Source organism: Pteronotus mesoamericanus, unplaced genomic scaffold (assembly GCF_021234165.1).
Source record: "Pteronotus mesoamericanus isolate MK-2021 breed Mesoamerican mustached bat unplaced genomic scaffold, CSHL_Meso_final contig_199, whole genome shotgun sequence".
Classification (NCBI taxonomy): Eukaryota; Metazoa; Chordata; class Mammalia; order Chiroptera; family Mormoopidae; genus Pteronotus; species Pteronotus mesoamericanus.
Window position 1 is genome coordinate 1 of NW_026555083.1, and position 114,697 is coordinate 114,697.

Below are 114,697 nucleotides of genomic sequence, written 5' to 3' on the forward strand. Positions count from 1 at the left end.
GAAGAATACAATTCCTGAATTGAAGAACACAGTAGAAGGAATCAAAAGCAGGCTAGAAGAAGCTGAGGATCGAATCAGCAAGCTGGAGGACAAGGTAGAAAAAAGCTCCCAGAAAGAGCAAGAAAACAAATAAGGACTCAAAAAGAATGAAGAGGCATTTAGGGAATTGCAGGACAACCTGAAATGTAATAGTATCTGTATAACAGGGATACCCGAAGGAGAAGAGGATAAGGAAGGGATAGAGAACCTGTTTGAAAAAATCATGATGGAAAACCTCCCTAATTGGAGGAGAGACAATGTCACACAAGTCCAGGAAACACAGAGGGTCCCATTCAAGAGGAACCCAGTGAGGCCCACTCCAAGACACATCATCATTAAAATGGCAAATAGCAAAGACAAATAGAGAATCCTAAAGGCAGCAAGGGAGAAAGAGGTAGTAACATATAAGGGAGCCCCTGTATGGCTAGCAGCTCACTTCTCAACAGAAACACTGAGAGCCAGAAGGGAGTGGCAAGACATATTGCAAGTCATGAAAAGCGAAGGCCTGCAACCAAGACTGCTCTACCCAGTAAGGCTCTCGGTTAAAATGGAAGGCGAAAGGAGTTTCCCAGACAAAAGAGGGCTAAAACAATACACCTCCACCAAACCAGCACTGCAAAATATGCTAAAGGGACTGCTTTAAGAGGAAAAAAGAGAGTCTATGAATACCCAGTTTCTTTCACAGTAGACAATACGTGATATTACCAATATTTTTTAATACGTATTAATCTGATTGTGACAATGTGTTCTTTTAATTGTTCCTTTATTCGTTGCAACTAAACCCGTTTTTGTATATTTCTTGCCTATTTCTATTATGTTTAGAAAGTTTTAAATGACTTTTTGGTATTCTTTATCCATTTTTTGATTAAATGTTTGTAGAATTTTCTCCCTAAAAAAAAAAACCAAACAAAACAAACCACTTATCCTTTTTTAGATATGTTACAAATACTTTTCTATTCTATTACTTGTCCTTTAACTTTTTTTATATGTATATTACTGTACGGTCTTAAATGTTTAATATAGTCATATTGTCAATATTTTACTTTATAGCTTCTGGGTTTGAATATTTTACTTCGGGGTAAGAAAAATATTAGTTTGTATTTTCCCCTAAAAAGCCTTAGATTCTACATATTGATTTCAGGACTCACTTGAATATTTCTTGTATAATGTGTTAAATAGGGCTCTGTATTTGTTTTATTTCAAGTAATAGTGGTCCATGCATCTTATTAGTTGAATAAGCCTTATTTCCCCCATTGAGCTGAAATATCAACTTCATCATGTTACCTTGTTAGACAGATATATACATTTGTCTCTAGAATGCTCGTTATATTTCATTGATCTACTTGATTATTTCTGTATTGGTGTCATGTTGGTTTAACTGCTGAGACTTTATACTGGTTTTAAATTTTTTAATATTTTATAGGTAACTTTGACATAAAAAATAAATAAAATCTATATGCATTTAAGAGAGAGAGAGAGAGAGAGAGATGGAACTCCTACCTTTTGTGACAATATGGATGGAACTGGAGAATATTAAGCTAAGTGAAATAAGCCAGTTGATGAAAGACAAATACCATATGATCTCATCTATAAGTGGAATCTATTCAACAAAATAAACGAACGAACAAAATAAACCACAGGCATGGAAACATGAAGCAGACGGAAGTGACCAGAGTGGATGGGGAAGGAGGACAAGGGTGGAAAGAAGGGAAGAGACTAGACAAAGAACATGTATGAATGACCCATGGACATGGACAACAGAGTGGGAATTGACTGTGGGAGTGGAGGGTGGGGGTGGAATGGGTGGAAGGTAAAGGGGGAAAAGTTGAGATGTAATGGAATAAACATGATTTATAAATTAAAAAAAAAAGAGTATGAGTTTTATGTAAGTCTAATAAAAAACAAACCACGGGCACAATCCTGTGTAATGGATGCACAAAAGAGAAAGCAATCAGCCCGGGCTGGTGTGGCTCAGTGGACACAGCGCCAGCCTGCAAATCAAAGGGCCGCTGGTTCGATTCCCAGTCAGTGCACATGCCTGGGTTGCAGGCCAGGTTCCTGGTAGGGGGCCAAGTGAGAGGCAATCACACACTGATGTTTCTCTCCCTCTCTTTCTCCATCCCTACCTCTCTCTAAACATAAATAAGTAAGTAATCTTTGAAAAACACTGCCACAATGGGTGAAAGAGGTAGTGTTTCAAAAGTACCAACAAGCACTTACACAATCATCGTGGGGATATAAAGGACAGCCTAGGAAATAGAGGCAGAAACATTTTGCTAATTATATATGGTGTCAGATGCCTGTGAGATTTAAGAAGACGATCACTTAGTAAGTTACATAATGTCTAATCATGAAAGTAATATAATAATGTGTGTCAACTGTATTTGAAAACAAAAACTTTATAGAAATAAATAAATGAAGGAAGGAATAAATAAATTGAGGCCTGTTGGGCTTACCTTGCATTCCAAAGGAAAAATAAAAGCCCCAACCCACAACATATGCTGCTTCCCAGAGACTCAGAAACACTATGGACATACATATGCTGAAAATAAAGGGATGTAAACAATATTTCATGCAAATAACATCAAGGAGCGCAGGAAGATAACAATTTTAATTACTATGCACCCAATCACAGAGTGCCTAAGTACATAAGCAAAACATATGAGATCAGCAAGTGGAAAACAACATATAACATTACTAGACAACTTGCATATTCCCCTGCCAACAATGGCTAGATCACTTCCAAAGCAATAAGAAATCATTGAAGTTTGAAAACACTAGTGAGAAAACAGAACTAACAAATACATGCATAGCATTTGATCCAGCCCTGGCCAAGTGGCTCACTTACAGAATTGTCCCATGCACCATTAGGTTCCGGGTTTGATTCCTGGTCAGGGCACAAACCGGGATGACGGGATTGATCCCCTCTTTCAGGCACATATGGGAGGAAACCGATCGATGTTTCTCTTTCACAATGATATTTCTCCTTCTCCCTCCCTACTTTCTCTAACGATCGATAAAAATATTTTGCAATGAGGATAAAAAATACATATAGTTGTGGAAAACTGCAGGAACATAAAAAAATGCTTTTTCTCACTACTCAGTGTGAAATCTATTAGGCTTCTGGCAATACTTCTGGGTCAAACCCTTCCCAGTAAGGGTTCTGTACAGCAGGTATCGGGTCAGCAGGGAGAGAAGCGGGCAGTGCAAGCAAACCGGCCCTGCCAAGACCAGGATCTACCCAGAAACCTGGGGAAGCAAATAGTGCCTGCAGTCCACATGGAAAGACAGAGCAACCCCTGAAGAATGAAGGGTATGAGGAAATGCAAAGCCTAGTCCAGGACACTGGTGAGACTCAGGGTCTCTTTTTTTGAAACTGGGAGTGTATTAAAATCTGGGGCAATGAACCAAAAAACACACCCTGCAATATACGATCAGGGGTAAGTCCAAGACCACCTGGTGCTTTCCTTCACTGCCTGGGGGCAAGTCTGGTCAGGACCCTTAGAACTAAGGATAGAAGAAGCAAACTGCAACCCTGAGGAAAGGGAGTACAGGGCAAGCCAAAGAAGAGTTACGGGGAGAGTCGGTGTCTTACCCAGTGATGACAGAAGAGCATAGTTCTCCAGCATCACATCGAGATACAGGCATCTCTGAACCTCATCAAGGAGGAGCCATTCTCTCCTGGAGAAACGCATGGCGACATCCTCAAAGGTCACAACAACCTGTCAGAATTAGTAAAAATGGATCTGGGAACAGTATGTCTGAGACCCAGAGTCCTACCTTTCCCCACACCCAACCCCTTGCTGCAATCCCCCCCACCGCCCCCCGCCCCACCAATTCACAGAAGAAACCAGCGGCTGGTGCCAGAGCTGCCTGCTGTCTCACACAGTCCCATTTGTCACCCACATTAGAGACTGAAAGTATGCCTCTGTATGGTCTGAAATTAAAACTTTGTAACTAAAATTGAGTCATGGCTAGCAGCCATGTCCTAGGCCTCTATCTTCCTGAGGAGACTCAATTTTTACCTTCACCGAGCCCATCTTTGTTAACATACCTTTGGAATGGCAGAGTAATTTCCTTGTGTCTTACCCCTCAGGACACAGACAATGTATGACATCAGAGACCAAAAAACCCCTCAGTGTTCTTATTTTGGCAATTAGTTACGTAGTACCTATCTTTTACTCAGTTGTAAAAGAATTGTATCTACTCATCTTTACCTTTTCTTTAACATCAGGGATTTTCCTGCTTTATCTTCTCTCACCTCCCTAACCCATCACCAATGGATTTCAAGTTCCCAATGTATCAATCTTCCTTTTTTTTCCTGATGTATAAAATATATGGTGACATTGCCCCTTTCCGAAGAAGAGATTTTGTTTCCTGCAAATCGTCTTCAGTTTGGCTTAAATAAACATTTTAGAAAGTCCCTCCAGTCTGAATGGTACTTTTGTTGACACCGGAAACGGGAGCACCTTGGTATCACCAGTCACCTGCACTCAGGACTGGTATATCCCCAGGGTCTCTTCATTTGGAAGCTGGAAAATTACCAGGGGAAAAATCTTTGGACACTACAAGGTAATGTCACCGCACCATAGTGACCGGGACAGCCTTTTCCTTCCTTGTCTGCTTTCATAATGATGTTCAACGTCAGAACCTGTGGGAAGAAGCAGTCAACCATCTTCAGCTCCTGGGAAGCACGACTCAGCTGCGTCTCGGCCCGGCCCGGGAGTCTGGTGACCTCCGGACAAGCGTCTCCTCAGAGCTGCCGCTCACCGCCCCGTGGCCTTGGACAAGGGCTCCTCTTCCGGTGCCTCTGTCCTCCTCAGCACCCCACTCCTGTCGCTTTGCTATCTCAGCAGGAGCCTAAGAGGCTTTCAAAAGCATGACACGAACTCCCTCTCTCTCTGGCCTCACGACCATCCAGGGCTCCCAAGACCATCAGAAAGAAGGTGCCACCCCTCAGCTCCCAGTCAGGACGCGCGTCCCCCTCAGACCGTTGGGAGCTGACGGAAGGCCCAGGCAGGGCTGCGGGCCTTTCCGGGTCCACGACTCCCGCACGTGTTCAGAAGGAGGAACCTCAGCCGCTCACCCTCACCCTCCGCGTCACACCGTTTCCACCTCCGAGCGCCCAACGACCCCGGAGGCCGCGGCCGGGGCTGCAGGACGTGCCGGGCGCCCGGCTCCCGCGCTTCGGGGCTCGGCGGGCTCAGGGAGAGGGGGAGGGTCGGGGGACGCGCACTCACCTCCGCCGGGCGCCTCCACGCGGTCGCCGCCATCGGACTCTGTGGGCGGAGCGGGGCGCGAGGAGCGAGTCCCTGGGCACGGGGGCGCCTGTCCCGACCCTGACGCCGGACTCCCGGCAGCGGACTTGGCCTCACACCTCCTGTGGGGAGCGGCACGCTGGCGCCGTCACCACTCGATTCTGTGACCACGACACCGTCACCGGGTGAGACGGGAACCGGGAGCAGAGGAATTGCCCGCCAGGAGACACACGGAAGTCCCGCCCCGCAGTAGGGCCCGAACGGAAATGCCTTTTCTGAGGCTTTGTTGCCTCAGCCTCGATATTGGAAGGCTGCCTTCTGGGTAACATAGGTTGTGAACTCCAAGGCCGGGATCCTGTATTTCGCCAGCGGACTCCAGGAGTGGATTTGATGGTTTACTGCCCGACAATACCCTGATAATAGTGAATCCGCCCTGTAGCCGCCCCCCGGGATATGGTATCTTGCACAAGGAAGTGCATGTTACGCTAGGCCTTGGATTCAGGTCATGGGGCATGTGCCCTCTTCAGGCCGAATGTGGTTGGAGGACCTTGCTCTAGTCCCTGCTGCTGTCTCTCTTGCATCAGTAGGACCCACAATGCAAATAACTGCAATAAATAATATACTCATACTTATGTACATCTGTGCCTGATGCAGCCAAGATTCTCTGCTCTGCCTGGGCAGCAGTGTGACTGGAATCCTCACTAATTTGATCTGATGATGTCTCTAATGTAAATTACATTTTTTTTCTTCTTCAAACAGTGGAGTCCATTTTGAAGACAACAAAGACATGCTATTGCAGGAATTTATCCCAGAAAGTACAGGTAAAGTTCCAGACTAAACAACTGAATATCCTACTAAAACTAGTGACACTAGGTTGTTTGTAACAAAGTGCACATTGTAGTTTATGAAATATGCAATAACATGGGTGAAAAATAACTATACATACCTTAATTTATTATTTTAAAGGATTTTTAAATTCATTTTTGGAGAATGAAAGGGAAGGAGAAAGAGAAGGAGAAAAACATCAATGGGTGGTTGCCTCTCACAGGCCCACTACTGGGGTTCTTGCAAACAACCCAGGCAGTTGCCTTGATAGGGAGTTGAACCGGCAACCCTGTGGTTCACAGGGTGGCACTCAATCCACTGTGCCACTCCGGCTAGGGCTACATACCTTAATTTAAAAATATCATATTGATTAATAAATAAAAATCATTATGTCAGCCCTCATTGAGTTGCATGCAGTATTTTGCTGGTGGAGGGTCTTGCCTTCCTGTGAATGAAAGTGAATATTCTGAAGCTCAAGAAACCACGTTGCAATAAAGGGGGTTTTGCCCACATTACTGACACTGGGGAGTAGACTAATGACCTAGTTACCCCATCATGCATATGACAAAAATGTCACAGGAATATAGGACAAACCCTTGAGAAATGAAAAAACTTATATGAACATAAATGGGAACCTACTTGTAATTTCAATATCAATTAAAGTAAATTAATTGCTGGAAAATTGGGAGAAGTAAGTTCTGACAAAGTTCTTGGTGTTTGTTAGTGTGAAATGGTATTGTAATTATCATAGTGAAAGAGAGCTTGTGAGGAACATACATAAAGACTTATAAGTGAGATGATGATTAGTATTGCATTGTCAAATAAATTAGGAACACATTCAAGAATTATATTTAGAGTAAATAAAGAAATACATATCTATAAATGAGATTAGTTGAGAATTATTTTACATTACATGAAATATTACAGTAAACAAGAAAGTATGGGTCCTGGCCCGGTAGCTCAGTGGATTGGAGGTCGACACTAACACCACGGTTTGGGGTTTGATCCCTGATCAGGGCACATATAGAAATTAACTAGTGAATGCATGAATAAGCAGAACAACAAATCAACGTTTCTCTCTTTCTCCTTTTCTCTCTCTTAAAATAAATATTTAAAAATGAGTACATGTCATAAAAATTTAAAAATCAATAGAAGATCTGTAAGAGTTTCTTTTCCTATTTAAAAATTTAAAGTGCCTTTTTTCCTGTTTCTGATTGCACTAGTTGTTGACGTCTCCGTCTCATAAAATCTTTCAAATCTGGACCAGCAGAGGTCACTGCAGGTCTTAAAACATTGCAAAGTTTTTGTCCACCTGGGTCGGAGACATCATTCCCTCAGGCTACGTGGAGTCCCTTTGGAAATACTGAGCACATTCCAAATAAGCCCAACCAGCCATTCAACTAAGGAGATCTCCACTAACAAAGGCTACAGGCTGGATGGTTGGCACATACCGAGATGGGCATCAGTGGCCGTCTCTGTTTGGTAGTGAAGTCAGCACATTTATGTCCAGGAGCAGGGTGAAACTGTATCCAGATAATGGGCACAGTAGACACACAGAAGAAAGCCTACCATCCGATTGAGATGAAACTTTCACAGCAGATCCTCAGCACAGACAAAGATAAAAAAAACAGACCGTAGCTGAACCTGCAGGTGCTGCCTAAAAGCACCAAGGACAGAGTGAATGCACATGCCTATGGAAAATATTCCAGAGACAAGTTATTTTTTTCATAGACATTATTTCTATTTCTCTATTTATTTTATTTTTTAAATTTTAAATTTTATTATGTTGATACAGCTGTCCTAATTTTTCCCCTTTTGCCCCACCTCCACCCAGCAACCCCCACTCCTTCAGGCAATCCCCCAACCATTGTTCATGTCCATGGATCATGCATATAAATTCTTTGGCTGCTTCACATCCTACACTGTACTTTATATCCTAATGTATATTCTGTAACTACCAAGTTGTGCTGCTTAATCTCCTCACCTCTTCAGCCATTCCCTCACACCCCTCCTCCCATATGGAAACCATCAAAATGCTCTTCATATCCATGATTCTGTCACTGTTCTTATTGCGTAGTTTGTTTTTTAGATTCAGTTGTTGATAGATTGTCTTTTTTTAATCCATTTTATTCATAGATTTCATCTTCTTCATTTTCTTCTATAAGTCCCTTTAACATTTCATATCATAATGGTTTGGTCATGGTGAACTCTTTAGTATCTTCTTTCCCGGATAGCTCTTTTTCTGCCCTTTGATTCTGAACGATATCTTTGCTGAGGAGAGCAGTCTTGGCCAAAGGTCTCTGCTTCTCATAACTTTGGCTATTTCTTGTCAGTCCCTTCTGGCCTTCAGTTTCTTTTGAGATATCACCTGACAGTCTTATGAGAGTTCTCCTGTAGGTAACTAACTTCCTATGCTGCGTTTAAGATTCTCTCTTTACCTTTAACCTTTGGATTTTTTTTTCCCCTTAACCTTCCTCTTTTGTGAGGTGACCTGCATTCCTCACTCTGGATTATAGAATATAACACAAACTCAGTGGCAATATATTGTTTCCTGCATCTTAAATTTCCATTTCCGTCCTCTTCTTTCTTTAAAGATTTTATACTATTTTTTCAGAGAGAAGGGAAGGGAAGGAGAAGTAGAGGGAGAGAAACATGGATGTGTGAGGTGTACATAAGATTTGTTCTCCCTCAGTGTCCCGAAATGGGGACCAGGCCCACACCCCAACCATGGGTCCTGACTGGGAATTGAACGCCTCACTTTTCAGTTTGCAGGCCAGCAGTCAATCGATTCAGCCATACCAGCCACTGCCAGCCTTCCAGGTCAAAGTCACATCATGATCGGGCCTCTTTGCATTCATGTTGTTGGGGACTCTCTGTACTTCCCTTGAAGGTCCACACACTTTACAAACTAGGGAATTCTCTTTCACTCTTTATTTTTTTTATTAAGATTTTATTGATGTATATTTAGATAGAGGGGAAGGGAGGGAGAAAGACAGGGAGAGATATATCAACGGGTGTTTGCCTCTCGCATGCAGCCTACTGGGGACCTGACCCACAACCCAGGCGTGTGCCTTGGCTGGGAATCAAACCAGTGACCGATTGATTCCCAGCTGACACCCAATCTGCTGAGCCACAACAGCCAGGGCAATTTCCCTGTTTTACAAATAAATTTCCAACTTCTTGTTCTTCCTCTTTTCCTCCTGGCACCACTATGATGCAAATGCTGGATCTCTTGAAGTTGTCCCTGAGACTGCTTATGCTATCTTTATTTTTTTGGATTCTTTTTTCTTCTTGTTCTGATAGGTTGTTGTTTGCTTCCTTCTGTACCATATCAGAGCTACACCCACCAGGGCTCACCTCTTCTTGACAAAAGGCACAATCCTGACACAGACCTCTTGACAGAGTGGGAGGACAAATGAGCTGTACTGAATGAAGGTAATTTCTTCAGTTTGCCCACAACTTGGCCATGGAGTCAAACTACATCAGCCAAGGCTTCCCTGAGACCTAAGTGAGCCTCTGAAACAGGTGAGATAATAAGTAAATGATTACTGAAGAAATGAAACATGATGTCATGGCTTTTAACTCTTCTAGAAAATTCTCAGATTACACCTTATTATATCTTTCTCACTTCACAATTTTTCTTCAAGTTCTCAGGAATGAAAAGGACCCATACCTTGTAAGGAGGAGATACTTAGCGTAGCCACAGTTCCAGCAGAGCAGTATTACTTCTGTCATTCTTAGAATTAAGTCCCCTTTATGTACAAGCCATTGGGACTTACCTGTTCCTGGGCTTCATAGAGTATTTTCTCTTATAGCTAGTTAAGCAATGCTCATGTATAACTCCATTCATCAACATTAATACCTTTCTGTAGTTCGCTCACTCCATAACTTTTACACAAATAATCTGAAGTTGTCATGCAAACTATCAAAGGATTTACAGGTAAAATGATCATTTCCCTGCAAGGTGAAGAAATGCAACAATCCAAAACATCTTTCTAATGTTCACATGCCCACTTTCCAAACCTTCATAGATGGCAATATCACAGCCATTCTGGAACAGAATGTAAATTTTGAACATAACCACAATTTCCAGGTACATGTAAATATTCACAGATGTTAAAACTGCATCTTAGAAAATTCAGTGAGAAATTTCATGCTGAAATACAATTATTTTTGGCTGTGTCTGGTGTGGTAGCATGGGTTGACTGTCAGCCTGCGAACTGAAAGGTCACTAGTTTGCTTCCCAGTTAGGGAATATGCTTGGGTTGTGGGCCTTGTCCACAGTTGTAAGGGTGCGAAAGGCAATTGATAGATGTTTCTCTCACACAGAGTTTTTTCTCTTCCTTTTCCCCTAACTTCCCCTCTGTCTAAAAAATAAATTTTAAATAACAATTGCTTTCAGCAGTTAGAAAACAAATACTGACCCTTTCTGTCGGTGGACACGTGGCATCATTGAAGTCTCCCTTCTGTAGTCATCATGTCTAGGTAAGAGACTTCCAAAGACCTCCAACAGCTAAAGAAACTCTTTATTGGAGGTTTCAGCTTTGAAACACATGATGAGGCTCTGAGGAGAAAGAGCAATAGGGAACACTCACAAACTGTGTGATGAGAGATCCAAACACCAAGCGCTCCAGAGGCTTGGGGTTTGTCACACAAGCCACTGTGGAATAGGTGGATACAGCCATGAACGCACAGCCATATGAAGTGGGAGGAACACTTGTGGAACCAAAGAGCCTTTCTCAAGGGAAAATTCCCTACCCCTGCTTAGGTGTGGTTCAGTGGATTGATCTCTGGCCATGAAATCCAAATGTTGCTGCTTTGATTCCTATCAGGACACATGTGTGGATTGTGGGTGAGGTCCTCAGTTTGGGGCATGTGAGAGGCAACAGATCCATTTTACTCTCCCTCTCTCCCTACCTTACTCTCTCTAGAAATATATGTGAAATCTTTTTAAAAAATAATTTTCACACACTTGGTGCCCACTTAACTCTGAAGATTATTGTCAACAGTATAAGAGAAGACTGAATAATAACATTACCTAAGAGGTTACTTTTGAACAATGAGGAAAAATTGAAGTGATTGAAGTCGTCACTGACCAAGTGGCAAAAAAGAGAGGCTTTGCTTCTGTAACCTTTGATGATTGTGCCTGTGTAGATGAGGTTGTCACTTAGAAGTCCCACTGTGAATGGCCACAACTGTGAAGGGATAAGTCCTATCTAAGCAAGAGATGGTTAGTGCTTTATACAGCGCAAGAGGTAGAAGTGGTTCTGGAACCTGTAGAGGTGGTCATGGAGGTGATTTTGGTGCAAATGACATTGGTCATGGAGGAAACATGCGTGGTCGAGGGAGCTTAGGTGGCTGCTATGGTGGTGGTGGTGATGAGTATGGTGGCAGTGGGGATGGCTATAATTGATTTGGTAATGATGGAAGCTAATGTGGAGGTGGTGGACGATACAATGATTTTGACAATTACAACAACTGACCTTCAAATTTTGGACTCATGAAAGGAGGGAATTTTGGAGGCAGAAACTCTTGCCCCCATGGTGATGGAGGCCAACACTTGGCCGATCCAGGAAACCACGGTGGCTCTGGTGGTTTCAGCAGTAGCAGCGATGGCCATGGTAGTTTTGAGTACTGCCCGGAAACAATGCTCAGCAGGAGAGGGGAGCCAGGGAAACGATAGGATACAAAGATCTGGGATCTCAGCTAAGGATTGTGGCAAGGCCAGTCTGCTACAAAGACGACATGTTTTAGGCAAGTCATGTGAATGGGCAAAATGCTAGAGTACTGTGTATTTTAGTTTCTCTTTTGTGAAAAGTGTAAAACATTCCAATACAGTGTTTTAATGTCATTTTTTTTGCACCCATGCTCTTGAACGCTAAACAAAGCAGTCCGATTCTGACACTGAATAAATGTTTTTTAAAAATTATTTATTTCTTGAGAAGTGGGAAAGGGAGGGAGGAAAATAGGGAGAGAGCCATGGCCAGTGTGGATCAGTGGGACTAGCATCATCCAGGACCAAAGGATGCGAATTTGATTCCAGGTGAGGGCATGTACCTAGGATACAGGTCATCCCCAGTCCAGGTGCAGGTGTATAAAACAAATGATTCCTCAAATATGCTAAACTTATAAGAAACACTGAAAAGGCATTTCTACAGCATAAACTCTCTCAAATGGAAATTACTGACATAGGGAAAAAGACTTCCCACATTCACAGCAGGCATAATGCCATTCGCCAGGGTGAACTCTGATGACAAAGGAGGTGACTGAGACAGAAAAGGGATTTCCTGTGTTCACTGCACTCATAAAGCCTCTCCTCTGTGAATTCTCTGATAGCAACACAGGGTAGGTATCACTGTGAAAAATTTCCCAATTTCACTGCACTGGAAAAGCCTACATCCATTCTGAACAATTCAAAAATGAAAAACGCAAAGCTACTCATGTAAGTTTTCCCACATTTACCGCACTCATATGTCTTTTCGGCAGAAAGAACTCAACAGTGTTGAAGAAGGGCAGATCTTTGCATAAAGTATTTCCCACAATCACTGAACTCATAAGGCCTTTCCCCCATGTCAGCTTTCAGGTGATCAAGAAGGGAAGGACCCTGGTTAAAGATTTCCAATAAGCACCATACACAAAATAGTCCTCAACTTGTGGCTGGTCACAGCCAATGGCTTTCTTGCATCCCGTTGGGGTGTACTACTACTTTGAAAAGTCATTCTAACTTACAGACTGCCTTTGTTCTTTGCGTGGTATGCGCGCCCAGTTGCTCGAGATGTCCTGAGCTGAAGAGGAAGCCTTCTTCTACCTGACTAGAGGTACAAGGACTCCGGGACACAAGCACAGTGCAGCTCTTTGAAGTGAGACCCTGAGTACACTGCTTGTGAAACCATTCTCTCTTGTGTCCCCCTGTCTGGTCCTGGTGACAATGTGCTCTAAGATAAAATGCTTTTGAAAGTGCCCCACAGCTCAGCAGGGTCGGCCTCTGTTTTGTTCCCTGCTGCTCAAAGAACAAGAAAATGTTGCTTGATGTCAGTCCACAAGTCTCACAAGGGTGGCCCTTTGGGAAGACAAAGCTGAGCTGGGAGTGTCCGCCTGTGAGACTTTTACAGAAACACCCTCTTCAATGGGTCCCACCACATCCTCTGCTCCACAGCAGCAACCTGAACACAAACAAATGCTGGTGAAATACAGTGACCTCAGAGTGCCTTTTGAAAAAATGATTTTATTTATTTATTTCTACAGAGAAGGGAAGGCCATGAGAAAAACATCAGTGTGAAAGAGAAACATCCATCAGATGCCTCTGACCCTCTTCCAACTGGAGAGTCAGCCTGTAACCCAGGCATGTCCCTGTATAGGAAAGTGAACCAATCTTTAGGTTCACACGTCTCTGCTCCATCCACTGAGCTGCACAAGCCAGGACAGGGGGGTTTTCTCATCACAGATGCGCATCTGTCATATCACTGCATGATTCTCTGTGACAAGTTACGTGAAACTGAGATAGATACTGAAAATGTGGTGGTTGGGCATTATTAGACCCCTAACAGTAAATAATGAGTACCTCATTAAACAAAGGGCCCTGGCTGTTGTGGCTCAGTGGATTGAGCGCCAGAGTATGAAGTAGAGTCACCGATCGATTCCCAGTTAGGGCACATGGCTGGGTTGTGGGCCAGGTCCCCAGTGGGGGCGTGTGAGAAGCAATCACACATGAACATGTGCCACCCTGGACTCTCATGGCCTGTTTTGTGAATGACCACGGCAAACTTGCCTCTGAGAACTTCAAATTTCTTGGTAATATCTGGAACTACTCACAGATTTCATCTCAAATGAACCTATACTTTGTCAGCATAGATATGAAGGGGAATGCCCTGGGCCATACATCAGCATATCTCCAGGAATATTTGCCATCAGACACCAAAAAGTACACTGAATATTTGGACATCCACTGTCCTGCCAAGTAAAGACCTTACATTCTTCAGAACTCTGGACTCAGCTCATGGGACAGCAAGAAGACTGGTAGCTGAAACTTGTTCTCAGCTTAAAACTAATCACATAACAAGCACCTTTCTGCCCGAATGCAGATAAAATTATTTTTCGCCCTGGGTGGTATGGATCAGTGCATTGAGCACCAACTCTCAGCCCCAGCAGATGCCCAGGTTCTGGGACAGAGCACTATGTAGGCGTATGAAAGAAGCAACTAATCCATACTTCACTTGCACATCAATGCTTCTCACCCTATTTCTCCCTCCTTTCCCCTCTCTCTAAAAATAAATAAAATATCTTTTTAAGAAAGTTTATGGGCACTAGTAGGTTGAAAATAAAGAGATATGAAAAATATTCCATACAGATTAAAGGAAAGAGAGCAGGTGACGCTGAAATTGTAACATGCAAAACAGACAACCTCAAACACTGTCACAAGAGAAAAACGTGATGAAAAAATGAAAACGGAGTCAATCCATCAAAGGGATAACAATTTTAACTGCTATGCATCCAACCACAGACACCTAAGTATATTAAGCAAACCATATAAAATTGAAGCCAGGAAGTTCAACACAACAATAGTAAACAACTTAAATATTCATTCCCCTTTCAACTACAAGGAGATGTAAGCAATTCAAAGCGATAAAGAACTAATGAGACTTCTGCTCAAGGCGGGAGGCACCAGTAGACATGCCTTGCCTCTCGGGCAACCACAAAGAGAATGACAACTAGATCTGAAAACAAATGAAAACATCAACCGTCAGGAAATCGAGCTGTATGGAAGTCCAACAACCAAGGATTTAAAGAAGCCACACTCAACCCCATGGGTGCCTTTTACAGCGATGCAAGGCAGCTCCACCTAATACACAGGAACAAACACAGGAAGGCTGCCCAATCGAGGAGAAAAAAGAAATACGGCCCGAACGAAAGAACAGAACAAAACACCAGAAGGACCTACTCAATGAAATGGAGAGCAGACCTGTCGGATGCAGAGTTCAATACACTGGCAGTCAGGATGCTAAAGAACTCATTGAGTACGGCAACAACGTACGGGAAGAAATGATGGCTACATTAAGTGTTGATAAATAAAAATCAACAAGGAACCAACAGTGCAGGGAGGATAGCCGGGATTCAAATCAAGGATTTGGAACACAAGGAAGAAATAAATATCCAACCAGAACATAAAGGAGAAACGAGAATTTAAAAGAAACACACGACCGTGTAAGAAGCGTCTAAGACATCTCCAAACTTGCCAACATCCGGATAATAGGGATGCCAGAAGGAGAAGAGGAAGAGCAAGAAATCCAAAACTTATTTGAGCTCTTCCACAGGGGGCCTACACACACCTACAGCCATGTCTCTAGTGACTCCTGAGCTGTTCCAGCACAATCCCCAAGTACTCAACACCAATACCGACGCGTGACGCAAAATAGCCTTTGCCATCACTGCAATTAAGGGTGTGGGGCAAAGATATGCTCACGTGGTGATGGGGAAAACAGACATCGACCTCACCAAGAGGACAGGAGTGCTCACAGAGGATGCGGTGGAACAGGTTATTACCATTATGCAGAACCTACGCCAGTACAAGATTCCAGACTGGATCTTGAACAGACAGAAAGAAGTGAAGGACGGAAAATACAGCAAAGTTCTGGCCAGTGGCCAGAGGGCTGTGCCACATCTGGGGTCTTCGTGTTTAAGGCCAGCACACCACGACCACAGGCCGCTGGGGTCGCACTTTGGGTGTGTCCAGCAAGTAAATGTGTAGTATTAATAAATAGTTTATACACACACAAATAAATGAAAACTTATTTGAGAAAATAATGAAAAAAACCTTCCTCTTTTGGTGAAGGAAATAGACATGCTAGTCCAGTAAGCACATAAGAGTCCCAAGCAAGTTGGACCCACAGAAGACCACACCAAGACACAGCATAATTAAAGCACCATAACTTAAAGATAAAGAGAGACACTTAAAAGCAGCAGGAGAAAAGCAGAGTTACCTACAAAGGAGTACCCATAAGACAATCAGCTGATTTCTCAAAACAAACTTTGCAGGCAAGAAGAGACTGGCAAGAAGTATTCAAAGTGATGAAAAGGAAGGACCTACAACCTGGATTACTCTATCCAGCAAAGCTATCGTGTAGAATAGAAGGAGTGATAAAAGGCTTCCCAGACAGAGTAAAGCTAAAGGAGTTCATCATCACTAAGCCTTTATTACATCATGTGTCAAAGGGACTTAAATTTAAGAAAAAGAAGATCAAAACTATGAACATTAAAAAGGTGACAAATTCAGGACTATCAATAATTGAATCTGAATCAAAACATAACAAAACTAAGCAAACAACAAGAAACAGAATAAAATCATAGGTATGGAGATAATTTGGAGTGGCTCAAAACTAAAAAGCAAAAATTGTGATATTATAAAAGTGATGAATTGTGTTAATAAGGCAGATTATTCTTTAAAGTATATGATATGTACCTACTACATTGTGTACAGTCAAAATAACAATATATCCAAATACTTTGGATATGTTCTCCACTGTTAAAAACAATTATTCCATAAAAACTATTACTCCATGAAACAAAAATTGTTTGTTATTCAAGGAGTGAAAATGGGTGATGCTACAACATAGATCTTGGTTGTTTCACTCTCCTATTTTTTAAAGGAGAGTAGCTCAAAATTATCAAATAAGTAAAGTATGTGAGCACATAATATACTGAAAACCTATCCCTATTACATACACTCTTAAAAAATGCTTATCATAAATCCTTAGAGAAATGCAACTAGATTAACAGAAAGAGCATGACAAATATATGAAGAGATAAAATTATAAACATTAAACAAATCAAGATTTTGTTAGGAATGGGCAAATGCAACCCTCATACATTATAGGTATGAACGCATAAAGGCACGATTAGTTTAGATCGTATTTTCTTAGTTACTTCAAAATTTAAACATTAAATTTCTGAGACATCTCCACACTGTGAATATGTGAAATTAAACTCAGACATTTTGAGAAAGTTTTCCTCAGTGTCATTACACTGAAATAAATACAAGACACTTACAATGTAACCTTTTAGAAAGTGAGAATTCTCCAATGTCAAATTGGTACAGACATATGGCTAAAGATTTCCCTTGTTCACTTCATGCTTGACACCTTCAACCAGTGTGAACTATGATTAAGGAGGCTATGGAAACAAGGAGAAAGGTTCCCCATAATTCATGTCATCATAAGGCCTATTTCCTCTGTAAACTCTCTGATAAGAAAGGAGAATCAAAAAACATTTTCCCACATTCCCTGAACTCATAAGGCCATTCACCAGAGTGAAACAGAATAAAATAGAGGATTTGTGCTACCGAAAAAAGAAAAATCTCATATTGTATGTAGACTTTGTGAATTCTCTAATGGCAATGAAGGGAATGGCTAGAGTTAAAACATTTCTCATATTCATATCACTCAAACTGCATTTTGACAGTATAAACTTATACTAGTGGAAATCAACGATACAAGAAAAACATTTCTACATTCACTGCAGTCATAGCCCATTCTCCAGGGTGAACTCTCTGATGACAACAAAGGGGACTGCTACAGAAAAAATGACTTCCCACTTTCACTGTATTCGTAAGGTCTTTCTCCAATGTGAAGTCTCCAAAGGAAACATAAGTTACTGATAAAACAACATTTCCCACATTCCCTGCAGCCATAACACTTCGCTCCTGTGTGTAGTCTCTGATAATAATAATACTTAATGCAACAGATAAAAGATTTCCCCACAATCATCACCCTCATAAGTGTTTCTTTGGTGTGAACTCTGTCATGGTAATGGAGGTTACTGCTTCTCTGACTTTACTGGTACACATAAAGGAATTCCCCTTTTAGTGTACTTGTAACTATTTCATACAGTGTGAACACTTTGATGAAAACAGAGGGCAGAGCTACAGGTACAAGATTTCTCATGTTCACTGCACTCATAAGGCCTTTCTCCAGTGTGAACTCTGTGATGTATACTAAGTTCAGAGCTACTGGTAAAAGATTTTCTGCATTCACCACAATCATAAGGGCTTTCTTAGGTGTGAACTTTCTGATGACTACGGAGAATAAACTTATGGGTAAAAGATTTCCCACATTCACTGCACTCATAAGGCCTTTCTCCATTGTGAACTTTCTGATGATGACGGAGACCAGAGCAACTGGTGTAAGATTTACCACATTCACCACATTTATAAGGTCTTACTCCAGTGTGAACTCTGAGATGATGACGGAGGGAAGAGCTATGGGTAAAAGATTTTTTGCATTCACTACACTCATAAGGCCTTTCTCCAGTGTGAATTCTGTGATGTTTACGAAGCTCAGAGTTTTGGGTAAAAGATTTTCCACATACACTGCATCTGTAAGGCCTTTCTTCTATATGAACTCTGTGATGATGACGGAGGTAGGAGCTACAGATAAAAGATTTTCTGCATTCCCTGCACTCATAAGGCCTTTCTCCAGTGTGAACTCTGTGATGTTTACGAAGGTCACAGCTACGGATAAAAGATTTACTACATTCTCTGCACTTATAAGGCCTTTCTCCAGTGTGAACATTCTGATGACGACGGAGGGTACAGCTCTGCGTAAAAGATTTCCCACATTCACCACACTCATAAGGCCTTTTTCCAGTGTGAACTTTTTGATGATATCGGAGGCCACAGCTACTGGTGAAAGATCTTCCACATTCACCACACTTATACGGCCTTTCCCCAGTGTGAACTCTCTGATGAGAATTAAAGTTCTCTTTTTGCTTAAATGATTTCCCACATTCAGCACACTCATAAGGCCTTTCTCCAGTGTGAACTTTCTGATGATGACGGAGACCAGAGTGACTGGTGTAAGATTTCCCACATTCACCACATTTATAAGGCCTTTCTCCAGTATGAACTCTCTGATGAACTTGGACGGCAGGGCTACTTGTGAAAGATTTCCCACATTCACTGCACTTATAAGGCCTTTCTCCAGTGTGAACTCTCTGATGAACACGGAGGGCAGAAATTCTGCTATAAGACTTCCCACATTCACTGCACTCATAAGGTCTTTCTCCTGTGTGAACCCTCTGATGAACACGGAATGCAGAAATTCTGGTAAAAGACTTCCCACATTCACAACACAAAAAACACTGTCTTCCAATAAGGAATCTCTGGTCCTCAACAAGTATGTCATCACAGCCAATGGCTTTCTTGCATTCACTTGAGGTGTAATATTGTGCAGATTGAAAAGTCATTCCAGACTTAGAGATTTCATTTTCCTTGTGCATGGTGTAAGCATTTAGTTGCTCAAGATCTCCAGAGTTAATGAGGAAGCATTTTCCAACCTGACTAGAGGTACAAGGATTCCACGACACATGGAAATTGCAGCTCTCTGCGAATGAGACCCTGTCCACATTGCTTACGAAACTATTCTGCATTGTGCCCTGCTCCTGGTGTTGGTGACTCTGTGCACTGAAATAAAATGGTTTTGCACATGCCCCACACTGCAGCAGAGTTGGGCCCCGTTGCATTCCCTGCTGGTCATCCAAGAGAAAAATGTCTCTCAAGACACATCCACAACTCTCACAGGGGTGGCTCTTCTGGGAAGACAGTGCTGAGTTCAGATTCATAGCCTCTGAGACTCTTACAGTGATATTCTGTTCAGTGGGTGGCACCATATCCTCTGCTCCACAGCAGCAACCTGAAGAAAAACAAACACAAGTGAAATACCTAGTAACCTAGAGGGAGCGGGTTTTCTCATTATTAATTTTCATCTGTAATATCTGGCATGATTCTATGTGATGATTTCCAAGACGAATGAGAGACTAAAAAATAGCCCCTCATGACTGTTATAATGGGGAACTCATAAATCAAAGGACACTAGGACACGATGGACACACGGATGAGAGGCTGGCTTTATGAGTTATTCTTCTCTTAGGGGCTGTCTGCAAACCCTTCCTGCTTGTGTTGTAATTATGAAAAGAGGATATGAATGTGCCCGAAACCATGAAAATCAACCACAGCAGACCAGATGCTGTGCTAGGTTTCTATAGAAATATGTGCACACTTTCAGATCCAACAGGCATTTTTCAAAATGGGAGAGAACACCAAAAAACCTCCTCAGAGAAAGGGTTGTGGTGTCGAGGTTTGAGAGGCAGATTACTCATGGCTTCAAATCAAGAGTGCAAAGGAAAATTATTAAAAGTAACACACTAGCAATGTGCCAACACTGGTAAATGACAAGTGCATTAAAGTGTGACCACTGGCACTGGTGACAAAATATAGTTAAATGAACAGGTGCATCATTATGTTTTAACCATAACTTGGAATCAAATCCTCCCTAACTGCCATTCACCAATAGTAGGCCACCTGTGAGCTCATCATGTCAGGGCTGGATGCCTGTCCTTCTTGTGATATACAAAGGACTCTTCCAGCTCCCTCTCTTTTGAGCAATTATGTGGAATGCTGATGATGCAACTCCACAGAGAATGCAGAAAAGATGAAATACTAACACTATTGTAGAACTACTCTGCACCAAAAAAAAAAAAAAAGAAAAAAGAAAGAAAGAAAAATATCTCCGTGAGTGACCACAGCAAGATGACAGAATAAAAAATACAAGTGTTCAACCCCTTTCAAGTATAATGAGACAATAATCCATGATAAACAGCATCCCTTCAAGAAAGAGGAAGAGTCTTTAGGGACCAGTTCTTTCAAAGAGCTACAAGGCGGAGCATGATATAAAGAGCTACACAAAAGAATAGCAGGAAAGACTGGCTCAGCAAACAGGGTTATATTCAAAACACAGGTGTAACAACTTCTCAGACACTGAGCTTGTGCTACCACTGAATAAATTTACCAAGGAGTAAAATGAACACTTCACCTCAGAATCAGGTGATTTAAAATCCTCCATGTAAGAAAGAAAGTAGGAGGACAGCCTATGTAAATTTTGGAACACCAAAGAGATAACCTATATTTGCATTGTGGGAGTTCCAGAGGAGGGGAAAAAGAGAGAAAATGAGAGCTACATAAACGGGAAGGGAAGGAGAAGTGAAAAAAATTTATTTTCAAAAATGAGCTAAAGATTGAGTTTAAAATATGACAAACAAATGTGAATAGCCATATTCAAGATCCTCCCAGGTCCATATACATGCGCAATGTAAACAGGGTTTTAGCATAAAAAAAGTGTTAAAAATAAAAAGCAAAAAAAGTGTTTGAAAGAAAAAGACAATAGAAAATCCTCATTGTAAGGAAAACACTCCCATAAAGCCAAAAATAGAGTTCTCTGAAGAAACCTTACTTCCTTGCAGAAGATCAAATGATATATTCAAAACACTAAAACAAAACACTGCAAAACAAAATACTTTTCCCAAAAACCTCCTCCTCAGAAATAACAAGAAAAACACTTCCCAAAAACACAACACATGAAAGTAGTTAATTTCCACTCATCGTGACTTACTAGAAATGCAAAAACAAAAACACCAAACAAAACAAGAACAAAAAAAACTCTTTGGCCTGAAATAAAGGCACGCTACAAAGAAACAGGAAATCGTGGAAAAGTGTAAAACTCTCTGGTAAGGCCAGGATGTCATCAGGTTCGCAACACTAAGACAGTTCATTGGTGGATGTACTTTTTTTAACTGTCCTGTATAGGACAAAAATAAAGTGTATTAAGTTCAACGCTGGTGACAATATTTATGAATAGATACACAGTATAGAAAGATGTGAACAGTGACATCAACATGTAAAGGGGTGGTGTGGCAGAGATTCAAAGAGTAGAATTTTTGCATGCACTGAAGCTGTTTTCAGGTTACAATGAACTGTTCTGAGTATGAGTTTTATGTAAGTCTATAAAATACAGCAGTGGCTCATGTGGCTCAGTGGACTGAGCCCTGGCCCGCAATCCAAAAGGCTGCCGGTTTGATTCCCAGTCAGGGCACATGTCTAAGTCTCAGGCTGGGTCCTTAGTTGTAGGCTTGTGAGGGGTAACTGATGTTTCTCTCACACATAGATCTTTCTTTCCCTCTCATTCTCCTTCACTTCCCCTCACTCAAAAAATAAATAAGTAAAATAAAAAAACAAAACAAAAACAAAACAAAAAAAACCAACCAACCAACCCAACAGCACAATCCTGTGTAATGGATGCACAAAAGAGAAAGGAATCAAACCACACACACACACACACACACACACACACACGACAACAAAATAGGAAGACAAAAAAGGAACTACAAAAGAGACAGAAAACATGACAAGACGGTAACAGTAGGTTCAAAATATAGAATGGGTAAAGGGATAAGAAACACAAGACAAAAGCATTTGAGGTCTTGCAACCCTGGCCATCATCATCAGTTTCACTAGAATAAACACTTACAAAAATTCTCATGATGGGTGAAAAAGGTCAAGGGGTTAAAAAGTACAAAGGGGCACTTACACAATAATCTCAGGGATGTAAACTACAGCCTAAGAAACAGACTCATAACACTCTACTAATATATGTGGTATCAGATGGGTGTGAGATGTATGGAGATGATTACTTGGTAAGTTATACAATGTCTAATTATGAAACTAATACAATAATGTATGTCAACTGTATTTAAAAATTTTTTAAATGTATAGAAATAAATAAATGAATACATAAATAAATCGAGGCCTGGTTGGGCTTACCATGTGTTCCAAAAAAAATCCCCAAGACTCAACATATGCTGCTTCCAAGACTCACTGAATCTTTATGGACACAAATACACTGAAAATAAAGGGATATAAACAATATTCCATGCAAATAACACCAAGGAAACCAGGAGATAACAATTTTAAATACTATGTACCCAACCACAGAGCGCCGAAGTACATAAGCAAACCGTATGAGATCTGAAAGCAGAAAAGTTAACGCAACACTACCAGACAACTTGAATTTTCCCTGTCCAACAATGAGTAGATCATCTATTTAGAAAGCAATAAATTATTAAAGTTTGAAAACACTGCTGAGAAAACAGAACAAATAAATATATTGCATAGTATTTGATCCAGCCCTGGACAAGTGGCTCTTTTAGAGCACTGGCCAGTGCACCAGAAATTTGCCAGTTTGATTCCATGTCAGGGCACACACATAGGTTGCTGGCTGGATTCCCTCTTACAGGCACATATGAGAGGAAAACAATCAATGCTTCTTTCTCACATTGATAGTTCTCCTTGTCCCTCCCTCCTTTCTCTAACAATCAATAAAAATATTTTGTAGTGATGATAATACATATAGTTGTAGAAATGTTTGAGAATATTAAAAAATGCTTTTTCTCACTACTCAATGTGAAATCTATTAGGCTTCTGGCAACACTACTGATGTCAAACCCTTCCATATGAGGATTTTGCACAACAGGTATCAAAGGGCGCAGGGAGAGAAGGGGGCAGTGCAAGCAAACCAGCCCTGCCAAGTCCAGGATCTACCCAAAAACCAGGGAAGCAAATAGTGCCCACAGCCCAAATGGGAGGACAGAGCAATCCCTGAGGAATGAAGGGTATGGGGGAAATGCAAAGCCTAGTCCAGGTCACTGGTGATGCAGAGGGTCTTCATTTTTGAAACTGTGAGTCAGTTTATAAAAATTTGGGTCAATGAACAAAAACGAAATAAAACAAAACAAAACAACCAAACACACAGTTTCAGACATGATTAGGGCTAAGCCTGAGACCGGCTGCTGCTATCCATCGCTCCCTGGCTGCAAGTACTGTCAGGTCCATTAGAGCTTAGGATAGAAGAGGCAAACTGCAACCCTGAGGAAAGGGGGTCACAGAGAAGCAAAAGAGGAGTGTGGAGGGAGAGTCAGTGTCTTACCTAGGGATGATATAAGAGCATAGTTCTCTAGCATCACATCGAGGTACAGGCGTCTCTGAGCCTCATCCAAGAGGAGCCATTCTGTCCTGGACAGATACACGGCGACATCCTCAAAGGTAACAACCTGTCAGAATTAACATAAATGAATCTGGAACAGTCTGTCTGAGACCCCATATCCTACCCTTCCCCACCCCCAACGCCTTCCAGGGCCCCCATTCACAGAAGACACCAGTGCCTGATGCCAGATCTGCCTGCTGTCTCATCACGGTCACATTAATCTCTCACACTCCCCTCAGCACAGGCAGGCAAGGTAAGAGGAAGTGGGGCAAAGAAATGCCATCTGAACTCAGGGCCGTGCCCGCAGGGCCCCATTCTTCCTGCTAAGCCGTTCCACGGAGTCTCCCAGAGCATGCCTCCAAAACATATTCATATATGGGCTTAGCTTTCTGGTAAATCCAAACACCAAGAACTCTGGGCCATCAGCTCACACTTCCTCTAGCTGTGCACACCACGGTCTGATCTCTACCTGCTTCCCAGGGGTGATTTCCTTAGCTCTGGCCCCTTCACCCTCAGGAACAAAAGAACTACTGCATTTGAATGACTCCATTCTCAACTCTTCCACAGATTTCCAGATCCATGTGTCAGCTGTTCACAAGATGTTTACAGTCACTGCTCTTTGTAACTTATGAAAATGTGAAATAAAAGAAACTTCTGCTATCCTTGAAGAGAATTAACCTACTACTATCTTCCCCAGCCCAGTTGATAAGAGTCTACACTGCTTGAGCTGCTAAGACCAAAAATACTGGGGTGTTTTGAACCCTTTCCTTTCTTCCTGCAACTGTGAAATCTGAAACTATACTTACTCTTCTTCAAAAATGTAAAGGGGAGGCAGGTAAATGGAGGCTGAAGAAGCTATGAAGGAGATAATTGGTAATGGGAAAAAATACAATTAAAAAAAAAAAAAAGATGGACCAAGAATTCAACCTTTTCTCCTTCCTCTGAGGCCCAACTCCTGTCCATCAGCTCTCCTCTGGTCACAGAACTCACCTGGTCCAGGGCTCTCTTCACCTCCATTAATCCCCAGAATCTGTGTTGCTCTATGCAGCCACAGGGAGCCTGTTATACCCAGGAGAGACCAACTCCTTTCTCTTATGCAAATGCCCAATTATCTCCCTAATACATATCCAAGTTACCATTTTGCCACTTTACAAGTCTGATTCTTGACCCCCTTGTGCCTTGTTATTAACACAAAGGAGACCTGAGGTACCTATGCCCAGCTCTTTGGCATCTCCAAGGATTTTCAGGTGCAAATGTCCCTTCCTCAATAACCTACCTTAAATGTTGACACTGGCTGGCTTTGTGGACAAATGAAAAAGAAAGAAAAAGGACAAAGGGCACATACTAAACCTGACCATCTTAGGGGAGTCCTCAGAGATGGCCTTACAAACTGAGAGACTGAATACTCCTCCATATGATCCGAAATTAAAAATTTCTAACTAAAAGCAAGTCATGGCAAGTAGTCATGTCATAGGTCTCTATCTTCCCTGAGGAAAGTCAAGTTTTACCTTCACCGAGCGCATCTTTGTTAATATACCTGTGGAAAGTCAGGATAATTTGCCTGTTTCTTACCCCCTAGGGCACAAACACTGCATCAGAGACCAAAATACACCTCAGTGTTATTATTGTGTTAATTCATTAAATATTATATTATACCCATTAATGAAAAAGAATTGCATGCCCATTCATTTTCACCTTTTATTTAATATCAGGGATTTTCCTGCTTTGTCTTCTCCCATCTAACCCATCACCAATAGATTTCAAGTTCCCAAATTATGTATCTTCCTTTTTGATTCTGATGTATAAAATAAGTAGTAAAACTGCCATTTTCCGAAGCATATTCACACTCCGCTGAGATTGTTTTTTCCATATATCGTCCCTAGGTTGGCTCAAATAAACATTTTAAGAAGTCTCTACAATTTGAATGTTTCTTACGTTGACACAATAAATGGCAGCACCTTGACATTACCCGTGGCCTGCACTCAGGATTGAGGTATCTCCAGGGTCTCCTCATTGGAAAGGTGGGAAATACCAAGGGAAGTCTTTAGACACTAGAAGGCAATGTCACCACCAGGTAGGGACTGGGACGCTCTGTACTTTCTTGTCTAGTTTGATAATGTTCTTCAACTTCAGAATCTGTGGGAACATGCAATCAACCACCTTCAGTTCAGCTCCTGGTAAGCACGTCTCTCAGCTGTATCTCAGCCCAGCCCTGGAGTCTGGTCACCTGCCGCCAGGTGTCTCCTCAGAGCTGCCGCTCACCGGCCCTGTAACGTTGGACAAAGGCTCCTCCTCCTGTGCCTCACTCCTGTCGGTTTTCTATCTCGGCAGCATCTAAAAGGTTTTCAAAACCATGACACAGCCTGTCTGTCTCACGGTTCACGACCATCCAGGGCTCCCGGTACTATCACATGAAGGTGCAGCCCCTCTGCCTCTCAGTACGTGACGTCGCCTCAGGCTGTTTAAAGCTGATGTCAGACCAAAGCGGGGTTTGCGGGTCTTTCTGGGTCAAGGACACCCGCACGTGTTTAGAAGGCGGAACGCAGAACATCGGCGCTCACCCTCTCTGACCCCATCACACCATGTGTCATCCCCGAGCACCTACGACCCCTGACTCCGGCGCTGCAGGACGCGATGGGCGCCCCGCACCAGGGCTGCGGGGCTCAGGGGAGAGGGGGAGGGTCAGGGGACGCGCACTCACCTCCGCGGGGCGCCTCTCGCGGGCCGCCGCCATCGGCCCGTATGGGTGGAGCGGGGCCGGAGCTGACAGCGGGGAGCGTGTCCCTGGGCACGGCGGCGCCTGTCCCGACCCTGACGCCGGACTCCGGGGAGGGGTACCTGGCCTCACACCTCCTGGGGGGCGCAGCACGCTGGCGCCGTCTGCATTCGATTCGGCCACCACAGCACCCTGGCCCTGTGAGAAGGGAACGGAGAGGAGGAAATGCCCGCCAGGAGGCGCACGGAAGTCCCGCCCCGCAGTAGGGCCCGAACGGAAGTGCCTGTTCTGGGGTCTTTATTGCCTCAGCCCTGTGACATTCGGCGCTTCCCTTCTGGGTAAGGTAGGTTGTGCACTCCAAGGCCCGCTGACTCGAGGAGTGGATTTGCAGTTTTACACCCCGACAAATACCCTGAGAATAGTGAATCCGCCCTGTGGCCGCCCCGTGGGCATGACTTCTTGGACAAGGAAGTGTCTGTTACGCCTGCTAGGCCTTGGATTCAGGGGCCGGTGCCTCCTTCAGGCCGAGTGTGGTTGTGGGACGTTGTTCTGGTCCCTACTCCCGTCTCTCCTGCATCAGTAGGACCCACAGTGCAAATTAAATGTAATAAGTAATACACTCATACTTATGTACATCTGTGCCTGATGTAGCCAGGAGTCTCAGCTCTGCCCAGGCAGCTGTGTGACAGGATTCCTCACTGATTTGATCTGAGGCCTCTAATTTAAATTACAGGTTTGTTTGTTTTTTTAAACAATGAAGTACATGTTGAAGACATCAAAGACATGCAATTGCAGAATTCAGCCCAGAACTTGCATGTAAATTTCCAGGCCATCCAACTGCATATACTAATAAAGCTAGTCACACTAATTTCTTTGTTCCCAAGTGCACATTGTAGTCTATTCAACTTGCGATAACACTAAGTGAAATATAATAATATACATATCTTAATTTTTTAAACATTTTATTTTTATTTTTTTTAAGAATTCTATTTATTTCTTTTCAGAGAGAAGGGAAGGGAGGGAGATAGAGGTGTGGTTGCCTCTAGAGATGGCCCTGGCCTGCATCACAGGTATGTGCCCTGAGTGGGAAATGAACTGGTGACTCTTTGTTTTGCAAGCTTGCACTCAAAGCACTAAGACACACCAGCCAGTGCAGGGGGTATTCTCATCACAGATGTGCATGTCTCACATCATGGCACGATTTTATGTGACAATTTTCAAGACACTGAGAAAGACTCTGAAAAAGTGGTCATTGTGTATTACTAAACCACCAACTATAAATAATGGGCACCTTATTAAACAAAGGGACACTAGGACAGGGCAGGCCACAAGGAAAAGAGGTAGGGTTCAAAAGTTGTCCTACTGCTCATGTCTGCCTGCAACAGCCTTCCTGCTGGTGATGTCAGACTATGTAGAGGAATGTGAATGTGCTCCAAACCATGAAAATCAACCACAGCAGAGGAGATGCTGTGCAAGGTTCACATAGAAACATGTGCACACTTCAAGGTGACACAGGCATTTACCAAAGTTGGAGAGCGCACCAAAAAGTATCCTGAGAGAAACCGTTGTGGAGTAGAGGTTAGAGGGGCAGAGTTTAGCCCTGGCTGGATGTCAGATTAGAAATTATACCTATTAAAAGCAACAGATTTGCAAAATGTCAACAAGGGGAAGGGACCATATCATTAGGTGTGGCCACTGGTAATGGAGACAAAATTAACAGTTACACAGAACATGTTTCTCATATGTTTTTAAAAGCCCTTGTAACAAGTGCTCCCCAAATACCATTCACAAACAACAGACCTTCCGGGAGCCCATTCTGTCATGACTGCACTCATGTCCCTGTTGTGACACAAAGATCTCTTCCACTTCCTTCCCAGTTAAGTATGAACATGAAATTCTGATGACTCAACTCCTAAGAGAAAACAAGCGATAAAAAACCAACACTGTCTTTGCACAACTCAACACAAGTTTTAAGAAAGCTACAGAGAAAGAACTGTAGGAGAGACTAGTTTAGCAAAGACGGTACCATTCAAAAGACAGGGATGAGAGTTTCCACTTGAAGGCACTGTTCATGTGCTACCATGGACTCTAAGCTGCCTGTTTCCTGAATGACCATGGCAACTGTTTTGTAAACTTCAGGATTCTCAGTAATATCTGCAATTACCCAAAAATTTCATTTCAAATGAACCTGTAGAGTTTGTCAGCATAGATATCAAAAGGAATCTGCTTGATCACAACATCATTTATGAAGGAATAACATCAGTATATCCCCAGCCATTTTTTCCACCAAAGACTCCAGAACAGATAAATATTTGGAAAACAGCTGCCCTGCCCACTGAACCCTAGGATCTTCAGCAATCTGACCTCACCTCATGGGACAGCAAGAAGACTGGTAGCTGAAACTTGTTCTCAGCTCAACGCACATCAACTAACAAGTGCCCTTCCATTCACATGCAGATAAAATTATTTCACTCCCTGGCTGGTGTGGATCAGTGCATTGAGCACCAACTCTCAGCCCCAGCAGATGCCCAGGTTCTGGGACAGAGCACTAGGTGGGCATATGAAAGAAGCAACTAATCCATACTTCACTTGCACATCAATGCTTCTCACCCTATTTCTCCCTCCTTTCCCCTCTCTCTAAAAATAAATAAAATATCTTTTTAAGAAAGTTTATGGGCACTAGTAGGTTGAAAATAAAGAGATAAGAAAAATATTCCATACAGATTAAAGGAAAGAGAGCAGGTGACGCTGAAATTGTAACATGCAAAACAGACAACCTCAAACACTGTCACAAGAGAAAAACGTGATGAAAAAATGAAAACGGAGTCAATCCATCAAAGGGATAACAATTTTAACTGCTATGCATCCAACCACAGACACCTAAGTATATTAAGCAAACCATATAAAATTGAAGCCAGGAAGTTCAACACAACAATAGTAAACAACTTAAATATTCATTCCCCTTTCAACAACAAGGAGATGTAAGCAATTCAAAGCGATAAAGAACTAATGAGACTTCTGCTCAAGGCGGGAGGCACCAGTAGACATGCCTTGCCTCTCGGGCAACCACAAAGAGAATGACAACTAGATCTGAAAACATCAACCGTCAGGAAATCGAGCTGTATGGAAGTCCAACAACCAAGGATTTAAAGAAGCCACACTCAACCCCATGGGTGCCTTTTACAGCGATGCAAGGCAGCTCCACCTAATACACAGGAACAAACACAGGAAGGCTGCCCAATCGAGGAGAAAAAAGAAATACGGCCCGAACGAAAGAACAGAACAAAACACCAGAAGGACCTACTCAATGAAATGGAGAGCAGACCTGTCGGATGCAGAGTTCAATACACTGGCAGTCAGGATGCTAAAGAACTCATTGAGTACGGCAACAACGTACGGGAAGAAATGATGGCTACATTAAGTGTTGATAAATAAAAATCAACAAGGAACCAACAGTGCAGGGAGGATAGCCGGGATTCAAATCAAGGATTTGGAACACAAGGAAGAAATAAATATCCAACCAGAACATAAAGGAGAAACGAGAATTTAAAAGAAACACACGACCGTGTAAGAAGCGTCTAAGACATCTCCAAACTTGCCAACATCCGGATAATAGGGATGCCAGAAGGAGAAGAGGAAGAGCAAGAAATCCAAAACTTATTTGAGCTCTTCCACAGGGGGCCTACACACACCTACAGCCATGTCTCTAGTGACTCCTGAGCTGTTCCAGCACAATCCCCAAGTACTCAACACCAATACCGACGCGTGACGCAAAATAGCCTTTGCCATCACTGCAATTAAGGGTGTGGGGCAAAGATATGCTCACGTGGTGATGGGGAAAACAGACATCGACCTCACCAAGAGGACAGGAGTGCTCACAGAGGATGCGGTGGAACAGGTTATTACCATTATGCAGAACCTACGCCAGTACAAGATTCCAGACTGGATCTTGAACAGACAGAAAGAAGTGAAGGACGGAAAATACAGCAAAGTTCTGGCCAGTGGCCAGAGGGCTGTGCCACATCTGGGGTCTTCGTGTTTAAGGCCAGCACACCACGACCACAGGCCGCTGGGGTCGCACTTTGGGTGTGTCCAGCAAGTAAATGTGTAGGCCTTTACCTCTGTTAATAAATAGTTTATACACACAGAAATAAATGAAAACTTATTTGAGAAAATAATGAAAAAAACCTTCCTCTTTTGGTGAAGGAAATAGACATGCTAGTCCAGTAAGCACATAAGAGTCCCAAGCAAGTTGGACCCACAGAAGACCACACCAAGACACAGCACAATTAAAGCACCATAACTTAAAGATAAAGAGAGACACTTAAAAGCAGCAGGAGAAAAGCAGAGTTACCTACAAAGGAGTACCCATAAGACAATCAGCTGATTTCTCAAAACAAACTTTGCAGGCAAGAAGAGACTGGCAAGAAGTATTCAAAGTGATGAAAAGGAAGGACCTACAACCTGGATTACTCTATCCGGCTAAGCTATCATTTAGAATAGAAGGAGTGATAAAAGGCTTCCCAGACAGAGTAAAGCTAAAGGAGTTCATCATCACTAAGCCTTTATTACATCATGTGTGAACGGGACTTAAATTTAAGAGAAAGATCAAAACTATGAAGATCAAAAACATTAAAAAGGCGACAAATTCAGAACTATCAACAACTGAATCTGAATCAAAACAAAACAAAACTAAGCAAGCAACCAGAAAAGGAACAGAATCATAGGTATGGAGGTAATTTGAAGGGCATTCAGATGGGAGGGGGGAAGAGGAAAAATGGGGTGAAAGATGAGGGGATTCAAAGCACAATTGGTAGGCACAAAATAGACAGGAGTAGTGTTAAGAATAGTATAGAAAATGGAGATGGCAAAGAACATATGCATGACCCATGTACATGAGCTAAGGTGGGCGGATTCTTGGATGGAAGGGGTACTGGATGCAGTGGGCTACAGGGGAAATAATATAGGAACAAATCTAATAAAAAAATGAATAAAATCTACATAAAAAGCCAAAAAAAATACAAACTTTCTGTAGGATTCAGTGAGACTCCAGGACACACTTCAAAAACATGTCAATATAAGATTGTAAATACAAGTAGGAATATAAACAAGCATGCAAATAAACTTAAAGCTAGAGTTCAGTAGGAGGAGATTGAATAGTGCCTTCAAATGACCTGGCACCTGAGGTCTGCTTAGGGGACTATAGCTCTGCCCACAGGTGTTATTCTCTTTAACATGACCTACACAATTTTTCGTGTGTACACTGCATCCTAGAAAGTGTCCTTGTATCTCTTCCATAACTGGGAAAATCAGTGTGACTTACCACCAGTCATAGGTTACCATGAAAAAACAATGACATCACGCTCTGGCTGGTGTGGCTCAGTGGACTGAACACCATCCTGTGAACCAAAGGGTCACCAGTTCAATTCCCAGGGCACATGCCTGGGTTGCAGGCCAGATCCCCACTATGGGGTGCATGAGAGGCAATCACACATTGATGTTTCTCTCTCTTTCTTTCTCACTCCCTTCCCCTCTCTCTAAAAATAAATAAAACCTAAAAAAAAAAGCAATGACATCAAAATAATGCTCAAGTCCCAGGTAACATACAAGGGCTCTGAAGGCTGCTCTAGGCTGAAAATGGAAAATCAGTAACACTTAGAAAGACTTCAGAGATTCAGCTCTAATACAAAGCATTCTACCGAGTGCAGTGAGGAGGAAACAAGGGCAAAGAGATCTAGTTTTAGACAGTGTCGATGCCTGCCACCTGGTGCCTTTGCAAGGATTGTGTTGTTTAGGAATGTATCATACAATCATATTGCAACTCTGGCTGGTATGAGTAAGTGGACTGAGTGCCAGTCTGTGAACCAAAGGGTTCCTGGTTCAATTCCCAGTCAGGGAATGTTCCTGGGTTGTGGGCCGGGTACCCAGTGGACGGCATGTGAGAGGCAACCACACATTGAAGTTTCTCTCCCTCTCTTCCCTTCTCTAAAAATAAATCTTTAGGGGGAAAAAAGATCAGATTGCAAATATCACCAAGGATGCTGCAGACTCATCCTGGTATTTGAAAAAGCCATCAGCCATAACAATGATAATAGGGCCGTGCAGGCATGGACCCAATCTGATTTGGCCTACTGGCCCACTGTGACCAATCAGGAGTAAGAATCTCTGTTCAGGGCTTGTTCCTACAGAAATTTCTCTGTTGCAGACACAGGAAGGTTGGAAAGGGGAATGTGACTCATAAACACGCTTGGGCTACAGAAAAACATGGTGAGACTCTACTTCATCCAGCCAGTACATGACACAGCAGTGATATCCAACCTTTTGGACTCTCTGGGTCACACATTAAGAAGAGTTGTCTTGGGCTACACATTACATACACTGCAACAGGTAATCACAAAATAATCCCATAATGTTTTAAGGAAATTTAAGATTTTGTGTTGGGCCACATTCACAGCCATCCTGGGCTACATGTGGCCAGCAGGCCACAGAGAGGATATCCACAGAGTACAGGACCAAGAGGACCGTATCCTGAATGAAAAAGAGGAACACCACACTAAGTAGATAACAATACTATAGGTCTCCAGCATCACTTCTGAATATACCCCAGGTATCATGTAAAGCTGTTCTCAATACTGCAAGGAGGATGTCAGTGACACGTACAAAAAGCACGTGAAGGGTCTAACGCAGTGGATAGTATTCACCAGAATGCATCATACCCTAGCCTGCCATGAAAAAGATAAGTGAATGTGCAGAAACACCCAGCCGTGAATCACTGGGGTCTCATTAGTGTAGAGCTGTGTGCTAAGCTCAAAAAGGAGGTAGAGAAAATGCGGCTACCGCTCAACGTCATTTCCCCTGGAGAGACCATGGGAAAGGACAGATAGGGTTCCCATGAAGACCGTGAGGCAGATGTTAAGCACTCTAAAACATCACAAAAATGTAGAAAATTCATGATAATTAAACAATGAAAACAGCAACTATCTGAGTTTCTCATGTCCCTGGCCTTTGCTCTCCTCCTGCCTTGTGCTAAGGGTCTAATGTGCTAAGGTTGAGAGTGTCCCCAGCTCTGGAGACAGACTCACACATTCAAATCCAGCCACTTCAATTTGACAATTGTCCGCTCTGTGACCTAGGAAAAATTTCTTCCTCTTCTCAATCCTATTTTCCCAAGAAATGCAATAATAGTTACTAATTCCCAGGTGCTGTTAGGATTAAAATAATAATAATGATGAAAAAGCAAGCCTTGAAAAATTTTCATTTAGGGTGAAAACTGCTCTTTCTTAAAAATATTTTATTCTCTGGATTTTAGAGAGGGTAAGGAAGGGAGAAAGGGAGGGAGAGAAATATAAAAGCAAAAAAACATTAACTGTTTACCTCTCCCATTCCCCTAACTTGGGAACTGGACCAAAACACTGCCATGTGCCTTGATCAGGAATTGAACATACAACCTTTTGGGTTGCAGGACAACATTCAACCCACTGTGCCACTCACCTCAGGCTCGTTTGCTTTTTACCACTATTTACACAGGAAAATACTGAGGCTTATAAGGTGAATCATTTTCCTGTAACCATAATTATGGTCAATAAACTACAATTTAAACCCAGGTTGCATGGCCAAGACATGGGAAATCTCATCACTCGTTCTCTTGTTTTTGGCTTCCGAGAGCTGCCAAACTCAACGAATACCCATTGCTCCTCATGGTACCAGGTGCACCTTCAAGTCCTGCTGCAGCCCAGCAACCCCAGATGAAAGAGCACAGATGGGGCTGAAAAGTAAAAAGGAAAAATTATTATATTAGTAAATTTCTGAATTTACAAAAGCAATGAAGTGTGTTAACAAGGCAGATTATTCTTTAAAGTATATGATATGTACCTACTACATTGTGTACAGTCAAAAAAATAAAAAATCCAAATACCTTGGCAATGTTCTCCAGTATTAAAAACAATTATTCCATAAAAACTATTACTCCATGAAACAAAAATTGTTTGTTATTCAAGGAGTGAAAATGGGTGATGCTACAACATAGATCTTGGTTGTTTCACTCTCCTATTTTTTAAAGGAGAGTAGCTCAAAATTATCAAATAGGTAAAGTATGTAAGCATATAACATACTGAAAACATATCCCCATTACATACACTTCTGAAAAATGCTCATCATAAATCCTTAGAGAAATGCAACTAGAACAGAAAGAATATGACAAATATATGAAAAGAGATAAATTTGTAAACATTCAACAAATGAAGATTTTGTTAAGAATGGGCAAGTGCAACCCTCATGTACTATAGGTATGAACGCATAAAGGCACGATTAGTTTAGATCATATTTTCTTAGTTACCTCAAAATTTAAACATTAAATTTCTGAGACCTCTCCACATTGTGAATATGTGAAATTAAACTCAGACATTTTGAGAAAGTTTTCCTCAGTGTCATTACACTGAAATAAATACAAGAAACTTCTTACAATGTAACCTTTTAGAAAGTGAGAACTCTCCAATGTCAAATGGGTACACACTTATGGCTAAAGATTTCCCATGTTCACTTCATGCTTGAAGTCTTTGACCAGTGTGAACCATAATTAAGGTGGCTATGGAAACGAGGTCAAAGTTTTCACACATTTCATGTCATCATAAGTCTTATTTCCTCCATAAACTCTCTGATAAAAAAGGAGAAAGTATCAAAAATCATTTTCCCACATTACCTGTTCTCATAAGGCCTTTAACCAGAGTGAAAGTGGGAATACAGTGGATGATTGTGCTACAAAAAGAGATTTTCATATTGCATATATATAAAAACATTTCTCCTGTTTGATTTCTGAGATGATAAAAAAGGCAATGGATAGATAATAAAAGATTTCCCACATTTCCTTAAGTTATAAGAACTTGGACACTAAATTCTTTATCATACTAATGGAGATTAATGATACAAGAAAAACATTTCCCAGATTCATTGCAGTCATAGGCCATTCTCCATGGTGAACACTCTGATGACAACAGAGAGGACTGTTCCTGCAAAAGGACTTCCCACTTTCACTATATTCGTAAGGTCTTTCTCCAATGTGAAGTCTCCAGAGGAAACAAATGTTACTGATAAAACATTTCCCACATTCCCTGCAGACATAAAACTTTGCTCCTGTGTGTAGTCTCTGATAACATGACACTTAATGTAACACAGAAAAATTTTCCCACATTGACCACACTTGCCCCTACATATGGCCTGAAATTAAAACTTTTTAACTAAAAGCGAGTCATGACAAGGAGTCATGTCCTAGGTCTATAATCTTTCTGAGGAAGGTCAGTTTTTACCTTAAATGAGTCCATCGTTGTATCTTTGCACTGATGTTAACATACTTTTGGAATATCAGGGTGATTTTTTGTGCCCTCTCAGGGCACAATAACTGCATCACAGCACAGACCAAAAGCATCCCCATTGTTCTTATTATTTTGTTAATGAAATATTAACTATCCTATACCCACCAGTGTAATAAAAGTGTCTCATCATGTGTACTTTTTATCTAATATCAGCATTTTCCTTCTTTATTTTCACCTGACTCTGAAACCTATCACCAATGGATTTCAAGTTTCCCACTCACGTGTTGTCTTTTGATTCTGATGTAGAAAACCAGTGGGAGAACTCTCATCTTCCGAAGCATCCTGTCACCCAGTTGACTTTTTGTTTTCAGTCAATTGTCATCAGTTTGGTTCAAATAACGTTAAAGATGTCTCAACAGGTTTGAATGTTTCTTCCTTTAACATCAGAAAGGGGGGAACCTTGCTATTACCTGTGACCTGCACTCAGGACTGCGGCAGCCCCAGGGTCCCCACATCGAAGAGCGGGGGGCGGGGCGGGGGGAACCAGAAGAGTCTTTAGACACCATAAGGCAGTGTCACCACCAGGGAGGGACTGCGACACCCTTTCCTTCCTTGTCCAGTTGACAAAATGGTGTTCAACTTCAGAACCTGTGGGAAGACGCCATCAATCACACTAGAGCTCCTGGCAAGCAGGTCTCAGCTGTATCTCAGCGCAGCCCTTGGACCCTGGTCACCTCCGGACAAGTGTCTCCTTACTGCAGCCTCGCACCGGCCCTGCGACTTTGAACAACCGCTCCTTTTCCTGGGCCTCCCTGCCCCCATCGCCCCGCTCCAGGCGGTTTTCTATCTCAGTAGCATCTGAAAGGCTTTCAGCCCCTCTGCCTCGCACTCAGGACGTGACTCCACTTCAGAGAGTTTAAAGCACGTGGAAGGCCGCCCCCAGCTTGCGGGTCCTGCAGGGTCAGCACCATCGGCCATCGGTACCCAGCGGGCCCTCAGCCCGTCACCCTCTCCCACCCCCACTGGATCGTGTGTCACCCACGAGCGCCTCACGGCCCGAAAGCCGGCGCCGGGGCTGCGGGACGTCACGGGCCCCCCGCCCCCGCACCTCAGGGCGCAGCGGGCTGAGCCGAGGAGGCCCGGGGCCGCGCACTCACCTCAGCCGGGCGCCTCGGGACAGCCGCCCCCGCGCTCCGTGGGCGGAGCGGGGCGCCGGGCACTCCGGGCCCCATCCCCGACCCGGAGCCTCACAATCGCGTCTGTGACGCGGCGACCGGGTCTCTCCGACTTCTCGTCACCGCAACGCCGCCCAGGGAGGCCCAGCGCTCAGCGACTCCGACCGCTGCAGTCCCGACTGTAGACAAAAATGCCCGCCAGCTGGGCGACGGAAGTCCCGCCCCTGCGCGTTTTGCCCAACGGAAAAGCCTTTTCTCAGCCTTCATTGGCCCGGCCCTCCCACAGCCTTCTGGGTAATGTGGTTCCTAGGGTCCACGGAGGTGAAAAGGGTTTTCGTTCTGATTCCGAGGACCCGGAGTCACCGGGAACCGCCCTGGGAAAAGGCGCGTCCTGGTAAAAGAGCTCTTCAATATGATAAAAGAAAGATGGCATATTTCTGGGGATGGTCTTGTGTGCATGACGATGAATATGCGTTAACTGCATAGATGCCTCCCCCTTTTTTCTCCCTCCCTTCCCCTCTCTAAAAATAAATAAACTCTCTTAGAAAATAAAGTAATAGGAGTCAGCTGTTTACTTACAAATAAATCATACATTATGAATAAATTTTTGAAAAAAACGGGAGAATTGAATTCTGACAATGTTATTGGTGTTTTTCTTACCTCAAAATGATATTGTGACTACTCTAACAAAAGAAATTTTGGACTCCCCAGATGTAGTTAAGATCAGAGGCCACATAATATTCCAATATGTAAATTATATTGAGATTAAATATAGAACATCTTCATACTGAAAGTTAACCTATGTATACCTCACAAACTAGAAAAGTGCACACAATATTGGAATTAACAAAAATGTGGGGGTGCATATATGCAATAAATGTAGAAAATCAGTAAATCTATAGGAAGCCTGTGGTATTTAAAACTTTAGGGCAAATATCATGGTAAAATAGAAAGCAAAACTTGAAAAAGGTTAAAACTAAGTAGCATAGGAGAAGATTTAAAAAAAATCTAAAATCCTACCAGATACTATTTAAAAATCACTTCTAAAAAATAAGAAATACAGCATTTCCAGCACCCTGCTACCTGGACGCCACTCGTCAGAGAAATCGTCTGACACTATATCCAAATTACCAGCATGGGACAATTGTATAGCATTTTTCTTGTCCATGAAACACCAACCTGATCTAATCAAATCCTTCTCCCCTTGTTCCATGAGAGCTCTTAAAATCCTGAGTATCCACATAATTGTCATTTTGGTGTGCTGCTTTTTTCACATTTCAACACCAGCTATCCCTTTAAAATTTACTGTAATGCAAAATATTTTCTCTTTGACATCTTGGCTAGCCTTCAACAAAGGAAACCAGGCTGTAAACACCTCTGTTTACTCACTGATATGTAACACAGACCTAGAAGAGCCTCTGAAACAGATACAATAATTAGTAAATGATTGTCCAAGAAGTGAAACTTGATGTCACGTCTTTCCTCATGCTCTTCTAAATTTTCCTGTTCACAACCATCTTTGTCACTTGCTTTTTCCTCCGGTTCTTATGAATGAAATGGACTCACACTTTGTCGAAACAACAGTTTCATGGTAGCCGTGTTTCCAGCACAGTCATTGCTCAGGTTAAACCTCTCGTTCTTAGAAGTCAGTGTCCTTTATTTACCACCCATTGTGCCTTACCTGTTCTCAGGCTTAACAGAGCCTTTTCTCTTCTAGCTGTTTTAAGTAATTCCCATGGGAGAACTTCATTGATCAACAGGAATACCTTCCCGTGGTTTGATGTAAATCTCTCCCGGAAATCTTCTGCAGTCTGCATGCAGACACTGTCAAGGCATTTACAGCTGAAATCCTCATTGTGTCCAGGATAGGTGGTGAAACTCAAGTTCAAAACCTTAACTTCAGGTCTAGGTGCCCACTCTCCATACAGTCATGGATGCCAACATCGCACCCATTCTGTCAGCGAATATAAAGTTGGTACATAACCAGTATTCACAGGTACATGTCATATTCTTATACGATTGGAATACCTCTACTGATCCTCACAAGGGCCATGGTTAGTGCCATAATTAATATATCACTGAGTTTTGGGGAGTTTTACTGTCACCCAAAGATCCCCAAGTGCAGAACCCATACTGAGGCATAGGAGCCCTGAAAGGACCTCCTCCACCAGGTGCAGTCTATGTGGACGAGAGCACATATGGGGTATCTGAGGACCTCCGTTTATTTTTCACAAGCACTTGGAGCAGGTCACAGGGGTGTATGGCCAGTGGATGCTATCTTCACTTCAGGCGGCAACTAATGGTATACCCACTACTTTTTGAATAAGCACCAAAGCCAGGATCAAGGCTTCCCCTTACTCCTACTTCACACAGGAGGAAACTGAGGCCCATAGACCGCATCACTTTCCTGTGATCATAACGATGGTCAATAATTCAAGCTTTAAACCCAGATTGCATGGCCCAAGATACGGGGAGTCTAATCAGTGAACTCTTCCTTTGGTCTTCTGGGAGGGCCCTGAGCTCAAGAAATACTTGTTCATCCTCATACCACCTGTTTCACCTTCAAGTCCTGCTCCAGCCCAGTAAATCCCATATGATAGACCATAAAAATGGGTGAACACTAAAAAGCAAGGTTTTTTATTACATTACCAAATGTTTGAACATACAAAAGTGATGAAGTGTATAAATAATGCAAATTATTCCTTAAAATATATGCTATATACCTAGTACATTGTATACAATAAAAAATCCGAATAATTTGGAAATATTTTCCACTATTAAAAACAATTATTCCAAAAAAAAATTTCCATGAAGTGAAAATTACTTATTCAAGGAGTGAAAATAGGTGATATTGCAACATATGTCTTTACTGTTCTTTTTCTAAAGATTTTATTTATTTTCAGAGAGAGGAAAAGGGAGGGAGAAAGAGAGGGAGAGAAACATTGATGTGTGAGCAAAACATCGACTGGTTGCCTCTTGCTCGCCCCCAACTGGGTACCTGGCCCACAGCCCAGGCATGTGCCCTAACAGGGAATTGAACTGGGGACCTTTCGGTGTGCAAGTCGGTGCTCAATCCACTCAGCCACATCAGCCAGGGCTTTCTTTGCTGTTTTACTCTTCTATTTGATAAGGGAGAGCAGCCAAAATTGATAAAAAAAAATAGGTAAATTACGTGAGCACACATATTAGTAAAAACATATCAGTAGCATATACACACCAGTAAAAATGCTCACCATAAAGCCTTAGGGAAATGCAACTAAAACAACAGAGAGAGCATGGTGAACATATGAAAAGAGCCAAAATTTATAATTATTTAGAAAATAAAAAAATCAAGATTTCGTTAGAGTGGGGGAACGCAACACATACACTACCAGTAAGAATGCATAAAGGCACAGTTAGTTTAGATGCACTTTGATAGATTCCTCAAAATTTAAACATTAAACTTCTGAGACATATCCACACCGTGAACATATTAAATTAAATAGAGGTTTCCTCAGAAAGTTTTCGTTAATGTCATTGCACGGGAAAAAAAAATGCATTTCTCAAAACATAACCATCTACACAGCGAGGACTCTCTCATGGCAAAAGATATAGACTTATGGCTAGAGATTTCCCATGCTCACATCACACTTGAAACCTTTAAGCAGTGACTGCGATTATGGTGATCACGACTCCAAGATAAAAGATTTCTTAAATTTGATCTTCCCTTAAGGCCTATATCCTGTGTAACCTCTCTGATGACAGGAAGAAAGCATAGAAAAAAAAATGTCCATATTCACTGTACTCATAAGGCCTTATTTTTCTGTGAACTATTTGATGCTAACAAAGGTGACTGCTACACCTAAGGATATCCTACATTCATGCACTCATAAAGACTATCTCCTTTGTGACCTAATAATAACAGAGAACAAAGCTACTGGTAAAAGATTTCCCTACTACAGTGCACTCAGAAAGCCTTTATCCAGTGTGAACACTTCAACAATGACAAAACAGAGCTACTCATATAAGTTTTTCCACATTAACTGCACTCATACCGCTTTTCTCCAGAATGAACTCTATAGTGTTGAATAAGGGCAGATCTTTGTCTAAAGCATTTCCCACATTCACTGCACTCATAAGGTCTTTCTCCAGTGTGAACTCTCTGATGAATACGAAGAACAGAGCTGCTGGTAAAAGACTTCCCACATTCACCACACTCATATGGCCTTTCTCCAGTGTGAACTCTCAGATGACACCGAAGGTCAGAGCTATAGGTAAAACATTTACCACACTCACTGCACTCATAAGGCCTTTCACCAGTGTGAACTCTGTGATGCTTAAGAAGGGCAGAGCTCATGGTAAAAGATTTCCCACATTCACTACACTGAAAAGGTCTTTCGCCAGTGTGAAGTTTCTGGTGAGAATTAAAGTTTTCTTTCCTCTTAAAAGACTTCCCACATTCACTGCACTCATAAGGCTTTTCTCCAGTGTGAACTCTCTGATGACAATTAAAGTAATATTTCCTTTTAAAAGATTTTCCGCATTCACCACACTCATAAGGCTTTTCTCCAGTGTGAACTCTCTGGTGATTATGGAGGACAGAGCTCCTGGTAAAAGATTTCCCACATTCTCTGCACTCATAAGGCCTTTCACCAGTGTGAACTCTCCGATGACAATTAAAGTAATATATCCTCCTAAAAGTTTTCCCACATTCGCCACACTCATAAGGCTTTTCTCCAGTGTGAACTCTCTGATGATCATGGAGGGAAGCTCTACTGGTAAAAGATTTCCCACATTCACTGCACTGATAAGGCCTTTCTCCAGTGTGAACTCGCTGATGGTAACGGAGGGCAGAACTACTGGTAAAATGTTTCCCACATTCACCACACTCATGAGGCCTTTCTCCAGTGTGAACTCGCTGATGGTAACGGAGGGCAGAGTTACTGGTAAAAGATTTCCCACATTCACTGCACTCATAAGGCCTTTCTCCAGTGTGAACTCGCTGATGATAACAAAGGGCAGAGCTACTGGTAAAAAATTTCCCACATTCAATGCAATTATAAGGCCTTTCTCCAGTGTGAACTCGCTGATGACATTTGAAGTCATATTTTCTCTTGAAAGATTTTCCACATTCATCACACCCATAAGACTTTTTCCCAGTGTGAACTCTATGATGATCATGGAGTGCAGAGCTATTAGTAAAAGATTTTCCACATTCACAACATAGAAAACACTGTCTTCCTGTAAGGAAACCCTGGTCCTCAACAACTCTCTGGTCACAGCCAGTGGTTTTCTGGCATTCTCTTGCAGTGTAACAATCTTCTGTACTTGGAAAAGTCATTCCAGACTTAGAGATTTTGTTTTCCCTGTGCATGGTGTGAGTAGCCAGTTGCTTGCGATGTCGTGAGCTGATGATAAAGTCTTTTTCAACTTGACTAGAAGTACAAGGCTTCCACGACACTTGGAAATTGCAGCTCTTTCCAAGTGAGACCCTGTCCACACTGCTTATGAAATAATCCTTTGTTGTGTCCTGTTCCTGGTGCTGGTGACTCTGTGCACTGAAATAAAATGGTTTTGCACATGCCCCACACCTCAGCAGTGTCAAGCTGTGTTGTGTTCCCTTCTGGTCAACCAAGAGGAAAAGGTCTCTCAAGACTGTTCCACAACTCTCACAGGGGTGGCTCTTCTGGGAAGACAAAGCTGCCTTGGGATTCTTCACCTTCGAGACTCGTACAGAAACAGTCTGTTCAGTGGGTGCCTCCACATCCTCTGCTCCACAGCAGCAGCCTGAACATAAAAAAATGCTGGTGAAGTACTTAGTGACCTATAGGGAGGGGCATTTCTCACCACAAATTTTCATCTGTCGCATCAAGGCATGATTCTATGGCATGATTTTCATGACAACTGAGATAGGCTCTGAAAAAGTGATGACTGTGCATTACTAGGCCACTTAGGAGAGTAATTAATGGGCACCTCATTATACAAAGGACACTGGGATAGTATGGGTCAAAAGAAGAGGCAGGGTTTACAAGGTTATGACTGTCAGCAAAATCCTTTTTGCTCCTGACAAAAGGCTGTGTAAAGGAATGTAAATATGCCCAAAACCAAGAGTCAATATCCACAGAGCAGATGCTGTGCAATCCTCCCCTAGAAATTTGTGCATATGTCAGTCCTGGCTGGTGTTGCTCAGTGGACTGAGTGCTGGGCTGCGAACCAAAAGGTTACCAAATCAATTCCTAGTGAGGGCACATTTCTGGGTTGTGGGCCAGGTCCCCAGTTGCGGCTGTGTGAGAGGTAACCAACTGATGTATCTCACACACATCAACATTTCTCTCCCTCACTTTCTCCCTCCCTTCCACTCTCTCTGAAAAATAAATACACAAAATCTTTAACAAAAAAACCCATAAAGAAATTCATGCACACTTCAGGGCTCAACAGGCATTGACCAAAATTGGAGAGCAGACCAAAAAGACTCCTTAGAGAAATGCCTGTGGTGTAGAGGTTAAGAGAGGCAGGGATTAGCTATGGCTGGAAGTTAGAGTAGAAATGGTATCTACTAAAACTATCAAATAGGCAAAGTGCCAAAACACACAAAAAAGGGCATGTAGATTAAGGTGTGGACATTAATAATGGTAACAAAATGCAGTTAAACATAACAGGTTCCTCATTTTGTTTTGACAAACCCCTGGCATCAAACACTCCCTAAGTGTCACGCACCAATGCCAGAGACCCTCTGAGCCCAGCCTGTGATGACTGGACTCATATCCCTTCTGTGGTGCACAAAGGACTCTTCCCCTTCCCTCCCAATGGAGTAATCACATGGAATACTGATGATGCAACTCCAAAGAGAAAGGCAAAGAGATGAATAACCAGCACTGTCATAGAACAACTCAGCAAACAGACCAAAGCAAAACAATCTATGTGAGTCACAATTAAAATTAGCAGAATACAAAATACAAATACTCCATCCCCTTCAAAAATAATCAGACAATTTTGTGTTAAAAGCATCCAGCATCCTTGAAGAAAGGGGGAAATGCTTAGGATAACAGTTTTTCCAAAGTGCAGTGAGTAGAGTATAAAAAACTCACAGAAAGAATTACATAAGAAACTGTATTAGTAAAGATGGTTATATTCAAAAGACAAGAGTAAGAGCTTCCACTCCAAGCCACTGCACATGTGTCACTGTGGACTCCAGCGGCCCGGTATGTGAATGATCATGGCAACTGTTTTCACTGAGAACTTCAGGATTCTCTGTACTATCTGCAAACTGCCCTCATATTTCAACTCAAGGAAACCTATAGAGATTGTCAGCATGGATATCAAGAGGAATCCCCTTGGCCACAACATCTTTTATGAAGGAATAACATTAGTTTATCCCCAGCAATCTGTGTCAACAAAGACTCTAAAACAGACCTCTAAATATTTGGGAAACCACTGTCCTGGTCACTGAGGACCCTACATCCTTCAGTACTCTGACCGCAGCTCATGGAGCAGCAAGAAGAATGGTTAATTGAAACTTGTCTTCAGTACAAAACACAGCACATTACTAACAAGTGTTCTTGTATCCACATGAAGATAAAACTACTCATCCTGGCTGGTGTGGATCAGCACATTGAGCACCAAATCCCAGTCCAGGCACATGCCTGGGTTGTGAGCCAGGTCCCCACTGGGGGCACTTAAGAGGCAACTGATCGATGTTTCCCTCCCACATCTATGTTCTTTCCCTCTGTTCTCTTTCCCTTGCCCTCTCTCTAAAAATAAATAAAATATCTTATAAAAAAGTTTATGGACACAACTATGTTGAAAATAAACAGATGTAAAAAATATTCCACCCAGATAAAACCAAAGAGAGCAGGAGTAGCTAAAATTCTCAGACAAAATAGACAACATCAAACACCTTTAGAACCAGTGGCTCGGTTAGTTGGAGAGTTGTCCGTTGTAAAGGTTGTGGGCTCGATTCCCGTCAGGGCACCTATGGGAGGCAACCAGTCAATGTTTCTCTCCCATATTGATGTTTCTCTCTTTCTCAATCCCTTGCACTCTAAAAGTCAATAAACATATCCTCAGGTGAAGATTAAAAATATATATATGTATGTATAAATTGGAATCAAGACTATAATAAATGCTTTTCCTGCTTTGGCTGGTGTGGCTCAGTAGACTGAGCGCCAGCCTGCAAACCAAAAGGTCACCAGTTTGATTCTCAGTCAGGGCACATGCCTTGGTTGTGGGGCAGGTCCCCAGTTAGGGGTGTGACAGAGGCAACTGGTCACTTATTCTCTCACACATCATGTTTCTCTCCCTCTCTCTCGTTACCTACCTTACCTTCTCTCTAAACAAACAAACAAACAAATAAATAAAAGGCTTTTCCTCACTAATCAATGTGAAACCTATTAGGCTTCTGGCAACATCACTGACCTCAAATCCTTCCCTATGAAGGTTGTCTACAGCAGCTTTTAGGGCTGCAGGGAAAGAAGGTGGCAATGGGAACAAATCAGCTCTGCCAAGTACAAGGACTACCCAGAAAATGTAAAAAGCAAACAGTGTATGCACAGTCCACATCTGAGGACAGAGCAACCCATAAGGAATGAAGGCCATGGGAAATGCAAAGCCTAGAACAGATCAGCAATGAATGTGAGGGTGTGTTGTTTTTTCATGAAAGTGTGAGTTAGTTCAAAAGTGTGGAGCACCGTGGCTGGTGTGGCTGAACGGATTGAGTGGAGCCTGCATCCTGAAAGGTTGCCAGTTCGATTCCTGGTCAGGGCACGTGCCAGGGTTTTGAGCCAGGTCCCCAGTTGGTATCTCTCATATATTGCTGTTTCTCTTCTTCCCTTCCCCTTTCTCTAAAAGTAAATAAATAAAATCTTTAAAAAAAAAATTGGGGTCAATGTGGCAAAAAGAAGGAGTCCAGGAGACAGGATCAGGGTGACCCCAAGACCAGCTGCTGCTGTCCATTGCATCCTGGGTGCAAGTCTGGTCAGGATCCTTAGAGCTTAGGAAAGAAGAAGAGTGCAAACCTGAGGAAATGGGGGCACAGGCATGCCAAAAAAAAAAATAAACCTGCACATGAGAGTCAATGTCTTACCCAGTGAAGATATAAGAGCAAAGTTCTCCAGCATCACATCGAGGTACAGGCGTCTCTGAGCTTCACCAAGGAGGCACCATTCTGTCCTGGAGAAATGCACGGCGACATCCTCAAAGGTCACAACAATCTGTCAGAATTAATACAAATGAATCCAGAACAGTCTGTCTGAGAGACTGTATGCCTACTTTTCCCCATGCCCAACCCTTCCCAGGGCCCTCAGTTTGGAGAGGACACCAGCCCTTGGTAAGAGAACTGCCTGCTCTGTCATCACAACCCCATGAATCGCTCACTCAGCGCAGGTGGGTAGGAGAGAGCAAGTAAGGCAAATAAATGCTATCTGAGCTGGGGCCATGCCTTCAGGGCCCCTTCCTTCCAGCTAAGAAATTCCACTGAGTCTCCCAGATCATGCCCCCAAGACACAGCCAAACAGACTTCTGCTTCACAGCACCAAGTATCCATCCATGACCATCAGCTCACACTTCCTCTAGTTGTGCATACCACGGTGTGATCTCTATCTGCTTCACATCTTCATACCCCAGGTTGTCTCCCTCAGTTCTGCCACTTACGCCCTCATACACAAAAGAGCCACAAGTTCTACATGATTACATCTCCTTACCCAGGTTTCCAGACTAATGTGTTCAGCTGCTCACTGGATGTTTCCACGCACTGCTCTTTGAAACATTTAAAAATATTAACCAAAAGAACATTGTGTTATTCCCTACGAAAATTAACCTACACCATTTCCTTAGCCCAGTTGATGGAACGGGCACCACTTTAGCTGCTATGATCAAAAAACATTAGGGTCATTTTGAACACTTTCCTTTCTCTCCTGCAGCTGCAAAATCTGAAACTACATGCCCTTCTTGAAAAATGGAGGGAATAAGGTGGCGAGTGGAGGTGTAAGAGGGTATAAACAAGATAATTTGTAATGGAAAAAAACAGAATTAAAAAAATGGACCAACAACCCAAACTTTTCTTCTACCTCTTTGGCCCAGCTCTGGTCCATCAGCTCTCCCTCGTATCATTGAACTGTCCTGGTCCAGGGCTTCCTGTCTGCTCCCTTAACTCCCATAACCATTTTTTCCATTATGCAGCCAGATGGAGCCTGTCAAATCCAGGAGAGACCAACACATTTCTCTTATGCAAATACTCCATTATCTCCATAATAGTTTCCCAAATTATTATTTAGCTTTTTCACAGGTCTGATTTGTGAGCCCCCCACTCAGATCTCTCTTTGAGGCACCTATTCCTGTTCCCAGCTCTGTGTCATCTCCAAGCATTTGCATGTGCACCTGTCTCTCCCTAAATAACGTTTCATAACTGCTTACACTGGCTGCCAGTGTAGACCAAAAAAAAAAAATGGGTGGCCACATGCTAAACCTGAGCAGCATAAGGGAGTCCTCCATGATGGCCTTACAAACTGAGCGACCGAAAATACCTATATAGATGGTATGAAATTAAAACTTTCTAACTAAAAACAAGTCATGGCAAGGAGTCATGTCCTAGGCCTCAATCTTCCCTAAGGAAGGTCAATTTTTACTTTAACGGAGCCCACATTTTTATTTTTGCACCTATGTTAAAAAACCTTTGGGATGTCATGATAAGTTCATTTTTCCTGTTGTCTCTCCACCATCAGAGAGACCAAATATCCTGCATTGTTCTTCTTATTGTGTTAGTTAACTACCCTATAACCGTCAATGTAAAAGAAATGTGTGCCTATTCAATTTTACTTTTTATCTAATATCAGAGTTTTCTTCTTTGTTTTCTCCTTCCTCCCAGACCTATCACCAATGGATGTCAAGTTGCCAACTTATGTCTTCCCTTTTGATTCTGATGTACAAAATAAGTGCTAAAACTGCCATTTTCCGAAGCATGTTCTCGCTCCACTGTGATTTTGTCTCTTGGCAATTGTACTCAGTTTGGCTCACAGAAACATTTTAAAAAGTAGAAGTCTGAATGTTTCTTACATTGACACTGGAAACGGGAGCACCTTGACATTACCTGTGATCTGCACTGAGGATTGGGCTGTCCCCAGGGTCCCCTCATGTGAGAGCTGGGAAATTACCAAGAGTCCTTAGACACCGTATGGCAGTGTCACCACCAGGGAGGACTGGGACACCCTGTCCTTCGTTTATTTTCATAATGCTTTTCAACCTCAGAACCTGTGGGAAGACGCAGTCAACCACTCTTCACGCCGGGAAGCAGGGTCAGCCTTATCCGGGTCCCGCCCTGGAGTCTGGTGACCTTCGGCTAAGTGTCTGACCTCAGTGCACCCTGTTACCAGCTCCGCGACCTGCACACGCGCTCCTCCTCCTGTGCTTCAGTGTCCTCATCACTCAATTCCAATAGGTTTTCTATCTCAGCGGAATCCTAAAGGCTTCGAACACCGTGGCACAGCCTGTATGTCCCTCGGTTCACGACCGTCCCAGTCTCCTAGGACTCTCAGAACTTCGCTGCAGTCAGGTCGTGACTCCGCCTCAGACTTTAAAGCAGGTGGAAGGCGCACGCCGGCGTCCCGGCTCCTTCTCCTTCGGCAGTACCTGCCCGTCGCCCTCTCCCACGCCGCCGTCACAACTCTATCCCCACGAGCGCCTCACGATCCCACACGCCGGGGCGTGAGCAGCAGGGCCTGACAGGCGCCCCACACCAGGGGTTGCGGCCGGAGGGCCCCGGGCCGCGCACTCACCTTACCCCGGCGCCTCCGCGCGGCCGCCGCCATCGGCCTCTGCGGGCGGAATGAGGCAGCGGCGCCGAGCGCCCCGGTCCCCATCCCGGACCGGGCGCAGGTCACTGGGCGGGGTTACGGAGCCTCGCAATCGCGAGAGGCGGCAGCCACGTCTGTCCGGTTTCTGGTCAGAAGCATCCCTTCGGGGGCCCAGTGCTGAGCCGCCTCTGACGGGTGAGGCGAGTCCAGCTCGAGAGTAGACAATACGCCGTCCGCAGGGCGACGGAAGTCCCGCCCACGCGTTCGGCCCCGCTTTTCTGGGCCTTATTGGCCCCGCCCCCCCCGCAGCCTTCTAGGCAATGTGATTCCTCGAGTCCGCGGAGGGGAAAAGGGTTTTCCACCTGATTCCAAGACAAAAGACCCAGACTGGCCCGAAAGGCACCTGGAAATGACACGCCCTGGTCCAAAAGAGATCTCGAACGTGGTAAAAGAAAGATGTCATCTGTTTCTGGTGACGGGTCGCGCGCACAGGATGAACGTGCATTATCTCTACAGCTCCACGCAGCCCGTCAGAGAAATAAAAGGAGGTTGTCGTGCATTACAGGGTCTGGAAATTTTACCGGACAAATGACCTCCGAACACCATCACATATGTGACCAATATAACCCAAGAATTTAAGACAAACCCTTGAAATAAGAGAGAGCTAAGGTACAAAATACGAACTTTAAATTTTAAAATTCAATTGCTTAGGTGTAAATAATCAATTAAGAAAAATAAGTGTTTAAAAAACTGGGAGAATGGAATTCTGAGTTTTTTTTAATTTCAAAATGATACTGTAACTATCATAAGGAAAGAAATTTTGTACTCTCCAGACATATTTAAGATCAGAGATGACATGATGTTTCTTGAATTCCTAATGCAATAAGATAGTCTTTTTATAAATTACATTTAGAATAAACAAAGTACATGTTCATTCTGAAAGTTAAGGTATGTATAACTCAGAAACTTAAAAAGCACATAAAATGTTAGAATTAAGGAAAAATATAGGCATATATATAAGTGCAATAAATATCAAAAATCAGTAATACTTTAAGGAGCCTGTCTTATTTAATAATTTATACCAAACACACTAAAATATAAACCAAAACTTGAAAAAATTAAAACTAATAAGGAAGGAGTTGGAAAAAAAACTAAAAACTTACAGATATTTAAAAGTCATTTCTAAAAAAATAAGAAATACAGTATTTCCAGAACCTTCTACTGGCACAGTGGTCATAAATTGGTCTGACACTCCATCAAATTTGCAAAAATGGACAAATTGTACTGTATTTTTATTGTTCATGGAATAGCATCCTAATCAAATCTTTCTTCTTTCAGTGAGAACTCTTAAAATATGGAGGATGTACATACTTGTCATTTTGGTGTGCTGCTTTTCACATTTCAATAGCACCTATCCCCTTTAAATTTACTCTAATATGAAAAAAAATTTTTTTCACTTCTTGGCTAGCCTTTAATAAAGGCTTTGAGGAAACCCGGTTGCAAACACCTTTATTTACTGATATGTAACACAGACCTAGGAGAGCCTCTGAAGCAGATGAAATAATCAGTAAATGATTGTTGAAGAAATGAAACATGATGCCATGTCTTTCCTTCCATTCATCCAAGCTTCTCTGCTCACAACTTACTGTCACCAATTTATTTTTTCCTCAGGTTCTTACGAATAGAATGAACTCACACTTTGTAGAAACAACAATTTCATGGTAGCCAAGTTTCTAGCAGAGTCATTGCTCAGGTTAAATCTCTCATTCTTAGAAGTCAGTGTCCTGCCCTGGCTGCTGTGGCTCCATGCATTGAGTGCTGGCCTGTGAACCAAAACGTCACCGGTTTGATTCCTGGTCAGGGCATATGCCTGAGTTGCTGACCAGGTTCCCAACTGGGAGCATGCAAGAGTCCACTGATTGATGTATCTCTCATAAATAGATGATTCTCTCCCTGTCTTTCTTCCTCTCTTCCCCCTCTCGAAAAAAATAAGTAAAATATTTTAAAAAAACATTTAAAGTGCAAAGTAAAACAATGGTTACTTAGAGAGCTGTGAAGGGAAAGGAGATAAAAATAATAAAAGACAGGAAGCAAACACACAGTGACAGATATGGTCAGTGTTATGACTGTGGTGACGATTTCACTTTAATGCCTAGGTCAAGACTCTTCAAATACTATACTTGAAATATGTTGTTCACAAATTAAACTTAAAAAAATGATTCAACATAATAAATCTGTATGTTCAACACTTTTTATAAAATAAGTTTGAAAACTGTATTTAATCCATGTTCTCGTGCCCTACGGGGGTTAATCTTTATCAGTGAGAACAAATATCTTTCACTTAGGTCAACAGGAATGTTATGTGGGTAAATCAAGGCATATTCCTGGACGATCAGTACAACCTTCCTGTAACTCTGATTTCCTAGGTAGGATTACACCAATAATCTTCAGATAAACATCTGAGAAGGTAAAGAAATGCACAGAACCTGTTGAATATTTTCAATAACAATTACTTTTTCCACAAAATAAACATGATTGGAGGTCGTCAGATTTGTGAACACACTGACCCGGCAGTCTTTTTCACAGAAACATTTCTGGACACACATTTAGAAGAAGCACATTCCATCTAGCTGGCTTCAGTCTCCTCCACCATTAGTCCCATGATTCCGTAATAATTGTGGTTTTCCATACCCCTTATGGTCCTACTACCACTCACCAACACCTATGGAATTGTAGACATTAAGATATGGTCCCTTGCAAGACCTCTGAGAATGATTCCCTTCAAAAGTAGTAGCATACTGTGTGAGAAAAATAAATGCAAGCTGCTCTTAGAAGCAGTTCAAGTTGTCAACCCTGACCCCTTTGGAAAGTGCTCTATGAGTCTCCTAAAACTCATAGCATCCAGGATTGACATGAGGACTTCAGACTTATGCAGTCTTTCCTAGGAGGAAATGGACAGCAATTCAAATTTGGCTAATACTGGAGAGCTAATTTCAGCACCATGCTGCCCCTCAGAAGTAGAGGCCCCTAAAAAGTTGTTTCTCCTTCTTTCTTCATGCTTGTAAAGCACAAATCTGTTTAGAACCTACCACACAGTAAATAAAACATCTAAAGTTATAGAGGACTTAAACAACAAAAACGTCTGCCAAAAGGATATATAGCCTTAGCCATTCTTATGTGTGTGACTTTGATGTGGAAGTATGCACCAGACCTATCTAGAAGAAACTTTATCCCTGAAAAGACAGTTTTTATTGAAGCTGCTGGCTGAACTCAGATGGTGTTTTCTGGGGTGAATGCTGAGTCAGGTCCATGACCCAAATAGTCAGAGTAAAGGAAATGCAGATCTCCTAAGGGCTGAGGCTGCTCCTAATTTTCTCCAGCAAATCAGAGAACAAAGTCAGCTTCCCTGAGGACCGTAGGACAGTGACTGGTGAAAACTGTGAACACAAAAAGGAAAGAAAGACAGAGAGAGAGAGAGAGAGAAGAAGAAGAGGAAGAAGAAGAAGAAGGAGGAGGAGGAGGAGGAGGAGAAAGAAGGCAGGCAGGCAGGCAGGCAGACAACTATGAGGAGTTTCTCAGTGGTGCAGGTGAAATAGCTTTGGACACAAAAGTTTTGCAGTGACAGATCTGGCAAGAGCCCTGGGAAGGCTAGAAAACCTAACACAATCACACATGCTTTTCATGTAACAAACAAGTTAATTTAAAATCTCCCCTCCATTCATGTTTGGATGTTTGCAATTAAATTCAGAAAAATTAGGCCTCAGAGCTTCCTCCAATGTTGTTAACACTGAACAAAGAAACTGTACAATTTCTACATATCCAAAAACTTCTTCCAAAAAGAACTCCCATGTGTCCAAAGACATTAGACTTTTAGCTAAAAGACTACTTACATTCACCACACTCAAAAAAAGCCTACTTATGTGTGAACTCTAATGATAACATTCTCTTGTGTGAACTTTGTAATGATAATGAAGGGCAGAGTTCCTGATAAAAAATGTCCTGCATTCACTGCTCTCATAAGCCCTTTCTCCAGTTTGAACTGTTTGGTACTGAATGAGGCTTGCACTTTGTCTAAGTGATTTTCCACATTTGCTGCACTTACAAGTCTTTTCCCCATAGTGAACCTGAGAGAAGAACTACAAAGGAGCCAGAAAACAAAGTAGTAGCAGTAGGAGTTTCTTCAACAGATTTCAAATCAAAGGACATAGAGTGACTAAAGGGATAAAACAGAAAACAGAAAATACAATATATGCTGCCTATAAGAGACTCCCTAAATCTTAATGGACACAAACAGCCTGAAAATAAAAACAAGGAGAACATATTCCTTGAAAATAAAACCAAAGAAGGCAGGAGTAACTAAAATTCTATCAGACCAAAATAGAAAACCTCAAACATTGACACAAATGATAAAGGTCATCACAGAATGATAAAGGAGTCAATTCATCAAGAGGACAATGTTAAGTATTAAGCACCCAACAGCATATATTAAGTATTATGAGCAAATAATATCAGAACTGAAGGTACAAAAAAGAATCACAGTATTTGTCCAATATTAGTAGGGAACTTCAATATTTCCCTTTCAACAATAACCAGTTCACCCATTTGGAAGCCCTAAGGAATCACTGAAGTTCGACTACACTTTAGAGCAAACAGAACTAATAAATATATATAGAAAATTCCATCCAAATGGTGCAGAAAATGCATTCTTGTCAAGGGCACATGAAACATTCTCTAAGTAGATCCTGTGTTAGTTCAAAAAACAAGTCTCACACTTTCTGAAGAAATTAATTCAAATATCTGATCACAAGGGTAGAAAACCAGAAATCAATTTTAATGTAAGAAAGCTAGAGTATTCACAAATATGATGAAATTAAACACAACAATACTGAACAACTAGAGGGTCCAAGAAACATAGCTCAAAAAAATCTAGGGGCAAATGGAAATAAAAACACAACCAAAGCCTTTCTATGTGGAGCAGAAACTGCAATTCTAACAGCCAATTTTGTAGTGATAAGTGCCCACTTAAGATAAAAGATCTCAAATACACAACCTTAACTTGTACTTCAGGAACTTAAGAAAACAAGAAGAAACCAAACCCAAAGTTAGCAGAGGAAAAAAACAATAAATTTTAGAAAAGACATAGACAAAATAAAGACAAGAGAAACAAAAAGAATACCATAATTAAAATCTGTCCTTTGAAAGATACAAAAAAAGTGACAAAAGTGACAAATCTTTAGCTACATTAAACAAAAGAAACAAGACTCAAATATATTTAAAAAGAAATGAAAGATGAGACTTTATACCTGACACCGCAAACCACAAAGCAACATGAGATATTTATAGATGACATGACCCAACATACAGAAATTGTAGACATTCCAGTGTATACTTCTGAAATTAATGAATAAATCCAGTAAAGATACAGGATACAGACACACATACAAACATCATTTCCAGAGAAATTAAGAAAGTAATCAAATTTACAAGAGCATCAAAACCAAAAAATGATGCAGGAATAAATTCTACCAAAAAGGAGAACGACCTGTACATTGCACAACAGGGCAATGTTGATGAAATGGAAGAAACCACAAATAGACATCCTCATCACACTATTAATAGTATTTTTTTTTATTTTTAAAAACATTTTTTAAGGTTTTATTTATTTCATTTTTTTGGAAAGAGAGAAAGAGAAGGAGAAAGACAAGGAGAGAAATATCAATGTGGGAGAAACATTGATTGGTTGCTTCTCGCACACCAGGACCTAGTCCACAACCCAGGCTGGTGCCCTGACCGGGAATCAAACCAGTCACCTTTTGGTTTGCAGGACGATGCCCAACCCACTGAGTGACACCAGTCAGGGCAATATGAAAAATTTTTTTTAAAGAATGCTGAGAGTGAGAGTCTTATCCAGTGAAGACATAAGAGCAAAGATCTTCAGCATCACATGGAGGTACAGGCATCTCTGAGCTTCATTAAGGAGGTGCCATTCTGTCCTGGAGAAATGCTTGAAGACAACTGCAAAGGTCACCCCAACCTGTCAGAATTAATACAAATGAATCCCGAACAGCCAGTTTGAGCCCCATAATCCTACTCTACACAAAACTTCCTCACAGCAATCTGTTCCCAGTTCAGAGACGAAAACCCCTCTCCCTCCCAGTCAAGACATTACTGCATCAGACTTTTGAAGGCAGACATACGAAGGACCCCAAGTTCCAATCTTCCCAGTTCAGCGGCCCCTGAGTGTTTACATGGTGTCCCTTCTGCCTGTCACCTTCTCCCCCTTTTAAAAGCATAATTTCCAGAAGGATTCAGCAGTAGTATATTAGTAACAAATCTGTATGAGTGTGGGTATGAGTGTAGAAACTTTCTGTATGAGTTAGTGAGACACCAAGACACACCTGAAAAACATGCCAATAAAATATTGTAAAATTCAAGGAGCAATATAAACAAGCTTATAAAGAAACCTAAAGCTAAGGACTGGGGATGGTCTTAGAGTTCAATACGAGCAGATTGGACTGTGCCTGCAAATGACCTGACCCCAATCTCTGCTTGGGGGAACATAGCTGTGCCCGCAGTTATTATTCTCTTTAACACGATCTATACAACTTTCCTTGTATACACTGCATCCTAAAAAATGTACTTGTATCTCTTCAATAACTGCGAAAATCAATTTGTCTTAAAACGAGTGCTGCATTACCATGAAAATGCAACGACATCAAAATAATGCTTAAGTCCCAGGTAACTTACAAGGGCTGCTGAGGGCTGCTCCATGTTGAAACACGGATATCAGTAACACTTAGAAGGGCTTGAGATTCAACACTAATCCAAGGCATTCTACAGACAGCAGTGAGGAGGAAAGGGGAAAAGAGGTCAGTTTTCAGAACAGGGTCCACGCATGCCACCTGATGCCTTTTAAATGGATTGTGTTTTTTAGGGAAATGACTTGTAAGCAGATGGCAAATATCATCAAAGATGCTCTGACTCACCTTCTTCTCTGAAACAGCCCATCAACCGTAACTCTGCTAACTGAGCAGTGGAGACTTTGACTCAGCCTGATTCAGCCAACTGGCCCCTGCCTCCAGCCATTGGGAATAAGAACCTCAGTTGTGGCTAGAGTGTACTGGACACTAGAGTGAAGTTTTGTGTTCAGAAAAACCATGTTCCAACCCAAAGATCACTGGAAAGGAGGATGTGATTGCTGAACATGGTCAGGGCTGCAGGAAGTAGATGGTGAACACCACTGTCTCCTCCAGCCAATCCTGGACTGAGGGCTGGATCAAGTGGGCACTGAGTTTCATGTATGAATAACAGGTGAACACTCTACCGGGAAGGTAACAATACTACAGGTCTCTAGCATCACTTCTGAATATGTCCCAGGTATCACATCCAGCTGTCAATACTGCAGTAAGGATGTCAGCGACAAGTACCAAAAACACTCAAAAGGCACCACATTCACCACAGTGGATAAAACTGAGCCTGTCATGCAAAACAAGAGAAAGTGCTGAAAGGCCTGGCCATGAATCACTGGGATCTCATTAGTGCCAAATTGTGCTAATCTCAAAAAGGAGGTAGACAAAATGCAACAAAGGCTCAAAGTAATTTCCCCTGGGAAAAATACAAGATAGTGTTCCCATGAAGACTGTGAGGCAGATGAAAAGCACTCTAAGACAGCAGAAAAATGCAGAAAATTCATAATTGCAATGAGAACAGCAGCAGCTGAGTTTCTTAAAACCCTGACCTTTGCTGTTCTTCTGCCTTGCACCAAAGGCTTAAATATGCCCTGGTAGAAATTGTGCCCAGCTTGGAGCCAGACTCAGGAGTTTGAATCCAGCCTGTTTCATGTGGTATTTATCTGCTATCTGAACTTGGAAAAAAAACCTTACTTCTTCTGATCCTCACTTTCCTTGGGGATACAATAACAGTTACTAATACCCAGGATGCAGTTGAATTAAAAATAATCAAAAAGCAAATCCTGGAATATTTTTACCTGTAACTTCAGTTTCATTACCTCTACTGATCTTCACAAGGGTCATGGTTAATTTCATGTTTGTGAAAAGCGTCTTGGGGGGTTGTATTGTCACCCAGAGGATGTAAACTGAGACTTAGGAGCCCTGAAGCCACCTCATGTGGTGGCATTGTGTGGACTGTAGCACATATGGGGGATCTGACACTCCTTCTTTTCTACAAGCACTTATGGCAGAAGATCCTAAGGTTGTCTGGCTTGTGAATGGCACCCAAAGGTGATAACTGGTGGTATAGTCACTTTCGTAATAAGCACTGAGGCTGGGATTGTTAGGGTGGCCATTGATGCAGGCTGTGAAAGAACTCACAAAGAGAAGAAAATGCAGAGAGCAGTTATTCACTTACCAAGGGAGGAAAGGGGCATAAATGTATGAAAGGCAGCAGTGGAAATGAAAGGTTTGGTCTGTGAGATTTTATTGGGTAATAAAAGGTGAGGGTTTCCAGCTAAGTAGTCATGGCAATTAGTTGTAAACAAGAGGTTTCAGACTGATTGTGCAGGCTTCAATTTGTTCTCCTGTTATCTTTGGGTTTAGGGTCTGGTATGTCCTGTTTGCGTAATTTCAATAATCTCTTCAGCCCAGTTCACAGAGGCTCAGATAAACAGCAGTTAAGTATGTGTGACAAGCCAAGGAACAGGTAGCTAGCTCTGGTAAAGAGGCCCTAATATGGGACTTTTTGTCCTTTCAAGGATGAAGGCTGCCTTTTAAAATATTTTATTAGCCCTTACTGGTGTGGTTCAGTGGATTGAGCCCTTACTGGCCTGTGTACCAAAGGGTTGCTGGTTCATTTCCCAGTCTAGGGCACATGCCTGGGTTGCGGCCCAGTCCCCAGTAGGGGGTGCATGAGAGGCAACCACACAATGATGTTTCCCTCTCTTTCCCCCTCACTTCCCCTCTCTAAAAATAAATTTTAAAAATAAAAAACTAAAAAAGCAACTGTTAAATATTTCATTAACTTACATTTACATAATTTTAGAGAATAGAGAGGGAGAGGAATATTGATGTGCAAAAGAAACATCAATTCTTTCCCTCTCACATTCCCCCTACAGGGGACCCAGTATCAAACCCAGACATGCACCAACTATCAATTGAACCTGTGACCTTTCAGTTTGTGAGACGATGCTCAACCCACTGAACCAAACCAGCTAAGGCAAGGTTACTTTTTACCCCATTTTTCACACAAAAATACCGAGACCTATAGAGTGCATCGCTTTCCCGTAAATACAAGTATGGTCAATAATCTAAGATTTAAACCCGGGTTGCATGGCCCAAGGTATGGGGAGTCTACTTATTGATCTCCTCTTCAACTTCTGGAGAGCTTTGATGTTCAACAAATGCCCATTCATACTCAAACCACATGGTGGACCTTCGAGTTCCTCCTCCAGCCCAGCAAACTCCAAACAATAGACTATAAATATGGGTGAACACTAAAAAGCAATGGTTTTTATTATATTACTAATATTTTGAATTTTAAAAAGTGATGTGTGTTAAAATGTAGATTATTCCTTAAAGTATATATGTACCTACTACATTGTGTACGGCAAAAAGTCCAAATAATTTGGGAATGTTTTCCAATATTTCAAATAATTATTCCAAAAGAAATTATTCCATAAAGCAAAAATTTTCAAGGAGTGAACATGGGTGACATAAAAACATACATCTGTGTTGTTTCTCTCTCCTATTTGTTAAAGGAGATTAACACAAATTAATAAAATAGGTAAATTACATGACTACACATTTTACTAAAAACATAGCAGTAATCCATACACACCTGTAAAAATGCTCATCATAAATCCTTATGGAAATGCAACTAAAATAAGAGAGTATGATGAACATATGAAAAGAGCTAACCTTTATAATGATTAAACCAAGATTTTGTTAGAGTAGGGAAATGCAACCACCATACACTATGAGTAAGAATGCATAAAGGCACATTTACTAGAGACTGTTCTTTACTACTTTCTTCAAAATTTACACATTAAACTTCTCAGAATGTCTGTACTGTGAATATATAAAACTAAACTCAGACATGTCCTCAGAAAATTTTCTTTAGTTTCAATACACTGAAAAAAAAATACATTTCCTAAAATTTACCCATTAACACAGTGAGTTTGCCAATGTCTGAAAGGTATGTTCTTAGAGATAAAGACTTCTGATGTTCACTTCATCATTGAAGCCTTTAACCAGTGTGAACTGCGCTTATGCTGGCCATGACTATGACATAAATGATTTCCAACATTTCATGTCCCCATAAGGCTTATCTCCTATGTAAAATCTGATGATAAGAAAGGATACAAAGAATTTCTCACATTCACTGTATTCATAAGGCCTTTCACCACACTGACATCTGTGAATATAACGGAAGCTAGAGCTACAAGAAAAACAATTTCTCATATTGCATGTATACAAAAAAATCTTTCTCCTGTGTGATTTTTCAGAAGATAACAAAAGAAATGGATAAAAAAAATTAAGATTTCCCAAATTTTTTTAGAGGAATTTAGATTTGTAAATTCTCCAATGACCACAAAGACAATGGTGACTGGTAAAAAATATCTCATGTTCACATCACTCAAAATGCATTTTTACAGTGTAACCTCTCTCAAAATATTGTAAAATACTGATGGAAGAAAAACATTTCCCACATTCACTGCAGACATTAGGCCATTCTCCATTCTGTGAACTCTCTGATGACAATGAAGGTTAATGCTACAGAGAAAAAGACTTCCCACATTCACCACATTCACATGGTATTTCTTTTGTGTGAACTCTTTTATGCTATTAAAGGTGACTGATACAGGTAAAGGATTTCCCCCATTCAGTGCACTCATTAAGCATTTATCCAGTGTGAACTCTTTGACAACAGATACCAGTTTGGTAAAGATTTCCTACACTCAGCTCATTCTTAAGGCTATTATCCAGCGTGTATGCACTGATGACAGTGGAGGGCAGAGCTACAGGTATAATCATTTCCCGCATTCACCACACTTATATAGCCTTCCTCCAGTGTGAATTCTGATGTTTATAGAGGGCAGAGCTTCTGGTATAAGATTTCCCACATTCACTGCACTCATAAGGCCTTTCTCCAGTGTGAACTCTCTGATGATAACGGAGGGCAGAGCTAATGAAAAAAGATTTCCCACAATCACCACACTCATAAGGCCTGTTTCCAGTGTGAACTCTCTGGTGATAACGGAGGGCAGAGCTACATGTTAAAGATTTTCCACATTCACTGCATACATATGGCCTTTCTCCAGTGTGAATTCTCTGATGATTACGAATGGCATAGCTACGATTAAAAGATTTTCCACATTCAGTGCACTCATAAGGCCTTTCTCCCGTGTGAACTCTGTGATGTTTACGGAGGTCAGAGCGACTGGTGAAAGATTTTCCACATTCACCGCACACATGAGGCCTATCTCCAATGTGAATTCTCTGATGTTTATAGAGGGCAGAGCTACTGGAAAAAGATTTCCCACATTCATTGCACTCATAAGGCCTTTCACCAGTGTGAACTCTGTGATGACATCGAAGGTCCCAGCTAATGTGAAAAGATTTTCCACATTCACCACACTCATAAGGCCTTTCTCCAGTGTGAACAGTGCGATGACGTTGAAGTGCCCAGCTACTGTTAAAAGATTTTCCACATTCACTGCACTCATAAGGCCTTTCTCCAGTATGAACTCTGTAATGACGCTGAAGCGCCCAGCTACTGTTAAAAGATTTTCCACATTCACCACACTCATAAGGCCTTTCTCCAGTGTGAACTCTCTGATGATAACGAAGGGAAGAACTACGAGTAAAAGATTTTCCACATTCAGTGCACTCATAAGGTCTTTCTCCAGTGTCAACTCTGTGATGCTCATGTAGGTCAGATCTACTGGTAAAAGATTTTCCATGTTGACCACACTCGAAAGGTCTCTCTCCAGTGTGAACTCTGTGATGTTCACAGATGTCAGAGCCACTGGTAAAAGATTCTCCACATTCACTGCGTTCATGTGAACTCCCATTGTGAACTCTCTGATGATCACAGAGGGCAGAACTATGGGTAAAAGATTTCCCACATTCACAACACAAAATACAATGTCTTCCAGTAAGGGATTTGTGGTCCTCAACAAGTGTGTGATCATGGCCAATGGTTTTCTTGCATTCTGTTTGGTTGTAACAATGTTTTCTGCTTTGAAAAGTCATTCTAGACTTAGAGATTTTGTTTTCCCTGTGCATGGTGTGAGTAGCCACTTGCTCTAGATGTCCTGAGCTGATGCGAACGCTCTTTTCAACCTCAGTAGAGGTACAAGGCTTCCATGACACATGGTAATTGCAGCTCTCTGCAAGTGAGACTCTGTCCACGTTGCTTAAGAAACAATTCTTTGTTGTGTCCTCCTCCTGGTGCTGGTGACTCTGTGCATTGAAATAAAATGCTTTTGCACATGCACCGCACCTCAGCAGTGTCGAGCTGTGTTGTGTTACCTGCTGGTCAACCAAGAGGAAAATGTCTCTCAAGACGGGCCCACAACTCTCACAGGGGTGGCTCCTCCAGGGAGCCACAACTGACCTGGGCTTCTTACACTGTGAGACCCTTACAGATGGACTCTGTTCAATGGGTGCCTCCATATCCTCTGGTTCACAGCAGCAACCTGAACAAAAGGAAACTCTGGTTAAGTACATAGTGACCTACAAGGACGTGATTTTTCTCACCACATTTGCATCTGTTACATCTAGGCATGACTCTGTGTGACAATTTTCTAAACAAGTGAGACAAATTCTGATAAAGTGCTTCTTCTACATTACTAGTCTACTGATGACTGTAAATAATAGGCACCTCTCTAGCAAAAACACTATAGTTTAGGACAGGACACAAGGATGAGAGGAGGGTATATAAGTTGTACCACTGCAGATGGCTGCCTGCAAAACCCTTCCTTCTGGTGATGTCAGGCTGTGTAGTGAAATGGGAATGTACACAAAACCATGAAAATCCACTGTAGCTGAGCAGATGCTGTCCAAGGTTTGTATAGAAACATGGGCACAATTCAAGGGCCAACAGGTATTGACCAAAGTTGGAGAGCACACCAAAAACACTCCTCAGAGAAATGTCAGTAGGGTAGAGGTTAGAGAGACACAGTTTATCCCTGGCTATAAATCAGAGTAGAAATGACAGCTATTAGAACTAACAGATAGGCTAAGTACCTATTGAAAAGGGCAAGTACATTTAGGTGTGATCACTGGAAATGGTGACAAAATACGGTTAAAGAGAACAGGTCCCTCATTATGTGTTAACAAAGCCCTGGCATCAAATGGTCCCCAAGTGCCATTTAGAAATGCCAGAAACCCTCTGACCATCCTGTCATGGCTGGACTACTGTCTCTCTTGTGATAAATAAGAACTCTTCTATCCCTGTTCCCCCTCAAGCAATTACATGGAATATGCATGATGCAACTGCAAGAGAAAACTTAAGAGATGCATAACCAACACTGTCATAGTACAACTCGGCACACTGTCATGTGAGGAAAAGGACATCCTAAAATGATAACAAAGTGAATTCATCAAGAGGATAACAATTTTAATTATTATGCATCGCCCCACACATACACAGAGCACCTAGTACATCAAGCCAACAACCTGAGATCTGAGGGGAGAAAATGCAACGCAACAGTACTAGACAACTTGAATATTCCCCTTTTGACAATGGGTAGATCACCCTGTCTGAAAGCAGTAAGGAATTACTGAAGTTGACTACACTTTAAAAAAACAGATCTAATAAATATGTAAATATTTTATCCAGCCGTGACCAAGTGGCTCAGTTAGAGCATTGTCCCATGCACAAAAGCGTTGAGGGTCTGGCCCTGGCTGGTGTGGCTCAGTGGATTGAACACTGGCCTGTGAACCAAACGACTGCTGGTTTGATTCCCAGTCAGGGCACATGCCTGGTTTGCAGGCCAGGGCCCAAGTTGGGAGTGTGTGAGAGGCAACCTACTGATGTATCGATATTTCTCTTCTCTTTCTCTCTCCCTTCCCCTCTCTCTCTAAAAATAAATAAATAAAATCCTTTTTTTTTTTTTAATTAAGAAAGATACTTTTTATAACAAAGGCAAGATAATGGCTATGCTACTGCCTTCAGACAAAGTGAGTGAAACTTTCAGGATATATCTCAACTCCTGATGGAGCCAGAGGGGTGGTCCTCCAGATCATTGAGTCACTCTTGACCTGACTGGGGGTGGCAAAAGAAAAAATTTAAACAATACAGGAGAACTGTTAAATGTAGCTCATAGTGGGAGGAGTCAGAGATGAGGTCACACAGGAGGCTCCAGGGTCGTGATTTAAAACTAATGTTGGGCAGCTGTGAGGGAATTTAGTCATGTGGCTTGGAAGGTATTAGAAGAGCCATGAGGGAGGAATGATGTAACAGCCACATGAGAGGAAGAAATAAGCAAGCAGCTAGCTATTTAGTTTGTAGTCAGGATTCGGCCACGCGGTCTGGTGTACTAAGGAAAGAGACATGTGTCTCTTTTGATCTTGCCTGCTCTAGCTAGCTCCAAAAACTCTCCCTTGCAAGACCCTGACCTGCTGCCTTGCAAACCCAGATTCTATCTGGACTCTCAGGACTTAAGTCTTTCCTGGACTTCACCATGATTCAGTGTAATGTGGCACATGCTTTCCTGGACTGCAACACAGAAGTTGATGACACCATACCCCAGATCCTGGAGGATAGAATCCACTTGCACAACTGGCTTAAGATAAAGACATGGAGAACTTTGGGGCTTTTGGCTTAAGGCTTTTCGAGAGCAAGGGAAATGCTGGGCCTCGTGGGAAAGGAAGGCTCTGAGTATAAAGGCACTGAGACCCCCAAAGGCTGGAATACTGTAAATAAAGAAATGCTTCCCCTGGCTGGTGTGGCTCAGTAGATTGAGCACCAGCCTGCAAACCAGAGGGTTGCTGCTTTGATTCCCAGTCAGGGCACATGCTGGGGTTGCAGGCCAGGTCCCCAGTTAGGGGTGCATAAGAGGCAACCACACATTTAAATAAAATATTTTAAAAATTATTTTAAAAATATATATCTCTATATTTCAGGTACATTTTAAAAAAAGAATTAAGGAACAAAACAAAAAAAAAGACATGCTCCTTCTAATACAGATTGTTGAATCATTCATCAAGGCACCTCTTAGAAGGGCCCAAGTCTGCTCAGTTACAGATTCAGTACACCACCTACTGGGGCTGAAAGGAGAGAAGGGAGCAGTGCAAATAAAGTAGACTTGACAAGTGCAGGATCTACACAGAAATCTGGAAAAGCAAACTGTGTACACAGTCCATATGTGAGAGGATAGCAACCCCGGAAAGTCTTAGTGGAATTGCAAAGCTAGGTCCAGGTCTCTGGTGAGTAAGGGATCTTTTCTTTTTTTTTAAGTGAGTTTATTAGTTTGGGGCAATGAGACAAAAAGAAAAAATTGCTAGAGACCCGAAGACCACCTGCTGCTGTCCATTGCTTCCTGGGTACAAGTCTGGTCAAGACTCTTATACCTTAGAAGAAAACCTCAACCCTCAGAGAGGCTCTCGCAGGCCAAAGAGTGTGCAAGCAGAATGAGTGTCTTACCCATTGAAGATATAAGAGCAAAGTTCTCCAGCATCACACCAAGGTACAGTCGTCGCTGAGCCTCATCAAGGAGGCACCACTCTGTCCTGGAGAAATGCACGGCGACATCCTCAAAGGTCACAACAATCTGTCAGAATTAATACAAATGAATCGGAACAGTCTGTCTGAGACCCCACAATCCTAGTGTTTCCCATGCACAACCCCCTTGAAGGCCACCAATTCAGAGAAGACACCAACCCTTGGTGAGAAAGCTACTTGCTGTCTCATCACAGTTTCATTAATTACTCACATTGCCCGCAGCCAAGGCAAGATGAGAATAAGTTGGGCAAGTAAATGCCATCTGAGCTTGGGGCCATGCCTGAGGGCCCCATCCATCCTGCTAAGCAAATTCACTGATTCTCCCAGATCATGCCTCCAAGACACAGCCAAACGATGGCTTCTGTTTCACCCTTAAATCACAACACCAGGTATTCAGGACCATCAGCTCACACTCAAGCTGTGCGCACCATGGTGTGATCTCTACCTGCTTCATATCTTCACACCCCAAGTTGACACCCTCAGCTCTGCCCCTTTGCCCTCATGCACAAAAGAGTGACTTCTGCATGTTTCCATACTCCATCGTTCCCCAGATTTCCACACCATGTCTTCAGCTGCTCACTTGATGTTTCTACTCACTGTTCTTTGATACTTTTAAAAATGTGAACAGAAAATCCTTCTGATATTCCCAAAGAGAATTAACCTACCACCATCTTCCCCAGCCCAGTTGATGGAGCCTCCACCACTTCAGCTTCTAGGACCAAAAACACTGGGGTAGTTGAACCCTTTCCTTTCTCTTCCACAGATGCCACATCCGAAACTCTACTTGCTGTACTAAAATACTGAGAGGGGTAGGGTCGGGGGAGCTTTAAGACAGTATAAGAGGGGTAAATTGTAATGGAAAAAAATACAATAAAAAGAATGGACCAACAAGCCAACCTTTTCTTCTGCTTCTGAGGCCCAACTCTGGCCCATCAGTTCTCCTTTGGATCACAGAAATCACCTGGTCCTGCTGTCCTTGTCTCCGTTCTTAACCCCCATGATCCTTTTTGCAAGGTGCTGCCAGATGGAGGCTATTAAACCCAGGAGAGACCAACTCCTTTCTCTTATGCAAATGCCCATTATCTCCCTAACAGATACTCAAATATCATTTGGACATTCTACAGGTCTGATTATTGACCCTCCCTGCTCCTTGTTTTTAATACAAAGGGAGGACACCTATTCCCAAACACTTCCATATGCAGGTGCCTCTCCCTGGATAACCTCCCTTTACAGCTTACACTGGCTGCCAGTGTGCACCAAAAAAAAAAAAAAAAAAAAAAAAAAAAAAGGCAGGATGAGCAACATACTAAACCTGACTAGCTTAGGGGAGTCTGTGAGTCTGACGGGGCTTTACAAACTGACTGACAATGCCCCCATAGATGGTCTGAAATTAAAACTAACTAAAAGCAGGCCATGGCAAGGAGTCATGTCTTAGGCCAGTACTTTCCCTTGGAAAGGTCAATTTTTACCTTAAGTGAGCTCATCTTTGTATTTTTCCATCTATAATATACACTTCGAATGTCAGGATAATCCCCCCCCCCTTTTTTTTTACCCCTCAGAGCACAAACACTGCACCAGAGCAGATCAAAAATCCTGTGTTGTTCTTACTATTGTGTTAATTAACAATCCTATAACCACCAATGTAAAAGAACCATGTGTCTATTCACTTTTACTTTTCATCTGGTATCAGAGTTTCCTTGTTTTCTCCTGCCTCCCACACCAATCACCAATGAATTTCAAGTTCCCCATTTACGTCTCCCCTTTTGATTTTGATGTATAAAGTAAGTGGTAAAACTGCCATTTTCTGAAGCACTTTCACACTCTGTTGAGATGTTTCTTGGCAATCCAACTCAGTTTCGCTCGAATAAACACTTAAAAAAGTCTACAGCTATAAATGTTTCTCATATCGACATCAGAAACGTGAGCACCTTGATACTACCTGTGACCTACTGCCAGGATCTGGGTATTCCCAGGGTCCTCACATCCAAGGGCAGAGAATTACCACGGGAAAAATCTTTAGACACTTTAATATAATGTCACCACCAAGTAGGGACCGGGACGCCCTGTCCTTCATGTCTACTTTACAAAATGGTTTTCAGCCTCAGAACCCGCCGAAAGACGAAATCAACCTCCCTTACAGATTCTGTGTCTCAGCCCAGCCCCGGAGTCTGGTGACCTGCGGCCAAGTTTCGGTCCTCAGCGCGGCAACTCACCGGCCCTGTAACTTTGGACAAGGGCTCCTCTTCCTGTGTCTCTCTGTCCTCATCGCCCCACTCCTGTCGGTTTTCTATCTCAGAAGGATCTAAAAGGCTTTCAAAACCATGACACAATCCATCTCTCTCTTAATTCACGACCCTCCCGGGCTCCCAGGACCATTAGAAAGAAGGCGCAGCCCCTCTGCCTCCCACTCAGGACGTGACTCTGCCTAAGACTGTTTAAAGCAGATGGAGGGCCGAGGCCAAGTTCGTGGGTCCTTCAGGGTCAGCGGCGTCTGCGCACCGCAACCCGGTGGCCCTTCGGCCCGTCACTCTCGCCCACGCCGTCACACCGTCTGTGCCCACGGGCGCCTCACATCCCGGATGCCGCGATCTGGGCTGCAACACGTGACAGGCGCCCCGCACCCAGGCTGCAGAGCTCAGTTGGGAAGAGTGCGGAGGCCCGGGGGCGCGCACTCACCTCAGCCGAGCGCCTCAGGGCGGTCGCTGCCATCACACTCTGTGGCCCGGGTGGGACAGAAGGCGCGGTTGCTGCCATCAGATTCCACGGCCGGGATGAGGCAGGAGCCGCGGGCGAGGCGGTGGCGCCGGGCACCACGGTCTCCATCCCGGACCAGGCGCGGGTCACAGGGGCGGACTCACGGAGCCTCACAGTCGCGTTCGTGACGCGGCAAGCAGGCCTTTCCGATTTCTTGCAACGGCATCTCCACCTCGGCGCAGCGCTCAGTGACTCTAACCCGTGAGGTGCTTCTGAGCGCAGACAATATGCCCGCCAGCAGGGCAACGGAAGTCCGTCCCACAGGCGTTCGGCCTCAACGGAAGAGCCTTTTCTGAGCCTTATTGGCTCATCCCTCCAACAGCCTTCTGGGTAATGTGGTTCCTAGAGTCCACGGAGGTGCAAAAGGGTTTTCCACATAATGAGAGGAGAAAAGACCCAGACTCATGGGGAAGGTAACGGAAAGTGACGCGTCCTGGTGGAAAAGAGATCTTGAATATGATAAAAGGAAGGTGTCATCTCCTCCTATTGAAGGATCTCGCTCTTAAAATCCCACGAATCCCCATACTTGTCGTTTGTTGTGCTTTTTTCACTTTTCAATAGCACCTATCCCTTAACATTTACTATAACATGAAATATTTTCTTTTTCACTTCTGGCTAGCTTTCAATCAAGGCTTCGAGGAAACCAGGTTGCAAACACCTTTATTTACTCACTAATAGGTATTCAGATGTAGAAGAGCCACTGAAGCAGATGAAATAATCAGTAAATGAAGCCATATCTTTCCTTAACTCTTCTAAATTTTTCTGCTCACAACTTAATGTTTTTGTCACCTATTTTTTCCTCAGGCTCTCAGGAATGAAATGGACACATACTTTGTCGAAACAATAATTTCACTGTAGCCAGTTTCCAGCAGATTCATTGCTGAGGTTAAATCTGTTGTTCATAGAAGTCAGTGTCCTTCATTTGCCCCCCATTGTGCCTTACCTGTTTGCAGGCTTAAAAGAGCCTTTTTTCTTCTACCTATTTAAGTAATTCTGATAGTATAACTCCATTAATCAATAGGAATACTTTTCTGTAGTTTGATGTAAATCTCTTCTGGAACTGTTCGGCAGTCCCCATGCAGACACTGTCGATGCATTTTGAGCAGAAATCATCATTGTGTCCAGGATAGGGGGTATGATCTCAAATTCAGCACCTTTATCTCAGGTTCAGGTGCCCACTTTCTACACAATCATGGATGCCAACATCGCACCCATTCTGGTAGCAAATATAAAAGTGATACATAAGCAGTATTCCCCGATAGACATCACATTCTTAGAAGTTTTTAATAGACCATATCTGAGAAAATTCAGTAAAAAATGTCATGTGGAAAAGAACTGGCGAATTCATCACCATTCCCTGACAGGAAGATTCATTCTCTAAATCCAAAACCTTTCTCTCAGATTCAGATACCCATTTTCCACACTTTCTTGGGTGCCACCAAATGTACACTGGCTATCTAACTATAGTCCAAAATATATTTAGAAAACAATATACTATGCCTCAGTAAGTTTCATATGAATTGTAAATGGAAAAAAACTAGTAAGTTCTGTGACTGGAACATAAATAGAGATAGCAGATAAAATATATTGGGAGGAAGTAAAAGGTAGGGTGTCACACCATTCACTTGTTTTAGGGCTGCCTAAATATGTCCCCTCCATGATTCTTCCACATCTGTCTAAAGTATTTTTCCTCTTATCGGTGAATGAACACACCCAGACTCCTCATAGTCACTCGAAGAGCTTTACTCCCCATAAAGTGAACAGTAGGAAGACTTTTTTCCGTTTTTGAATGAACCTTAGTGTCTTTATAGCAATTGTTGCATGTATATTTTCAGTACATGAGTTACAAATGGATTCTGTAACAATATTTTACTTACATGTCTATGATAAACTTAAGTGTTAAAACTTTCTGCTGGTTTTAATGACAGCAAGACACACTTAACAAAAACAGGCCAATAAAATTTTATAGACTATGAATAACAAGATAATCAGTTCAGAAATCTCAAGAGATAAAAAATGGAGGTGAGACTTCCGGCCAAGATGGAGGCGTAGGTAGATTTACTTTGCCTCCTGGCACAACCAAAAGAAGGACAACAACAAATTTAAAAACAAAAAATAACCAGAACTGCCAGAAAATCAAACTGTATTGGTAATCCACCAACCAAGGCATTAAAGAAGCAGCATTCATCCAGACTGGTAAGAGGGGCGGAGACAGGCAGCCAGAACAGGGAGGATGTGTAGCAAAGCGGCAGCTGGAAGGCCAGGTGGGCAAGGCAGCAGCTGGCATACCGGGTGGTCCCACATTTGCAGGTGGATAAACTGGGAGGAACAGCTGGGGAACGAGACAGACCACACAATCCAGGGTCCAGTGTGGGAAAAGAAAGCCTCAAAACCTCTGGAGGTAAAAACCTGTGGGGGTTGCAGCAGTGGGAGAAACTCCCAGCCTCACAGGAGAGTTCATTGGAGAGACCCACAGGACCCTAGAATGTACACAAACTCACCCACCCATGAATCAGCACAAGAAGGGCCCAATTTGCTTGCAGGTAGCAGAGGAAGTGACTGAAAGCCAGCTAAGAGCCAAGCAAGCACTATTGTTCCCTCTTGGGCCCCTCCCCCACATACAGCATCACAACACAGAGATCTGGGTTGTCCCACTCTGGCAAATACATAAGGCTCCTCCCCCTCCAAAGTAACAGGCATGCTGAGACAAAGAAATATAGCCCAAATGAAAGAAGAGAACAAAGTTCCAAAAATAGAACTAAGTGATAAACAGATAGCCAACGTATCAGATGCACAGTTTGAAACACTGGTAATCAACATGCTCCCAGAAATGGTTGAGTATGGTCACAAAGTGAAGGAAAAAGTGAAGGCTATGCAAAGTGAAATAAAGAAAAATATACAGGGAACCAACAGTAAAGGGAAGGAAACTGGGACTCACATCAACGATTTGGAGCAGATGGGAGAGAGAAACATTGAACCACGACAGAATGAAAAAACAAGAATTCAAAAAATTGAGGAGAGGCTTAGGAACCTCTAAAACAACTTTGAACATTCCAACATCCGAATTATAGAGGTGCCTGAAGGAGAAAAGGAAGAGCAAGAAATTGAAAACTTATTTGAACAAATAATGAAGGAGAACTTCCCCAATCTGGCCAAGGAAATAGACTTCCAGGACATCCAGGAAGCTCAGGGAGTCCCAAAGAAGCTGGATCCAAGGAAGCACACACCAAGGCACATCATAATTACATTACCCAAGATTAAAGATAAGGAGAGAATCTTAAAAGCAGCAAGAGAAAGGGAGACAGTGATCTACAAAGGAGTCCCCATAAGACTATCAGCTGATTTCTCAAAAGAAACCTTGCAGGCAAGAAGGGGCTGGAAAGAAGTATTTGAAGTCGTGAAAGGCAAGGATCTAAGTCCAAGATTACTCTATCCAGCAAAACTATCATTTAGAATGGAAGGGCAGATAAAGGGCTTCCCAGATAAGGTCAAGTTAAAGGAATTCATCATGACTAAGCCCTTATCATATGAAATGTTAAAGGGACTTATCTAAGAGAAAGAAGATAAAAAATTATGAACAGTAAAATGACAACAAACTCACAACTATCAACAACTGAACCTAAAAAAACCAAAAATAAAAAAAAAACACACACAAACTAAGTAAACAACTAGAACAGGAACAGAATCACAGAAATAGAGATCAGAGGGAATTGGGAGTAGAGAGAACAGAGGAACGGATACAGGGAATAAGAAGTAAATAGTAAGTACAAAATAGAGAGAGGTTAAGAAGAGTATAGGAAATAGCGAAGCCAAAGAACTTATATCTATGACCCATGAACATGAACTAAGGCTGGGAATGCTGCTGGTGGGGAGGTGCAGGGTGGAGAGGAATAAAGGGGAGAAAAAAATGGGACAACTGTAATAACATAATCAATAAAATATATATTAAAAAATAAAAACAAATAAAATTATTTTTAAAAAATGATTGGCCCTTGGCTGGCAACTGGGAACCCAGATTTCAGGAAGGTTCCCACCATTAATTGATAAGAGTAGCTCTAAAAAAAAAAAAAATGGAGGTGATATTAGATTTCATCAAGTGCAGTTTAAACAGTGCCTAAAACTCACCTGATAGGAGTTCTATACAGGAGAACCTTAACTGATACTGTGCTTATTGTTCTCTTTAATATGACCTAAATTTATTTTTTAATTTTTAAAGTATTTATTGATTAGAGAAAAACAGAGGGAGAGACTTTGATCAGCTGATTCCCACCTGCACCCTGACACAGGATGAAACCCACAACCCAGGTATGCACCCTAACTAGAAATTGAATCCATGCCACTCTGGTGCACAAAATGATACTCCAACCGAGTCAACCCAGGCAGAGCTAATTTTTCTTATACACATTGTTTTCTAAAAAGTTTTAGAACTTTTTGAAAACATTTAGAAAATGTTTTATCTCACTGTTAACTGGAATCTGGAGTAAGGGTGTCCATGGCCAGAGTGTGCTGGGAGCTGGCATTCAAGAAAATCTAGGTCCTAACACAAAGAGCCATAGCACTGTCCTCCAGTATAGACAACGTCGTCTGGAAAAAGTGTGTGTTTGCAGCCAATGGCTTTCTTACAGTCTTTCCTGGTGTGATAATGTTTTCTCCTTTGAAAACCCACCCTAGATAGTGACAGTCCATTTGGCTTCTCCTGGTGTCAGTAGCCTGTTTTGGGATATGTCCTCAGCTGTGTTGTGTTCCCTGCTTGTCAACCAAGAATAAGATGCCTCTTAGGACTGGCCCACAACTCTCACAGAGGAGGCTCTTCTGGGAAAGACAAAGCTGCCTTGCGATTTTTTTTTCATGTGACACTCGTACAGAAACATTCTGTTCAGTGGGTGCTTCCACATCCTCTGCCCCATAGCAGCAGCCTGAACAAACACAAACGCTGTTGAAGTACATGTAAACCATGTAGTGAAGGAATATTATTATCAGAAATGTATACCTGTCACAGCTAGCCATAATTCTATGGGATGATTTTCAAGAAAATTAGACTCTGAGGAAAGGGCTGCTATGAATTTCTTGGCCCCAAAGGTTGGTAAATGGTGGAGACCTCATGACAAAAGATACAACCATAGAATAGGAAACAAAGGAAAGAGAGGTCTAGTAGTTGTTCCTTCACAAATGACTCCCTGTAGGTCCTTTTGTTCTGGTGATGAGAGGCTGTGCAGAAGAATTTGAATGTCCCCAAATCCACAAAAATCAATTATAGTGCTGGCCAGCCAGGCTCAGTTGATTGGGCATCATTTTGCAAAGTCAAAGGTCCTTGGTTCTATTTCTGGTCAAGGCACATGTCTGGGTTGCAGGTCCAGACCCTGACTGGGGCACAAGCAAGAGGCAACCAATTGATGTTTCTCTCACACATGGATGTTTCTCTCTTACTCCCATTCCCTCTCTATAAAAATAAAATATATAATCTATCTTCAACAAAATTAAATTAAATCAGTCATATCATAACTCATGATATTCAAGGTCAATATAAAAATACATGAGCCCTCACTGACTGGTGTGGCTCAGTGAGCTGAGCATTGTCCCGTGAACTGTAAGGATGCCAGTGTGATTCCCAGTAAGGTAACTTGCCTGGGTTTTGGGCAAGGTCCCCAGTTCCTAGGATGTGATGGCAACTCATCAATGTTGAGCATATATTAGTTGTTTTATATAAGTCTCTTGGGAACCACAAACAAATACCTATGTAATACATTCACAAAAGAGAAAGGAGTTTAAGCATACCACTATAGAAAATAATGAAATCACAAAGGAAGACAGACAAAAAGACAAACAAAAGAACTACAAAGGAGCCAAAAAACAATGAAATGGCAACAGGAGGTTCTTCAACAAATTTCAAATCAAAGGATATAGAATGACTGAAGGGATAAAACAAAAAACAGTAGACATATATATGCTACCTATAAGAGACTCCCTAAATCTTAATGGGCACAAATAGCCTGATAATAAAAACAAAGAAAACATATTTCTTGAAAATAAAACCAAAAGAAGGCAGGAGTAACTAAAATTCTATCAGACCAAAATAGAGAACTTCAAACATTGTCACAAATAATAAAGGTCATCTTACAGAATGATAAAGGAATCAATTCATCCAGAGGACAACAATTTGTCCTGGCTGCTGTGGCTCAGTGGACTGAGTGCCAGCCTGTGAACCAAAGGGTCACTGGTTCAATTCCCAGTGCAAGGCATATGCCTGGGTTGCAGGCCAGGTCCCCAGTAGGGAGTACATGAGATGCAACCAAACATTGATGTTTCTCTCCCTCTCTTTCTCCCCCGCCTTCCCCTCTCTAAAAATAAATAAGTAGAATCTTTTTTTTAAAAAAAGGACAATTTAAATGTTAAGCATCCAACAACATGTTAAGTATATTAAGCAAATAATATCAGAACTGAAGGTACAATAAAAGAATCCCAGTATTTGTCCAATGTTAGGAGGAAACTTCAATATTTCCCTTTCAACAATAACAAGAAGTGTGACTATACCTTAGAGCAATTAGAACTCATTAATACAAGATCTGACCAGAAAGTATCCAATAATGGGCTATGAAAATTAGAGGCATGTATTGAAGAAGATGCAAGATACAGGAAACATACATAGGACAATGATGCCACAGTCACCTTCAAAGCAGGCACCTTGGGATCTCACAACATTCTCCGAATTGCCATCAGCTACCCTGTTGTATTTTCCTGAATCTCATTGATGGTCTGAAATATCTTCCCTTTCAAAGGTGACTGTAGTTTGGGGAATAGCCAGAAGTCGCAGGGCACCAAATCTAGGCTCTAGGGGGCCTGAATTACCCTGGGTGATTTGATGTTTCACCAAAAAACTATGCACGAGACATGATGCACGTGCAGGCATGCTGTTGTGATGAAGCTGCCAATCACCAGTTGTCCATAGCTGCAGTCTTCTGAATCATCTGAATAGTTTCCATGGAGGAATGTTCAAGCTTAACACAGAATTCAATGCAGATTTGTTCCTCTACTTGCTCATTTAGAATGCGACTGCCACAATACAAACGCTTACACAAGGGTATCTACTGCCCCCTTGTACTATCCACTGACTAGTATAGTAAGGACATCATTATTCACAAATGTGCATTCCAGTCCACTTTACTTGGTAGCCAGGTTACATTCATGTCACATAACCCATTCTCGTTATATTAACAATGGTTGGACTTTTTCCAGACAGACCTCATATATACAGAACATTCCATCCATGCCATTCCAGCATAAAATGTATTCTTGCCAAGGGCACATGAAAGATTCTCTAGGTAGATCAGGTGTTCAAAAAACAAGTCTCAAACTTTAAGAAGAAATCACTTCAGGTGTGTTATCTGATTGAAACGGTAGAAAAGTAGAAATAGATTTTAGGTTTTATAAAGCTGGAATATTCATAAATGTGATGAAATTAAACACAACAATCCTCAATAACCAGAGGGTCAAAGAAAAAAAGTAACTCAAAAAACATCAAGAGGCAAAAGGAAATAAAAACACAACATACCGAAGCTATAATTTAGAATTGAAGGGCAGATAAAGTGCTTCCCAGACAAGGTAAAACTAAAGGAGTTCTTCATCACCAAGCCATTATTATGTGAAATGTTAAAGGGAATTATATAAGAAAAAGAAGATCAAAACTATAAATATTAAATGGCAATAAATACACAACTATGAACAACTGAATCTAAAAAACAAACTAGGCAAACAACCAGAACAAAAACAGAATCACAGATATGGAGATCATTTGGATGGTTATCAGTTGGGAGGGGAAAGAGGGAGAATGGGGGAAAAGGTATAGGCATGAAGAAGTACAAATTAGTTGGTACAAAATAGACAAGGGGGATGTTAAGAGCAGCCTAGGCAATGGAGTAGCTAAAGAACTTGTACATGACCCATGGACATGAACTAAGAGGGGATATTCCTGGAGGGAATAGGGATACTGGGTGGAGGAGGGCAAAGAAGGAAAAAGCTGGGATATTTTGTGATAGCATAATCAATAAAAATTTTTTTTTTAGATTTTATTTTTAGAGAGAGGGGAAGAGAGGGAGAGAAACACTAATGTGCAAGAGATACATCAATCAGTTGCTGCTTGCATGGCCCCAACTTAGGACCTGGCTGGTAAGTCAGGCGTGTGCCCTGACTGGGAATCGAACCAGCGCCTTTAGGTTCACAGGCTGGCACTGAATCCACTGAGCCACACCAGCCAAGACCAAGGAAATATATTTTTAAAAAAGAATTGTGAAATGTAGGAAATTTCATAAAACCTCAAAAAGCAAAAGCAATCTGGGCACCACTAATAAAAATTAGCTCCAAAATATTAAAAAATTAAATATCAGTCCTAAAACCCTAAAACTCCTTCAAGATAATCTAGAGAAAAAGGTTTGGAGATTTGTATTGGAAATAATTTCCCTGATGTGACACTAACCATCAGGCAAAAAAGGAAAAATAATCTGAACTACAATAAATGAATAACCTTCTTGCACAGCACAATAGCAATTAACAAAATGAAAAGGACAGCTACAGGATGGGGAAAAAAATACTTAGAAAACGTGTAATCGTATCCCTTGGAGATATTGTTGGTCAGGTTCAGAGCACTACAAATAAGTGAATATTGCGATATAGAAAAAAAGTCACACAATTTTTTTTATCTCCTAGTGAATAAAAAAGTTATGTTTACACTACAGTGCTGTCTATTAATGCAATAGCATTGTCTTATAAAAAAATCTATGTAATTTAATTAAAAATACTTTATTGCTGAAAATTTCTAACAGTATCTCAGTCTGTTATTAAATAGGCAGCAGTAAATTTGCTGACTGGTTTCCTAAAATATTGAATTTGTAAAAAAAGAAAAAAAGCACAATATCTGTGAAGCACGATAAAGCAAAATGCAAAAAGACATCTACCTAAATCAGATAAGAAATTATTTTATAAAATATACAAGCTGTTCAAAAGACTCATTATCAAACCCTGGCCAGGTAGCTCAGTTGGTTTGAGCAACGTTCTGATACCCAAGGTTGAGGGTTCCATCCCTAGTCGGCATACATACAAGAATGGGCAAACCACTAAATACATAAATAAGTGTAACAACAAACCAATCTCTCTCTCTCCCCCTTGAAAATAAAAATATAAAAATAAAAAGAAAAATTATTAGCTCAAAAATCCGGTTAAAAGCATGTCTAATGGTGTAAAGACATCTTCCAAAAAAATATATACAAATGACCAATAGAAGTATTAAAACAAAAAACAACAAAAAAAAAAACGCCTTTCATCGCTTATCAAGGTGGAATCCATTAGGCTCCCTGCAAGACCAGAACCACAAATCCTTTCCTAGGAGGGTGCAGTAGAGCAGGTTTTGGGGTTGCTCCGTGACACCCTCCAGCGACTCACTGTCCCTGACACAGGGGCCTGGACCACAGGAGGTGAGAGGCGCCTGGAACCTGGGGCGAGCACTCGCCTCAGCCAGTGCGCGGGCCATAGAATTGTTGTCAGAGCAGGGCGCGAGCGGCCCAGCGGTGGGCGAGGTGTGGACACCCTGGATCTTAGGGCGCGGGTCACCCAGGCAGCGTCGCTGAGCTTCCCGGAGCCTGAGATACGCGCCTGTGCATTAGGACTCCCCTGCCTTCTCGCTCCTGCATCTCTACCTCCACTGAGTGACCTGGAGCCACTGACCAGGTCTTGAGGAAAGACAAAATACCGGCCAGGCTGAGGACGCAAGACTGGCCGTTATGCTTTGTACCCAAGTGGAAACGCCTTCTGTGAGCCGTCAGTGGCCTAACATGAGCATGGAGGTAAGCCCTCCCCACCCCGCCTTCTGAGTTAAGACTTCTACAGTCCAAAGCGGGATCTGGCATTTCCCCAGCTGACGCCAGGGCAAAGGGCAGTCCCCACCAGCACTAGCGCCCAGAAACTGAGTCTCTGCCTGAGACATTTTGAAAAAGGCCTGAAAAGTGCGTTTATCAGGTTCTTCCTCCCTTTGATGTACAGAACGCACTTTAGGGTAAACAAATATAAATTAAAACTTCTTCTCTTTGCAAATGATTTGTGTAATAAATTCAGGTGTCCTGATAAAATTAGGTAGAATATGGACATGTCTCAACAGTACATAAAATAATAGATTCTACCAATGATCATCAACCAATTACTTTAACCAAATACCTTCAAGGACATCTGGCACAATAGATAAAAATCCTGTAGAGAAACATATTGGATGAAAAATCCTGATTAACAGTTGTAATGGAGGTTGACTTGGGCCAGTGGATTTATAAAAATGGACCTCAATGCTAAGTCTCCAGTTTGTCTACTTGAGGAGAAAGCACCCACAGAGAAATGTAGAGGCAAGGAGAACAAAAGTTTATTGGAAATACAGTACACTTTGGACAAAGGAAATGCACACCCTACTAGGAATGAGTGGTGGGATGGAGTAAGGGGTTGGGATATTCATCTAGGTTTGTTTCTGTTACCAGTGAGTTTGGGTTCTTGTCTCCTGATATCAAACAATTTAATACAGGACACTAGTAGAAGCAAAAACAGGTTTATTGAAGCTCTGCAAAGGGCAAAAAACACTGAGATAGTCCCTGACATTCTGTGCCCTATAAGGCTTAGGGAACACAGGTGTTGGGGTTTGCGGCATCACTTCAGATATGAAAAATAAAATTAAATGAAGTTTAGAGTAGTTCCTAGACCATTGTTTTTTAGCTTCCTATTCATAACTGCCATAGTTCTGGCAGGTCTTGACTCCATGAGCAATTTTGGGAAACATTTTATTGTTTCATTTTTGCCGAGAGATTTTGTACTCACAATTAGATTAGTGGACAGAGATCTCTTCTTCTGTAGCTTCATCCTGTAGAAAAATGAAGGAAATTGGCCTAAATGAGAAAAAAACTTTAAAAAAAATTTTAGTTTTATTGTAACAATGAAACTTGTACACTTTTAACGTTTAAAATAGTATCAGCCCTGGCAAATGCGGTTTAGTTGGTTGGAGCCTCTTCCCATAACTGAAAGGTTGTAGGCTTGACCCCTGGCCCAGGAGTGGGCGCATGTAACCAACACCCGGTCTGGATGCACATGATCCCATCTGGGTGCTTGCAGGAAACCATCAGTTGATGCTTCTCTCTTGCATCAATGTCTCTCTCTCCATTCCTCTCTCCCTAAAAGCAATGAAGAAAAAAAAAAAAGTCCTCAGATGAGGATAAAAATAAACAAACTGAGGGTCATCTTTCCTTTATAGTGAAACAAAAAGAAATGTAAAAAATAAACAGGAATAAAACTAAAATAGAAAATTGTCAATTCCAAATAAAATCCTACAGATTTCTGATTCTCTTATCCAGTGGCTGGGCCCAAATCACTGTATTAATTAGGAAGATGCCTGGGAAGCACTGGTGACAAATGTCTCCTCAGAGATGTGACCTGACTCCTTTTTAGAAGTGTGAACACAAAGGGGCCACATACTAAATCTGACAAGCTCAGGTGGGGCTTGAGCTTTATTAACTGAGTCCTAAAGTAACCACAAAGGATTGTCTGAAATTGATACGTATTAACTAAAAGCAGTTTATGGTAGGTAGTCATGTCTTAGGATAGAATCTTCCCCCACAGAGGTCCACCTTCACCTTAAGCCTGTGTACTGTCTTTTTCCATCTATGAGAACATACCTTTGGAAGGTGAAAAAAACTTGCCTTTTCCAGACTCTTCAAAGCACAGATACTGCACCAAAGTGGAGACCACAAATCTCATTGTTAATTGTTGACTGTTAACTATGCTCTACCCACCCATGTAAAAAAAGTTTGTCATTTTACTTTTTATCCAGTCAGAGTTTCTGCCACTTCCCTAATCTATCACTAATGGATTTCGCGTAACCCACTTACATCTTCTGATTGTAATGTATAAAAGCAAGGTGCAGAATTGCCATTCTCTGGAGCATTTTCTCAAGGGCTTACTGCATTTTTAAATGACTCAACGTCTTTAAATAATGGAAAAATGTTAACAGAGCAGGTTCAAAGTGTTCATTAATTTGTGCAGAGGACAAAAATTTAAAAATATTGGGATACATTATTCCAATATAAAAAAATTCTATATAGAAAAAGGCACAAAATGAGTGAAATTCCAGCATGTATCTTTGTTTCCCTGTCCTTTTGTTAAACAGCCAAAATTCATAGATTAGGTAGAACATATTATCAGACATTTTACCACACATACAGAGATAGCAAATACACATCTGAAACAAGGTGCACCATAAATTCTCAGGGAAATGTAACCAAACAGTGAGGTAGCATGACAAAATTTTTAAAAGGTTGACATAAAGAACAGTTGGCTAAATCAAATATTCTCTAGGATGTGTAGGTATTGGATCCCTCATACAATGCTGGAAGAATGCAAAAAAGGTAAAATCTGTTTAGATCACGACTTGCTAATTTAAGTTAACCATTTACCTACTCCACGACTCAGACTGGGCACTGAGTTATTGACAAAAGGAAACATATATCCACATAAAGAATTATACACAAATGTTTGTCCCAGCTTTATTTTCAATAGTCAAAAATTAGAAATAATCCAATGTCCATGAACAAATAAATGGATAAACTAATGGTGATACATTCAGAGTATTTCTCAGAAAATGATGTGCTAATAATACATCATTAAATACATCTCCAAGTATTTATGCAACATAAATGAAAGCAGAAAAAAATACTGTGATTCCCATAATATAAATTCTAGAAGATGCAAAGTTACCCATTAAAATAAAGTAAATTAATGGTTACTTGGAGAGCTGTGAAGGGCAAGGAGAGAGATTTTTAAGATATGAAGTAGCTCTGGCTGGTGTGGCTCAGCGGATTGAGTGCTGACCTGAGAACCAAAAGGTCAACAGTTCGATTCCCGGTCAGGGCACATGCCTGGGTTACAGGCCAGGCCCCTACTTGGGAGCATGTGAGTGGCAACCAATCGGTGTTTCTCTCCCTCTTTCTCCTACCCTTTCCCTCACTAAAAATAAATAAATAAAATCTTTAAAAAAAAAATATATGAAGTAAATACATAGTGACAGATATGGTCAGTATTATGACTGTGGTGGTTTCATTTGAATACATAGGTCAAACTTCATCAGATACTATACTTGAAATATATCATTTACTACATGTGTATTATAACATACTAAAGCTTTTAAAAAATTGCTTGAGATAAAAAAGAAAATTGTATATTCAACTCTTTTTAAAAAATAGATTTGGCAACTATATTCAATCTATGTGCTCATGCCCTCTAGGGGTCAGTCTTGCCTTAGTGACAGTACATAGAGCAAACAATGAAAGAATATAGCAAATCAGGAATGCTGGCTGGGTTGCAAAAGCCACATACATCCCTAGGCTATACATACTCCTTTTATTTATCTTTGATTTCCTGCCTGGGCACCAAATGTCTTGAGGTGAACATCTGAGACCCTACAGAAATTCACAAAATCTTTTATTTTCAATGAAAATGACTTGGGCCACAGAAGATAAACATTGGGAGGTCATCAGATTTGTGAACTCACCAATCCTGCTGCCTTTTTCACACACATTTCTTGACACATGTTTAGAAGAGGCACATTCCATCTAGTTGGCAGCAGTCTCCTCTAATCCTTATTAGACTGGTAAGTAACCATGACTCTAGCAACCATGACTTCCCTCAACTTCTATTGTCCTACATTCAAGTGACTACCTACCTATGGTATTGTAGACAACAGGGCACATGGTTCATTAGAAGACCTCTGAAAGTGATTCCCTTCAAAAGTACTGACACACCCTGTGAACCAGGTATAAATTCATACTGCTCGAAGAACTTGAGGCTGTCACACCTGCTCCTCCTCAGGTTGACTTTTGAGTCTCCTCAAACTTATAGGATCCTGGCTTCACATGACCAGGAAGCCCTGCAATCTTTCCTAGGAGGGTGTGGGCAGTAATGCAAATTTGGTAAAAAATGGTAACCTAATTTCTTCCACCACATTATCCACTATGAGGCAGAGAAATTTTGAGACCCCCATAAAGGTTGTTCACTTTTTCATGCCTGTAGAGCCCAAATCTGCTCATAAACCCCAGACAGTAAATACAACACCCAAGATTAAAGGGCACTTAAACAATAAAACATACATTATTTTACAAACCAAAGGGACATGGACCTGGCAGTTCTTGCATTGGTGACTTCCAACACTGAAAATATTCATCACAGGTCCCTGAGGAAAACAGTCCTTCCCAAGCTGCCAGATGAACTCAGATGAAGTTTTCTGTGGTCAGCAATGGGTCAGGTCCATGCTTCAACTAGTCAAAGTGAAGGAAATGCGGATCTCCAAAGGGCTGAGGCTACTCCTAATTTCCTCCAACAAATCAGAGACCAGTTAGCTTCCCTTAGGACATTAGGACAGTGGCTGATGAAAACTGTGGGGATCTGCAAGGTGGTACAGGTAAAATAGCTTCAACCAGAGAAATTCTGAGTGACATAAATCTGCATGTGATCGGTGTAAATTCAAAAGTGCAACACAGATATACATGGTTCCCACATAACAAGAACTTATGGGGAATCTCCCTACAGTTGATGTTTGGATTCATGAGATTACATTCAGACAAACAGGGCCTCAGAGTTTCCTCCCGTGTTGTTAACACTGAAAAAACAAAAAACAAACAAAAACCCTGTACATTTTATATACATCTAAGGCCTTCCTCCATTGTGAACTCTCATGTGCTGAGAAAGGTTAGATTTTCTGCTAAAAGATTTGCCACATTCACTGCAATCATAAGGCCTTTCTCCTGTGTGAACTCTCTGATGATAATGGAGTGTGGAACGAGAAGTAAAAGATTTCCCACATTCACTGCATTCATATGGCCTTTCTCCTGTGTGAACTCTCTGGTGAATAATGAGGTGAATTCTTTGGGTAAAGGACTTCCCACATTCACTGCACTCATGGGGCCTTTCTCCTGTGTGAACTCTTCGGTGTCTAATAAGGATTGAGCTATTTGTAAAGGATTTATCACATTCATTGCACTTGTAAGGCCTTTCTCCTGTGTGTACTCTCTGATGATAACCAAGGGCAGAGACAGAAGTAAAAGATTTTCCACATTCATTACACTCATAAGGCCTTTCTCCAGTATGAACTCTCCTGTGTTTAGAGAGATAAGAATTCTGGCTAAAGGACCTCCCACAATCAGCACATTCATAAGGTTTTTCTCCAGTGTGAACTCTCTGATGTTGATTCAACTGGGAACTATCCCTGAAAGATTTCCCACATTCATTGCAGTCAAAAGGCCTTTCTCCTGTGTGAACTCTCTGATGACAACGGAGGGCAGAACTGGAGGTAAAAGATTTCTCACATTCACTGCACTCATAAGGCCTTTCTCCAATGTGAACTTTCTGATGATAACGAAGGGCAGAGCCAGAAGTAAAACATTTTCCACATTCACGACATTCATAAGGCCTCTCCCCTGTGTGGACTCTCTGATGTATATTGAGGTGATTTCTTTGGGTAAATGATTTCCCACATTCACTGCACTCATAAGGCCTTTCTCCTGTGTGAACTCTACGGTGTCGAATGAGTATCGGTCCATTGGTAAAAGATTTCCCACATTCGGTGCATTCATAGGGTTTTTCTCCAGAGTGAACTCTCTGATGATAACACAGGGCAGAGCCAGAGGTAAAAGATTTCCCACATTCGCTGCATTCAAAAGGCCTTTCTCCAGTGTGAACTCTCTGGTGTTGGGAGAGGTAAGATTTGTGGCTAAAGGATTTCCCACATTCACTGCACTCATAAGGTCTTTCTCCTGTGTGAACTCTTCGGTGTATAATGAGGTGATTTATTTGAGTGAAAGATTTTCCACAATCACTACACTCATATGGCCTTTCTCCTGTATGAACTCTCTGATGATAACGGAGGCCAGAGCTAGAGGTAAAGGATTTCCCACATTCACTACATTTATAGGGCTTTTCTCCAGTATGAACTCTCTCATGATAACGGAGAGCGGAGCTAGAAGTAAAAGATTTCCCACATTCACTGCACTCATAAGGCCTTTCTCCTGTATGAACTCTCCCATGTTCAATGAGGTCAGATTTTCGTTTAAAGAATTTCCCACATTCAGTACACTCAAAACTCATTTCTCCAGTATAAACTGTCTGTTGTTGAATATGAACAGAGCTATGCCTGAAAGATGGCGCACACTCACAACACACATAACAACTTTCTCCAGTGTGACTTCTCTGAGGATAAATAAGGACAAATTTTTGGTTAAAGGATTTCCCACATTTGCCACACTTGTGCTGCCTTGCCCCAGAATGAATTCGTCGGTGTTGATTGAAGGTTAAGCTTCCCCTAAATGATTTTCCACAGTCATCACAGACACGGATTCTGTCATCAGTATGGACTCTCTGGTGAATAACAAATGAAGATTTGTACCTGAATGTTTTCCCACACTCATGGCACGTAAAACAGTGCCTTTTAGTGTGCACACCTGGATCCTGAGCAAGTGTGTTTTTGGGATTAAAGGCTTTCTTGCGTTCTTCCCAAGTACAATTACTTTTCATGCGTTGAAAAGACACCTTATTTTTGGAGATTTTGTTTGGCTTCTCCCTGGTGTGAGTTGCCTGTTGCTGGAGATGTCCTGAGGTGGTCAAGCAGTCTTTCCCAACTTCCTCACAGGTAACAGGCTTCTGTGACATAGGAAAATTGCAGCTCTTTGCAAATGAGGCTCTGTTCACATCACTTAAAAAGAGTTTCTCTCCCGTGTGATGCTCCTGGTACTGCTGACAGTTTGCACTGAAATCAAATTGTTTTGCACATGCCCCACATCTCAACAGTTTCAGGCTGTGTAGTGTTTCCTGGTTCTCAGTCAAGTGGAAGATGTCTCTCAAAACTGAACCACACATCTCACAGGGATGGGTCTTCTGGGAAGATGGAGGTTCATTTGGAGTCCTGGTCTGTGACCCTCCCACAGAAACACTCTGTTCAAATGGTGCCTCCACATCCTTTGCTCCACAACAGCAACCTGAGTGCAAAGAAATGATGGTGAAGTACACATTGACTTCATTGACCACAAATGTGCAAATGAAAACCAAAAAAGAACAGGTGTACCTATGCTTATGTCAGACAAAATAAGACTTTAAGTCAAAAACTGTCACAAGAGACAAAGAATCTCCTAATATAATGATAAAGTAACCAAGTAATCAAAAAGGTATGTGTTATAAGTACATATGTGCCCACAATCAGAGCACCTAAATATACTAAGGAAGTATATCTAATCTAAAAACAGAAATAGACAGCAATACAACAAACGTAGGGAACTTTAATACTCTGCTTTCTACAACAGAGAGATCACCCAAAGAAAAATATCAGTAAAAGAACATCGAACTTGAACTTCACTTAAGAGCAAATGAGCTCTTCCCAAAAGCAATGAGAGGTGACCTCTGAAAATGGTTTACTTACTTAATCCAGAAAACCCCACAAAATCATCCAAATCAAGAGGTTCAAATGTTCGTGTTCACTTTAAGAACATTCATGAAATTGCCGGACCAGCAAGGGTATGCATATTCAAAAAGCCACCAAGTATCTGAAGGATGTCACTTTGCACAAGCAATGTGCACCCTTCCATCATTACAATAGTGGAGTTCGAAGTTGTGCCCAGACCAAACAGTGGTGCTGGACACATGGTTAGTGGCCCAAGAGTGCTGAATTTTCGCTGCATGTGCTTAAAAATGTGGGAAATAATGCTGAACTTAAGGGTTTAGATGTAGATTCTCTGGTCATCAAGCACAATCAGGTGAACAAAGGTCCTAAGGTGCGGTGTAGAATTTAGAGTTCATGGGGAGATTAACCCATACACGAGCTCTCCCTGCCACACTGAGATGATCCTCACTGAAAAAGAGCAAACTGTTCCTAAACCAGAAGAGGAAGTTTCACGAAAGAAAAAGATATACCAGAAATAAACTGAAGATACAAAAGTTTATTGTCCGGGAGTACATTCAGCGTAAAATAAATACTGCCCTGGCTGGTGTGGCTCAGTAGACTGAGTGCTGGCATGTGAACCAAAGGGTCGCTGGTTTGATTCTCAGTCAGGGCACATGCCAGGGTTGTGGGCCAGGTACCCAGGAGGAGGCATGTGAGAGGCAACTATACCTTGATGTTTCCTTCCTTCCTTGTCTTCTCCTCTCTCTAAAAATAAATAAAGAAACTTAAAAATTTTTTTTAAATCTTAAAATATAAAATAAACACTAATAAAAGTTAAAAAAGAGCGCGCGCACAAACAAACCAAACCCTGATTTAAGACTGAAATCATATCAAGTATCTTTTCCAATGACAATGGCATGAAAGTAAAAATCATTAAAAGGATGATAGGAAAATCAAAAATATGTAAAATTTAAGCAACACATCCTTGAATAATCAATGAGTCAAAGACATCAATGTATTCAGACAAATGAAAATGGAAACATACCACACAGAATGCAGCAGTAAGAAGGAAGTTTATAGAGATAAGTGTCTACCTTAAGATTAAAAAAGTCTCAACTCCCCTTTATACTTTAAGGTATAAGGGGGGAAAAAAACAAACTAAAGTCAAAGTTAGCAGAAGAAAGTAAATTACAAAGATCAAAGCAGAAATAAATGAAAGAGAGACAAGAAAAAAATAGAAAAGATCAGTGAAACTAAGAGATGGTATTTTAAAAAGATTATCAAATTGACAAACCTTTAAATAACCTAGGAGAAAAGACTCAAATAAAATCAGAAATGAAAGAAGACATCACAACTGATAGTACAGGAATATAATCAATCAGAAGAGACTACTAAAAACAGTTATATGTTAGCAAATTGGATAACCTGAAAGAAATTAAGAATTTCCTGGAAACACATAAACCATCAAAACTGAAACAGGTAGAAATAGGAAACCTAAATAGATCTGTAACTGGTAAGATAATTGTATCAGCAATCAAAAATCTCCTAACAAACAAAAACCCAGGACCAAGTAGAATCATTGGCAATTCAATTAAATATTTAAAGAGTTAATATCAATCCTTCTGCAACTCTTCCAAAAAGTTGAAGAGGTGACACTTCCAAACTCATTTTATGAGATGCATTACCCTGATATCAAAGTCATTTAAGGAAAATATAAGGCCAATATCCTTGACCAATACAGATGAAAAATCGTCAACAAAATACCTGCAAACCATATCCAACAGCACATTAAAAGGGTCACATACCACAACAAGTAGAATTTATCCCATGGATGTAGTTCAACATGTGCGAATTAATATGAATCACCATAGTAACAGAATGAAGGATCGAAAAAGCATAATCATATAAATACATACAGGGAAAACAGTTGACAAAACTCAATATCCTTTCATGATGAACAACTCTCAACAAATTAGGTGTAGAAGCTAACCTAAAGCTAACATCATACTCAACAATCAAAGGCTAAAAGTTTTTCCTTTAACATCAGGAAATAGAAAAGGATGCCTATTCTCTCTACTTTTATACAACATAGTACTGAAAGTCCTAGCCAGAATAAAGAAAACAAGAAATAAAGAGCACCCAAATAAGAAACAAAACTGTTTGCAGTTGAAATCATCTTATGTATAGAAAACCTAAAGACACTATGAAAACACCGTTAGAACTAATGGATGAATTTGGTAAAGTTGCAGGATTAAAAAAAAAAAAAAAAAAAAAAAAAAAGGCATTAAAACTCAGTTGCCCTGGCCGGGTAGCTCAGTTGGTTAAGAGTGTTGTCCCAACACTCCAAAGATGCAGGTTCAATCTCCGGGCACATAAAAGAAACCAACAAATCCAAAAACTGGAACAATAAAATTGATGATTCTCTCTCTCCCTCCCCACCCTCTCCTCTCTTCCTCTCTTAAAATAAAATAAAATAATTAAAATTAAAACTCACCCTGCCTGGTGTGGCTCAGTGGATTGAGTGCCTACCTGCAAACCAAAAGGTCACCAGTTCTATTCCTGGTCAGGGCACATGCCTGGGTTGTAGGACAGGTCCTCAGTTGGAGGCATATGACAGACAACCAGTTGACGCTTCTCTCGCACATTGATATTTCTCTCCTTTCCTTCCTCTCTCCCTCCCTCCCTCTCTAAAAATAAATAAATAAAATCTAAAAGAAGAAAAAACTCAGTTGTTTATATACACTAATAATAAACTATCTGAAAAGAAAATTAAGAAAACAGTCCCATTTAAAATGGCATCAAAAACAATACTCAGGAATAAAATTAACCTAGGTGAAAGATCTGTATTCTCAAAATTATAAGATACTGATGAAAGAAATTGACACAAATAAACAGAAGAATATCCAGTGTTCTTGGATTGAAAGAATAGTTATAATGTCCATTATACCCAGAGTGATACACAGATTCTTCAGAATTCATATTAAAATTTCAATGAAATTTTATACAGATATAGAAAAAACAACCCAGTTGACTTGGGGTGGTGAACACAACACAGGGTACAGATGTTGTATTGTAGAATTGCACACCTTAAACCTGTATAATTTTGTTAACCAGTGTAAGCCAATTAATTCAATAAAAAGGATGAAAAAGTCCTAAAATCCTTATGGAACCACCAAAAAAAAAAATCCAAATAGCCAAAACAATCTTTAAGAAAAAAAATCTGTAAGCACCACACTTCCTATTTCAAAATAGTACAAATCTATAAGTAATCAAAATACTACAATACTGGCATAAAAATGGACAAGTGGAACAGAATAGAAAGCCTAGAAATAAACCCACACATATATGGTCAAATAATCTTTGATCAGGGACTCAAGAACACAAAATGGGGAAAGGGTAGTCTCTTCAAAATCATAAGCCCTGGCCAGGTGGCTCAGCTGATTGAAGCATAGTCCCGTACACCAAAAGGTTATGGGTTCAGCCCTGACTGGTATGGTTCAATTGGCTAGGCATCATCCAGCAAAGCGAAGGGTTGCCAATATGCCTGGGCCGGGGGTTTGGTCCTTCTCGGGGCACATACTGGAGGCAGTCAATAGATGTTTCTCTCTCACCTTGATGTTTCTCTTCCTTTCTTCCCCTATTCCCCTTTCTCTAAGTAAATAAAATCTTTAAATTAAAAAAAAAAAAAAGGTTGTAGGTTCGACTCTGGGTCAGGGTACATTCGTAGACTGTGGGTTTCGTACCCAGTCAGTGTGTACAAGAGGCAACCAACTGATGTTTCTCTCTCATATCATTGCTTCTGTTTCTCTTTCTCTTTCTGTCTCTTTCTCCACCCCCTCTTCCTCTCTCTCTAAAAGTATTAAACATACCAAGTGAGGATCAAAAAATAAAAATAAAAAATAAATGGTGATGAGCCCTAGCCAGGTAGCTCAGTTCATTAGAGCATTGCCCTGATACACCAAGGCTGCGGGACTGATCCCAGGTCAAGGCACAATCAACAAAATAAAAAGGCAACCTCAGAAACAGGATAAAATATTTGTAAAAGATATTTAAAGGTGGACCCAAAAAACCTTTTAATTTACTCATAAAAAACTGTGTATTCCTACATGTTTAAACTTCAGTCACCTTCAAGTGCTCTCCATTTGATGCAAAACACCTATCGAGACTTGTTTCCACTGATAAAGACAGTTTTTGAACTCATCGATTTTGATGTCTTTTAGTGCTTCTGCCATTTTTTGTTTCACCTCTTCCATACGGGCAAAACCTTGCCCTTTGAGGACTTTTTTCATCAGGGAAACAAAAGAGTGCACCCTAAGGCACAGAGGATGTGGGGGAAATGCAAACCCTAGTCATAGTCACCAGGAGAGAGTGAGGGTCTTACCCTGTGAGGATATAAGAGCAAAGTTCTCCAGCATCACATCGAGGTACAGGCGTCTCTGAGCCTCATCAAGGAGGCGCCATTCTGTCCTGGAGAAATACACGGCGACATCCTCAAAGGTCACACAAACCTGTCAGGATTAATACGAATGAAATCATGAACAGTCTCTCTCTGAGAACCTATTACCCAACTCTTCCCACACTTTCCCATTGCTCATCCTCCTCCAGGGCTCCACCTCAGGGGCGATACGAGGCCCTGGTGCCAGTGATGCTCTCTGCTTGCAGTCTCACTAATCACTGTCCTGGCCCTCAGCAACAACAGCCAGCAGGACAGTAAATGCCACCTGCCCTCTGAACCTGGCCTGCAGCCCTCCTGACAAGCTATTTACCTGGGGTTTCCCACATGGCGCCTCCACGACACAGCCAAACATGGGGCACTCAGCTCACACTTCCTCTTAATGTACACATCATACAGTAGGCCAAACTGCTCTCACATCTTCAGACCATAGGTTCACTCCCTCAGCTCTGCCACCTTCCTGCCCCACACCATAGGCATCTCTCTGGACTCACCCATGTACATGACCCGTGGCATCAGGGCATGTATGACATATTCGAACAGGATCCAGCACAACCCAGTCCTCTAACAGATTCCAGAGCCAGGAAAAGCCCCAAATGGGGCTCTGCCGTCCCTTCTGCCTGTCTCTGACCTTTACTTCAATTATTAGTCACCCAGAACCACATGCAAATTTCAGATAATAATAACCACCTTCCACTTCTGCACTGCACTTGATGTCACTGCAGCAGCCACAAGCCAACTCTGTCCACCCAACCTTCCCTCAAAGCCCAGTCCCACCGGTCTCTCTTACAGGCACAGTGACACAATGACCACATTCTTGCCCCAGACCTTATCCACCAGCAAGATGGAAACTCCTCAGATCCCATCAAAATTCGCCACAACACTGTGGTGAATCCTGCTTTAGTGGGTAAGCAGGGGCCCTGTCCTCTAGTGTCATCTCTCAATTACTCCTCTGCCTCCCCAGCCATCTCATGCCCACTCATCCCATGGAGGTCTTGGTTCCCCTGCCCAGTCAACCTTCTGCCACACCCGCCCCCCAATCACGTCTCTCCTGCACCATGCACCTTCTTTCTGACCCACTCCTTAGCATGATCGCCATGAATACCATCCCCCTCCTACTGATGAGCCACAGCCCCACCGTGGTCCGTGTCACTTTTGCATGTCTCCATTCTGGACCCCTCCCCAGGCTTCTCAGCTTGTGCGTCCAGCTGCCCACTTCATGTCTCCCCTCACTGTTCTCTGAAAGTCCTCAGACTCGTCACAGGGCTTAAACAAAACTTCTCATATTTACAAGGAAAAACTAACCTATCACCATCTTCCCCAGCAGAGCTGATGGAGCTCCCATCACTTCCGGGGGTTGTCCCCAGTTCCTTTTCTCCCCTCACCTTCTTTAAAAAGGGACCCGGAACCCAATCTCTTCTTCCACCTCCACAGGGATCACTCCCGTACGTCAGCTTTCATCTGGGTTAGAGCTGTTGCCTCCACCTGGGCTCCCTGCCTCCCTCCCTTCCGTCTATAATCTGCTCTCCATGTTCAGCCAGGCAGAGCCCGTTATATCCAGGGGAAGCGAACTCCGTCCTCTTGTCCAAACTTCTCTTTATGTCCATAACAGATGCCCAACTTCTTAGGGGGCCCCACACAGGCGAGATTACAGCCCCCCTGCTCTTTGTTCTTAACAAAAAGAACCGAGTCCCGTTGTACCTACTCCGGTCTTAGTGGCATCTCCAAGCATTTGAACATGTGGGTGTCTGGCCCTGAGTTACTTTTCCACACCTGTTTACACTGGTTTTAAAGCAATGGAAGCACCTTCATAATACCTGTACCCTACACTCAGGGCAGGGATTGGGGGTATCCCGAGGTTCCCCCCATCCAAGAGCTGGGAAAATACCCAGGGAAGAGTCTGGAGACACGACAATGCCAGGCAGGCCTGGGGGTATCTCTCAAGGTCTCAGACCCAACAGGTGCGAAAGAAGGCGACCATTTCAGAGCATCAAAATCCCAGACACCGTCTGGGCGGTGTTAGGACCAGAGAGGCACCCGGTCACCCTGTCCTGCCTTGTCTAGTTTACGTTACCGGTTTTCCAGTCTTCACACCGGTGGGAAGACGCGGTCAACCACCGCTCAGCGCCAGGCGAGCAGGTCTCAGCGGCACCGAGGCCCAGCCCGCGAGCCTGGTGACCTCCCGCCAAGTGCCCGGCTCCGGGACCAGCTCTGTGACCTTGGATAAAGGCTCAGCTCTCCGTGTCTCATCACCCCCATTCTAGTCGTGCTCTCTTTCTGGGCAGTTTACGGAAGACATTCACAGTTCTAACACAGCGTCCGTGTCCCTCTTCTATCCTCAACCTTCCGCGACCCCCAGGACCCTCAGAATGGAGGCACAACCCCTGCCAGTCCCGGCGCCACTCCTCCTGACTCTCTGCTCCCCAAGGGCGTCCAGGAGGACCCCAGGGTCCCGGATCCCCCCGGCTCAGCCGCCCCTGCACGCCTTTCCTCGGCGGCCCCTCAGCCCGTCACCCTCTCCCACCCTCGCCACCCCGTGTGTCACCCGCGAGCGCCTCGCGGTCCGGGACGCCGGGGCCGCAGGACGTGACAGGCGCCCCGCACCCGGCGGCGGGGCGCGGGGGGCTGACGGGGCGCGGCGGGGGGGTGCGGAGGGCGGCGGGGGACGCGCACTCACTTCAGCCGGGCGCCTCACCGCTGCCGCCGCCATCGGACTCTGTGGGCGGGGCGGGAGCAGCAGGCGAGGAGGGGATCCCGGACACCACGGCCCTTGTCCCGGCCCTGGAAGGGATCACCTGGGCGGCGTTGCCGAGCCTCCCACCCGCGTCTGTGCGGCCCCGGACCACGACTCTCGCGCCTTCTCGGTTCCAGCAGGTCGTCCAGGACCCAGCACGCCCAAGCCTCTGACGGGATGAAAAGACCCTTGAGGAGCCAAAATGACCGCCACCCTGAAGAGACCGGAAGTCCCGCCTTGGCGGGATGCGCACGCAGGAGAACGCCTCATTCTGACCCGCCAGTGGCTCATCACTTTGGTCTCCGCGCAAGGTCTTCTGGGCAATGTAGTTCCCAGACCTCCAGGCGCCTCAAGGAAGGGGGTTCACACACGGGCCAGACCGTGAGGATTGCTGAGAAGCGGTGAGAGGAAGAGAGCAGGTGGGGAGAGAACCTGAATAAGGTGCATATAGGTTTTTTTTTTGCAACATGTATTACAAAAACTTACAAATTTTCTTTTCGTTTAGAAAATTTGGGGTAGATTTATGTGCGTACACATACAATAAAGGCTATTCCCTCATTCTCATATTCCATTCCCCATTCTCTATAATACAGTTACTATCAATTATTGTGTATCCTTCAAGAAATATTTATTTGTTAGTATACGTTTATGGTCACTAACCTCTCCTTTTTCAAGTCTGGTGTTCCCTTACCTCTAATCCCAAGCACTCACTGTTCTTTAATAACTTACTATTAGTGGAAACAAATGAAATAATATTATGGACTTTAAGTGACATTATGATAAATTCTAGTTTGACTTCTGTGGGAGCGTATGTTCTAAAAAACTGCTGTGGTTGCCCTGGCCGGTGTGGCTCACTTGGGTGGAACATCATCCTGTAAATGAAAAAGTTGCAGATTTGATTCCCTTCCCTGCAAATCAGGGCACACACCTAGACTGCAGGTATGATCCCCGGTTGGGATGCATACGGAGGCAACCAATGCATGTTTCTCTTTTTCCTCTCCCTCTCCTTCTCTCCCTAAAAGCAATGAAAAAATGTCCTTGGGTGAAAATAAGAATTCATAACTTTGCTTAGACTAACTTGTAAACCCAGTAAGATCACCCTCGATTTTATAAGATTTGTGTAACCATATACTATCATTTGCTAAGAGTTTAACCCAAAGGCTTGAGACTTGGTTAACTTCCTTCCATACCTATGCCGTCCCTGACACTGATGGTTGTCAGAGCTGTCTTTCAGGCAGTCTAGCATGTTTTGTAGGACTGGGGGCGGGGGTGTGATGCTGCGGAATCCCCATAAGACTGGCCAGTGTTGTTTGGAAGACCCTCTGGTAATCTCCTCATGAGTCTTTTTCATTATACCTCCATTATAATACTAAAGTATCCTTCCAAGGGTAGAGATGTTCCACTCTTTTGAACATTTCAACGTATGTATACGCATGTTGTCTAACTACCTGTGTGCAGGAATGTCCTCACCTATATGTGTGATGACAAAGTTCAACTAGATGTTTATGCATGACTTCCCTGAATAAAGACTAATCTTGCGCTGGCTGGTGTGGCTCAGTGGACTGAGTGCTGGCCTGGGAACCAAAGGGTCGCAGGTTCGATTTCTGGTCCAGGGCACAGGCCTGGGTTGCAGGCCTGGTCCCCAGTAGGGGGTGTGTGATAGGCAACCACACATTGACGCTTCTCTCCCTTTCTTTCTCCCTCCCTTCCCTTCTCTCTAAAAATAACTAAATAAAATATTTTTTTAAAAAAAGTACAAGTGGGTAGCTACAAAATAGTCACAGGGTATAAAATACAGCATAGGGAATACAGTCTACAATATTATACTAACTACATATGGTACCAGAAGGTTGTGAGACTTCCAGAATGATAACTTAGTAAGTTACATAAATGTCTTATCACTGGGATGTACACCTGAAACTAATATATTGTACATCAACTGTAATTCAAAAATAAGAAATCACTTGTAGTAAAAAAAAAATTTTTTTTAAAGTAAAAAGCTTTCTCCAGTGTGAAAACTCTGATGTTTAATGAGGCCGTGGCCTTTGCTAAAAGATTTCCCACATCCATTGGACATAAAACTACTTTCTCTAGTGAGGACTTTCTGGTGCTCAACAAGTGTGTTTGCAGCTGAAGGCAGTCTTGCGTCCTCCCTGGTTATAAGCTTTTCCCCTGTGCGAGGCTGGCCCACTCTCAGACCTGTTGCTTGCCTTCCCCTTGGTGTGAATGGTCAGTTGCTGGAAAAATTCAGAGCTGGCTAAGAAGTTCTTCCCAACCACTTTGAAGATAAAGGGCTTTCCTGACACATGGCATATGCAGTTCCTCACAAGCGAGGCTCTATGCACAAGGCTTCTGAAGGTTTCTCCCCAACACACTGTTTCTGATATTGATGACGATCTGCACTGACATACAATCGTGAAATGTGTGGCTCGATCTCGAGTGTCATTTGGCATTTGGTTGAGCACCAAGTGAGGAAACACATGACAAACAGAAACCGTACAGATGTGGGTCATGTGGGAAACAATTGTGGTGAGACACACGTGGCCTCGATCTGAGGCAGACCACCAAGCAAAGAGGGACGCAGGCTGCAATCCACACTGAATCCGCCAGCACCCCATGAGTGAGCCCACATTGTTAGTCAGACAGATCCTGCCACAGCTGAGACCACAGAAACAGGAGGTGGCCACTGGCATTGGCACTTAACACCAGTTAAACAGAATAGGTTTCTGATGTCATTTGAATACAGGACTGATATCATGCCCTTCCCCCACGTGCCACTGTTCAGGACCATGTTCCCTCGGAGCCCCTTTCACTGAGCCCAAGCTCATATCCATCCTATAAAAAACCAAGGACTCTCCCCAACACGCCCAAGATGTGTAAGTATTTGGGACATGGATGATGCCAATAACAAAGGAAAGACAACACAGGAGCAGATAGTGCTGACCCATGACAACTCGGCACGTCACAGCACAGAGGAAGGAAACCAAGTACTATGAAGAGAACTCTGGAGGGTGGTCTTGACACCACTTCCTGGCACTGGCAGTCAAAAGGAAATGTCAGCTGGAGGAAGGAATGAGAACCTGGGGTGCACAGATGACGTGGATCAGGACAGTGTCAACAAGGCAGGAAGGGAGCAACAAGGTAGGACACTTCAGATCGAATGCAAGACCCCTGACCCTGGACCCCTCCACAGAAGTCTGCAGGGAAGCAGGTGCCGGGGCCGCTCAGGGAAGGAGAGTGTGGTGCACACACCTGAGCCCAACTAACCACAGCACCTCCCCAGGGAGCTAGGGAAGAAAGCAGAGCCCTTGGTCCTGCTGTGCGGACAGACCTGCTCCTGAAGAAGAAGGGAAGGGCAGAGACAAGCTCGGGTCAAGGGAAAAGGTCCGAGAATCATATCCAGCGGTTATGAGTGCCAAGTTCTCCAGCATCACATCGAGGCATCGCCAAGTCTTCCCGGGGGGCCTCCCCTATTCCTTCAGGGAGACGTTCACGGCCACACTGTCAAAGGGCTCCCTGCCCTGCTGGGATGGTGACAGGTGAAACCACAAACAGTCCACCTCTGAGGAGCCAAATCCACTTCTTTACACATACACCCTACAACCATCCAACTCCCACGCCTCCCAACCCAGAAGAGATATCACTTCCTGGAATCACTGGTTCCACTGTCTCCTCGTGGTGACACTGACCTCTGGGTCCAACCAGCAGCAAGAGGCAGATGGACGCGTATCTAAGCTGCGGTCCTGGCATACAGCATGCACCTCCTCCTCACGTGCAATTCTCCCCGTGTGGCCTTCGTCCTGTCATTGCCAAAGCCAAGCCCAGGGCCGTCAGACACAGCACCCTCCAGACCACACTTCTCTCAGCCTCCGTATCCCACAGCCATTGTCCTGCGGCCACCACGGCCGCACTGCCCCACACTCCACATCACTTGTATTTAATCACTTCTCCCTGACCCCGCCTTTTGGTTACGGTGGTGGCCAAATGCAGGACACTTGAGACGGGACATATGAGATTCACAGCTGCTTATTTATCACGTAAATTCACTCCTGAAAATACGTCACCAGCTCACCACGAAGGCCCCCATGGGGCCGGCCTCCAGATCAGAGGGAACAAACCGGGGCTGTGGGACTCGGCCTCTGTAGGATGGAGAGGTTGGGAGGCTCCCCGGTTCCCACAGGAGAATGGGACTGGCTTACGCAAGTGACGTGGTGAGCTGGTAAGCAAATGAGCAGGAAATCTGCCTGGTTCCCTTTGCTACGAGGGTTACTAAGCGGAAGGCGTTATCCACGGGAGCAGTGTGGCGAGGGCAGCGTGCCATCTGAGGGCACCCTGACTCCACCAGATGTGAGGATGCGCGTCTCACAGGCCTTGCGCCACAACGTAGCAGGTAGCATCCACAGCACAACCTGCCAATTCAAACAGGATCCGGTAGGACCACAGGCTCCCAGTAACAGTGTCACCCCGCATCATTTCCTGAAAGCCTCACTCGCAGGCTCTGAGCCTTGCCTCAGACTTCGATGCAGAACCACGTGTGGATTTCAGACACCCGAGGTCCCATGCTACTTCTGCAATGCATTCACTTTCACCTCAGCAAACACCCTCTTTCTCTGTCCTCCTAACCTTCAGCCAAAGCCCAGCCCCATGCATCGCCCACCCCCAGGTCTAGAGATACCCCGCCCTATGCCCTACATATCCACCCTGGTCTACCCCAATTTATCTGTACTTCTTCTCATTCATCCTTCCATTCTTCCCCCTTCCTCCACTTTTATGAAAGCACAAGACCATCACCTGGATACCCCAGCAAGAGACTCAGTCCTCTCCGCCCTCCAAACCTCACCACCTAATAGCTTTGCCATCTTTTTTTTTTTTTTTTTTTTTAAGATTTTCTTTAGATATTTTTAGAGAGGGGAAGAGAAGGAGAGAAACATCAATGTGGGGTTGCCTCTCACACGCCCCCTATGGGGGACCTGGCCCACAACCCAGGCATGTGCCCTGGCTGGGAATTGAACCGGTGACCTTTTGGTCTGCAGGCCGGCACTCAATCCACGGAGCCACACCAGCCAGGGCTAGCTTTGCCATTTTAACCGAAAGTTTGCCTCTCCTAAAGGTAACCCTCAGCTCACTCATCATGGTCCACCCTACAGTTACCACATTTTGGAGGTCTCTAGCCTGAATTCTTCCCCAGGAAGCTGTGTGCGGGGGCTGGGCCTTCCAGGTAGGCGGCAGCGGTGGGGTTCCCCGGCTGCGCCTCGGCGTGTGCTCCTACCAGCAGGGTGACCGCGAACTGAGAACAATCTCCCAGCGCCCTAGTGAACCCAGCAGCCCCTCCAGTCTGTTCTTCCTTTGAATGGCCTGAGAAGCTCGTAAAACCCTAATGCAGATCGGAGATCCAGTCTCCTTTTCTTCAGCCCCTCCCCCTTCCGGGCTTCCCGAGTCCCCACAACAAGGGACAAGCCCAGCCTGCTACTCCAGCTGCCACTCCGCCTCGCACTCCCTGCTCCCCGCGGGCAGGAGGACCCCAGGGTTCCGGTCCTCCCGGCTTAGCCTCCCCTGCGCACGTTCACACGGCGGCCCCGCAGCCCGTCGTCCTCTCCCGCTGCACCGTGTGTCACCCACGAGCGCCTCAGGTTCCTCCCAGACGGCGCTAGGCCGTGGCTGCAGGGCCCGGCGTGCCGAGCGGGGAGGGCCCGGGGGACGCGCACTCGCCTGCCGCGGCCGCTGGAGCGGGAAGAAGAATGGATCCAGGAGCACCTGGCAGGATGAACTCGGCGTCACCCGAGGTTGCGAGGACTTTGGCCAGGCCAGCTCTCAATTCTGTGAAAAACGCACAACGAAGTGAAAAATCCTACTCAATTTGAATGCATAGTAGGCAGTCGTATGTCTTAATGTCAATTCGATATTCTACTGAATGTCAGCAACACCTTACCTTACAATCAAAAGTGTTATGTTATTTAAATATTAAGACATTGTATTAAGCCTGTTTGCAACCTCGCCCCTTACCCACGCTCTCCATGCACTCACACCCTTAGCTTCAGACATCCGCTCATCCTCCTCAAATAGTCTATACACTCATACTTTTGTGCATTTCCCTTTTTTGGAAACTTTTTTTCTTGGTTGATTTTAGAGAGAGAGCGGAAGGGAGAGAGAAAAAGAGAAAACTCTGATTTGTTGTTCCACTTATTTACGCATTCATTGTTTGCTTCTTGTATGTTGCCTGACCCGGGATCTAATCCTCAACCTGGATGCATCAGAGCCACACTCTAACCTACTGGGCCAATAAATGAATGATTGAATATTGTTTGGCTACTTCTTGGTCATATATATCAAGACACTCGACAACAGTAAGCTGTCAAAATCATGATGCGGGGCTACTAATTGTTAACACTAGACAAGATTCCCCAACCCTTTGGCTTCGGTGACAATTATCACTTGCTGTTTACCAATAGTTAGGATTTTCTGTATTCTGAAAATGTTGCCTTGAGGTGATTCTGGCCAGTCAAGTGGCAGGAGATGGAGAAGATTGATTACTGATAAAGAATCCACTTTCACCCAGGCCAGGTGGCTCAGTTGGTTGGAGCATCGTCTTGTACACAAAAAATGTGGGCTCCTTTCCCGATCAGTGCACAAACCTAGACTCCGGGTTCAATCCTTGGTCAAGGCACGTACGGGAGGCAACAGATGAATGTTTCTCTCTCACATCGATATTTCTCTTTCACTCTCCCTTATGTCAATAAAAAATATAATTGGATGAGTACTAAAAAAAAAAAAAGAATCCACATTCAAGATGGCACGCTCACTTGACTGGCACATTGATGCTGACATTCTGCCAGACGAGCCAGTGGGGTAGGCAGCTTCTGCAATACAATACCTGTCAGCTGAAAGACTGGAGGACAGCAATCTCAGTAATACCCTAAGATCCAAGAACAGGTAGGTATAGACACAGTCATTTTATTTCTATTCCATTCACAACATAAATCTCATGACCAAGCCACAGGAAAACAGGAATGACTGGGCAAGCATAGGTCCAGGAAAGGGAGAAGAAGACAATGTTAATAGAAAGCTTGCAGCCCTGGCTGGTGGGGCTCAGTGGATTGAGCACCAGACTGCACACCCAAAGGGTCACCAGTTCGATTCCCAGTCAGGCCACAGGCCGGGGTTGTGGGCCGGGTCCCCAGTAGGGGGAGCTTGAAAGGCAACCACGCATTGCTGTATCTCTCCCTCTTTCTCCCTCCCCTCCCCTCTCTAAAAAATAAATAAACTCTTAAAAAAAAAGAATTAAAAAAAAATTGCTGTCTCCACTTCAGGATAAATTCCTATTATTGCAAGTGTCAGGAAAAAAACAAACTGGGGGGCAGGGGGTTATAAGGCAAACAATAGTCTGTTGTGTTTTTTTAATTTCCTTTTTGCCCTGTGATTCTCATTTGTGGAAATGTAACTTATTTTGGATAATAGTCTTAAGTATGGTTAACTTGAGCCATCATAAATACTCCAGATATTCATGATGTTATTTTTTGAAAATGGTCTAGGTAATCATATAATTTTAAAGAAATTATACCTCTGTAAATGGCATTCTAATTAATTCTCCTTTGTCTATGTACAGCACCAGCTAGAATGTTGGGTGTGATAGTTAAGCATTTAATGACAGCCATGTTCAGTTGTTACATGGAAAGCCAAAATTCCTCATATTACAAAAATTAAGGCTTATTGTAGTGTTCTTATTGATAAATTTCCAGTTAAGTGTGTATTTTTCTATGCAGTGTGGTAGTTTCTCCTAATGTGAATGGATTTATATTTTATTTTTTCTGCATTGAAGAGAACGCATTTTTTAAAAACAGATGATCGTATTTTGTAACCTTCTTATAATGCTACTAGTGTATTTTCTAATAATTCTTGACATGCTGTCCACTGGTATTACCTTCTGTAAGCGACCTGGATTTTGAGTTGGGTTTTGTGTAGGGTGTAAAATAGGGTCCAGTTTTCCCAACCCCGTTTATTGAAGACTATTGGGTTGCCTATGTGGTGGTGTTGGGCAGGCAGCTGCTGGGCAGGTAATGGAGCCTGGGGACCGACTGGACTAAGCTGTGCCCCTCAGGGCCTCCCAGGGCAAGAGCAACAGGGAACTCTGGGCTGGACATTGCGTTGGGAACATGCACTGGAAGATGAGCCTCCAGAGGGAAAAGTGGGACTCAGCCAGGAGGGTCCCTCCTAAATCGCCTCTGGAGGGGTGTGACTCCCACCAGGTGTGCCCTGAGTGCCCCAGCCCTCCCTTCACAGGCACAGTGGGTCTGTGGCTTCTCATTGTGGCCTCCAGCATTCTGTACCCTGCACTCTATCTGGCTCACCCCATTCCTTGCTGTTCTCCCTAGGATTTGGCTTCAGATCACATACGGCACTGTGACCTGGAGTTCCTGCATCCAGAGAAAGAGGACTCATCAGGTGCCCTCGGGAATGCAGATGCAGGAGCAGGGGGAGCCTGATATGGACCCCACCCCTCAGGGGTGCCTACAGGACCATCCACGGGGCTGTGCCTGGGCCTGTCCTTCTCAGGGGCCCCGCCCGGAGAGAAAAGACCAGCAGCAGCAAGCCCAGTGCCCAGTGCATCTTCAAGGGATCAGGGCGGGAAAAGCGACCCAGAGCAGTGGTGAAATGCATGGAAGGCAGATACCTGTGGGAGACCAACAATTACAGAAAGGAAAAGACGAAACTCAACTTGAAGGAGAGTTGAGAGGCTGAGAACTTAAAAAGTACCTGGCAATATCGGAGGCAACTCTGAAATGTCTGTTCTGACACCTTGTCGGTACAGGGATGAGGCTATTTGGGGTCTCCGCTGACCATCACCCTCATGGCGCTCAGGAAGGTCCCTCACACCTGGCAGATCTCGATGCTCACGTCTCCAGCCTGTGCAGCCTCTGCGACCTCCAGCCAGTTGACAGCCCCCTCTGTTCTCTGTCTGGCTTTGCAAAGTCTCCTCCTGCACAAGCGAGTTTAGCTTTCTGCCAAACACCAGAGGTCCAAAGTAGAATTTTACAGCTCCTTTTCTGAGCACGTTCCTTTCTCGGTAGAACTTACACTTTAAGAATTGGTAAACACTACATACCAAGGCTAAATTTATAATATTACTAAAAGCCTCAACTTAAGTGAACATTATATTAATATAGATGAAAACTTAAACATGTAGGATTTTTTGTGGGTGAGACGTTATGTGTGACACAAAAAGTTTAAGGAAAAAAATGAGAAAATGTCCTTCCAGCATTTAAAAACAATGGCTGCATACAGCAAAATGTCCCTCAATCCCCCCATCCTCCTGGTCAGGGCACGTGCCTAGGTCATGGGTTCAATCCCCAGTGTGGACCCATATGGAGGCAACCAGTTCATGCTTCTCTCAGTGTTTCTCCCCTTCTCCCTCTCCCTTCCTCTCTCTCTAAAAGCAATGAAAAATTGCTAATCCTCTCAGTTGAGGATTAAAAGAAAGTAAAAAGCCAGAACCCACAGAGAATATATATGAAGAGTGCTCAAAGGAAAAGACTGACCACATCAAGTCTTCGCAGGGACGTGGGGGAACTGAAGTCTCACATACTGCAGGTGGAAATGCAAAAAGGAACATTTTTTTAAAAGATTTTATTTATTTTTTTTAGTGAGAGGAGAAGGGAAGGAGAAAGAGAGGGAAACATCAATGTGTAGTTGCCTCTCGCATGCCCCACACCGGGGAACTGGCCCACAACCCAGACATGTATCCTGACTGGGAATAGAATCAGTGACCCCTTGGTCCACAGGCCAGGACTCGGTCTACTGAGCTACACCAGCCAGGGCAGGAACAATCGGATATCAGAAATCAGATAATTTTAAATCAGAGTCTGGCAGTTTCTTCAAGAGTTAAACATTCATCTACCCTGTGAATCAAATGTCACACCCTTAAGTTTTTGTCAAAAGATAAAACACACACCCATATAAGGAACTGAGGCAAACGTTTATAACGGCTTTATTTTCAAGAGTCAAAATCTAGAAATAACCTAAACACCCATAAAAGATGAATGGATAAACTAAAAATGGTATATCCAAAAATAAGATTATACAGGGGGAAAAATGAGCTACCATATCACATCACTGATGAATCTCAATTCGTCAGTTATGACGCATAAAGGAAATAAAAAAAAAGCAAACAGTTTATGATTACAATGATATAAATTCAAGAAAATGCATAGGAAGGTACGGCAACATAAAGTAAATCAATGGTCACCAGGAGAGGTGGAAAGGGCAAGATTATAATTGAAAATGAGGTAAATATAGCATGACACTTAGGGTCATTATCAGCACTACAATGATGGTTTTGGAGGTTCACACCTGTGTCAAAACTTATCAAACTGTACATTTAAAAATACATGCAGTTTTGTGTTTATAAATTATACCTCAGCAAAGGTTTAAAAATTGGCTCAAAAAAAAAAGTCCCATTCTTTTTGGAAAACAGGTTAGGCAGCCCTGTATTGACTCCACATCTCTGTCTTCATGTCCCCTGGGGAAGTCAGACTTCCTTCAGTGGCAGCAAATATAGAGATAAATGAAGAACACAGATCAGCAAGGATGCCGCCTGGGTCACAGGAGCCACAACTCCAGACCATGCATCCCCCTTTCTTCTCTTTATCCAGCCTCTGAAGTAACACCCTTGAGGGTGAACATCACTGACAGGCTGCAGGAATCCATAAAACCTTTCGGTTGTTTTCTCTGACCACAACTTCAAACACACAAGATAAACATGCCTGGAGATCCTAAAATTAGTATACGAACTGATCCTGCTAGTCACTCGCACAAACATTCTGGATGCACATTTTGAAAGGGCAGGAATTCAAATTTGGCCCAACTGATAAGCCTTTTCTGCCTCAATGCTGTAACTGTGAAGGGTCAGAGATCCACAAAAAAGTTGTTCTCCCCTTCAGGCTTGTAGAACCCATTATCAGTTTATAGACCAGTCCACACAGTAACAGAAAAGCAAAGATTAAAGAGGTTTTAAATAGTAAGGCCTTTATTTTTGTACAAGCCAAAGCAATGTGCAACAGGCAGTTCTCAAGTTCGTGACGTGGAAGCTAGAGAAACTCATCACAAGTATCACCTGAGACCCACATAACCCTGGAAACGGCAGACCACGTTGAAAGCTGCCTGCCAAACTCACAGGATATTATCTGGGCCAATGTCAACCCAGGTTCATGTCCAAGGTAGTGAAGGAGGAGAAAGTGCTGACGCTCCACCCCCAAAAGTTCAGGTTACTACACACTTGCTCTAGTTCATGGGAGAACGGATGGGAGTACGGGGGAGAAGTACCTGAGTTAAATTCCCTGATGATGACTGCTGTGGAATTGCCAGGTGGTAGAAGTCAAATGCCTTTGGCCACAGAAAATGGCAGAGATATAAATCTGGCAAGAGTCCTGGGCAGGTCATAAAATGCCAACCTTCCCTAAAACTGAAGCTTATGACGAATGTTGTCACTGTGCACGTTCATATGTGAGAATCAGAGACGGCTCCCAGTTATCACCAATGTCCTTACTCTAAATAAAGTTCCACTTTCCCCACACACTTGTGCCCTTTTCTACTGTGAATTCTCTAGTGTAAAGTCAATGTTCATTTTCCCATTAAAAATTTCCCACATTCACTGAACTCACAAGGCCTTTCCCATGCGGATTCTCTGATAACGAACATCAAAACTAAAACTAAAAGATGTCCCTTACATGCTACATTCTATGGACATTCTCTATTATGAAATCTGTGGTTTCTGAAGATGTGGGACTTTTGTTTAAAGAATTTCCCACATTCACTGCACTCATAAGGCCTTTCTCCTGTGTGAATTCCCTGATAAGAATGAAGTTTGGAGTTGAGGTTAAACATTTTGAGCAATTCATGCCACTTATAATGCCCACCTGCACTGTCAATGCTCTTGTGATAACAGAAGGCAGACCTACTGGTAAAAGATTTCACACACTCACTACAAATATACAGCCTCCTCCTATGAACTCTCCTGTTTTAATTGGGACCTACCCTTAAAAAATTTCCCACATTCACTGCATTCATAGGGCCCTTCTCCTGTGTAACACCTTTGATGATAATGGAGGGCAGAGCTGGAGGTAAAGGATTTCACACAGTTACTACATCTGTAAGGCCTTTGTCCAGTTTGAACTCTCCAGCATGGAATGCACATTGAGCTGGGCTAAAACATTTCTCACATTCATGGAACACAAAGCTGTTTGAGTTGGACCTTCTCTGGGAATAAATGAAAACTGATTTGCGGCCTAAGGATTCCACACATTCGCTGCACTTACACTGTGTTTCCCCAAGTATGAATTCTCTGATGTTCTTTGAGAGCAGAGCTTCTCACAGGTGTGCCCAACCTTTGGGCATCTCTGTGCCCCACTGGAAGAGGAGTTGTCTTGGGCCACATGTTAAATACATTACAACATGTAATCACAAGAAAGTCTCATAATGTTTTAAGTAAATTTACTATTTTGTGTTGTGCTGCAGGCTGGACACCCCTGTAGGATTTCCCACATTCATCACACACAAAGGCTTTCTCGAGTGTGGACTCTCAGGTGCGTAACAAATCAAGATCTATACCTGAATGCGTTCCCATATTCACTGCACACAAAACACTGTTGGTCAGTGTGAACAACCTGGTTCTGAACAGGCCAGAGCACGGAGCTGAAAGCTTTCTCGCGTTCTTCCCAAGTATAATCATTTTTTCTGCTGTGTGAAGTTGTACACTGGATGTCTTTGTTTGGCTCCTCCATGCTTTGTGTCCTGTTGCTGCTGACGTCCCAAACTGGCCAGGAAGTCCTTCTCAACCTCCCCAAAGGTAAAGGGCTTCCCTGACACATGGATTCTGCAGCTCTTCACAAACGAGGCCCTGTCCACACCACTTCTGAAGGGCTTCTGTTCCATATGCTGTTCCTGGTACTGGTGACACTTAGCACTGAAATGAAATCATTTTGCACATGCCCCACACCTCAGCAGTGTCGGGCTGTGTTGTGTGCCCTGCTGCTCAACCAAATTGAATATGTCTCTCAAGATCGGCTCACAACTCTCACGGGGGTGGCTCTTCTGGGAATACAAAGCTGCTTTGGGATCATTTGCCTGTGACACTTGTACAGAAAGGTTCTGTTCAGCGGGTGCCTCCACATGCTCTGCTCCACAGCAGCAACCTGAATGCAGAGAAATGCTGGGGAACTACATGGTGACCTTATAGGAAGGGGAAATCCCAACACAATGTCCATCTGTCAAAACTAGGAATGAATCTAACATGCTTTTTGAGTTGAAATGACTGCTTGTGTATTACTGGACCTTTAAGTTTGGAGAATAGTGGAAATCTCAGCAGGGAAAAGATATAGGAAAAAAAAAGGTGTGATACAAGGAAGAGTGGTAGTGTGTACAAGGCAGAAATGGAGAGCATCACAATATTAGACATCAATACTCCCTTTTTAACAATGGGTAAATCATTCATGAAATCAATAAGGAAACATTGGACCTAAAGGACACTTTAGATTAAGTGAACCGAGTAGACACATACAGAACATTTCATCCAAAGGCAAAATACGCATTCTTCTCAAGTGCATGTGTTACAGGTCTAAAAGCAGTCTTAATAAATTTAAGAAGACTGAAATAATCAAGTATCTTTTGTAACCACAATGATATTACAAAATCAAATAAGAAGAGGAAAGCTGGAAAATTCAGAAATATGTAGAAATTAAAAAACACAATCCTGAATAATCAATAGGTCCAAAAAAGATACACACACACACACACACACACACACACACACACACACACACACACACACAGAAAACAAACAAAAACTAGCAAGACTTATGGAATACAGGAAAAGTAGTTGTAAGAGGAGCTTTACAGTAATAAATGCCTTTCAAAATAAATTATGAAATAACCCAAACAATTTAACTTTACATATCAAGGTACTGGAAAAAGGTCATTTTAAGCACAAATTTAGCAGGAGGAAAATAATAAAGATCAGAGCACAAATAATGAAAAAAAGATCCTAAGGAAATAGAAAAGATAAACAACACACGAAGCTCACTCTAACGGATAAAGTTTACAAACCTTTAAGAAAAATTTTTTAAAAAGTAAAAGAATCAAACAAGTAAAATTAGAAATTAAAGAGAAATATTACAACTTATACCACAAAAACACAAAGGATCATAAGACTACTGTGAAAAATTAAATGCCAAAAAATTGGGTAACCTAATAGATAAGGTCCTATAAACATACAACTTACCAAGATTGAATCACAAAAAAAATTGAAAATTGCAGTAGACCTGTAACTACTAAGGAGATCAAATCCTTCATCAACAATCTGTGAAAATCTTAGGATCGGACACATTCACTGGTGAATTCTACCAAACATTTAAAGAATTAGCATCAATTCTCTGAAACGCTTCCAGAAACTGAAGAGGAGGGACCACTTTCAAACTTCAAAAATAAGGCTTTCATTACCTTGCTAGCAACACCACTCAAAGACACTACAAGAAAATTATACCCCAACATTCATGAACATATAAGCAGAAACCCTCAATAAAATATTACCAAACTCAATTCCATAGCATATTAAAAATATAATATACCCAGATCAAGTCAGTGTTATCCCTGGGGTGCAAAGAAGCTACAACATACAAAATCAATTAATGTGATATATCACCTTAATAGAATTAAAGTTTTTAAAAAATCATTTGATCATTGCAACAGATGCAACAGTAGCATTTCAAAATATGCAGCACACTTTCATGATAAAAACTCACAATAAATTAGGTACAGAAGAAACTTACTTCTATTTAACATATGCCATTTATGACAAGCCTGCAGCTTACATTGAATTCAACAATAAAAAGCTAAAAGCTTGTCCTCTAAGATCAGGAACAAGACAAGGATGACGACTCTCTCATCACTAGTATTCAACACAGAGCTAAAGCCCTAGCCAGAGCAATTAGGCAAGGAAAAGAAATAAAAGGCATGCACAACAGAAAAGAAGTAAAATTGCCTTTGCAGGTGACATTATCTTATACGCAGAAAACCCGAAAGACTGAACAAATAAATTCAGTAAAATTATAGGATACAAATATCAACATACAAATATCACTTGTGTTTCAGCGCATTAACAAGCTATTTGAAAAACAAATAAAGAAAGCAATCCCTGTTACAATAGCACTGAGGTCAATAAAATACTTAGGAATGAAATTAACCAAGAAGCTGAAAGATTTATACTATGAAAACATTCAAATACTGATGAAGGAAACTAAAGATCAAAATAAATGGAAAGCTCTCCCATACTTACGGACCATGAGAATTAATATAGGTAAAATGGGTATAATACCCCAATAAATGTGCAGTTTGTATGCAATTTCTATTAAAATTCTAATTTTTTTTCACAGAAATATTAAAATACACCTAAAACCCATATGGAACCACAAAGGAACCTGAATAGCAAAAGCAATCTTGAGAAAGATAAGAGCTAGAGGAATCACATTCCTGATTTCAAACAATTACAAAGCTATACTGATCAAAACAGTACGGTACTAGCATAAGGATAGAAAGACCAATGGAGCAGAATAGAGAGCACAGACATGGACCCATACATGGGAAGTAAACTGATCATTGACAAGTATGCCAAGAACATACTATGGGGAAAGTATAGTTGCTCCTGGTAAAACTGGACCTACATGCAAAAAACTGAAACTGAATCCTGTTTTATAGCATTCATGAATATAAACTCTAAATGGCGTTTCAAGGTTAGGGGGCGGAGAGATTGGGCAAAAAGGAAAAAGGACTCATGGGCATGGACAACAGTGTGGTGATTGCAGGGGGGAGCGGGTGTAAGAGGGTTAAAAGGTAATGGAAAAAAATACAATAAAATTTTTTTAAAAACTTAAGATCTGATACCATAAAACTCCTAAAAGGACACATGGAGAAAAGGCTGTTCCCTTGTTCTTGGCAATGATCTTTTTAAATATGACATCAAAAGAATAGCCAAAAAAAGCAAAATAAACAAGTGGGCCTACATCAAATTAATGTAGAGAAAAGGGAACCCTTGAACACTGTTGCTGGGAATGTAAATTACGGCAGTTATTATGAAAAATTTTTATGGAAGTTCCTCAAAAAATAAAAAAATAGAACTACCATATGATATACCATTCCCATTTCGGGATATACAGTAGGGTTGGGGCACAGTGGTCATGACCTTTTTTGGTCAAAAACGGCTGAACACGCAGCGCAATATTCAAAAAACCCCTCCCACAAAAAACACCAGAATTCATTTATAAAAAATTGTGTATTTATTCTTACGTGTTTAAACTTCAGTCACCTTCAAAGTGCTCTCCATTTGACGCAATACACCTGCTAAGACTTTTCTTCCACTGCTCAAAACAGTTTTTGAACTCGTCGATTTTGAATGCCTTTTAGTGCTTCTGCAGTTTTTTGTTTCATCTCTTCCACACTGGCAAAACATTTCCCTTGAGGGCTTTTTTCACCCAGGGAAAACAAAAAAAGAGTCACTAAGGGTGAGATTGGGTGAATAGGGAGGGTGGGGCACACCGGTCATGCCGTTTTTTTGGTCAAAAACTGCTGAACATTCAGCATAGTATGTGCAGGTGTGTTCATAAAGCACCCATCATGAAATGGACTAGTGCGTTGGGTCTTCAAAATAGTTCACCAAAGCTGAATGCAGCCTCTCACAACAATGCCAGCTGGTACACTGATACAGACGGGTTCTAGAACACTCACCTAGCAGGGGAAGCGTGCTACAAGGGGCCCACCCTACAGAACATAATTCCATTTTTGGGGGTCCCCCCTTGTATAACCTAAAAAAAACAGTATCAGTGCTGGCAATCCCTGTATGAACAAATAAAGTAAATGTGACAAGAACACACAGAGACACACACAACGCACACACATACATGCATGTAAGATTATGCCACCATAAACAAGTAGGAAAAACTGCCTCTTGTAACAATATGGATGAACCAGCATGACATTATGCTAAGTGAAATAACTCACGCAGAGAAGGGCAAATACTGTATGGTGCTACTTACATGGAGAACCTTAAAAAAGAAAAAAAAAAGCCAAACTCAGAAACTGAAAGTAGAATGGCGCAAGCTGAGAAAATAATGTTAGTCAAAGGATACACACTTGCATTTATACGATGAATAATTTATCAGGATTTAATTTATGGTATGGTGACTACAGTTAGTCATGCTGTATTACAGTCCTGGCTAAGAAGCTCAGCTGATTAGAGTGTCATCCTGATATACATCAAGGTTGTGGGTTCAATTCCCAGTCAGGGCACATACAAGAAATAATCAATGAATGCATTAAAAAGTAGAACAACAAATCGATGTTTCTGTCTCTCAAAATCAATTTTTAAAGATTATTTATAAAAAAATTGCCCTGGCTGTTGTGACACAGTGGATTGAGTGCCAGCCTATGAACCAAAGGGTGGCCGGTTCAGTTTCCAGTCAGGGCACAGGCCTGGGTTGTGGGCCAGGTTCCCCCAGTTGGGGGAGGACGATTGGCAACCACACATAGATGTTTCTCTCCCTTTCTTTCTCCTTCCTTTCCCCTCTCTGAAAATAAGATCTTTTAAAAAAATTATTTAAAAAAAAAATAATAATACCATATTACAAACTTAAAATTTACTAAGAGAGTAGATCTGAAGTGTCTTCACCCAAAAAACGATCATTATGTCAGGTGGTAAGTGCAGTAATTAACTTCACTGTGTCAATTATTTCATAATGTAAACATATATCCAATCATCATACAATACGCTGAAAATATATGTAATTTTGTCAATTGTTCTTCATTAAAGTGGGGGAAGGGGTCGCTGAGAGTAGAAGAGATCTAAACACTACAAAAAGTACCTTACAGGATATTCCTGAAAAGTAGCCTATGGTCCATTTAAGTAATGACCGTGACCACAACTGCATTCTGTGCCTACCAAGAAATACCAGCTAAGGGAAGGGATCAAAACCTGGACACTAAAAAATTGCATGGATCTAGACACCTTGACCTGGCCAGGGGAGACAAGGGGGAATACACTAGCCTCACCTGAAGACTATGGACCTTGAATCCTTCCCTGTGAGGCTTCAGTTGGCAGACAGTGGGGCTGCAGGAAAACGAGGGCAGTGCAAACAGTCCAGCCAAACTGACCACATCAACTACCCGGAACACTGGGAAGCAAGCAGTGCCCACTGTCCACATTAGAGGACAGAGCACCCGCCGAGGAATGAAGGCACAGGGGAAGTGCAACGTCCAGATCCCTGGGAGAGTGACAGTCGTACCCCGAGAGGATGTAAGAGCAAAGTATTCCAGTATCACATCGAGGTACAGGCATCTTCGAGCCTCATCAAGGAGATTCCATTTCTCCCTAGAGAAGTGCAAAGCAACATCATGAAAGGTCAAACTTTCATTCTCCCTCTCTCACTGCCCTCTCCCCATACATCTACCCCGCTGTCACCCTCCACCAGAGCTCTCCCCCACAGAAATCGAGATACCAGGCTCTTACGCCACCGATGCCTACTCTCCCATCGTCATCCTATTAATCACTTTGTTCGTGCCTCAGCAAAAGAGGCAGGAAGGCAGAAAAATGCCATATAAGCGCTGGGCCTGGCCTATAGGGGTCTGTCCTTCCTGTCAAGCAATTCCTCTGGTGTCTCCCATCTCTCACATTGTGTCTCCCTGACACAGCCAAACATGGGCTCACACTATACCTGGAAGTCTCTGAGGCCTGGGGCCCTCAGTTCACACTTCCTATGTATGTGTATGTCATTTTGTAGAGTGTACTTCTCCCACATCTTCAAAACCCGGGTTCACTCCCTGCCACCTTCCTGAACCACACCACAGGCATCCCTCTGGGCTTACTCATGTTCTTGGCCCATGGCCTCCAGAGAGTGCTGAACAAATTCCAGCAGAATCCAGTACAATCCCATTCCTCTGAAGGATCCCAAAGTCAGAGTGTCTCATGGTGAAGAAAAGGTGTAACGACTACAATAACAAGTAGGTATCCTAAGACCAAGAAACACTGCAGGCAACTCTACAGAATATAACCAAATTTAGTAAGAGGTTCCCATGTACTTATGGGAAGATTGGGTTACAGTGGAAGAGAAGACTCTGCGCCAAAGACTCCTTTCACTGCATCTTTTTTTAATAGCATAACTCAGGTACTAACCGTTGACAAGACAAAGGGACAAAGAAAGCAGTAGGGCTAAGGGCAATACGCCCTGGTGGTCCACACTATCACCCGTTCGACATTCACCTCTGTTGTCATCCTGGCCATTACTAACGAAAGTATTTATGGTTACTTTTCAAAGAACACAGATCACCATTACCTATGTCAAAGGTCATAGCATAAACAAGACAGAAAGATGGAAATGGTTTTTTTCACATCTACATCTATACACAGAGAAAGCCTCAAATGCCCTCTGGAAGACCTTCCCACATGCTTTGCTTCAATAATCACCACCTAGATCCACATGTGAATTTCAGAAGCCCATGACCCCCTTTCACTCCTGAGCTACAGATGCTAATCCTTCAGTAGCCACAACATCTACTCTCCACTCAGCCTTTGCTAAAACCCAACCCTAAAGGTCGTCCTGCCGGGCACAGGGACTCACAAATGACTACCTTTGTCCCAGACTTTATCCCACCAGCAAGAATGAAACACCCCAGACCCCCCCAAAGCACTCCACAAAATTCTGCTGATGCTGAACAGCACTGAGTAAGCAGCAGCCCCAGTCTGTCATCTTGTCTCAATTCTTCCTAGGTCTCCTCTGCCATCTCTTGCCCACTCACCCCATGGAAGCCTTAGCCCCTACAGATGCTTCGCATCCACCCTGTTCCCACCACCACTTCTCTCCCTCACCTGCATTCATGGTGCCCAGTAACACCAATCAGGCCTTGAACTACCCCTTGCCCTGGCCAAGCAGTTCAGTTGCTCAGAGCCATCTGGATACACCAAGGCTACAGGTTCAATCCCTGGTCAGGGTACATGCAAGAAGCAACCAATAAGCGTGTAAGTGGAACAACAAATCGGCGTTTTCCTCTCTCTGTAAAATCAATAAAAAGTTTTTATAAACAAGCACTCCCCCTCAGCGTGCGCCCTCCTCTTTCGGACCCACCAATAGCATTGGCCCAACAAGCTGCATTCCCCTCCTAACTGTGACCCGTATTAATCACTTTTCCCATCTCCCAGGCCGCCCGGGCAGCGGGCAAGAGCGGCTGCCTGCCTCCTGTGCTCCCCGCCCCTTCCCTTCCCCGCCCCGTACGCTTTCTTCTCTGCTAGAACTTCGAAAAGACCACCACTCTCCTCCAGTTCATCCCTTTCATCACCTCGGAGACAGATGGCCCACTTCTCACACCTGACCCTGGGCCTGCTCCATCTTGCTCCTAAAGAAAATAATAAAGACCTGCTGTCGGGTCAGAGGCCCATGAACATCTAAACGTCTTCACCCAGGGCCCCTTAGCCCGTCACCCTCTTCCAGCACGTCACACCGTGTGTCACCCACGAGCGCCTCACGTCCGGGACGCCGGGGCCGGGGCTGCAGGACCTGACAGGCGCCCCGCTCCCGGGCTGCAGGGCTCGGCGGGCTGAGGGGGAGGGCCCAGGGGGCGCCTCAGACCGGCCGCCGCCATCGGACTCTGCGCGGAGCGGGGCAGCGGCGGCGGCACCTGGCACCCGGGCGTCCTTGTCCAGGCCTTGGAGCGGGTCACCCAGGCGGCGTCGACGAGCCTCGCACTCGTGTGTACGCATTGGGGACCACGACTCGGCACCTACTCCGTCCCGACAGCTCGACCACGGCCCAGCGCTGAGGAGCCCCTAGCCGGGTTCGTGAGCGGCTCCGTAGAGAAGACAAAAGTCCCGCCACAAAAGTCCGGAAGTCCCGCCCCGACGCAATACGTTCTCACGGAAATGCCTCACCCTGACCTGTCATTGGCTCATTTCGGCGCGGCATTTTTCTGGGTAATGTAGTTCCGGGAGCTCCAGGGGCCGCAGGAAAGGTATTCTCTCTGAGGAACAGAGCATTTGGCAAGTGGCACCCAGAGGAAGGTAGAAAAGGCGCCCCCGTCGGGGGAGGGGCTCTACTCCTAGTAAAACAAGCGAAGGGTGTCATTTCAGACTTCATGAAGTTCGCTCTTCAAATGCTTGTAGCCTGAAGATTTTGGGTCAGGTTTGTGAGATTCAGGATGATCGGGGATGAACTATAGGAAACCCCACACAGGTTTATGACCGGGAAGGAAGAGAGATGTTAGGCCACGCTCAATTAGGTGGACAACCAGGAGGTTGTCCTGTGCTTCCTCCAAAACTTCTCTCACCTGTAGTTATTAATTGTGCCCTAACAATTGAGGAACATTTTTACCTGTATTTCTTACGCTTTATATTCAGATATTCTCAATTCCTTTTAGGAATCTGATGTCTATCTCAATCTCAGAGCAATTTAATAGTATTTGGGGTAGAGGACAGCACGTGTGCGAAGGATACATCTGAACCCTGAAATAAAGGAGTAGCTGAACCTTGTGGTTTCATCTCCTTGCTGTTATTATTTCTGCAGAAATTGGCGGTACAGTTTTGCATGTGGCAGTACAGTTTTGCATGTGCAGATTATCTCAGAAAAGCATGTTTCAGACAGCACTTAATGTTATGAACTTCCTCAAGGTGGTGGCAGAAATAGCTTTGGGGGAACATCCATAAAGGGTGAAAAGAGTAAGATCTCAGAGAAGTTTTAGAAAAGCCTCTCTAAAGTCTGAGAAAAGATAAGATCAAACTTAGTACGTGACTGTGCTAGAACCTTGGTCACTACATTTTGTCTTCACAATATGATTTTTTTTTTCAGTCCTGAAAACATTGAGTAATACTACTTTGGGTAGAGTTCAAAAGAACATTTAGAGTATCCAGAATACTAAATAAAATAAAATGGAAGGAAATAAAAGTATCATGTTTATTCACTGCTCTAACAAATGTTCATTGAGCACACACTGGGTTTACCAGGACTTCCTGTAGGTGCATGGGAAAAATTCAGGCACAAGAGAAACGAAAAGCCCTACCTTCTCGCTGCTTCTATGATATTGAAAGAACACACAAGAAATATGACAAAATACTAATTACACAGTATGTTCAAATGGGGCAGGTGTGATGGAAGCAAAGACAAAAGGTGGTTTTGCTGAGAAGAGGGGATGAGCAGTGAGGATTGCCTCCTTCCTAAGAGCACCATCAAGGAGGATGAGCCCAAGGGTATTTGGCAGTGGCAAGGGTGGGGGAGTTCTGTTTAAATATAAACCGAGGTACATTACAATTTTGAAGACTTTATTTTAGCAAACAGCAATTTTAATCAGGTGGCACCAAACTGAAATAGAGAAAAGGATTTTACAGAGCAGAAGGGGGAGCAAAGCAAGAAAATTTGGGGGTGGGGTGAAGGTGGAAGAGGATATAAGAAGGATAAATGCCAATTGAAAAAAATACAATAAAAAGGAAAATTATTGGATTTGCTATAACTTAAGAAGTTGCCTCATTTGGGAGAGCCCAGCTGTCTGTGTTTGGATGTTCTTAGGTTTCAATTTCTTACCATTGAGGCACTTACAGGTGGTGAATTAACACATGAGAAAATGCTTTAAGTCACAAATCCTAGGAAAGCAATTAAAATCATAGAGAT

At 42.7% G+C, this 114,697-nt stretch overlaps 4 protein-coding genes, 1 long non-coding RNA gene and 2 pseudogenes across 5 annotated transcripts; 2 read left to right on the top strand and 5 right to left on the bottom strand.

Annotated features, from left to right (window-relative positions):
* The first annotated feature begins 15,456 nt into the window (after positions 1-15,456).
* LOC129066265 (40S ribosomal protein S18-like) lies at positions 15,457-15,859 on the top strand (annotated as a pseudogene).
* Positions 15,860-17,458: 1,599 nt separating this feature from the next.
* LOC129066266 (zinc finger protein 418-like) lies at positions 17,459-24,039 on the bottom strand. The gene is made up of 2 exons (XM_054567800.1): positions 23,930-24,039; positions 17,459-19,804 (listed from the first exon to the last, which is right to left on the bottom strand). Exons 1-2 carry the CDS (start codon positions 23,961-23,963, stop codon positions 18,168-18,170), a joined length of 1,671 nt encoding a protein of 556 aa, XP_054423775.1. The 5' UTR covers positions 23,964-24,039; the 3' UTR covers positions 17,459-18,167.
* Positions 24,040-30,402: 6,363 nt separating this feature from the next.
* On the top strand, positions 30,403-30,805 carry LOC129066301 (40S ribosomal protein S18-like; annotated as a pseudogene).
* Positions 30,806-33,707: 2,902 nt separating this feature from the next.
* On the bottom strand, positions 33,708-37,233 carry LOC129066268 (uncharacterized). Its single transcript, XR_008528691.1, has 3 exons — positions 37,168-37,233; positions 36,292-36,658; positions 33,708-34,467 (listed from the first exon to the last, which is right to left on the bottom strand). It is a non-coding gene; the product is annotated as an uncharacterized LOC129066268 (long non-coding RNA).
* A 3,661-nt stretch (positions 37,234-40,894) lies between these two features.
* Positions 40,895-48,954, bottom strand: LOC129066267 (zinc finger protein 256-like). Its single transcript, XM_054567801.1, has 3 exons — positions 48,248-48,954; positions 46,247-46,373; positions 40,895-42,951 (listed from the first exon to the last, which is right to left on the bottom strand). Exons 1-3 carry the CDS (start codon positions 48,290-48,292, stop codon positions 41,204-41,206), a joined length of 1,920 nt encoding a protein of 639 aa, XP_054423776.1. The 5' UTR covers positions 48,293-48,954; the 3' UTR covers positions 40,895-41,203.
* A 10,122-nt stretch (positions 48,955-59,076) lies between these two features.
* Positions 59,077-67,715, bottom strand: LOC129066269 (zinc finger protein 883-like). Its single transcript, XM_054567802.1, has 3 exons — positions 67,311-67,715; positions 64,557-64,683; positions 59,077-61,605 (listed from the first exon to the last, which is right to left on the bottom strand). The coding sequence occupies exons 1-3, from the start codon at positions 67,455-67,457 to the stop codon at positions 59,957-59,959; spliced, it is 1,923 nt and encodes a 640-aa protein (XP_054423777.1). The 5' UTR covers positions 67,458-67,715; the 3' UTR covers positions 59,077-59,956.
* A 13,690-nt stretch (positions 67,716-81,405) lies between these two features.
* On the bottom strand, positions 81,406-92,232 carry LOC129066271 (zinc finger protein 345-like). Its single transcript, XM_054567803.1, has 3 exons — positions 91,956-92,232; positions 89,207-89,333; positions 81,406-84,427 (listed from the first exon to the last, which is right to left on the bottom strand). The coding sequence occupies exons 1-3, from the start codon at positions 91,986-91,988 to the stop codon at positions 82,104-82,106; spliced, it is 2,484 nt and encodes an 827-aa protein (XP_054423778.1). The 5' UTR covers positions 91,989-92,232; the 3' UTR covers positions 81,406-82,103.
* Positions 92,233-114,697: the final 22,465 nt, after the last annotated feature.

Excerpts from the sequence above, each read along its gene's own strand:
- LOC129066266 (XM_054567800.1), bottom strand. The coding sequence starts at position 23,963 with ATGCTAGAGAACTATGCTCTTATATCATCCCTAG. Across the intron at positions 19,805-23,929 it reads TGCTCTTATATCATCCCTAG|GTTGCTGCTGTGGAGCAGAG; the intron begins GTAAGACACTGA and ends GTTTTTCTTCAG.
- LOC129066267 (XM_054567801.1), bottom strand. The coding sequence starts at position 48,292 with ATGAGGGGACCCTGGGGACAGCCCAATCCTCAGTGCAGATCACAG. Across the intron at positions 46,374-48,247 it reads ATCCTCAGTGCAGATCACAG|ATTGTTGTGACCTTTGAGGA; the intron begins GTAATGTCAAGG and ends TAATTCTGACAG. Across the intron at positions 42,952-46,246 it reads TGCTCTTATATCTTCACTGG|GCTGCTGCTGTGGAGCAGAG; the intron begins GTAAGACATTGA and ends TTTTATGTTCAG.
- LOC129066269 (XM_054567802.1), bottom strand. The coding sequence starts at position 67,457 with ATGGAGACCGTGGTGCCCGGCGCCACCGCCTCGCCCGCGGCTCCTGCC. Across the intron at positions 64,684-67,310 it reads CCCTGAGGCGCTCGGCTGAG|ATTGTTGTGACCTTTGAGGA; the intron begins GTGAGTGCGCGC and ends TAATTCTGACAG. Across the intron at positions 61,606-64,556 it reads TGCTCTTATATCTTCAATGG|GTTGCTGCTGTGAACCAGAG; the intron begins GTAAGACACTCA and ends CCTTTTGTTCAG.
- LOC129066271 (XM_054567803.1), bottom strand. The coding sequence starts at position 91,988 with ATGGCGGCGGCAGCGGTGAGGCGCCCGGCTGAA. Across the intron at positions 89,334-91,955 it reads CGGTGAGGCGCCCGGCTGAA|GTTTGTGTGACCTTTGAGGA; the intron begins GTGAGTGCGCGT and ends TAATCCTGACAG. Across the intron at positions 84,428-89,206 it reads TGCTCTTATATCCTCACAGG|GTTGCTGTTGTGGAGCAAAG; the intron begins GTAAGACCCTCA and ends CTTTGCACTCAG.